At 35.8% G+C, this 142,334-nt stretch overlaps 18 protein-coding genes and 1 non-coding gene across 23 annotated transcripts; 8 read left to right on the plus strand and 11 right to left on the minus strand.

Annotated features, from left to right (window-relative positions):
* The first annotated feature begins 5,220 nt into the window (after window positions 1-5,220).
* LOC130746833 (uncharacterized) lies at window positions 5,221-9,040 on the plus strand. Its single transcript, XM_057599575.1, has 3 exons — window positions 5,221-5,632; window positions 5,729-6,189; window positions 8,404-9,040. Exons 1-3 carry the CDS (start codon window positions 5,468-5,470, stop codon window positions 8,840-8,842), a joined length of 1,065 nt encoding a protein of 354 aa, XP_057455558.1. The 5' UTR covers window positions 5,221-5,467; the 3' UTR covers window positions 8,843-9,040.
* Window positions 9,041-15,553: 6,513 nt separating this feature from the next.
* LOC130746834 (receptor-like protein kinase HSL1) lies at window positions 15,554-19,192 on the plus strand. The gene is made up of 2 exons (XM_057599576.1): window positions 15,554-18,367; window positions 18,581-19,192. The coding sequence occupies exons 1-2, from the start codon at window positions 15,676-15,678 to the stop codon at window positions 18,937-18,939; spliced, it is 3,051 nt and encodes a 1,016-aa protein (XP_057455559.1). The 5' UTR covers window positions 15,554-15,675; the 3' UTR covers window positions 18,940-19,192.
* A 4,597-nt stretch (window positions 19,193-23,789) lies between these two features.
* LOC130746835 (NAC domain-containing protein 73-like) lies at window positions 23,790-26,442 on the plus strand. The gene is made up of 3 exons (XM_057599577.1): window positions 23,790-24,201; window positions 24,528-24,720; window positions 25,553-26,442. Exons 1-3 carry the CDS (start codon window positions 24,085-24,087, stop codon window positions 26,098-26,100), a joined length of 858 nt encoding a protein of 285 aa, XP_057455560.1. The 5' UTR covers window positions 23,790-24,084; the 3' UTR covers window positions 26,101-26,442.
* A 661-nt stretch (window positions 26,443-27,103) lies between these two features.
* LOC130746836 (uncharacterized) lies at window positions 27,104-29,584 on the minus strand. Of its 2 annotated transcripts, XR_009022230.1 has the most exons (3): window positions 28,864-29,584; window positions 27,881-27,955; window positions 27,104-27,634 (listed from the first exon to the last, which is right to left on the minus strand). XR_009022230.1 is itself a non-coding variant. In XM_057599578.1 (2 exons), exon 1 carries the CDS (start codon window positions 29,537-29,539, stop codon window positions 28,868-28,870), a length of 672 nt encoding a protein of 223 aa, XP_057455561.1. In that variant the 5' UTR covers window positions 29,540-29,584; the 3' UTR covers window positions 27,104-27,634; window positions 28,864-28,867. The 2 variants fall into 2 exon arrangements, 1 of the variants encoding a protein (XP_057455561.1); XM_057599578.1 differs by lacking the exon at window positions 27,881-27,955.
* Window positions 29,585-33,070: 3,486 nt separating this feature from the next.
* LOC130746837 (zinc finger protein NUTCRACKER-like) lies at window positions 33,071-36,566 on the minus strand. Its single transcript, XM_057599579.1, has 3 exons — window positions 36,100-36,566; window positions 35,502-35,898; window positions 33,071-34,137 (listed from the first exon to the last, which is right to left on the minus strand). The coding sequence occupies exons 1-3, from the start codon at window positions 36,224-36,226 to the stop codon at window positions 33,195-33,197; spliced, it is 1,467 nt and encodes a 488-aa protein (XP_057455562.1). The 5' UTR covers window positions 36,227-36,566; the 3' UTR covers window positions 33,071-33,194.
* A 15,746-nt stretch (window positions 36,567-52,312) lies between these two features.
* On the minus strand, window positions 52,313-53,248 carry LOC130746839 (glutaredoxin-C9-like). The gene has a single exon (XM_057599580.1). It carries the CDS (start codon window positions 53,124-53,126, stop codon window positions 52,629-52,631), a length of 498 nt encoding a protein of 165 aa, XP_057455563.1. The 5' UTR covers window positions 53,127-53,248; the 3' UTR covers window positions 52,313-52,628.
* A 4,388-nt stretch (window positions 53,249-57,636) lies between these two features.
* LOC130746840 (prohibitin-1, mitochondrial) lies at window positions 57,637-61,088 on the minus strand. Its single transcript, XM_057599581.1, has 6 exons — window positions 60,968-61,088; window positions 60,567-60,749; window positions 60,319-60,435; window positions 59,014-59,184; window positions 58,428-58,640; window positions 57,637-58,071 (listed from the first exon to the last, which is right to left on the minus strand). Exons 2-6 carry the CDS (start codon window positions 60,738-60,740, stop codon window positions 57,880-57,882), a joined length of 867 nt encoding a protein of 288 aa, XP_057455564.1. The 5' UTR covers window positions 60,741-60,749; window positions 60,968-61,088; the 3' UTR covers window positions 57,637-57,879.
* A 4,301-nt stretch (window positions 61,089-65,389) lies between these two features.
* Window positions 65,390-66,363, minus strand: LOC130746841 (fasciclin-like arabinogalactan protein 13). The gene has a single exon (XM_057599582.1). The coding sequence runs from the start codon at window positions 66,313-66,315 to the stop codon at window positions 65,569-65,571; it is 747 nt and encodes a 248-aa protein (XP_057455565.1). The 5' UTR covers window positions 66,316-66,363; the 3' UTR covers window positions 65,390-65,568.
* A 1,374-nt stretch (window positions 66,364-67,737) lies between these two features.
* On the plus strand, window positions 67,738-70,249 carry LOC130742905 (60S ribosomal protein L9-like). The gene is made up of 5 exons (XM_057595007.1): window positions 67,738-68,038; window positions 68,335-68,457; window positions 68,583-68,651; window positions 69,893-69,959; window positions 70,127-70,249. The coding sequence occupies exons 1-4, from the start codon at window positions 67,805-67,807 to the stop codon at window positions 69,938-69,940; spliced, it is 474 nt and encodes a 157-aa protein (XP_057450990.1). The 5' UTR covers window positions 67,738-67,804; the 3' UTR covers window positions 69,941-69,959; window positions 70,127-70,249.
* A 3,136-nt stretch (window positions 70,250-73,385) lies between these two features.
* On the plus strand, window positions 73,386-75,561 carry LOC130746842 (uncharacterized). Its single transcript, XM_057599584.1, has 2 exons — window positions 73,386-74,136; window positions 75,075-75,561. The coding sequence occupies exon 1, from the start codon at window positions 73,544-73,546 to the stop codon at window positions 74,129-74,131; it is 588 nt and encodes a 195-aa protein (XP_057455567.1). The 5' UTR covers window positions 73,386-73,543; the 3' UTR covers window positions 74,132-74,136; window positions 75,075-75,561.
* A 2,438-nt stretch (window positions 75,562-77,999) lies between these two features.
* LOC130746843 (ras-related protein Rab11B-like) lies at window positions 78,000-80,138 on the minus strand. Its single transcript, XM_057599585.1, has 2 exons — window positions 79,760-80,138; window positions 78,000-78,666 (listed from the first exon to the last, which is right to left on the minus strand). The coding sequence occupies exons 1-2, from the start codon at window positions 79,972-79,974 to the stop codon at window positions 78,243-78,245; spliced, it is 639 nt and encodes a 212-aa protein (XP_057455568.1). The 5' UTR covers window positions 79,975-80,138; the 3' UTR covers window positions 78,000-78,242.
* Window positions 80,139-81,751: 1,613 nt separating this feature from the next.
* On the minus strand, window positions 81,752-81,824 carry TRNAR-CCU (transfer RNA arginine (anticodon CCU)). Its single transcript has one exon. It is a non-coding gene; the product is annotated as a tRNA-Arg (tRNA).
* Window positions 81,825-83,935: 2,111 nt separating this feature from the next.
* Window positions 83,936-86,372, minus strand: LOC130746844 (rac-like GTP-binding protein RAC2). Its single transcript, XM_057599586.1, has 8 exons — window positions 86,228-86,372; window positions 85,897-86,066; window positions 85,706-85,793; window positions 85,265-85,374; window positions 85,054-85,117; window positions 84,878-84,942; window positions 84,626-84,691; window positions 83,936-84,294 (listed from the first exon to the last, which is right to left on the minus strand). Exons 2-8 carry the CDS (start codon window positions 85,993-85,995, stop codon window positions 84,196-84,198), a joined length of 591 nt encoding a protein of 196 aa, XP_057455569.1. The 5' UTR covers window positions 85,996-86,066; window positions 86,228-86,372; the 3' UTR covers window positions 83,936-84,195.
* Window positions 86,373-97,520: 11,148 nt separating this feature from the next.
* Window positions 97,521-98,120, plus strand: LOC130744908 (LOB domain-containing protein 2). Its single transcript, XM_057597069.1, has one exon. The coding sequence runs from the start codon at window positions 97,521-97,523 to the stop codon at window positions 98,118-98,120; it is 600 nt and encodes a 199-aa protein (XP_057453052.1).
* Window positions 98,121-99,200: 1,080 nt separating this feature from the next.
* LOC130746845 (pentatricopeptide repeat-containing protein At1g06270) lies at window positions 99,201-103,232 on the plus strand. 2 transcript variants are annotated; one of them, XM_057599588.1, is made up of 5 exons: window positions 99,204-99,356; window positions 100,044-100,133; window positions 100,900-102,030; window positions 102,156-102,247; window positions 102,449-103,232. In XM_057599588.1, exon 3 carries the CDS (start codon window positions 100,953-100,955, stop codon window positions 101,979-101,981), a length of 1,029 nt encoding a protein of 342 aa, XP_057455571.1. In that variant the 5' UTR covers window positions 99,204-99,356; window positions 100,044-100,133; window positions 100,900-100,952; the 3' UTR covers window positions 101,982-102,030; window positions 102,156-102,247; window positions 102,449-103,232. The 2 variants fall into 2 exon arrangements, with proteins under 2 accessions (XP_057455570.1, XP_057455571.1); XM_057599587.1 differs by lacking the exon at window positions 100,044-100,133 and having other exon boundaries at window positions 99,201-99,356.
* On the minus strand, window positions 102,473-103,277 carry LOC130744909 (cysteine endopeptidase RepA-like). Its single transcript, XM_057597070.1, is given in 4 exon segments — window positions 102,473-102,624; window positions 102,627-102,839; window positions 102,842-103,054; window positions 103,271-103,277. Coding segments are annotated over 4 exon segments (585 nt in total).
* Window positions 103,278-106,801: 3,524 nt separating this feature from the next.
* On the plus strand, window positions 106,802-109,970 carry LOC130746846 (basic leucine zipper 61-like). Its single transcript, XM_057599589.1, has 4 exons — window positions 106,802-107,655; window positions 108,278-108,368; window positions 108,488-108,614; window positions 109,242-109,970. Exons 1-4 carry the CDS (start codon window positions 107,024-107,026, stop codon window positions 109,418-109,420), a joined length of 1,029 nt encoding a protein of 342 aa, XP_057455572.1. The 5' UTR covers window positions 106,802-107,023; the 3' UTR covers window positions 109,421-109,970.
* A 7,351-nt stretch (window positions 109,971-117,321) lies between these two features.
* On the minus strand, window positions 117,322-118,406 carry LOC130746847 (RING-H2 finger protein ATL40-like). Its single transcript, XM_057599590.1, has one exon. It carries the CDS (start codon window positions 118,289-118,291, stop codon window positions 117,548-117,550), a length of 744 nt encoding a protein of 247 aa, XP_057455573.1. The 5' UTR covers window positions 118,292-118,406; the 3' UTR covers window positions 117,322-117,547.
* Window positions 118,407-125,106: 6,700 nt separating this feature from the next.
* Window positions 125,107-127,864, minus strand: LOC130746848 (transcription factor TCP4-like). Of its 3 annotated transcripts, none has more exons than XM_057599593.1 (3): window positions 127,626-127,864; window positions 125,810-127,261; window positions 125,107-125,587 (listed from the first exon to the last, which is right to left on the minus strand). In XM_057599593.1, the coding sequence occupies exon 2, from the start codon at window positions 126,874-126,876 to the stop codon at window positions 125,857-125,859; it is 1,020 nt and encodes a 339-aa protein (XP_057455576.1). In that variant the 5' UTR covers window positions 126,877-127,261; window positions 127,626-127,864; the 3' UTR covers window positions 125,107-125,587; window positions 125,810-125,856. The 3 variants fall into 3 exon arrangements, with proteins under 3 accessions (XP_057455576.1, XP_057455574.1, XP_057455575.1); XM_057599591.1 differs by having other exon boundaries at window positions 125,810-127,282; XM_057599592.1 differs by having other exon boundaries at window positions 125,810-127,374.
* Between the last annotated feature and the right edge of the window lie 14,470 nt (window positions 127,865-142,334).

Consider the following 142,334-nt stretch of genomic DNA (forward strand, 5'->3'; position numbering starts at 1 on the left):
GTGGTCATATATTGTGAGGGATCCGAAATCTCTACACAATAAACTTATTCTATTACATATCTGTGGCCATAACTTATGGGAAATTTACTTCAAATTAATTTTTAAACCATAGGAGTAAACACTCAATGATTTCATCTTTAAGTTGCAGGTACCCAACTTTTTTATTTTCAATTGTCATGTTGACTTTCCAAATTGAAGATTTCTTAGTAAAGATTGGAATCGGTATATCAGAGTCTTCCTAACGGTCGCATAAATCTTACAACCCTGAAATTCATTAAAATGAGAACATAAGAGATTTATAGATTAAGCAAAAAAGGACGTAAAACATGATGTTTATGTGAAAAGTGATTTACCTTGTCATCCATAAGAATCATGTCCATGAAAAATGGAAGCTTGGATCCATATAAGCTCGGACTAAGTCACATCGATGGTGGCGAGATCGTCGATTACCATTCGAACAAAGTATATCTCAAAACTAATAGTTGGTGGGAAAAAATTATGAAATTGAAGAATACCATGAGGTGATTTATATAGGAATTTGAGAATTAGGGTTACTGGTATAATCATCTTAAAAAAGGAAAAAAAAAGTAACGAAGAGATTAGTTTGTAACGAAAAAATAATTATATGCGGAATTGAAGGTTCATATTCATTCTTGACTTTTGCTTGTCACGATTAAACACATAGCATTTGGTGTATATTTGACAGAATTCAAATTTTCCATATAATTATCATTAATTCCACCATTTTAAATAAGAAATGATTTAAATATGAATAGCATCTCGGCATTTTGGTCAATGAAATTAAAGTCTTTACACAATATGCCTTCATTTTTTATTCAATGTTATGCGTACACCACTTAATTTTATTGTGGTGTATATTTGACAGAATTCAAATTTACCATGTAATTATCATTAATTTCACCATTTTAAATAAGGAATGATTTAAATATGATTAGCATCTCGGCGTTTTGGTCAATTAAATTATTCTCTTTACACAATATGCCTTCAATTTTTTAATTCAATGTTATGCGTAAACTACTTAATTTTATTGTAATAATGATTTGGTCAATGCATTTACACATTTTGCATTCAATTTCATTTTAAACATATTAGGAAAATTATTCAGTTTTTATTGGTTGCAAAAGAAGTCAAATAATTCGAATTTTCCATGCTTACACAGAGCTGGAATTATTTGCTGATTAATGGAAATAATAAATTGTTGATGATGTAAACCCCTCCTCGTTAAGTTTATCGTGTGAATGCAATAAATTGTGAGTCATAAACCATAAAAACAAAATCATTAAGATTTGATTATTGGGCCTCCATTTAAAAACTGAAATTAAATTGGGCCTCTATTAATTTGGTCCAAAACAATCAGAAGGTGACACTTGTCATGTAAAGAGGGGGGTGTTGGAGAGTAAATCTTGAAGTGCTAAGTCATGGAGGTGGGGCTCACAGCCTTCCTCTTTTCTAAAGTATATAGATTTGTGCACTTTGAGTTATTTACTGTTTTGCGTTTAGATTATGGTGTGAATATTATATTTTTTAGGTCATATAGAATTTTTTAGGTCATAATATTATATTTAAGTTAATGGAGTTCTTTTTTTATAAAATGTAAACAAAAATTGAGATTTGAGTTTGAAATTTTAATTGAGTACTAAATAATAGTAATTGGAGCCTAATTTTCAGTCAGATTTTAAAACACTTGATACTTTTTTTTAACAAAATAAGCAAATCAATAATAAATATAATGGGTAGAGATTAACTTTCTTATGCAAAATCAGATTTAGTTTGTGATCAATATAAATAAGAGAAATTTGTTTATTTAATGAAAAGGAAATGACTAATCAATTTAAAAAAATTATTTTGATTGGGATACATTTAATTTCAAGGTAAAATAAATTAAAAAATGTCAATTCTGTTTTAGTGAATAAATTTGATTTCTCCTTTAATAATAATTAATGGAGTTTCTTTAACTTTTTTATGTAATAAATATGAAATTTAGAATAATTCCATAGATTATGGTGTGGATATTCAATTTAATATTGAAATTTGAGTTTGAAATTTGAAATTGAAAATTGGTTGTGAATAATAGTACTTGCGTCAAAATTTATGGTGTGATATTGAAAAAATGTAAACGCTTAATCCTTTAGTTTTAATGAAAAAAGAAAATAAATATTGAATTTAATGAGTGCAGTACATAATCAACTTTTTTAAGAAAAATCAGATTTAGTTAGTTATGAGTATAAATAAGGCAAATCCGTTTTTTAAGTAAAAAGGAAATGAATAATCAATTTAGAAAAAAAACATTCTAATTGGGCAACATGAAATTTCGGAGTGGAATGATGAAAAAAAGAGTCAGTTCCGTTTTAATGAGTTGATTTTGATTTTTCCTTTCATAATAATTATTGGGGTTTCTTTTACCTTTTTTAGAAAAAAGGTAAATAATGGAATGATCTCATAGATTAAGGAGCGAATATTTAATTTTATTTAATTAATTTATTATTTTTAAAATTGTAAAAAATAATTTTGCGATTTGAGTTTGAAATTTAAAATGGATACTAAATAAAAGTAATTTGATCCAATTTTTCACTCGGATTTTAAGTTATTTTGCTCAGACACAAAATACGCTTTTCTTTCCACCCTAAATCATTTGTAAATTAATTCAGAATAATTAATTAGGTTTCTTTTAATTTTTTAAGAAATAAATATAATTTATAGAATGATCTCATTGATTAATGAGTCAATATTCAATTTAAGTTAATGAATTTCCTTTTTTAAAAATTGTAAAAAAAAATTGAGATTTGAGTTTGAAATTTAAAATGAGTACTAAATAATAGTAATTGAGGCCAAATTTTCAGTCAAATTTTAAAACATTTTTCTTAAATGAGTACTATATACTTATGATTAGATTACATGGTAAAAAAGTTCGACGGGGAAAAACATTCTACACAAGAAATAGTTCATGTAAAAACTAATAATTTTTGCTAACTCTTCATTCCCATCCTTCCCTTATGGCTCCTAGCTTTTACCACTATTGCTAACTCTTGGGAACAATTTTTAATCTAATTTAAGTATATTTTTTATAATTTTAAAAATATTTAGAATTAAATGTATATAAAGTTTTTGTCAAATTTTGCAAGTTGTGTAATACTCATTGTGATTTTGTTTGGTTGAATGCTCATTTTTCAATTTTTCATATCTTAATTCAATGCTTAATAGCTTTTTTGGTCCCTCACTTATCACAGTTTTGCACTTTTGGTCCCCAATAAAAAAATTAGCACTTTTGGTTCTCCACATTGCTTATTTGTTTGCAAAATGATCCCTATTTAGACGAAAACTGCAAAAGTGTGTAAATATGAGGGACTAATTTTGCTAATTTTTTCCTAAAGGGACCAAAAGTGAAAAATTGTGATAAGTGAGGGACTAAAAGAGCCATTAAGCCTAATTCATTAATCGTGCTTAAATAATGAGATCAATATTCGCCGTGCAACGCACGGGGTAAAAACGCTAGTATGAGAGATTGCTAAAAGGTGCGGACCTCACTTTTGTAATCTCTCTCCCCTCACCAAGCAGGTACCAAACAGGAAAAGTTATCTTCATCTTGCACACTGTTGGCACGCCACATCACTCCGGTGAGGCCACTAGGCAAAGTCACCGAACCACCATTTCCAACAAGGACTAAAACTAATTTCTTAAACACTAGGGACTAAATTCAAACTTTACTCCAGTAAAGGGCCATTTTCAAATTTTGCCTATTATACAGTAACCAAAAACTTATTTAACCTTATTTTATATTATTAATTATATTATTATTAAACATTAGATTTAATTTATTATTGAAATTATGAAAATAATTTATATTAATAAAATATATATATTTATAATATTATTTGATTATCACTTAATTTTGATTTTTGAAAACATTAAATTCACTTAATGATATTCAATATTTTTAATAATATGAAAAAAAAGTCAAATGATCTATCAATGGTTGGTTCAATTGGTACATGCTTGATTTCCCTTAAGTAAGGTTTTAGATACCTATAAGAACAAAAAAGTCAAATAATTTAATATAATTAAACTTATTATTTTGATAAAATTACTAGAATAATATATATTATAAAATACATTTAATTATAAAATTAAGTATTTTTTACTTGAGTTAAAAAATATTAATTCACCTAACTAAATTTAATATTTTTAATAATATTAAATTATTAAATATTTAAAATAATTACCATTATAATATATTAAATAAAAATGAAATATGTTAGTATTTTACCAAAAAAATTATATTACTAAAATATACTTATTTATAGTATTAGTTAATTATCAACTTGACTTTGAAAACATTAAATTCATTTAATGATCTTTAATTATTATTATTCAAATTATTTAATGACAGTCTATATAATTGAATTTATTAATTTTTGAAAAAATAAATAAAATGTTATATATTAAAAAATATATTAATTACTTTTGACTTGAGTTTAAAAATATTAAATTTACCTAATGACATTTATTATTATTAATAAATCATTTGACTTTCACTACATTATGAAATTGTAAGAGCAAAATAATATATAAAATTAATAATGAATTTAATAATTTATAAGATGGAAGAAAAAGTAAATTTCCCTTATTTCTACCAATTAATGCAGGTTATCTAAATCATCTAATGTTATCCTAATCTTAGGTGAGTCAGCGATACTTGTCTCACGTCATGAGGTAAAGAAGATTATCAAGAGAAACATTAAAATATTATTGAGTCATTTAAGTTAAAGTAATTTTATTTAAAATAAATCTTGAATGATTTAGATAATTATAGAAGTGGGATTCTTGTAGAGACATTTGACTTTCACACATTATGGTAGGAATTGTAAGAGCAAATTAATATAGAAAAAATATAATGATAATAATGAGTTATGAGGTGGAAGAAAAAGTGGATCTCCATCAAGTTATCTAAATCATCTAAAGTGTAGATAAACTTATCACAATCTTAGGTGAGTCAGTGATATTATCATATTTCATAAGCTAAAATTATTAAGATACATGTTAAAATATTATTGAGTCAGTAATTTTATCTAAAACAAATTATCTTGAATGATTTAGATGATTATATTCAATGAAGAAAGAGATAAGCACAAAATTTTAACCTAATCCATATCAAATGTAACCGATATAGAATATTGAAAAAAATCATACATGCAAATAAGGTAAGAAACATTCGAAGGGATGTATCTGTCCATGTTGTTCAGATTACTATAAGATACGGACAGAATCCTGTGTGAAACTGAAACCAGCAGCATCAGCACCAGGATTTCTGGAACCTTCCCCAGATATTCTCATTCCCAACAAAACAAGAAGCAGAGTATCTGCTGCATCTGCAGCAGAAAGAGCCGTCAAACTGAGGAAGCGCAAGAGAGAAGCACAGCCCAAACAGGGGAGGCAGCAACAACCTGCCATGGGTGTGGACTACTACAATGTCCTGCAGGTTGATAAGACTGTAAACGAGGATGATCTTAAGAAGGCTTACAGGAAGCTAGCCATGAAATGGCACCCTGATAAGAACCCCACTAACAAGAAAGAAGCTGAAGCCAAATTCAAACAGATTTCAGAAGCCTATGATGTAAGTTTTCTGATAATAATTTCATGTTTTTGATGGATCTTAATTGAATTTCCAGTTTTTGTTTCTGGGTAATGCTGATTTTGTTTCTTCTGGTAGGTGTTGAGTAATTCTGAGAAGAGGGCTGTGTATGATCAGTATGGGGAAGAGGGGTTGAAGGGTCAGGTGCCACCTCCTGATGCTTCTGGTGGTGAAGGAACCGCTTTCTTTTTCGACTCCGGAGGTATGTCGTCGTCGTTTCAATTCAATAACCGGAATGCCGATGACATTTTTCAGGAGTTTTTTGGGTTCAACCCCTCTGGGGGCATGGGAAGGGGTGCTGGTGCTGGTGCTGGTGCTAGTGCTGGCGGCGGCGGTGGTGGCAGAGGAATGAGGCCGAGGGTCCCTAATGAGATGTTTCCTGACGACTTATTTGCATCTTTTCCGGAAGGAGGAGGACAAGGTGATGGTCGTCGCAAGGCTCCTCCCATTGAGAACATGGTGCCCTGCACTATGGAGGAGATATACAAAGGGACCACAAAGAAGATGAAGATCTCTAGGGAAATTATTGAGGCCACTGGGTGAGTTGTTGTTTTTATCTGCTTTTATTTCCAATGCCATGTTAGTGACACTGTTAAAATTCTGTAACTGTTTCAAATTCTGTTTGTTTGATACTTGATAGAAGAATTTTACTGATGAGATTCTCAGGTTTGAAACATGTGCGGATTAATTGATTAAGAAGCTGCTTAGACTGATGAAATAGCTGCTTTGCAATTTTGATTTGATTCATGACTGACTTTTGTTTGTATTTCATTCTGCAATGAGTTTACTTTGCATGACTAATTGGATCTCTTGTGTAGATGCCCTTTTTGTAAGTGTTGATTTGTATCATTTATTTATGTTAGATTAATTCATCCATGTTGAAATGGTTATGCTGGACTGCTAGTAGACTCTGTAGGTCTGGTTGATGCAGTAATTGTTTTGTGTTACTATGTGACTTTTGCTAAACATGCTTTATACCTTGATACATACCTCAATTGACCCTTACTCCACTGTAGGCTATGTTTGTTAATTGGGTTTTGGAGGGGAGGGAAGGGAAGAGGTAAAATAGGGGGAAGGGTTTGGGGTATTTCTGAAAGCCCTCTAGTTGTTTTTATGAGTTCCTCCGAATTGGTGGGTTTTGTGGGATTTTGAACTTCCAAACAATGGGGGGCTTACCCTCCCTTCACCCTTTCTTTCTCTCCTCTCCCCTAAAAACTCCCAAACAAAGCCGTAGAGTACTGATGGTTTAGAATTTAATCAATTTTTTCATCATCTGAGGTAAGATATGCCTTGATTTTTTCCAAATAGATCAGTTCTTTCTCTCCTCTCCCCTAAAAACTCCCAAACAAAGCCATAAAGTATTGAACAGAATTGAATCAATTTTTTTCATCATCTGAGGTAGATATGCCTTGAGTTTTTCCAAATAGATCAGTGTCTAGGTAGGGTTTACACAGACATCAGTTAGGATATATGTGCTGGATATTGAGTTTGATTTCTTTTGATGTAATCTAGTAATCTAGTACTATTTTGAGTAATGACTTTATGGAACTTTAACTTACAATCATTAAAAGATATTTATAGCTAGCCATTAGCTTCTTCGCAAATGGCTTTGTCAAAAACTTTTGCTTCTGTAACCATTTTGTAATGCTAGTCTTAATATGACTAAAACTAGTATCTTTCAGGCTACCTATCCTAGAACATTAGGATTTAAGAAATGCTCTTTCACACCAGGTGCTTTAGAAAAATGGGGGAACACAGTATGTGTACTTAAAAAAATTGGTTGTTCTGGTTTTTGAGATTATATTAGATGTCATTCTTGTCTAGGGTTGCTTGTCAAAATAAATTCTTGTCTAGGGTTGGAAAAGTCTTCCTGCAGATGGACATTTTGATGCACTCTTCAGTAATTTTGGACCTTATGATTTGCAAATTTGTCTATCAATTTTCAACTAATTATGCTCTGTTTGTTTACTGAGTTGTGAACCTATCCTGAGATTTGTGAATTTTGTCCTTCAATTTTGAATTCTGATATTCACTTGGTTTGAATTATTGGCTGCTTGAAGATTATCTAAAACTTTGTTATTGTGATGATAGAATGTTGAATCTTAACTTTGCATACAGTTTCAAAATAAGTTTGGATTATATGATAGGTGTTTTAACTTTGTTTGCACAGACTCTCTGAGTCTGATAACTATAACTTGTTCATTTCACTGATTAGTAACTGGGGTGCTGAGTCTAATGTAATAGTGGGTTTATATATTTTGTTAGAGCTAAACTTTTAACAGTTCTGGTTATTAACTGGCAAGTTTTCCTTAGCATAATGAATTTTCTATGTTAGTCTCTACAATTTTCTCTAATTCAAACACAAAGATAAGCGGCAAATATCTAAAATTTATAATGATATCTATTTATGGAATTAAGGCCTATTTTGTGGAAGGCCCTGTTAATTAATAGATTGTTAGTTAAAACTTAGAAGATTACACTGAACATTTATTCCCATTGAATATTGCATGTGTATTAGTGTACGTTGAAGCTGCAGCAGACATGATATAACCCTATTGTGTAGTTGTCTAAAGCTTTTATCAAATTTATGGTCCATACATTATCTGCTGTAAATAATTTTCTTTGTGTGTAAATTATTATTCAATCAGAATATGGAAGCATATTCTTCTTTTAGCTTTGTGTTTTGTAATTTTCCAATTCTTGCATGAACAATTCATAATGACATCTTTTCTTTCTTTTCTTTGTGGATGCAGAAAAGTCTCGCAGATGGAGGAGATCTTGACTATTAATGTCAAGCCTGGTTGGAAGAAGGGGACGAAGATCACCTTCGAGGAGAAGGGAAATGAGCAACCAAACATGATACCTGCGGACCTTGTTTTCACCATCGATGAAAAGCCGCACAATGTTTTCACTCGTGATGGAAATGATCTGATTTTCACTCAGAAAATATCTCTTCTAGAAGCTTTAACTGGCTGTACAGTGAACCTCACTACACTGGATGGTAGAACCCTGACTGTACCAATCAACAATGTTGTTCATCCTGATTATGAGGAGGTCCTTCCGAGAGAAGGAATGCCGCTCCCAAAGGATCCAACAAAGAGAGGAAACTTGAAAATAAAGTTCAACATCAAATTCCCAATGCGGATCACTGCAGAACAGAAGGCAGGAATGAAGAAACTGCTGGCTCCCTGAAGTAAATTAATTGGCACAATTTGTGTGGCTCATTTATATCATGATGTATACTAGACTCATAATCTTGGCAGGAGGCCAATGCGATGAATTTGGTTATTTTTTATAGAATATTGTAATTTAATTCAGGGATTTAAATTATGGTTTGACATTGAATTTTTTTGGTTGGTTGGTTAACCAATGAGATAGAATTGAGTACAAGTTCTTGCAGGGGTTATTGATTATAAAATGTGGGCACTTGCTAGATATTCAGATACATCATGGGATTAGGTTGTGGATGGTTCTCAAATGTGAGGTGAGACTCACTTGACTTGTCTCTTGGAGGCATTGTTAGGATAGATGAAAAGCTTTGGATAAGAGTTAACTGACTTTCCTAGAATTATAGCATTTTTAGATCAACTTATTTTTTATCAGAATCAATTCTAGCACTTAGAAGTTACCCTTAAAAGCTTTTCTCTAGAATTGATACTGACTTTAGATGCATTGTTAGGATAGATGAAAAGTTCTGGATAAGAGTTTAATGACTTATCTTGAATTATAGTATTTCGGGATCAACTTATTTTTCTACATAATAAATTCTAGCTCTTAGAAGTTACTCTCATAAGTTTTTCTCTAATTGATTCTGACTTTAGATGAATTATTAGGATAGATTTTTTTTTTTTTTGAAATCAGAATTATTATTAGGATAGATGAAAAGCTCTGGATGACTTATCTCAAATTTTGGTATTTTGGGATCAACAAGCTTTTCTCTGGAATTGATTCAGACTTTAGATGGATTGTTCGGATAGATGAAGAGCTTTGCATAAGAGTTTAATGACTTATCTCGAATTATAGAATTTTTGAATAAGCTTACTTTTCCTTTTTTTTTTGGTACATTATGCTTATAAGCTTACTTTTCCTAATAATCAACTCTAGCATCATAATAATCAACTTTAGAGTCAATTATAGAAGAATTTCATTACATTTTATTAGTTGGACAAGAGAAGTATTTTGACTAAGAACAATTGTGCAGATTTTCAGTTAGCTAAATTCCATGATTGAAAAATCTTGTTAAAAGATCTATTGGTGCACATAATATTAATATCTTTCTTTAATATTAATATCTTGCTGCCATCACTTGATTCAAATCTACTGGCAACTGATGTTGGCTTTCTGATTTTAATTTACCACAACAATCCCTTTTTGGTTAATATTTTAATTTTCACTCAAATTTGTTGGACAGTAGTAGCCAATTTTTGAACAATGGGTCATATGATGAAGCTTAAGAAACATCAGTGATTTGATCAATCTACCTAGCTAACAACTGGTCATTAGTATTGTTTTAATGTTTTGTTTCAATCAACGAGTTGGTTCTTGTTGATACCTGATTCATGTTAATTTTATAATTGCTCTTATCTATTTATTGTCTTATAAATTGCAGGATGATGTTTGTAAATGAACTTGAATGATTTAATTCCCTCAAAATACTCTAGAATATATTGAAGGTTCGAATGCATTCAATATGGGAACTTGAATTAAATCCTCTTGATTCTTTTCGGTAGCAGTGTTTTCTGTCAATATTTTGGATTATCTCTGGAAATAAGAGAAAAAACCTCTATTTCAGGAAAATGAAAGTATAGATTTGACCAAATAATGAGGGGAAAATAGCATACATCAAATGGCAAAGTGAAATACATACATGAATCTCAAAGTGGTAGTGGACATCATGTGCATATGTAGAAACTGAGTAAAATCAAATCTAATATATAGAAACTTTGAGTAAATGAATCTGATATTGCAACCTCTTCAAAGTATAAGATACTATCATTACCGCTTAAATAATCAGACATTCAACCCATAATCATAACATTGAATCGGTATATTAATACACACTAACAATTACATATCCTAAAACTTTGACACATCACAAATTGAGAGAAACTACAGTCTACATATATATATATATATATATATATATATATATATATTGATACCCCTAGTCATAAAAGAAACTAACTATAATTAATATATCAATCGATCTTCTATCTCGATATCTCCAGTATTTCAAACATCTCAAGTCTAACTTTGACATTGAATTAAAACTTCACTTGGAGTATTAATTTTTCTTTGTTTTTCTAATGAAGAAAGAAAATACCAATATACATGAGATAATTTGACTCCATTTAATTTTATCATTTACTAAAGGGTCTACTTGATTTTTCTTTATATCATGTTCATTTTTGTATGAGGGGAAGGGTTGAGCTACGGGAATGAAGGGATTTGCAGATTGCAGGGTGAAGGATCAGAATTCGAATCCTGGTGAATGAACTAATTTACTAACAATTAACAACTAACATTAACCTATAAAAAAATGATAATTTTTGTATCAGATACTCATTTTCTTCATCTTACTTTTCATCCAACAAATAGAGATAAGTTCTTACTTTTATTTATGTGCATTTTTCTTCATGAGAAAAACAAAATAAGAAATCCACTTTTTTCCTTAATTTTCTATTCTTTTTGTTTTGTATCTATATAAACATAGTGTAAAAAGAATAAAATAGTTGAACTTTTTTTAAATGATAAATGATTTAAAGTTAATTAAAAATTTAAAAAACAAACAACTTTTCTAAAAAAGCATGCATATATGGTATCTATCATTATCACGCATTCAGCCACATTTTTCCACCAACTTTTTGAAAACTGGGCAACAAAGTCCAGTCAAAAAAGAAGGACGAAACTAACATTTTGGAAATTTATTCGTGATGTTGATATTCTGATTGTTTAAAAAGTAAAAACCACTCATGTAAATTTGTAAATTTATAATTGCTTTATTCATACATTTTAATTAATATAACACAAATTAAAAAAATTAATATAACACAATTTTATTAATGTGGTAGAGGATGAGAATCGTACCAGGATAGAAGACCTTCATCCCAAGACACACCGCAATAGGATCTTCCTATATGAATTGTTTGGATAAGGGAGTACTGAATGTAAGTCTAAGACATCGGCAAGGTTGTAGACTAATGACCTGGGACGCTACTATGTGGGAAACTCTCATTCTTCTCATAGCTAGCAATCAGGTAGGTAATAGAGGTGAGTCCCTGTAAAACATTATGACGCTCGAGTTAATATGACTAATTAAAGAGAAAACAAGATTATAGTTGAACATATAGAGTATATATAAAGTGTCTCATTTACGTGTATATATGCGTAGGTTTGTTAGGAGAATCAAATAGAGATATGATATTATTATGTGATTGATATTATATATCCAAGAATTGATTGTATTATTTTAGTTATGAATCTTTATTCTCATAATGCGATGAACCTCATAAATATTGGGTATCATTTTATTTTGTAATAATTTAGCCTAGTCTGGGTATCCTAGGTATTCGAGATGAGGTGAAAACCTTCTAAAGCACATGTTTGAGGTAGTTATAGCTGAGTCAGTCTTGCCATATGTTTTACCTGAACATTTGACGTATTTTTTGAGACCTTCCAGAATAAAAAGAGGCGTGTCTTCTCATGGATTAATCGTTGATAGGAGAAAACAATTGTGCGTGAATTTTTGACATGTGAGGAACGATTCGCCGTGACTTCCCAAAGATGGTGTAATGATAGTCGCAGCCGCAGGGTATGAAAAGTCACATTTGTCGTCGCTAGGGAGGTGAGCATATTTCCTCTGCCCTCAGTTTCTAGACTTTAAATTCAGATATTGAGCGTCATATTTCGTTCTCTTAGTACTTTTCCTAAAGTATCATATTATCCTATGCATGTTTGCATGCTTGGGTATAACGAAAGTTGGTAGCTTTGCGTCACTGCCTTATAGTCTAATCCACCAACGACCCAATGGCTAGCGGTGGTTGTGTTTCTTACTATCGTCGTGTGGCTCTAGGTATACGTTCAAGAGCTTGGCTTTAGGCCATTTTTGTAGCATGTGCCTAGAAAAGGCATCACCTTTTGTGCATGCGCTCTTCTTCAGCTTATTGAGAATTTCCTTCTAAAGTTAATAAGGATTCTTTCTTTTGATAGTGTTAGGATTTGAATCCTCCCTTTCCTTGCACACTGGTTCGACTGTCCCATGGATTGCAAAATTTATTTGCCTAAACTAAGCGTTAGGCCTTATGCTCTCTAACAGACCCCCAATAAGGGTTTCATCCCCCTTTTGATTGGATTAATCATAAGGTGTTGTACGTTCGACCCGTATTAAGGTAGAGGGACAAGTCATTACTTTGTTTTTGTCAATTGAAAGCACCAAAGATGATGAGTTGGTAGTAGAAATTGTGAGTCCATATGACAGGATGTGCGATTAGTGGTATGACCAAGATCACTTTTTGTACGCGGGTGACTACATGTTCATCGTGCTAGGTGTTTGCTTTCCCTTTACGAAGTTCAAGATTCAAGCACTGAATCATCTTCGGTTGTGACTTCTCAACTTCTCATGAGCAACTCAACATTCATCAGAGCTTTCTAGATTTTGTCCAAGACTTTTGATTTGGGGTCATATTTTCCGCTATTCTTCAATGTGTTTTGTGTGTTATATCCCATTGAAAATGGATGAGTGGGCCTTGATTCTTGTTTCTTGCAGCATTTCGCTGATTTGTATCCATGGGGGAATGTTTCATAGAAGAAGAAGTTCTTCACGGTACTAGGATTAAGGTTTATCTATATATTTCATGTTCAATTGAAAAATTGATTTGGATTAGAGGATTTTGGAAATAAGTTAATTGGAATTTTTACTTTCTTAAGGATAAAAGAAATACCTAGGTTGATTGGCTTAAATGTTGAGCTATTAATGTATTAATTGAGTATTTAGGGTTAAATGATTGACTATAATTTGATTGGTAGTTTTACTTAGCTAAGAGATTAGTAAGTGAATACTTATACAACAATCCAAACTACCACTTTACTTATATCGAAACATAGTACTTTTCAATCTAAGCTCATTGAAAACTCTTCAACATGCATCCCAAAATTAAAGTTCTATGATTTTTCTGAAAATCTCATACTCAATTTCAGTAATTTTTTACCGAACAAATAGAAATGAAAATGAGGCGTGAATAAAAATATTATAGATATATTGAAGTTAAGATTAGAAAAGGAACTTTTGCAAGGTTAGTTTATATTTAGTGACACAAAAAATATTAATTTTTGCAAGGTTAGCTTATATTTAGTGACACAAAAAAAGTCTCAATATTAGCTTATAATTAGGGACGGAGGGAGTAGTACTGTAGTACTAGAAAATAGTGATGGGAGACTGTACATAAGGAAAGATCAAAGCACTAATAATTATGTGCATGAGAGTCAAAAAGCAAACAGAAAGTTGTTAAATAAAACAGTGACTTTCTGGTTTACGACGCGACCTCCCTTGAAAGCTACTCTAACAGGTTTGGTTTCATTTCTTAGCTGTCTTTTTAGGTTCAAAGGATTCACTGCAGCAGTGTTCAGACTTGAGACTGAGAGGGGCCCTTCAATTCAATCTTCTTCGTCTTCTTGTCTCTCTTTTTGACCCATTTCATTTAACATGTCTCAGTGTGTGTAGCCTCAAAATTCTTCATCAATTTTTTTTTTTGAATTTAATTCTTCATCATTTTCGGTGATTACTATATTGCTATTACTTGCATGTGCTGGATACTATTTTCAATGCCAGATTTAATTTTCGTGCCATTTTGGTCATAAACAATTAAACATAACATAATAAAGTGCAAGATCTTTGCCACGTCCTGCTCCAATAAATACCTTCAGAATAAATTTTAATGAGAATTAATATTAACAAAATTGAAAATAATAAAAAAGATTTAAAATGAAATGATTAGAAATGTGTAGCATTATTATAATCATAAAAGACTTAATTGATAAAACTTTTAATAACTAATTTGATAAATTATTTTATGATGGTAATGTAGGATGGGTATGTGGGGAAGAACTTTTAGATTTGATTCTCCAATAATACATTTTGGATGAGGGATGAAAAATCTTAACTGTGACTAAATTGTGAATCTGAAATAGTCGGCAATGACCGAGTATTTATACCAAAAAAATTATATGGCTTTTAACATGTTTTTTAGACATTTTTTTTTATTTTACCCTTTAATCTCTAAAGTACAATGAAAATAATATGTACACATGACATTTACATAATACATATCGCCTAGAGTAAGAAAGAGAATAAGAGACATTAATAGTTAATGTGATATATGATAAAAGAGATAACTTATGAGATGTATATTAATTCTATACACTATTTTTTTTTTACAAATCTATACACTATTTATATATATATGGATGTCATTACTGGAATTATTAATAATAACATTTTTTTTTGAAAATAATAATAACATTTTTACTAGACTAAAAATGTTAGTTTCATATGCTTAATCCTGGTTGGTGAGAATTTGTTGGAGAACAATAAATTGAGAAAGAATAAAATATGAGCATAAATAATATATTGTTTTTAAATTAACAAAATAAATTGCAGTCCATAATATATTTATTTATTCTCTTTTTAGCAATGAGCAAGAGTACCATAATCTAAGAATAATGTTGTGTTTATCTTTCATTTCCACCTCTACTTTAGGTAAATAAGAAAAGAAATGAACAATATGATTTGAGACACGATACAAAAGAAAGAAAGAAAAATATATAGAAATGAAATAGAAGATAAAATGAAGTGTGCACGAATCACTATATATTAGAAAATGTATTGTTTTTTTTGTTGTCACCCCTCATGAGTGCTAGTGGTTTTAAACAGCCATATCATTTGTGCAAAGTGCATCATTGATTTCCTAAACAAGCCATAGCAATTAGGTAGCAAGAATGGGAGCAAACTTTTCCCACCTTGGTCATGCATGCATTTGTATCAATCCCCCTCAACTCTCAACTCTAATCTCCATGAATCCCAAACTCTCACTCTCACTCACCATTTGACAACAATTTCACAGTACCACACACACATAGTAGAGGCAGTCATGTCAACAATCACCATGCTTAAGCTTCTCTTCCTGAATGTGCTCCTCTCACTCTCATTCTCAGTCTCTCTCAACCAAGAAGGTCTCTTCCTCCTAAAGGCCAAGCTCCATCTCTCTGACCCTTCCAATTTCCTCTCCAATTGGAACCCAACCGACACCACCCCCTGCAACTGGACTGGCGTCTCCTGCCACCCCATCTCCGCCGCCGTCACCTCCCTCCACCTCGACAACTCCCAGCTCTCCGGCCACTTCCCCACCACCCTCTGCCGCCTCCCCTCTCTCACCTCTCTCTCCCTCTCCAACAACAACCTCAACTCCTCCCTCTCCACCACCGCCCTCTCCGCCTGCACCTCCCTCAACCACCTCAACCTCTCCCTCAACCTCTTCTCCGGCCCCATCCCCGACACGCTCCCGAACCTCCCCCACCTCCGCCTCCTCGACCTCTCCTTCAACAACTTCTCCGGCAGCATCCCAACCACCTTCGGCAACTTCCAACACCTCCACTCCCTCTCCCTCGTCTCCAACCTCCTCACCGGAACCATCCCCGCCACCCTCGGAAACATCTCCACCCTCCAAGAGCTTCATCTCGCTTACAACAACCTCCTCACTGGAACCATCCCCGCCTCCCTCGGAAACCTCACCAACCTCGAGGACCTCTGGCTCGCCGGCTGCAACCTGGCGGGTCCCATCCCGGTCTCTCTGGGAAACCTCTCTCGCCTCCGCAACCTCGACCTGTCACAAAACATGCTCACCGGGACCTTACTGGAAGCCCTTTTCGCCGAGCTGAACAGCATTGTGCAAATCGAAATCTACCAGAACTCCCTCTCCGGCGAGTTACCTCGCGCCGGAATCGTCAACCTGACCCGGTTAGAACGATTCGACGCTTCGTATAACGAGTTAACCGGGACGATTCCAGACGAGTTTTGCAAGCTGAAGAAACTGGGCTCTCTCTACTTGGACGTGAACCAGCTCCAGGGTTCTCTGCCGGAGTGCATAGCAGGGTCTGAGAGCTTGTACGAGCTCATGCTATTCAACAACACGCTCTCGGGTGAGTTACCCAATGATCTAGGAAGCAACTCGCAGCTGGAGATCATCGACGTTTCGTATAACCGATTTTCCGGCGAGATTCCGGCGAGCTTGTGCTGGCGAGGAGCGTTGCAGGAGCTTCTACTGCTTTACAATTCATTTTCCGGGGGGATTCCGATGAGTCTGGGGAACTGCACGAGCTTAACGAGGGTTAGGATTGGGAACAATAACCTCTCTGGTGTTGTTCCTGATGGAATTTGGGGCCTGCCCCATTTGCGTCTGCTTGAGCTTGTTGAAAATTCGCTTTCTGGGTCGATTTCAAATGCGATTTCTGGTGCTCAGAATCTGTCAATTTTGTTGCTTTCGAAGAATCAGTTTTCTGGGTTGATTCCTGAGGCAATTGGGTCTTTGAATAATCTGGGAGAGTTTGTGGCCAGCCATAATAGTCTTACTGGTTCGATTCCGGTTAGCATGACCAAGCTGAACCAGTTAGGAAGGCTTGTTCTTAGGGACAATCAACTTTCTGGAGAAATTCCTCAGGGGGTTGGTGATTGGAAGAAGCTCAATGAGCTTGATTTGGCAAATAACAGGTTAGGTGGGAATATTCCTAATGAATTAGGAACCTTGCCAGGGCTTAATTTTCTTGATCTCTCTGGAAATTTGTTATCTGGTGAAATTCCAATTGAGCTGCAGAATTTGAAGCTTGATTTCCTGAATTTGTCAAACAACCAGCTTTCTGGGGAGATCCCTCCTCTTTATGCCAATGAGAATTATAAGGAGAGTTTTCTAGGAAATACAGGCCTCTGTGGTGATCTCCCTGGACTGTGTCCAGGCTTGGGCGAGAGTAGGAATAAGAAGTACGCGTGGATTTTGTGGTTCATATTTGTACTTGCTGGGATTGTGTTAATCACTGGGGTGGCCTGGTTTTACTTTAAATTCAAGAATTTCAAGAAGATGAAAAAGGGATTTAAAATTTCAAAGTGGAGGTCATTTCATAAGCTAGGCTTCAGTGAGCATGAGATTGTTAAATTGATGAGTGAAGATAATGTAATAGGCAGTGGAGCTTCAGGGAAGGTTTACAAAGTGGTGCTGAGTAACGCTGAGGTGGTGGCGGTGAAGAAATTGTGGGGAGCAACTAATGGAATTGACGGATTTGAAGCTGAAGTTGAAACCCTGGGAAAGATTCGGCACAAGAATATTGTGAGGTTATGGTGTTGCTGCAGCAGTGGGGATAGCAAGCTCCTAGTTTATGAGTACATGCCAAATGGGAGCTTAGCTGATTTGTTGCACAGCAGCAAGAAAAACTTGTTGGATTGGCCAACTAGATATAAAATTGCTTTTGATGCTGCTGAGGGGCTTTCTTATTTACATCATGATTGTGCACCCCCTATTGTTCACAGGGATGTGAAATCTAGCAATATCTTGCTAGATGGAGAGTTTGGAGCGAAAGTTGCAGATTTTGGAGTTGCCAAAATTGTCAGGGGAGTTAACCAAGGGGCAGAATCAATGTCTGTGATAGCTGGATCATATGGTTACATTGCACCAGGTACAACCTTAACATTGAATTTTGTTTTGATACTTAGTAAATTTATCCTATATACAATAAACCTTAAACTGCAGCATATGGTAGGCAAATCAATTCGCTTATAGATTCTATATGTTAATTTAGTTTGTATAATAGCATGTTTGAACTTTGAACTAGTTCTAGTTATAAGCTTCTTAACTTATGAGTAAATGTGTCTTGCTCAACGTGATGCAGAATATGCTTATACTCTTCGGGTGAACGAAAAGAGTGATATTTATAGCTTTGGTGTGGTCATTTTGGAGTTGGTAACCGGGAAACCTCCAATTGATCCAGAGAATGGGGAAAAAGATCTGGTGAATTGGGTTTCCTCCACATTAGAACATGAAGCACAGAATCATGTGATTGATTCCACACTTGATTTGAAATACAAGGAAGAAATCAGCAAGGTGCTGAGCATAGGGCTTCTCTGCACAAGCTCAATTCCTATAAATCGCCCTTCAATGCGTAGAGTGGTGAAAATGCTGCAGGAAGCAACTGCAGTTCCCAAATCCAGAAGTGGAAAACTCGCTCCTTACTATCAAGAAGATGCTTAGCAACAACTACCCCAATTTTCACTTCAAATTTGGTACTAATTGAATATTAGTTCTTGGATCTTGATAATTAGGTGATAGTAGTTAGAACAACAATTGTATGAAATGGTAAAAGTTCCAAGTTCTGTCAATGCCCACTCTATCTATTTCCTACCTAAAATTCAAAATCCTCTAATAGAATATCTACATGGTATTAAACTATAATAATCATGCAGGAAGTGGTTATCTGCAAATGCTTACAACATGTTTCTCTGTCCATATCTACTTTTCTTGTCTGCTTATGTTTCTGGTCATCAATAATTGACTATGACTATTATCCAAGTCCCATACCTATATCGACAATAGCATTGTCTCAGCTACTGATTAGTAGCAGATGGGACAAAAGTTAAAATAGTGTTAATGTGATTTGATGGCGTCACATGGCATGTTAAAAATAATTTTGGCATCAGAGACAAACATGCTTAGCCAGTCATGTCCTTTTTGGAGGACTGGTTATTATTAGTTTTTGATAGGAATTGTGCATGATTATTTATGCGGTTGATCAAGATTTTTCCAGATAAAACAATTTAAAACAGGGAATTTGTCTTATACACGACATCTACCTAAGTTGAGATACTTCAGCTCACCTCAAATCTCAATTTTAATATACTACAACAGAAGATATTGATTGATTAAGATCAGAACGCATTTTCCTTAATTTACTTTCTAACCAAGGTTGTTCTTTGGAAAATGATGAGTAATCATCTGTATAATGCAGAAACAATTGATATGATATCTGTTAGAAAAGATAGATTAATAGAAAAATGAGGTGTTTGTGAGATGTCTATAATGTCTAGAGGCTACAAATCATTATTCATTGGGGGCATGATGAATGAGGGTGACCTATGCATTTTCTTGAGAATGATGATATCATATTTTGTTAGCAAATGACGTTATCATACTGAAAGACAGAGAGGGAAAAAGTGCAGTGTAGGGCTTACTTATGGAAAAGAATCAATACCCCTTCTTTTTTTGCCATTGGAAAAGAATCAATTTTGGGTTTAAGATAGAGGATTCGGTTTCAATTAATGGGCCATTCGTCTTAAACAAGGAATACGCTTTAGATTGTGTTATCTAATTTAAACACGAATATATGCTTTACTACATTCCATTACTTTTTGTTTGCAGACTATTTTCTTACCAAAGTAGCTAATTGGGCTTTTTATTCCCATAATGCTTTTAAACTTTACTCTCACCTTATGTACAACTTATGAGCTAATTTTCAACGAAAATTTTGCAACACCTCCATATTTTTTTGGTCAGCTGACTCGTTGAATGAAGAGAATTGGGCCATAGGCCCAACCCAAAACTTACAAGACAATTCTTTACTGTTAAGCCTGTGACTCCTTAACACACATAAACAGAATTAGAATTAAAGGAGATTAAGAAAACTACTTGCAAGTACACTCCAAGAGGATTCAAACACGTAACACCGAACCCATGGAAAATAAATTAGACAAACCCTGACCTTTGGGGGACTCCAAACCCTAGTCAACCACAAATAGATATATAGAGATAGAAGAGGAAGGTGGTGGCAGCATATGGTGGAGGAGGTAGCGGTCGGGACGTTGGAGGCGATAGAATGGCGGTGGCGGCAGAGCGAAGACAACTCCAAAGCTCATCCCAAAACATGATTTGTTGCATGCCAAACCAAAAATTTGATATTGAAACTTTAGATGTCACTTATGTTAAACCTTCTCAGCTTTCTCGTTTGCATCAACAAAGGTGCACATCACCTTACAACATGAGACCAAAACAAGTAGAATACCAGATCTGGATGAAAGGAGTGTTGAGACCTTGGAGGTACTGTCGTAGGTGGTGGCCTCAATCAGTAGTTGCAGGTAGAAGGAGACGTCGGTGGAGGCCGTGGAGTTTACCCCTATAGCGAACAAAGGTAGCCGCATCTGGTGGATGAAGGTTGTGATAGGAGTATGGTGGCGGCAACACAATGATGGTAGCACGATGAAGTCGCAAACACTACACCACAAAAAGGATTAGGTAGTGGCCTAAAGGTAGCAGTTTTCGAAAAGCCACTACCTTATCATGTTTTTTTTTTTAATAATTGGTGTGCAAGGGCTAAGGTAGTGGTTAAAAAAACAACCGCAACCTTTATGGAGGCATGTGTAGCGGAATATTTAATTAAGGGTGGAGAAAATATGTGTGACCACAGGAAGGGGGTGAAACCAGACACAAGAGAAGAGAAAAAAAAAACTCACTTATTGGGTAGAAAATCCACCTAGTATGGAAGAAAACCCACCTAATATGAGAGAAAAAGCCTTTATGGAGGAGGGGGAAACAATCCAGAGGGGAAGGAGACCCCCCAAAAAGGTGACGACTGGTGCTTTAATAAAACCTAGCAGAGAGAAGCACTATCAATGCCCCCTTTAGCTTCTCCTCAACACATCATCTCTAATGAGATTTCTCCAAGTATAAACTTGGGTTCATTATTGGTGGCACACTGCATTGTTGCTCATGGCATTTCATGGTCTTGTAAGAAATAAACCACAATGAAACAAAAAAAACCAAAGTTTCACCTTAAGATTATTCAAATTGTCAAATCCTTCCTTTTAGTCTTTCCAGTTATATAATGATGTAATTCAATAATATAGAGGCTTCAACAGCTGGAAGTCTATGCTTTTATGCATGCATGGAATTTTCTTTATCTAGCACCAAAGTATCACGAACCTTGGCAATTAAAGACAAAAATTCTCTTATATGTTATGTGTATGGGTCCGTCTAATTTGGCTTGAATCATGATCCACGTTCAGCTGATGCCTGACCCTGCAAAGCCTATAGTTCTCTAATTAGCTAAGATCAATTACTATCTATTGTAAAATGGAAAACTTTATTTAAATATTTATTTTGCTAAAATGTGGAATAGTCCTTCTAACATGAATTATTCCGTTGCAACCGAAAAAAGATCAAACATTAACTTCCGTTACAATTAACTATCTATCCTGTTCAAAAAAAAAAAAAAAACTATCTATCACTTTGATCATTGCACATAAAATATCACATTTTCATTCTTTAATTAAGCAAACATTTTATAGATTGGATCATTTTAATTTTTCTGCACCTAGAACTCACTAACTAAAATTTAATATTTAACTAAAGTAAAAAATCTTAAACTTTTCCTTCCTTAACCCCAATCTCACGCACTACAAATTAAATCTTTCAGCTTTTATAAATTTTTACTATTTTCTTAAAATTTTAAAATTATTTATCCACAATATATCATAAACCTTATAATATTTTATAGAAAAAATATTTAAAAATTTTAGTATATGAAAATTGCTAAAGAACCAAATTAATTTAATTTTAAAGTAGAAGGAGTTGATTAGTTAAAAAAAAAAATTAGAGACTAAAATCACAAATATTCCAAATTCGGAACTAAAATTGAAACTAAGCATATAATGAACATCATATAACATTTTTTAATTGCAATTATTTAATCTTGTGTAAACATCTAACAACATTTTTATACCTCAATTAATATTTAAGCAGCTTTGTTAACCCTGGACGGACAAAAATCTGATTTATAGGATAATATTTTTTGAAACATGCCTGCAATTCAATAAAATCTGATTCATAGGATAAAATTACTTCTTTGCAAAATAATTTTTGCACATTCGACAATATAAGCATTCAAGCATTACCTATTTATATCTAGGCAAGAAAACCAACGATTTTCTCCTGGTCAGTACACAAATGCTGTAACGGCAATGCATGTATATCCCAGTAACCGCCAAATCCAATACATTGATAAATGTAGGGACATTACTTCCGGTGTAGGCTAAACCCATTATCTTACAAAATCTCCTGGTCTACATAGATAAAGCAATTGAGTTGAGTGAACTTCAGAAACAAGGATCTTAACCCAAAACAAACATACAACGTGTTTATAAATCATGTCCTATTGATTCTAAAGTTAAAATTAATTAATTTTGGAGCTCAAAATACTTTTCAATGTCAGAGTTGATTCTGACAAAGAAAAAATTAGTTTTTTTTTATCCAAATATGCAATGAGATGGAGATTGTTTTTTGCGTTCTCAAGGTATCCGCACAGTCAGCTGCCATGAAACTTATTTCATCGAGATTTTAATATCATATTAAGTAAGTATGTCTCTCCGAATAAATATTTCTCCATACGCACCACCCTGAGATTCAACCACAATATATGAGATGGAGATTGTTTTCCAATGTTGTTTTCTATTTTCTCCACTTACTACACATATGTACACATCAAATTGACACAAAGTGGCGTTTGCTTGAGCCATGTGGCAATAGGTAGTATGCTGCAACTATCAATGAGAGACAGAGAAAGAGAGGTTTCTTGCTATGCATGAGAAGTCCATGTTAAGGAATGAAATCATGGTTGGCTGAAAACTATTTTCTTCAAATTTCTCACCTTAGTTTTCTGGTATTCCAATTTTAACTTTATCCACACTCCAGGGTGACATTGGACCTAAGTTCTCCTTCTCTGGTGCTTGCACATTAGGTTTCCCCATTCCCACTCAACTCTTCTATGTTCTGTTCTATCCATATTTTAATAATTCCTTTCCAACTTAAAACTGGTTTATTTTAATTTTTAATTTTAATTAAAGATACCTTTAGTCAGACTAAAAAGGGAAATAAATCTACATTTATTCTTCTACAAGTTTCCACTTCCATACAAGTTAATACACAAAGCAAAACAAAACTTGAGATCCAAGCAATGTTTTATTTTTTTTATTCTTGTCTCTCTGTGCAACTAACCAACCCTGTATCTAATTGTTAATTTCATTCTCTATATTTAGAATGTTTAGGTGTCACTCTCTCCCCTTTCTCGTTTAAGAGCACATACAAGGTTGCAATTACTCATGCAAAATAAAGCTGAGGGAATTTAATTCCTTCCCACCCCTCAACAAAAACTGGCATGAGGGGAACAACCTTTAGAAGAGACAAGTTTTGCTTTAAATTCATCTCTTAAGTACTCAACCTATCTCTCAGAGTCCCTAGGTAGATCTTGTTTAGTTCCTGTTCCATTTTTCCATAGCAGCATAAAAGGAGAAGAAAGAAGATATCAAGAAATGGAATGAAGGAGAATTGAAAGAGGATAACAATAAGGAAATGACAGCTGAGTGCAGTTACCCTGAAGACAATGATAGCATCATTGTGGAGAGGCGCAAAGATAGCTTAATCAGAACTTGTCCTACATGTGGGCACCATGTCAAGTACCAAGATCAGGTTCAGTACTCAACATTTATCATTTTCTTTTTTTCTTTGGTGAAGTTAATGATCTTAGGGTGTCTATTTATAATTTCTTGTCGGGGCGGGTTCACACATAAGATCGAAACCATCTGTCCTCCGTTTGATGTACTCTTTCCTGTTCCACCAATAAATTATGTCTTGTCATTTAGAAATCAACTATGTAAGATTGTAAGGTTATAACTGTCGTGTCTATACTTTTTTATTGGTGGGATCAGAAAGAAGACACGAAACGGGGACAAAAGGTCTTAACTCTTAATCCGAATAAATATGAAGTGTTAATGTATGTGGTGTTAATTTATTAGGGTGGTGGAATTCATGACTTACCTGGACTGCCTGCTGGAGTGAAGTTTGATCCAACTGATCAGGAGATTCTTGAACATTTGGAAGCGAAGGTTCGCTCTGATATTCACATGCTTCACCCTTTAATTGATGAGTTCATTCCTACTCTTGAAGGAGAGAATGGAATCTGTTGTACCCATCCAGAGAAGTTGCCAGGTAAATTAAATAATACAAACCACAAAATACCTGCATGTTGTTGATTTTCCATGTCTTGAACTGAACTGAATTTCTGATAAGGAATTTCATACATCTTGGTTTTCATTATATATTGATTTCAAACGAAACTGAAGTGTGATTACGGAAAAATAACAGATCGGAGACACTTTGTTGAAGTAATGCTACTTCAACAAAAAAATGTCTTGGGATGTATTACTTTTCCGTTTTCATATTTTCTAATAGTAGATTAAACTCAGTCAAGATGTTTGGTTTCATGTTTAAACCTTTTAAAATTACTACTTCCCAAAAGTTATCTCTAATAGCTTCTTCAAGAATTACTTCTTCCTCAACATGGATTCAAACACACATTTAATTAATCCAATGGTGATATTATAAATGCATGCCCTCAAAAGTTCCTTCAACCAAACCTTCCATTACAGGAATTCGGATTTCTTGCGGTTAGTAAATTTCAAATTCACTGAAGTCAGGGAACCTCAACCATTTGATCCATCACGGACACTAACTTCAGTGAATTCGAGTTTTCTTAACAGTAAGGACTCTGAGTCCTCCATTAAACATGCTACATTTCACATTTCTTAACATCTGCCATAATAAAACTCTTCATTCATAACATATTCTTAGAATCCTTTCACGTGAAATCAGGTCCATGTTTCCTCATGTTATCTCGTTCTTTAGGTGATACCGTTTTATCATGTGACATGAGAGAATGTAATACAGGAGGATCCTAATCCTAATTCTAATTGGTTTTATTGTATTCTTTGATATGAATATCTAACATCCAAACGATGGCTTTCAATAAATTTTACTGCAGGAGTTGGCAAAGATGGCCAGATTCGCCATTTCTTTCACCGGCCATCGAAAGCCTACACAACAGGAACAAGGAAAAGGAGAAAGGTGCACACAGATTCCGATGGGAGCGAGACCCGGTGGCATAAGACAGGGAAGACTAGGCCAGTCTATATCAGTGGCAAGCTGAAAGGTTACAAGAAAATTCTGGTGCTTTACACTAACTACAGAAAGCAGAGAAAGCCTGAGAAAACAAACTGGGTCATGCACCAGTACCACCTTGGCAACAATGAAGAAGAGAAGGAAGGGGAGTTGGTGGTCTCCAAAGTATTCTACCAAACACAGCCTAGACAATGTGGTGGTTCTGGTTCACTTATAAAAGACTCATTTCCTGCAAAAGTACTAAATGGTCACGATCAGGTAGCTAATCATAATCATAATAACAGTGGCTATGTTGAGTACTACAGTAATGCTTCTTCTTTCATATCCTTTGATCAAGGGGAACAGCAACATAGGTCTAACAATGCTCAAGTAATTTCGCATTTTGATGGTGCTCCTTTCATTAATCCTTGAAAGAAGTGGTGGATGGAGGTTACAAAATTACAATTGTACTCTGCAATGGAAAAAATAAATTAATAACAGACAGTAGTTAAGGAGGGGAAAAGGCTGCAAAGAATAAGGAGAAATTGCTTCATCTAAACATTATACATACAAAGCAAAGAAAAAGAAGATTTGGTGGCTGTAACTTTTTTCTCTGTTTCTTTTTGTTTTAAAATTTTGTAGCTGTTATCATGCTTTGTACAATGACACCAAACATACATACATGTCAAAGGCTTCATGTCCCTACTCAGGTGAATACTAACCATGAATCTGTACAAACATGACTTTTACCTTAAGCAGATTATGTCTGTTTTACACTGAGTTTCAATTAGTATATATGTGATTATCATTAATTATATATGGAATTCCAATACTCGAAGAATGTCACCAAAGAAAACAAGTAAAACTTTTGCTTTTCTTGTTCATATGGAGATCACATGACTCTAAGATAAAACTTCTGCTTTTATTGGTCTTTCAATCCTGTTCATGAATCTTCTGAAATTTCCCCTTCAATTCCTGGGGAAAGCATTTTAGCCTTCAAGAGTTCCATAATTTTCAGAAACAGAAGAAATATAGAGTATTTTTTGTTCTGTGGTTTTGCCATTGATAACTGTATTCCACTTCTTAATAATATATAATGTTTACAGTTGAATTAAATTTAATACAGTAAACCCACTAGAATGATTCAAATGGTTTAAATGGTTGCCCACTAGCATGATTCAAAATTTCAAATGGTTCCGGGCAATCCCTTTACGCAATAGTTGAAACGAATTAAGTGATATCCTTTAGAACTATTCAAACCTGTTCAAACATTTCATTTATAATATCATCCTATCACGTCTTACCTAGCTCCTAAATATCAAGATTGAAGAAAAGTTCCTAGACCTGTTCAAACTTACTTGAACCAACTTCTCGTTCAGCTAATCGATATGTCAAATCCTTCAACACTGGGAGAATTTCAGAGATTCACACCAAGGATCAAAATCACACATGTTATATAGATAGAAAATTATTACACTCAACCGGGAAATATGGAGTCCTACAACTTCAAGAACCAAGTAACAAAGTGAAGAAGACGCCTATCTTGGACTCAAGTTAAAACAGAACAATTAAGTCGCTTCACTACTATTACATTTACATCGATGGACTGAATGAAAATTTATGTTTCTATGCAAAATAGCAAACAAACATAAATAGTCACCTTCTCCAAGTCAAAATCTTCTTCTCGGTCATCTTTTTTAACGTTGGCGACAGACCATTCTCCATCACACGTCCTCAGCTGTTTTTGTTAGGTAGGTTTGTTCTGAAATAACGGAATATGGCAACAAAACTGACAAAGTAATTTAAGTGTAGTGGAATCAAGTCACTCAACTTTGAGCCACTGTAAGTACTCTGCAAAGCCTTCAAACTTTGGAAATTGCATTTGCCTTTCGATTCGCATCTTTATGTAGTTAGGATAAAGCGTCTTGCACATCATGTGAGCAAACTTCTAGTCACGCATCACATACTGCACAATCAGAAAATTGATGTGTAAAAGACAAGGTAGCACTAACAATAATCAAATCACAAAAATTATGTGTGATATACGTAACATTGCTCTCATGATTAATCATCTTCATTATATTCTTTTCTACTATTATTTGGACATGAAATTTTGTAAGGAAGAACTACTTTTTCCCTAATCATAGCATGAGAACCTAAAGCTCAAAACTACAACAATAGCAATCATAGATGCTCAAGTTTTCAAGGATACCATGTCCATCTTGACAATCATCCGATTCCGGAGGGTCAAATATACACACTGGCTCGAACAACATTCTGGCACAACCTGTTAACAAGAATATGTCTTTCCACAAAACGTTTCCAATACCATCTCAGACAATATGCAAACTAGAAAGAGTAAAAAGAAGATTTGCATGAAAACATGCTCTGAGGTCGACTGGTAGACTTTCATATACAAGTTGTTTATAGACATTCAATGGATAAACGGAAATTTCATTTTCAACTAACAATAAGGTGAAAATAAGAAAATTCATAGAAACCATATAGTTTGTACTCATGAAGCTTCAGATAATACCTATAGACTAGACCACAGGGCTATTGCATCCTTCATAACATCTATACCTAACCATCTACCAAAACATTCTTCATTCTTCAACTCTACTCACTAGAATGAAAGCAAGAATGAACAGGACCTAAGCTTGCTTGAAGGGTCCACCCTTCAATCAAATGATCTATCAAACTGCACAATCAAGCTGGAAGCAACCCCAAAAACATACGATTTGGTCCATCAAAGATGTTGCTTGTAGTGGTTCAATCCCCAAAAATTACCACCCTGTCCTGTCCTGTCCTTAAAATTCTGAACTTGCTAACAAGCTCATTTTAACAAAGTTATCAACAAACAGATCAATGAATGGACCAACGCAATCCAAATAACATATTTCAATGAACCAATGACCAAATTATATATTTTCTTCAGCACTAAATAAACACTTCCCATTATTCTGAAACTCAATTTAACTAAGGAAGCTAAATAAGATGATCAATCAAATTACTAAACAACCAACACTGTCCAAATTCCAAATGTATTCTAAGAATTTCTCTCTCTCCATAAAATTTAGTTCACAAGTTGTTCTGCACACCAAACTTTGCATACAAACATGCATACTAGAAATATTCTATATATTAGTTCAAAGATATAGACTGAACCACTGAACACGAAATTCAAAACGTTACCATATCACTGTTTCTTCTTCTTCCTCAAAAGATAAACATCAGTCTCCTCATAAGCATACTCAGGATGAAGATGATCATGAGGGACTTTTTCAACATCAAACACTCGGTGACAGTCTTCCCAGAATCTCGTATGGGCTTCCGGGTCCCTGAGCTGGTAACCAAGCAAAACGACACCGTTTTCAGCAAGGAGGTTCTCCATGGCAGAGATCAACTGAGGAACAGAATCCTCAATGTAAACAACGTCGGCGGCGATTACAAGATCGAAGGGAGGGTTGAGCGCGTTGATCTGACTAGCGTTGTTCCAGTAGAGAATGGAGTACTTGAGATTCTTGCGAAGGAGGGGCTTGTTCACCTTGAGATTGCGCTTCAGTGCGGGCATGACGGGGGCGATGTCGGTGAGGACTAGGTCAGTGAGGCCGAGGAGGTAGAGGCCCATGCCGGCGACGCCGCAGCCGCAGCCGAGCTCCACGGCGCGCTTGCCGGCGAAGTTGAGGAGGTGGGTGTAAGGGTTGGGGGTTTCGGGTGGGGTTTGGGCCCAGCGTTCGGCGAATTTGACGAGGATGAGGGAGCATGGCCAGACGGAGGTTCCGACGTGCATGGAGCCGTTGTCTTGGTGTAGAGAGAGGACGCCGTCGCCGACGGGAAGCTCGATCACCGGCGAGTCTGTGAACTTCATTCTCTCTCTCTCTCTCTCTCCGACGAGAAATGTTTTTTTTTTGTCTTTAGGTTATGGGCATAGTCGCATGGTGTGGATTTATGTATGGGCCTATAGTTTTTTTGTGGAAATGGGCCTGGGATATGAAAGGTTGAGACTATGCAAAAAACAATATGAGATTTGTGAAAAGTCCAGAGTCTGGGTAGCAATGCGGGTGAACACGCCCCTGCCCTGCCGCGCAACGCATTCTACTCGTCTAAAGTGGGTCGAGTTGAGTTGGTCCGCGAGAGAATGTTAGTTGGTAAAGCCGATTCGGCCCACTTAGTGGTGAGTTGACTCGCCGATGAATAAAACTATTAAAAAATATATTATGTATAATTGAACAAATAGTTTAAATAAAATAAGTTGACTTGTTTTATACTAGAATCTAGCTTTATTTACTATGAGGACTGAGATATATAAGAATCAAACTTTAAATCACTTTGTCAAAGAGGTAGTATTATATAAAAATTTACATTTTGTCATGGTTTTCTTGGGCAATTTGTGGGTTTTTAACCTCCGCAAATGAATCTCGTGGTACTTAGAAAGACAATGTTGTTGCGCAGCTAAGTCATGTTGCCCGACTCCAAGAGCTTGAGCCAGTGACTCTACGAGACTATGACGAGTACGAATTCGCTAGAATTGATATCGTTGATGAGGAGCTCCGGCGGGTGAGCGAATTTGAGGACCAATTGAGGAGCAAAGCTATAGCTATGAAAAGGCCAAGAAAGTGGGAATAGCTCATGTTCTTTTTCTATTATCCAAGTTTGACCTTGAAACCACCGCAGTGTAACTTAAAACCAGCGTCAAACGTAGTTACAATGCAGCGTTTATAAGAAACGTCTCCAGAACCGCAACAAAGTTATCCATGACAACAATTTTTTTGCAAAACCGTCGCCTAATGACTGCCGCTAAAAACCAGTTTTCATATAGTGTACATGATATCATTTCATCCACCGGTTCTTTTATAAAACTAAACCGTCGCCTAATGACTGCCGCTAAAAATCAATTTTCTTATAGTGTACATGGTATCATTTCATCCACTAGTTCTTGTATAAAAACAAGGATTTGCATCTAGAAATATCAAAATATTTGGTTTTTATTTTTAACCTCATTCATTCTTTAACTTCTTGCTGTATATTTGTTTTCTCTACATATATAGAAGGAAAAAAATAATAATTAAACTCGTTAGTTATAGTACACGTATGCATTGTTTGGTCGAATGAAAGGGTACTTTCAATCAGTTTATTTTAACCAACAGGCTAAAAGCCTATTTGTACTATAGAATCAAGCTTTTTGGTCATTGAAAATTCTCTTTTCTTTTGAGTGCAGTTTGACAGGCAACAACCACAACATATAGATGAAACTGGGCAATAATAATGGAGTCCAAAAGCGGTCCAACCTTTGCCCCCACTACTCCACAAACTCCCCCTCCCCTTTATAAAAAAAAATTAAAGCCACCATTTTATAAAAGGAGTCAGCTTTCAGGATTCAAAAGAATATGCATGGATATCTCTCATTTCAACCCTTCAATAGTTTTCTAGCAATAACTTTTCAGACTTCTTCAAGCACTCAATTCCTACCTTTTCCTCCTTGCAATGCAAACTGCAAAGTGATCTCTAGATATATACTTATTTCCATTACTCCCCTTTATTCCTACTTGCTCTTTCTAAATGCGTGTTTGGAAATACATTCAAAAACAATGTGTCCTGATGATGAACGTGTTTTTTATAAGCTAGCTACAATTGATTTTTAAACACCTAACATTAACTGCACTCTAATTTTTTTTGTTACAAGAAGAAATTAAAAAAAATACATAACTATATAGCCTAAGGCATCAAGGTAACTACAAACTAAATATTTTTTTTTGTATCACATTAAATTATATATAACATCCTTTTTTTTATAGAAAGCTTGCAATATATTAAGATGATAAGAGCCCGTTTGGTGTGACGTATAGTATAAGGCATGATAGTATAAGACCTGATAGTATTAGGCCTGATAGTATAAGCCCTGATAACTTTCTTATACTATCCAGCATTTGGACATACTCTGTATAATTTACCATATCGTTTAAATTAATGCAATTTTATGTTTAATGAAGTATTGAATAATTATATAATAAAAATCAAATATGGAGGTGATTATAACGGTGGTGGCGGTGGTGATGGAAGTAGTGGTAGGTTGGTGGTGGTGGTGGCAATGGTGGTAGGTTGGTGTTGGTGGCGGTGGTGGTGACAGTTGAGATAGGTTGGTGGTGGTGGTGGCAGCGATGGTGGTTGTGGTGGTGGCAGCGATGGTGGTTGTGGTGGTGGCGATGATAGGGTGGTGGTGGTGGTGGTAAGGCGGTGGCGGCTATAGTGGAGGGTGGAGGCAATGGTGGTTGTGGTGGCGATAAGGTGGTGGTTGTGGTGTCGGTGGTGGCAATAGAGTGGTGACGGCGATAAGGTGGTGGTTGTGGTGGCGGTAGGGCGGCGGCGGTGGTGGCAGCGATGGTGGTTGTGGTGTTGGCGACGATAGGGTGTGGTGGTGGTGGTAAGGCGGTGGCGGCTTAGTAGGGTGGCGGTGACGGTGGAGGGTGGAGGCAATGGTGGTGGTGGTGGTTGTGGTGTCGGTGGTGGCAATAGAGTGGTGGCAGCGATTATGGTGGTGGTGGCGATAGGGTTGTGGTGGCGACGATTATGGTGGTGGTGGCGGTAGAGCGGCGGCGGTGGTGATGGTAGGGCGGTGGTGGCGGCGGCGGTGATCGGGTGGTGGCGGTGGTGGTGCCAATGGTGGTGTAAGTTGGCAGCAATAGAGGGTGGTGGTGATGGTGACTTATACGTCACAACCTTATCATGCCTTATCCATCACTCACATGATAGATTAAATAATACGTCATTTTAACGTATAAGGGGACTTTGATGGATAAACTTATACAATACAATGTCATCACCAAACAATGGATAAACTCATAATGTATTGTATAAGCTTATACTATCATGCCTAATACGGCGTGCCAAACGAGCCCTAAAGCTGAATCAGCAAACATGTCATGGGAGATACAATCAGGGGGTTATCCCACCAAGTTGCTGTACGAAAGGTGACAGCATTTGCAGCTAATTTGTGAGCAACTACATTTGATATATAACATCCTTCTTCTCTTCATTTCTTGCTAATGTTACTTTGGATATGATGTAAACAATCAACATTTTCCTATAAGCTAGGGATCCTTCTTCTTTTCATTTCTTACTAGTGCTACTTTGGATGTAAACAACCAACATTTCCTATAAATTAGGGATAGGCTCTACTAGCTTATAGTATTTTTATTATAATTTTATCTACTGGATTAAGAAAAATTTAGTTCATAAGTTAAAAAGGTTTTTATACGATTAATTTTTTCATATAAAAAATATGTTGTAAATGACATATTCTAAATGTTTGATTTTAAAATATGATTCAATGATTAACTAATTTTTAGCATATCTCATATTCAATTGTCTTATTTTATGAGCAAAGAGAGTAATGCAAGTGTTTATGTTGATATTTTCCTTTTTATTTAGAAAAATAAATAACAAGAAGAAATTAATCAAGAGTTCAAATATTTTCCTCTTGTAACCAAAAAAAAATCAAGAGTTCAAATTAGAATACACAATCATCAAATCAAATCCATCCGTTGATTGATGAATGGCGGCAAATGGTTCGCCACTCCAACACCAAGAAAATCCCTAGTTTGTCCCCAAGCACTCTCTTCGCTTTGCACATGGCGTCGTTTCGCAGGGGGCATTTGCGACAAATCATCTGAATAGTTCTCTGTCTCACAGCCATGACTTGTGGTGACCACTGAACTGGAAGAGTACATTCCACAGAATTTGTTGCTGTTCCCATGATCTTGCCTTGGACTGTTGCATGATCTCAATCCTAAGCTCCCAAGGAATGATGGATCAGTTGAGGAAGTTGTTCCAATTTGAGCAGCTTTTTGCAACAAAGCTGTGGCAGACATGTTAGCTGATGCACTTGTTTGATGGGATTGGTGTTGTTGTTGGGAGCTATACAAGGAAGGAACACTGATGAGGTTGTGTGCACCATCATTTACAATGTTGTTGTTATTCACTAGTGGAAGTGAAGTTGTACTAGTTAGCTCTTGATGATTTCCATTGGAAGAAAACTTATTCCCAAACACCCAATTTAGCTGATAATTAGAGGGTGGTGGTGGTGGATTTCCATTTCCAACACTGTATATTGGTCCTTGATTTGTGGTTGTCCCAAGATGATGATTATGAATCTCATGATGCATATGGGTACTGGCCGACATTGTTTCATGAGGGTGAGATGTTTGAGGCTGAGTCATCCAAAGGGATAGCCCTCTAGGTGTTTGATGATTGTTGTTACCTGTTTCTGTTTCTTCTTCAGTGCATGAAATTGGCTTGAAAATTGAAGAAAAATGGGTTGCCATGGTAGGCCCAAGGGGAGTTTGTTGCATGAAGGTGTAACCCATGTTACCTCCCAATGAGTTGTTTAAGTTTGATGTAGCGTTTACCTTGGCTGTTTCCTCTGCTAAGGCATCACAGAAGGCCCTGTGAGTGATGAAGCTATCCCTCCTGCACCACCAAAATTGGTAATAAATTGAAAATAGACATGTCAGAAAGCTAATATTAGTTCACACTAAGTCTAATGTGAGAAACTAATTGATAAATTAAAGACTGAGAAATATTTAAGTGTTTCTTTAAAAAGTGAAATCCTTTATCACTCTACTATTAATTTAATGTGACCACTTCAACAGCAAAATGATTTGCAACATCCAGCTTGTATATAGGGGTCACAACTATGAACACAAGTCCCAAGATTAGTCAAAGAAATCAAAACAAAATTAATAATCATATATATAATTAAGCTAAAAATAACTCCTAACTAGCTCATATAACTTTTGTCTATTGACATAATGGCAAAAAGGGAATAAAAAATTTGTACTGGTTCTTTCAAGTTCTTTTTATGCATTAAGACCCCTTCATCTTTTAATTCTAAAAGCCAATTAGACACTTCCTTTTGTAAAATACTCTCGTTACTTACACACCCAAACACTTATATACCTCATTTTTCTCTACTTATATATCTTATAATAACATCATATTTCTCAATTACTTCCATATTTTCTCTTCCTTTTTAACTTTAGATGTATGTGCTATTTTAATGTCTCGGAATTTTCCCATCTCCACCTACATACATTCTATTTAATTTTTTTTTTTTATAGAAAAATTATCTGTAAACATCTGCATATTGTAAATGCTTAACAAACACTCAAGTAAAAAATGAGGAGAAAATAGTGAAATAATTGATGTGATTTATGATAGATGTGATAAGAACTAAAAATGAGAGAAAATAAAGTAACTATTAGATGTCTACATTATTTTTATATCTAAATATCATTAATATTTTCTTTATCTCTATTTCTTCTAGATCAGATGATATATCAAATTTTATCATCTCTCTTATCTTTCTTTCTCACTCAATCTCCTGGACCACCCCTTTCACAGAGATACACTGAGGTACCAGCAAGCACTAAACCCACATAAACCGGAAAAGAAAGGAGTCAGAGACAAAGATATCACAGCTTCAGTCTCATCATCATGGTTCATTTTTTCTACATCTTTTTTGGGTTTGAGATTACACTGCTGCATGAAAAAAGCGATGCCTCTTTCTTTTGCCACAATGATAAGGATAGTAATTGCATGTTTCAATTTTTTCCAGACCCCACAAGACAAGCTACCACTTTTACATTAAACTTAATTACAGCTATCAAATTAATTAAGAGCCTGTTTGGATAGAGACCAAAGAAGACTTACTAGAGCTTTTGTAATAATAAGATAAATTTCAGCTAGTGCTCTTTCTTTCGTCTGCATCCAAACGGGCTGTAAGAATAACAGTTATGATCTAGCTACAAGATGAGATAGATATATAAAACTACCTTGAAAATACAGTCCCACAGTCACATTTGTATTCTCTAGTCCCACAGGTCTTCGAATGTGCTTTCCAGTCTGACTGCACAGCATAACGCTTTGAGCACTTCTCGCACTTCCACTTCTTCTCCCCGTGCTTCCTGCAGAAGTGCTTCTTGATCCCAGTTAAGTCCCCCAGAGCCCTTGAAGGGTGATGGTGGACGCACGTCTTCTCCGGGCACACGTAAACTCTCTTCCTCACTTCTTTGCTTGTCCTCTGCTTGAGCTTCCATGGAAGGTTATGGCCGCGTCGGTGCAGTTGGAGATTCTGATCCCTTTGGAAACCCTTTAGACAAATCTCACACACGAATCTGTTGGTGGCCATCAGAGTCTTTGGTGATAAGGCTATCACTTCAGCTTCAGGATCTGTGTGCATAAAAAAAACATCAATTTGCTTTGATTATACTTATGATAAGAAAGGTAGAGAGGTTTTTTTAATTTTTTTTTTTGAGAACATCTCTTTCAGGTAAGATTTAAAAATATTCAAGCCTCTCTGCAATCGTAGAGAGTTGAAAAGAGAAAACATAGAGAAGATGAGATTGAGGCATAAAAGAAGAAGCTTATTACCTGGGTTTCCAGGGAGGTTTCTCTTCCTCTTCAAAGCAGGAGGAATATTGTTATTATTAGATGAAGAGGCTGGGTTTTGATGAGGGAAAGCATTTGAAATTTCTCCATCATCCATGTTTAGAAGCATGTTTCTAAGTTTGGTTTCAGTTTGTAAGAAACTCAGAAGAAGTGTTAAAGGTGAGTTGTAAGGTGGGAGGAATTATATTAGTATTTGAATTAGGAGAGAATGGGTAGCTAGGCTTGTTAATTATATGGTTCCAACCCTAACAACATGAACTACTGATATATGGTAGATAAATAATGTGTAGAGTAGATGGGATCTTTCTCACTCTCTCTGAATATGTTAGGGTCAATTTAATTATCTACTTTTTAGGTGGAATAAAATAAAACTAAGATGCTGGGGAGGCGGAAAAGCTAAAGAGGAGAGAGGAATGAGGAAGGAAAAGGAAGGGAGGTGGGGGTCAAGTCAGGGAAATAGAATTAAGGGGGGCAAAGGTGTATGATGACACATATAATGAGGTCAATCAGAGCAAGAAAGTTATCTCCATTAGGAATGATTATCCCATAATTTGCTACTTTTTCTCATTCAATGGCTTTTTCTTTAAATTATATTTCATTTCATTTCATGGATTTGGATGCATGTTAAATAGTAAGGTAGCACATATGTTCCCAAATATAAATTCATGTTTATCTGGGAGAGTATGACTCCTCCAATAGAAAGTAGCTAGAAACAAATTGTTGCATTTAGGTCATGCTTCATACTACTTTGTTTGATATTAATTTGTTAGACATATATACAAAGTCACGATACTGATTGATATCCATAAATTGTGACGATTTTTGAAATCTGAAAAGTATTTAAAAGAAAAAAATTCAGCAGCTTGGGAATTTTATAAAAACCGTCACACAAAAAAAAAATATATATATATATACACGCTTTTTTTAGCTCTGCGTGTTTTGTGGTTGTAAAAAATCGTCGCAAAACTCGTATGCCGATTAATGGTTGCACAACACGAGAGTGTGTGTATATATATAAGGACTTTTCTACGTGGCTTCCTCTTCTCCCTTGTACTTACAACTTTTGCTTCATAAGTTTTTCTTTGAGAGTATTTTGATATTTCTTTACAATGTGTTTTCTCTTCATCTTTTGCGATCAATTTAATACCACATCATATATTTCTTTCTAACCTCTTTCTAATTATTTCTCACTTCACTACTGCACAAGAATAATTTCTCTTTTATATACTTGATGTACCGATTTTCCATTTTAAGTTAAAGGAAAAAAAGCTATTGATTGCTAAAACATATATATAGGCAAACCTCTTTAAAAAAAAGTGAGCTACCCAGAATCGTTATCTTCTGCGGAATTGGTCCTTTTGCTACATCAATATTGCAAATTGAATTAATCCACTTGTATCCATTTCAATCAATGCGCTCAAACACTATTTCTGTCAAAAAGTAAAAAATGATTATGTCTCGTGCGATTGTGACTAGGGGAAAAACTCCTATTCAAACATCTGTTTCATGTTTATTTTCCACAGAAAGCAAGGCCATTCAAGTCCCTCTTTGGGACATAGTCAAAGTGAAAGTGGAGGTCATTTCCCCGAACAAGATTGATAGATACAAAAGTGTGGGTAAAATGTCTGAATGTCCTACAATGGATTTGAAAGGAAAAGAGGGACGAAATTAGAATTTGGGCATGTACTCTACTTCAAAAATTCACTTCAAATTTGAGAATTCTCCTATTATTTATATACAAGTACCCCAATATAGTCATATCTTTAAATAATATGAGACGTATAACACCTCTTACGCCTAAGAGGAGACATAAGCATGAAGGTCAACATCAGAATGCTCATATTTCCATTATGGATAATTGGATATTTATTGGGCCGGTTAGACTAAGTTAATTAACACTCTCATGTTTCCAAGACATTCACTGAGCAGGTGATCCGATCCAACAATAAATTTAAGATATGTTTTAATATCATTTTCGAATTTAAGCTAGTTATAATAAGTCCTAATTCTGTTTTAAAAGTTAGATCGGATGTGAGATGTGAGGTTGTCATGCCATTTATAAGTATTTCATTATCTATACATATCTCTAGAAAAAATTATAGGACTTAACATATAGAGCTAGCTAGTTTACCATTATTAAGACCAGCGCTGTTTAATTGCTTCAACTCTTAGAAAACAGCCATGCACGTGTGTCCATACACTTCACACCAAATTCTCAAGGAAGGTAAATCCAAAGGAAAGGACGAAAACACATAGAAAAGGGAATAATCGTCCAGATGACAACATGACAATGTCTCTAACAATGACAGGATTTCTATCCCACTTGCTTTTACAAACATCAAACTAATTGTTGTTTCTTGTTTTTGTCATTAATAAATCCATATATATTAATTAATTATAATTTACTAATATTATTAATGATATCATCATATCATGTTGATGATGCAACTAGCGCGCAGTCAAACATTTTTTGGTTTAATTTCGTACACAAGTTGAAGGTTTGAAGACCCTTAATTATAATTGGGTGGTCAATTTTGGAGTCATAGAGAGATATATATATATATATATATATATATATATATATATATATATATATATATATATATATGCAAAACGTTATTGTAGCTTTCCCTCAGCATCTTTTGAGTACATGCAGGTTCTTTTTCTTTTAAATAAAAGTTTGTCTCGATGAAAACGTTTAAACCTATACATAAACATTAGCTATGGAATTAAAGATAATTGAGAAAATAATTGTTTTTGAGTTATATAGCATGTAAGGTATATACTATTGTAAGTTTTTTATAGTGAAAGCAGAATCTGCCCCATGCACCACATCATCCTCACCACCACAAAAGGAAAAAAGAAAGTGAAAAGTTTGCTTAACCTCAACGCTATGGTTTTCTTTAGGTAATAAACATGAGTATTATCACCTACAGAAAATTAAAAGTGGATATAAACATGCATGCTATGAAAAATCACTTCCAAGATGGATAAATGTGATTAAGATATGTGTGTTGAGATATAATAAATTTTTGAATAAAATTTTATGTGTAATAGAGTTATGAGCTTGTTTAATTTGATTGTGTAAGACCCAAGTTTTTAAGCTTAGAATAAGTGGAAGAGATTTCCATTTACGATTAGGCTTGATGTATCGTGAAAGGAAACCTGAACAAGAGTTTACCAAATGAAATAAATTTATGAAGGAGAAAGTTCAGGAAAAGTCAAAGGATTACATCATGATCGATAAAAGTTATAGTACGATCGTTATACGCTTAACCTAGGTCAGAAACCCTAGTATATAGCTAATTTTCACTTTTAGGCACGACGGAAGTTAATTCCAAAAATCTTCAGAGAAATGTTAGAACTTCTCTTTTTCCATATATCAAAATCGTTTCGAGGCGAAACTCTAGGATCTACGAACGTCCGATTCCAATCATCGGAAGTTTGCCGAAACCGAATCCCTGGTATTTCAAAACCCTAGAATTTCTCGACAATGAAGACTTTATCTATTCAGAGCTTCAAATGAATATTCTACACGCGTACACCCATTTCTCTTGATGATTTCAATCTTTCTTCCGAAGGAAGTTTTCTATTCCGACATTCGATGCAAAAAGCAACTTATCGGGCAAAATAGTTTTATACCGACTATGCATTAGTTGCCAAAAATACAAGGAGACCTCTTTATAGTTTTGGAATTCTTTTGCCAAAACATATCTAATAATTCATGGAGAATGACGCCGGAAAAATCAGATTCGTGAAACTTTCATTTTCCCGCGAATTTCCACCTTCTATATATAGCAAAGAAAGGAAGAAAAAACCAAAAAAACTACCCATTTCCCCACCCAAACCCGCGGCCACAAAGAGGAAGAAGGAGGAGAAGATTTTCTTCATCGTTTGCTTGATCGTCGATCAATCAGTTGCTACTTCAAGGTTTCGAGGTATAGTCGCTAATCCTTACCTCTGATCGCTTTTTCCATAGCTTTTCTGTAGAGTTTTCTGAGTGGATAGTTTATGGGTTTTTGCAAAACTATCCTGAATCTTTCATTTCTGATTCTAAACCTCTTCTATATGTGCCCAAGATCACTTCTGCCGGATTAGATTTTCCGTTATGTCGCCGGAATCAATTTTAGCCTTAAATACCCATTTTTGGAGTTTTTGAGGTAAAGCTTCAACCTTTAGGCTAAAAACTATCGCCTTAGCTTAGTGTTAGTAGGATTAGTTGTCATAAACGTCGTTAGTAACGTCCCTGCAAAATTTGGTTTTTGGGATTTCAGTTTTGAAATTTCTAAGTTAAAAATCATGACCAAAATACCCCTGCGACAGTTTTCGATCCGATAATTTTTCCGAGTTCAGAATACCCTTAGTTACGGCTAATGATAGCATAGGAACCAAGTTTGATCGAAGAAAAATCGAGCCCCATAATTACCTAAAGTGGCCGAGCCCTATTAAGGGGGAGGAGGAAAATTTCCTTTTCCGAAAACTTGTCTTTCGCGCTAGATTATCGTACCTTAGAGTATAGATTACTTCGAGTAACCTTAGTAAGTATCGATAGCTTAGTTTTCGATAGATTCTGATAGTATTTCTGTGGTTTTGCTCTAAAGGTGATTTTGAGGAATTTCCAGCGGAGCAAGGCTTTGATTGTGAAGGAGCTTTAGGAGATAACTCTGGAGAACCTACAGGTGAGGGCTTCTCACTGAATCTCTAGTTAATGCTTAGGGTCGATGTTTCGACATTGTTTACTGTTTATGCACTGGAATTGTGTGTGATTGGAAAATGTTTTCTGAGGCTTCGGCTGACAATGTAGATGATTCATCTACTGAATGTTTTTGAGATTGTCTTACATGCTATGTGCTATGTGGGTAATCTAGGATGTGTGGTGCATGCTTTATATGCTAAGTGCTAAGTGTTTATGATGCGACTATTGATATATGACATGTTGTTGAGTGTGATGATTTAAATATGCTCTGTACTGGAATCTGAGATTCTGAATGGTGAGAATAGCGGGCAGGTCATGCCGATTTTATTTTGAGAGTTTTGAGAAAGTTTGATAGGACGAACGAGGTTCGGGCCTTAATTTTGTTTAGTGGATCGAGACATCCTCTGGAAGCGACTTGGGATTGGGAGATCCTGCAAATGTATAAGACTTGCGATAAGACAAAATGGAATCTATTTTATAAAGAAAATTCATAAGACCTTAAATAACCTCAAAATCTTTAAGTAATGATAACAACCTCGAAGGAAGGCATTGGAAGTCAAATCATAGTTTTGGATAAACGAGGAGTGTCGTCGGATCCAAGTGTTGAGGAGTTTGGTAAGTTCTGAGTAGGTTGGTACTCCTTCGCTCGTTGAGCAGTTGATAGCCATCCAAGGGATGAGCCGAGAAGCTTCACTGAGGCGTGAGACCTTGTGAATGCGGGATACTCCACTAAGGCGTGAGACCTTGTGGAAAGCATGGATCTTCACTGAGGCGTGAGACCTCGTGAACAACATGAAGCTTCACTGAGGCGTGAGACCTTGTGAATGCGGGATACTCCACTGAGGCGTGAGACCTTGTGGAAAGCATGGAACTCCACTGAGGCGTGAGACCTTGTGAGAGCATGAAACTTCACTGAAGCGTGAGACTTCGTGAGAGCATTGATGACCCGAAGAGTCATCGTGAGTGGTTGCACTCATTTTATGATTATTGTATTTTGTCGCAGAATCGACTTTACCTTAGGGTAAGCTTTTAGAAACTTTAATTTACCTAGAACACGTGGCGACGTGTCGAGTGAGATCGGAGACGTTGGTTGACTAATCATCCTGCATTCATGCAACATTAATGGGGTATTAACACAGGACGTACTCTGGACCTCGTCGGATTCCAAAATGGTCATAAGACCCGGATTTCCGTGAAAGAGCGTTTGTAAACGTCTCTTGTAGCAGACCGAAATGGCAGACCTACGGGTTACGGCTGATCTGGCTACCTTTGTGTGGTGTAAGAGGCACGCGGGCAGAAATGGTCCCACCGTTGCTGGTGCTAGGATTGATCCGTTTGATGCCCATCCGTTCCGGATTGCATATTGGTTGACTGGGTTAACCTGCATATCATTTCATGCAACATGCATACTGACATAGTTGATGAGTGTGGTTGATACTTGTTAGTTCTACTTGATGCATGTTAACTGTGATTTACAGTCGTTATATTCTTTGTGGAAATATGCAACCCTAGGATGTTATCCCTAGCTATAAGCCTAAGTGGCTATTCTCTTATCTATATCTATTGGTGCTATTATTTATGTAATTCTTTGGAGTTGACCCTCGCGTCTTCTGTGTGTGCTTGGGCGGACAAACGCCCTTTGTCAGATGTCTTTGGCGGGCTGCTTCATGATGGTTCATCCTTCGGGAGGAACTAGGGTTGAGATGCGGGAACTGGAACGTATCGCGGTAGCGAGAGGAGGACGGATGGTGTACATAGACTAGGTCGTTCTGGATTTCAAATTCGGACGACGATCACGCTAGCATGTAGGAATGAGTGTTAGTGTGAGCTCCTCGAGATGGGATTAGTGTAGGAGTAGAGTCTTAGCTCTGAACATCATTTGTTTTCTTTGGGGACAGGGTAGTTTCCCACCTATAGCTTTTTGTGTGGTTCTTTACGGGAATCACAGAGAGTTGGTTGGACTTAGGAAGTCTTATTTTCAGGCCATTGGGTCAGCTGATTCTCAGTTTTGAGGGATAGTGTTGCGGGCACTTCACCTTTTCATTTGGTTTGTATATATTGCCTACGGGCGTTGCACTTTTCTTTCCGTCACTGGAGGTTACTCGTGACGAGGTTGCTACTACAGCGGGGGCTGTTTATATATTGTATATTAGTTCTGATTTTTGTTATTGTTGGGTTTTATTTAATTCCGTCTTGTCTTAGTTATTATTATAAAAAAAAAGAATATTCACGTTTTTCCGCATTAAGTTTATTTTGGTTACTAAAGTGACGCCACCGAAATCGGGGTGTTACATTGTGGTATCAGAGCACGGTCGAGTCTTTCGGGAGTTGTTGGGGAATAGGTCTTCTGTGCTAGGTTGTGTGACTCTGCAAAGAGTGAAAATTGATTGTCTGCAAGCGATTTTTCGCTTAAAAAAAATTGATTGAAGTTATTGCTTACTCATATTGTATAGTTATACTAGATGCTATCTTATGATGAGTACTAACTGTTTTTTAACTTAACAGAACATGGTGAATACTAACCAGCTAGCTGAGATGATGGCCACTATGGCCCAAGCGGTAACAGCGCAGGCCCAAGCGGTAACAGCGCAGGCCCAAGCGGTAACAACGCAGGCAAATGATAATGCGATGAGGCGTGCTGCTGAGGAGGCACGTGATCAGCATCATCGCCAGAGGGAAGTAACTCTGGACCAAAACAAAGGCCTCAATGACTTCAGGAGGCAAAACCCACCAAAGTTCTCTGGTGGTACTGACCCAGACAAAGCGGATCTCTGGATTCAGGAAATCGAGAAGATATTCGGCGTACTACAAACTGCTGAGGGTGCCAAAGTGGGCATGGCGACTTATCTGCTACTCGGGGATGCTGAGTACTGGTGGAAGGGCACCAGAGGAATTATGGAAGACAATCACGAGGAGATTAGCTGGAACTCATTCCGGACCGCATTCTTGGAAAAGTATTTTCCAACAAGTGCTCGGGATGAGCGGGAGTCACAATTTCTGACACTCCGTCAGGGAGGTATGTCAGTACCGGAATTTGCTTCAAAGCTGGAATCTTTGGCGAAGCATTTTCAATTCTTTCATGATCATGTGAATGAGCGCTACATGTGCAAGCGCTTTGTAAATGGACTGAGGCCTGATATTGAGGACTCAGTGAGGCCGCTGGGAATCATGCGATTCCAGTCGTTGGTTGAGAAAGCCACGGAAGTGGAACTGATGAAGAACCGGAGAATGAACCGGACTGGAACTGGAGGGCCGATGAGGTCGGGCTCTCAAAATTTTCAGGGCAGAGAGAAATTTCAGAGCAGGGGGCCATATCAGCGTCCTGCTGGAAGAGGAATTACTTCAGGATCTTACATACCCATGACGGGTACTGCTGGAGGTCCCGGAGATCAGACTTTGAAGAAGGAGATGACCTGTTTCAGATGTGGGGAGCCGGGGCATTATGCTAATGCTTGTCCTGACAAGAGGCCCAAATGCTTTAATTGTAACAGATTGGGGCACACTGCCGATCAGTGCAGAGCACCCAAGACGGAGCCAACCGTGAACACTGCTCGTGGAAAGCGTCCTGCTGCTAAAGCAAGAGTTTACACCATGGACGGTGAGAGAGCTGAGGGGTTTGTCAGAGGAGAGCGCAAGAACGATGGTAACTTTCTAACCATTCTTTCTCATTCTAGTATAATATATTCCATTACTCCCGTAGCGTGTGCAAACACACCTAACTTATTTATACTGTCTAAGCTTCGACCTTATAGTTTTTACGCCTATTAATACCTTATTTGACCGTAGCTCGTATTTTAGCTATAGAAGTTATACGAGGTTTAGAATGACACGCTAAGCTTAGAAAGTAGTCTTCTACCGATGCGTTTAAAAGGAAGCTAGAAGCTGAAGAATGAATCTCATAGAGATTTCTTATGGATAGTATACGTATGATGTTGAGGGCGTGTAGTTCCGTAGCGGAATCATTGAGGATGTGATATCAGGATATTTGTGACTACTGGATGATAGGAACTCATTGACTGTTCCAGTGGGTTTTTCTAAATTTCACCTTCGATGTATTAGGCGTGATCAACTTAATATTGAGGGGGTGATATTCGGAATCAGAGCTGGCTATGGACTTTGATAGAAGGATTGGTAAGATTAACTTGATTGGATCGAGGATTAGTCGAGCTGGGAGGAAAAAGTTCGCATTAAGTATAAGTTCTCTTGCGAAGGAGATATAGTTTGAAGAAATGGATATTCATTTAGGAAGCATTGAAGAATTAACGGACATTAGAGGTCCAAACTTGGTGAAGGTTCAGGTTTTAAGTCTATGAACTGTTGTCTTAAGTTTCTAGGACTCGAAGTTGGTTAGAATTTGATAGAGAGATTAAGAAGTTGATTGACGAGATGGTGATCAAGTTACAGAAAAGGGAGGTGTTAGTATTAAGATGAACACTTGAGGTTGTCATATTTGGACAAGTTGCTTAAAGTCTAAGAGTGAATGAAACTTGTTATGGATTTCGGTGATACAAGCTAGAGATTAGCGGGTGAATTTTGCTAAGTGGAATGAGAATCTTAGGGTAAAGATTGACAAGCTATATATCTTGTTTTCTCTTTCAGTCATAATAGGTCAATCATGCCAACATTGGCGACACCGACGAAACTCATTTTTGTGGTAGTTTAAGACAGCTACAGGGTAGATAGCTAAAAAAATCACGAAGTATATTTTGAGAAAGTCTATGACCAACACAAAATTTAGTTTCACAAGTGTCTTACACTGCTTAGTGCTTCAATGATCATTAATGTTTTTTTTTTCAAATGCAACACTAATCATATAGTAACTCATTTCTCTTTCTTCTATTGTTATATCCATAGTTGCGGGAGAATTTAGGGTCTATTTGATTGTAGTTTTAGTTTTTAGAAACAATTTTTTAAAACAGTTTTTAAAACAAAAAAACAGTTTGAATGATATGTTTTCAAACATTTATAAAATTAATATCTTAAAACTAAAAACAGAAACTGAAAACATTTTTTAGTTGGTTAATTATCTTTTAGTTAAACAGTTTTTGAAAACATATCGTATCATACAGGTTTTCAGTTTTTAAAAACTAAAATCTGTTTGGAAAACTGCAAACAAACATACCCTTAATGTTTATGATTTTTTTCTTTATCTCTCATTTCTTATCACAGTACATCATATCATATATTACATTCATTACTTCTATTTTTTCCAATCTTAATGTTTACACTTTATAATTATTTATGAATTGTTTTTAATTATTTGTTATCTTGGGAATACCGCTGAGTTCTTTGCTTTGTTGTTAGAGTACTGTTTGAGTAAAGTTTGAATAATACTAAGATTTTTAATTATGAAAGAGAACATGTTAGGAGTAGAAGACAGCGAGCTGACAAGTGCAGTGAATTTTTGGAAGTGAGAGTGGTCGTCTACTTGTGAGCTGACTTTTCCTGCAGAATCACAAATCCTTAATCATAATCTAATGATGTTGTTCCTTTCCAGCATTGTTTAAATTAAATCTTTGGAGTTTAGTTGTTGAACTCTTTTGTCCTTAGAATATTCTTTTTCCTCCCCCAACACATACCCCAAGGGCCTCAACTTTCAAGGCTTTGTAATTAGATTCCATTTCAAATTATCCCCACAACGTCCTTAATTGCTACGCTCTCTTATTTTTATCTTGCTTGACATGGTTTGAGATTTAACTAATTAATTATTTAACCATTATATAAAGCCCCAAAGCTTAGTAATTAGATCCGGATAAAGCAAATTGTTGTCATCAACGGTATGTTTGTTTCTTCTTCAATTTGTCCTCTTATATTTACAAAAACTTAAGGGCAGCTAGCCATAGTTATTTTAGAATTTATTTGTCAATTTTTAAGTAAATTAATTATATCAACCACATAATAAAAAATAATAATTTATAATGAGAAAAGAAAATTTGGTTTTGAGGCTAAAAGTTAAAAGTTATTAAATTATCTGCTTAATAGCAGAAAATGTGAAATAGCATAAAAGATATATTTATATTAATTATTATTAATTTCTACAAAACAAGTTAAACTCTCTATTTACTCTGTAATATCAACATATTGTTTATTTAAAATATTTATCACTTCAAATATTTTATTTTATTCAAATCGTCATCATAAAAACTAAGATTTTTTTTTATATACAGATGTTAGTTGTTAATAATTTTATATTTTTATTTATTAAAATTTGAAAATGTAAATAAATTTATATTATAATTTAGAAGTGAAGATCTTTTCTTACGCGGAAGGCGGTTCAGGAGGGAGCACAATACCACCTATTGGGCCAACCACCACCAGTTGTGTTTAATTTATTATATTTAGACGCTGCGGCGTAGTTTCTCTAATTTGTTTAGCTTCCTCTGTAACCAAAAAAGAAGGTGGAGACTGGAGATCTCCCAGTAAATGTCTAAACTGAAATGTTTTAACTTGTCAAAATACACTCTATATAATATCTCTATTTTCTTTTGGCAAATTTTACATTGACAGTTTATGAAAATTTATATAACCCATTCTTAAAAATAAGTTTTTTTTTGGCACACATATTAAAAATAAAAATATGCTCTATTATCGGTGATTGAATACATTCGGGTGTGTTTGTTTTTCTGTTGGGGCGTCCAAAAGTACTTTCGGATCTTATGTATCTTTGTGCCACTATGTTTGGCAAATTAAAAACCACATTCATCCAACCCACTTTTAGCTCCAATCGAACTTTCATATGAACTCACTAAATTGTCACTTCTACTTTCATTCAACACACTTTCAACCTCAAACTCTATTTTTAAATAAACGTATCCAAACATAAATCAGATTATAAGAACTTACTTTGACCCAAATTCTATTTTGCAAATCTACATTCACTCAAACTCTGTTTTACAAACTGAAATCCAAACACAACGTGCTTAAATAATAAAATATCCTCACGTTAAGGTGATGACACAAACTTACAGCCCAATTAAAAATGTCAATTGTTAAAAAGAATTGTCACAATTTTTAAAATGTGTTTAAAAAAAACTAAAATTATAAACAAAATCAGCTCCTGAAAATAAGTTTTTTGCTTAAAAGATTGATAACCCAAAAGTAGAACAGATTTAGATCTGGGATTCCATTACAGAGACCCACATGCTTCTGATAATGGAAAGCTGGTGAGTATGTATCTTTTATTGGGAAACCAATGATAATTATTTTCTCTAATATCATTTCCTTCTTCTTATTTTTGTTATTATTTTTTGTTATATTTGCTGTATACATGCTACAAGATCTTATTGCGTTCAATCAAACCAACTTTTCGGACACAAAGAAAAACAGCACTTGACATGAATATTCCCTTTAGATTTGCAATTTGTACTTCACTTTTTCAAGGATATGCACGGTTTCTCTACAATGCATAATTTTATCAGTACATAGGTTTAACTAATAATAATTACCAACGGTTTTAACTGGTAAATCGAGTATATTGTTGATTGAATGTAAGCTACTCCTATACTCAGAAGAGTATGTCAGTTTACTGAAATGGTCTGCGTGTATGACAATAGGGATAACACTTTCTAGAATGTTCACACACATTTGTAAGCAACAAAAACCCTAATAACTAGTCAAAAAATCACATGCTCTATTAGGCTTTCATTCACTATGAAATGCTTCACCCATAACATATGGATGATGCATTTCATTATTTTCATAGTGAATGAAAGTCCAATGGAGCATGTGGCTTTTTGGGTATTCTGATTGTTAAGATTTGTACTCCCAACAAATGAATTTCACACCACTATGAAATACATTTTTCTTATTGTAATACATGTTGGCTTATGTGATAAACTAACATATCATTCTCAATATAAGAAATAACTTTCTTAAACAAAAAATTATCATATATCTGAATATAATTACTAACTATACAAGTTAAATATTAAAAATATACTTAGCTAAATAATTACATACAATTGTAATAATACATGCTTAGTAATATAAAATTCATATATTATAGGATTACAAAATATATAATGCTCTGTATATTCAATAAATTAAAGAAGAAGAAGTGGTGTGGTGAAAGTGAGGTGAAGGTGACGGCTAAAATATATAAAAGGATCAAATTACTGATAGCCTATCTTGTGAAAAATGGTCGGATTGGGTGACTAGATAGATGGCGCCATGCTTTAAGTCTAATGCACTTTTGTGTAAATGAGTATATTTGGAGCAGAAATAATAATATAAAAATTATTTAATAGCAGTATGTTTATTCATATATTTACACCAAATAACTTGAGGTTTTAAAATAGTTTATTCATGAGTGCCCCTATACTCCCCCAAATTTAATAGCAGTAGTGTAAGAAATTGGCTAATGAAAAAAACGTATTGGATACACCTAGGATTTTAAACGCGTTTAGAGACTGAAGAGGCAAGCACTCTGTCTTCATGGATATGGAATTGATCACCACTCAACCTCAATCAACCCATTATAATATTTCCATGTAAATATAATTAACAAGATTAGAAGGATCCTCTTTCCTAGCAAAAAGCAAAACCAAACTAATCAGAAAGAAAATTGAAAAAAAAAAGTACCCAATGCACTAGCATTCTCTCTTTTCTTTTTGAATCAAGCATGCCTTAGCTATTAAATAATCATCCCCTTTTAAAACAAAGAAGTGGGACCAAACGTAGGCAGAGAGAAACAGAGAGATCAAATAATACCCAGATCAGAAATTATTTAATCAAGAAAATCAAGACATGCTGCATTATTATCATTGTAAACAAATTAAAGGTCACTATCTGTCTTCCCTCTGATGTGTTTGCAGCATAGGTCGCCATCAATTGAATTATATGAGCATAATAACAAAGTTTGCACTATGGATAAAAGAACAATGTTTAAATACATGAAGAAATCAATTGCATAGTGTCCTTGGTTTTGCTCATTTGAATTATTGGCAAATTGGAATGAGGGAAAGAGATCAAAAAGACAGAATTTAAAAACTCCCCTCCTTGTTGGAATTCAAAGACAGAGAGGCCCATCTTCCACTACGATGATTGATAATTTGATATAGATAATCACACTGGCTACACATTGGCCCTTGAGGAATAAAAGTGTGTACGTACGTATAAAAAGGGGTTTTTGTTGTCTACCTTAAATGCCTAAATTGATGGTGGTCTCTAATGAATTATTGGGTCTTTAAGATAATTGCAAGAGCAGAAAGAGATGTTAAGTGACTCAAGAGATAGATATTTGCATAAAGAGAATATTTTTGAAACAACTAGAACCCTGATAAATATAAGTTACAAAATTGAATTTGACATCTCTTATGTCTCGCAATCTTCAGGGATCAAGTTAAGAAATGCTACAACTTAAACATAATAAGAAAACATGTTTTTACGAAGAAAAAAAAAACGTTTCTAAGAACAAAAAAGTCACCGATAACCATAGCTTCCCGACAGATTACTCATGGTAGTCATCTTGTTGGTAATTTCAATCGTTGGTCGCCATAATTGGTAAGTTATTGACGGGACCACGTACTGTTGACAATTTGTCTGACGACCTATTTCGTAAATCCTAACGAGAGGTTACCAACGATTTAGGTTGTCAACGACTTTGTATTTTTTTTTAAGAAATTACAAAATCGTAAATAAAATATACAATAGAAATGTATTGCACATCATCCTCATCATTCACATTGTCTAGTTCATAAATATGATACGAGAATCAAAACCATCAACAGCAGCAGCAACATTAGCTCTTGCAATATAAGCAATAGAAGGTGGAGTAAGATGAAGAGCATCTACATCACCATTTAGATGCATGGCACGAAACATCGCAAGATGTTGTGACAAGCTCGCGAACTATCAACTGTGCATCCTATTGGGCCCTAATCTCCTTGATCTTCTTCTGCCTCTAGGCTTCCTCTTGCTCTATTTGTTGTCAGAGTGTGTAACTCTCCCTATGCGGTCACAACAATATATATGCTCTGAAACTCAGGGGTCAACTGCGAAACTTGTGACAACTCTGAGGCTTGCAAATCCTATTTTAGGAACTGACCACAGTCATTGGGTCTATAATGTGTAGCATGTCATCGGGCATGAAATATTTGATCTTTCCTCTTTCTCCAAGTCGGATCACTCTATAATTTGCTATGAGTGGAGGTGTCAGCCTTTGTTTACCCCTCCCTCAAGGAAGCATATGAGAATTCAGACAACTACCTCTTGCTAAAGTCTCTCCTCAAGTTGGGTCTGAACATTTACTTAAATTATATTTATAAAACTAAAAACTAATTTTAACTTTTGAAAATTTTCAAAACATAAAACTAAAAATTGCCGGAACGGGCCTAAGGTTTCTTGTTTGTTGTCTTTTGAAGTAGTTTAAGTTCATTTTTGCATAGCTCGGTTTGCAACTAGTCTGTTTGTACTAGTTTTTGCACTTACGACATTTTTACTTGTCAACTACCCTGGCCAGTTGCGGGCTAGAACTTCACGTCCACTTCTGGTTAAGCCCTGTTGTAATGAGGTTGTCTTCTTTGACAAAAACGAAACAGGTCGTGGGCCTTTTATTGACAAAAACAAAATAGAAAAAAGTGTACTTATATTCCTCGAATTATGGCCTACATAATTAGGCCTTATTAAATCTTCATATATTAAGTTTTAATAATTATTACACAAAATTTTGCTTCATCAAATCTTTATTAAATTATTGATGACTTATGATCTGCACATGGAAATTTTGAATAATCCATCTGTTTAAGCTTTAGTTGTTTATTATGTTTTAATATAAAAAAAACTATTTATTCTATTTTTATTTTATTTTTTACTACGGGAGGATTATTGATTCAAATTCTCACTAAATTGCCTTCCTCTTGTAACCAAAAAAAAATTCTCACAAAACCTTTCTCTCATTTTCTAGCTCATTCGTTTGGCTTTCTCTTTGGAATTTGAAATTAAAGTGAGAAATCATTAATAGAAACTTTTTTTCAATCCCCCAAAGATTTAGCAAACCAATCTAGTGAGAATGTGCAACTTTACACTGTAGTTTCTCTAAGCACTGAAATGAAAATAAGTAGAACGAATTAAACTAGTCGAGAGAAAGGAAATGTAGTATTAGAGGTAAAAATATAGAATTAAGATAATTAAAAAATTAAAATTAGATGAGAAGAAATGAACAATGATCATATTTAATATTCGATTTCATTTGTTATCAAATTTAAATTATTTACTTAATTTAATTTAATGTAAGAGTTTAATTGATGATGTTTGCGCATATGCTTCACAAAATGAAATACAATAATCATTTATTTAGGGTGTGTTACTGTGTTTACTTTAATTTCCCTTCTGATGGGACACCTGGTGGATTTAAAAAAACCTTAATAAAACTCTTAGCCGACACACAGGCCCAATACATGATATGAAAAATGTTAGCGTGACGAAAGGAGAAAAAAAAAATTCTCCCACAACGACCAAGTGAAATTTGAACATTCTACAATCATAATTCATAAGCAACCATGAATTCGAAGGTGGGATATATTCAATTGATCATGTGTTGCATACTATGCAATTTGATTAACGTGAAGTGCACAATATCATAATTCACTTCATCAAATTGATGGCTCAAGAAAGTGATTTTAATCAACATCCCGGAAAATCACAAAGAAGAAGAAATCAACAGCAAAGTGAAAAATCAGAGAAAATATACAACATCATGCCCTGAAACTAAAATTGGAGAGTCATAGCACTCATTTAAATGCAGACCAAAGCACTTATTGACGAAGCTTATCAAGTGCTTTTTGACCTGTATTCAAACGAGTTCATAGTCAATTGGTCATAGCCATAAAGCTCCAGCTTGTTTGAGTAAGGGAACCAATTCACCAGAAATATGAGTAGCCATGAGACGCTCCAATCCTCCAAACAACTTGCCTCCAATAAACACAACAGGGAACTGTAATAATTTCCCATCATCAATAATGGCTTCTAATTCTCTAGTAAAATCCACTTCATCTTTCTCTTCAACCTCATGAGTTGCAGGGTTGACACCGAGACCCAAAAGCAAACGCTTCACCACATGGCTCATGCAGCATCCTCTCCTGCCAAACACTATGACCGCATTCTCAGAAACCATTTTGCGCACCATTGAACTGGAATTATTGGATGAATCAAATGAATGATCACTCTTCTTGTTCTTGTTCTTATCCTCATCGTTACTTGTATTATTGTTGGTGGTGATGTGGGAATATTGTGTAATTAATGGGTGTGGGGTGAAGCTGGTGGTAGGGTTGTGGTGGTGAGGACGCCATGACCTGTAAGGAATTGCTTGATGCATGATGATCAGAGAGACAGGGGAAAGCAAAATTAAAGATTTGTGCGTGTGGTTTTATGAAGTGGGTGGGTTTTGGTTATGGAGATTGGGAAGAGGGTGTGGAATATAAATGGTGAGGGGATTTGAAAGGGTCGTCATTCACTTACTTATATAGCACTGGCTACCTCCTACGTATGTGTTGTTTATGCTCTTTAAGTATTTAGTTAAAAGTTTAATCATCGACGACTAAATGTAATCAGTCTGTGTATAGCGAAAGATTGGTTAATGCAATTTTAAAATCTCTCGAAAGAGTTGTTTTCATGATTGTCGACTGTGAAAAATTTCGTGCTCACCAAAAATCATTTAGTAATTACTTGGTAATTAGGCCAATTTTTCCAAGCTAGTGACGCGGTGGCTTATGGTCATCTTCTTTGTGGCTGACGTTTGTGATTGTGTCACTTGTTCCTCTGATTTGTATTTTGTGTACGTGTTGATTTGGACGGCGCCCAACTTGTCATGCCCCATGTTTGATTTAAAATAATATAAATGTGTTTCTTTCTTCTCTTTTCTTATTGGATTCAATCTCAATTTAATCGGTGCTGTCAGCATTATTCCAATTTCCTATCTGGTTTTTAGCTAGTAGTAACTGCAATCAGATATTTTATTTCTGGATCAACATTTTCAGTCCACATTTAATTTAATGTTGTCTTTTGTTTTTAAATTGTGTCGTGTCATTTAAAAATCACTCATATAAAGTTATAATTTATATATATATATATATTTTTTTAAAAGAATATAATTTTTATATTCATCCACACATAAACATCAAACTATGAAAGAGAGAGAATTTGATTGGAGAGCATGAAACCTGAAAGAAAATGCATCTCATTGTCATTTATAAGCAGAAATGGAATACCTAATTGAAATGGAATAAAAATTAGATTTGTATGGCTAAAAAGTAAAAACTTTTACCCAGCCATATCATTGTCACATAAACATTTATGATACAAATGGTAGGATTGGAATTCTACTTATTTTATTTAACAACTCATAAACATAACTAATAACATAACATTTTTCTGATATACCATTTAGTGAAAGTTTTAATTGCCTCAAACTTTTGTTAAGGATTCATTTAATATGTTATATAGTCTTCACTAGATTTTCCCAAGGGGTTTTTCCTGGTAAGGTTTTAATGAGGCACTTTTCCTATAATCTTTCTCTAAGGAGGTGGTGGGTGGTGAGTCTATCAGCTTAGTTGGTGGTTCTTGATCTAGCTACTGTAAAGTTGATACATTTATTTTTTCTATCTCTTGTTCCTACTTGTATTGGGTTGAAGTACTCCTTGTACTTCATTCAATATATTTTATCCGGCTTATAAAAAAAGATATAGTATTAGGTCTTATAGTATTAATCCTAATATGGTTACGTATAATAGAATAAGATATGATAAAAGTTTAGTATTATACGTCATAACATTGATCATAGAATAATTCAAATAAAAACTCAGAATCTTAACTTAAAAAGGATTTTTACTTACAATTATAATAAGTACTCTACAAGAAAAGAAGATATTATTGATGATATAACAAACGCATGCAGGTGACACAAGTTTGGTGGTGAGTGGGAAAGGGTACAAACTTGAAGGAAGGAAGATGAGCGAGTCGTCACGTCAGCAAAGTCAGAATCCGTCGCCTCCACGTGGCATGGATAACGCTGTGACGTACTCTGACGTCACCACGTTTAACAACCCACCATAGCCTGTAGGTTCCGGCCACGTCAACGTACGCTTACAGCATCATCACGTCTTGGCTGCGTTGGAACCTTCCCCCACCACTAAAGACAAACAATTGTTTGTTATACATCTTTGATATATAAGATTTTCTTTTTCATTTTTAACTCTTTATTTCCCGTCATAAATATAAATATTAGTTAATAACTAGTCGAAAGCTCGATTCTTATGAATTATATTTTTGTGGAGACATTTGACATCCCTTCCACATTTAGTCTCTTCTAATTCGCTTTATGCTTGAGGCTCTTGAATGTCCATTAATGTATTAATTCAAGCACACACTTTAACACTAAAAATTAAAATTGTGTTTATTTGTTTTTGGATGTGTTTTATTTTTTCTCATTTTTTTAACATGCATTCAAATGGATTTTAAATCAAGGTTAAATATGTTTTTAGTCCTGTTAAATAGAGATGAATTGGATTCGGTCCCACAATTTTTTTTATAGGTTTAAGACTTTTACTCATTAACATTAACGAAATAGGTGAATTAAATCCTAGGGTGCATTTTATTGCGATTTAAACCGTCAATAATGCATTTTGTGACGGTTTGTTACCGTCACAAATGCACAAAAATAAATACAATGACTTATTTCATACATTTCATTATTTCTAGGGATTAAAAGCTATAAAAAGTTAGAAGGACCAAATCAAATTTACCACTATTTTATAAGGACTAAAAACATATTTAACTCATAAATGAAATCATTAAACAATGAAGCTTTCTCTTCAAATGTTGTGTATGAAAAATTCAACATGACGCGTAGCACATCATATGTGATTCCTTTAGTCGCAATAGAAAATGTGGCGTATTTTTTCTCCTAATCAAGATATTCTCACAATCAGTAGCCGTAAGACTAATTTTTCGTTAATAACCAGCGCTCTAAGCGGTAGGAGCCGATGAACTCATTCAACTAATCAAAGTAATTTTAATATTTTTCATCTAGGCTAAAGTTATAAAATGGATATCTGTAACCCACATGGCACATAATATAGTCTAATGTAGATAATTAAATTTAACACGTCAAAGCATGACGTGTGTGGTAATACCACATATATCAAATGAATTTGCCAATTGGCCACTGTGCCCATACATTACACCTAAAAAAAATTGAAACTGTCTTTATACGACGTATTAGGTTCAGTATGCAATGAATCAAACAAAACAAGAAGCGGCATGAAGTTTTTATTATTGTATGTGTACTTATCATAATCTTTCTATGACATCGATTCTGAATTGATGACATCAATTCTCAATCAATTAATAATAGAGTTAATCACACACCGCTTAGGTCATTGTGGAAACACATATGCATGGGAGTTGAGGTAAAATTGGAGAGTTAATTTAATTGCTTTGCTTGCTTCTTACAAAGATTGCTGATGATGCTCTAATCAATGTCAAATTGGAATTGTCATGTTAATGCTACAAACTCATGAACAGTTTTCCAATTAAATCGGTCAATTTAATCTTTTTTTTTTTGTCAGTAATCGAATCCATATTTTTTTATCCATGAGATAGTGAACCACTATCTATTATTATAAGAAATATGTAGACAAAAACAATAATAATAAAAGATATACTAATGTCACATAAAAAAAAGTTACATGCAAAAATCTACATACACGGACAAAAGGAACGAAAAGTCTAAAACCATGAATCAGACATTGAGTTGTAGCAAGGAGTATTTATAATCGATCAAATCCAATAAACACTAAAAAAACTGATCCAAAATCAAAAATTGAACAAACTGAATGAGATATTTTATTGGATTGGTTCAAAACCCTACAATTCCAATCAAACTGAATTATTTATTAAAAAAATAAAAAATTGAATAAATAGTTTTAAGTAGTTATTTAAATAAAAATGTAACAAAGTGAATAAATATAATCTTATTTTTTAAAATATTAGTTATCTTATGATTTATGAATGATGTTGCTATAAATTATTTATCTTTGTATTTATTATATATTATACACTTCTAAGATGTTTTTGGTTACAACACTTTTTTTTTACATCGAAAAAGATAAATTGCATCCGCCATGAATCGATCCATGGATCTCTCCCTACCCAACCCATACGTTCCCAGCTCCTACCACTTGAGTTATCCTACACTTCTAAAATTTATATATTACAATCTAAAAAAAAGTTAAACTAAAACCTAAAAATTCAATCCAATCTAAACCATTGTAAATTGGACCAGATCAGCTTGGATTTGAATTTTTAGGCACAATTTTCAGGAAATCGATGAGATTGTATTAGATGCATTTTTCCTTCAAAACCGATCATATCTAATTCACAAACAACCTAGGTTTGACGGTGCCAACGGTATTTTGGATTTATGCATTCTTATTCATAATATAAACAAATATATAACTTAGTAGACGTTCAAAACATGCCATCCGCAAATTGCTAGCAGCCTATAACCATATCATAACAAAATCATTGGTGAAAAAATACAGAAAAGTGTAAACCAGACACAGCAACAGAGGTAAAGTATGACCTAATGCCATAAAGGTTGACACAATATCGGTTGAGTTTGAAAGAGCTTTGTTAAGCTCATATAGTATAAGCATTGATGCAAGAGTTTCGGTAGCTTATGCCCTTCCTATAAACTATTTTGAACTTCAATAACTTTCTCAAATTAACTTGTGAATAAACACTTATGTGATAAAATATGTGCTTAATAAAACGGTTTACTCAAACACCCATTGTGTATCATCAGTCAAAATTCACGATGCAAAAAGTAAAACTCAACCATCCGTTTTAAGAGGGGCAGTATAATAACATCCAGGCTCAATAGTTGAAGGTATTTCATTTTATGTAACGTGAAGCAATTGTTTGAATAGCAAATAATACCTCTAGTACTAAAAATCTGATAATGCCACCTATATCAGGACTTGTTAAGACTTTTCAAGAAAATTACACCTTGAAATTGATCGTTATTCATATTTAAAAACTATAAGAGTATCGCAAACAGAATAACCGGCTTACTTTTTCTTGGGTTCCACATCCATCCCCTGGAGATTCAGCAACAGATCATCTGAATTTAGGTAAACCTTATTTGATGAATTTGCTACAGTATGTGCGATATCTCTTGCGGCTTCTATCTTCCTCAGTGTGATGAAAGCTGGATTGTTGGCGATAGCTTGCCCAATCAGTATGGCACTTTGAGCCTCACCCTGTTAATTAAACCGGTGTAAGAAAGGTCAGGTAGAGCATAATATTTGGGAAGCAAACTGCAAAAGGGGTCTTATATGCAATGTACTTTAAGTCCCACACTAAACCTGACAGACAGATTTATGAGCAGGATCCCTTGTTACCAAAGAAAAACATAACATCATGACGAAGAGAATGAAAAATCACCATTTTTTCCATGAGTTTTAAAAAAATGCTTATATAGAAGAATAGCAGTATAGTCTAACCCCCCAAATCGCACTTGTTCCATTTTATTCTGCTATGGAAATATAAAAATTGCAGAAGCTTGTATGAAGTACAAAAGCAGTAACTGCATAAGCATTAACAAATTTCTAGTTACCTGAGCTCTGATGATAGCACTTCTCTTGTCTTGCTCAGCTTTTTCAACAACAAATTTAGCTCTCTCAGCTTCTTGTGCAGCCACCTGCTTGGCTTCAATTGCAGCAGTAAACTCCCTGCCAAATGTGAGACTAGTAATTGACACATCGTCAAGGGCAATATTGAAGTTGGCTGCCCTCTCAGTCAGAATCTTCCGGATTTCCCGACTAACAGCCTACAAAGAATAAGGTCAATTTAACACACTCCCTTTGTGTAAGAATAGAATCTTTCAATTTGACTAAGAAAACATTGTATGAAATTGCAAATAAAACAAAGAAGCAATAATGGTTCCCTAGTTTGCGTGACAGTAAATCATCCTTATGATTTTATTTTGATAATATATTCATCAAGTAAAATAATTTCAGCAGAATATTTTCAAGGACAAACTACTAGTATGATGCATCAATTGGGCATCGGACAAGCGTAGAAACAACAACAAATATTTAACATCATGAAACCAACAGAAAAAGACATCTCAGGAACAAGCAACCCTGATAAGATAGTTATTTGAGCTATCATGCAACACATAGACAAGGTTTGCTCCTTACCTCTCGCTGAGTAATAAGCTGGCTGGCATTGTACTGGGCAACCACAGCTTTCAAAGTTTCATGGATAATCGAAGGTAAAACCCTTTCATTATAATTCTCTCCAAGGGACCGATAGACCGTGGGTAACTCGCTTGGCAAAGGACGGGTAAGGACTCGAAGTCCAATTTTCACCTGAATTATATGTATATGCAATTAAAAAAAAGGTCAACATTGTAAGCTTCTGAAAACCGAACATACACCTATAAAGTATTAATTAAAACTTTCAACATTCTGTCATTCACAGAACTGACAAGAACAAAAAATAAGGCATAAAACAACCCCAGGAAAGTGGTTGAAAGGACACCATGTATGTAGTGAGTGGGAGAGTATGGATGCAGCAGGTACAGAGGCTAAACCTAAAAAGGAAGACTGAAGCTTAAAATAAGGGATATTGATGAAGCATTTGCCATCAGACATTCAGTCTTCAAAGCCACACACCAGATGTCTAACAGCTTCAGCAGTTTAGAAAAAAAATCATATTAAATCACCACATGGAAGGAGGTCAAACTCAAGATATGTTTCGATCATTTCATATATTTAACAAGCACTTGTCAGATGCCGTTCTAAAGCTGACACAGATATTGAATTTAAAATAGATGATCATCATCAGTATATAATGGCCAAGTCCCAAAGCTAGAAGAACAAAATTGAAATGTATACAATAGATGAACGAATCAAATTTCCAACAGATTTTATTATATTATTAAATATCATAATCTTGACCTCCAGAGTACCCACTTTACGCAATAAGAAAGCAATAGACATATAACAGGCATGCATAAGCTTAAACAATACTTTGCAATCCAGAATCAGCTTAACGTCGGTGTAATAATGAATCAATTTTTACAGTCAGAATGTAATTCTCTTTAGCAATTATGTCAATGGTGAAACATTATGAATCAACTATCAGGACATCACTTTGTTAACTAGAGAGTCGTACAGTATGAATTATGCATTATGCATATAACAGAAGGATACAGAATGATGTCCACACAAGCATATCATCAAAAAGAAGATAGGGAAAAACGATGACAAATACATGCTAAAACAACACCTAATTCCTAATAATGAGAAAATTTCTTTCATAAATTGAGAGGAAAGCAATATATACAAAGACAAACAATTTCATTTCAAGTGTACATGGTGATCCAGATTGGCATTCTTCTTTGGAGGAAGGGGGCAGGACAAAGGTTGTTAGAATTTAACATCAAAAGCATATCCTCAAGACAAAACACAAGTATTAGCAAAATTGTATTTACTATTTACCATTTGGAGATCACGACTCCCCGATGTACTCTCCACTAGGTGTGGTCGTGCACGGACATCATAGATCACCGGCCTCTCAAACCATGGAAGTATGAAGTGCGTCCCTTCAGGATAGACCTGAATATATCAATTTCATTTCCAGCAACACAACAGAACTTAAAGTCACAAAATGGAGAAAATAAACCAAAGTCAGCCTACAAACATAACAGCATATTCGAGCAAAAGTCATCATCAGCTTAAACAATGACCTTGTCTTTGACACCGACAAGACGGTTGAAAACAATAGCGCGGTGCCCTCCTTCAACATTGTAGAGACTGTGAGTAACTGCATACAAGCCAAGCCCACCAATAACCCCCAGCTTCAGCAATGCAGAGGCACCACCACCAGGAACATTTGGAACTTTCACGTTCTTCAGATTCATTCTTCCTCACTGCACTCAAAAATACAAATCAAACGGTTAGCACAGTGAAGACGAGATTGCAAATTCAAATGGGAAAAAGTATAGCTGCAGATTTCACCGAAAGGAAACACAAACACACACGATACAAATCAATGAAATTTCTCCGAAAAATTTCATGAATTTGAACAAAGGGTGATCTGCATTTAGAAACCGAGAAGAATTTACAGGAAACAAAAGGGAAATTGTACCTTGAAAATTGCGATGAGAAAAATGAATTGATTAAGGTTGTAGGGTTTTATGTAGTTTGTTGAGTAGGGTTTAAACTTTTCCAGCAAGAAAACCGAATGAATGGTTCAGCCTCCGGGAACAAGACAGAGACTGTTGGGTTGGGTTGGGTTGGGCCTTTTTGATTTCATTTTTTGGTCCACCCATGGACCAAGGGTGTTTAAGTAATTTACAATAGCTAAATAAAAAAAAACTCTCAACAGCACTACATAGAGAAAGAGGTGAATCATTGAGGAGGCGTTGATTGATTGATTGAAAATTGAAATCGAACCTTTCGTTTGGAGCTCACTCATCTTCAACCTCCGACGACGTTCCAGGTGAAGAGTCTCAGCAATTGATGCATCAAATTGTGGACCACGCTTCCTTGAGATGGGAGAAGGTTTACAATAAGTCAAGTCATGTCTTAAAATTTGGCTTGTTGATAGGCCACAAGTCAAGTTTGGGCCACGGAAACACAATGCAGGTTAGGATTGGGCCACACAAAGCTTGACTTAACTTGTCTTGGCTTATTTCCACCCCTTTATGCACATAATTTAAGACTTCATTTATTGATGTTATAATTTGACTGAAACACCCTTACCAAATGTTGAGTTATATTAAAGAGAAAAAATCATAAGTATCGGTCATCTAATTGGTGAGAATTGTGATAGGTGAAAATATAAGGTGATAGTTGAAAGATATAATATTAAATGAGGGCATGAATGGAAGAAAATGAGATAAAATACTTTGGAATTGTAAAATAATAGTTTTGGAAAAAACATAAAAAGTTATAACGTCAATAGTTTTAGAACAGATGGAAGAATTGAATAGCTAAATTCCATATGAATCAATGAAGAATGTTGGAATTGCTAGTAGAGAACGTTGGAGAGCGGCATTTAAAATATTTTGTAAATGACATTTTAACACTAAATTTGACAACTAAACTAGTAGAGTGACCCTATGATTGTGCACATTTGATAGGTTTTGTGGGTTTAGGGCAAGATAGTCTCATTAAGGTAACCTAAGAATTATCTCTAATGATATTGTGGTTCACCACATATGCTACGAAAGCAATGCAAGTGTGATCAGTTCAAGAAGAAAAATCAGTTCGACCAACTAAGTTTGGTCGTTTATAAAATTGGACCTCTTCGATTTATTGGGACTTGGCCATGGAACAATACACTTTTACTAGTCGAACTCCTCACAAGTCTTGGATATCACGTTTGAAATTAACAATGTCCACAACAACTCTAATTTTACTTTAACATTAAATAACACCATATTTATAGGAGATGTTGGGTGTGGAAGAAGAAATGAAGCATGATCGAGTTGGGTTTGGGGTTGGGGTTAGGGCAAGGTGAGCGCGATTAGGAGGTCATGTATGATGTGTCATAGGCTTGGGTGGACTTTTGTTTGCCTAATCACCTTTTTTATAACATAATTAAATGTCAAAAACCCAGAGACCAAAGTCACACTCTTTGTTTGTGGGGTTCATTAATTCAACTAATCTTATGTTTTTTCGAATGGATCTCTCAGAAACATTCTTTATATATCTATCATAGATGAATTTTAATCAATTATAGAAAGTGTTAAAAAGGGAGTGTGAAATAAAATCTTACTAACAATTCTTTTTTACTCTGTGTGTAAAATAGATGTGAATGAATAGAAATTTGTTCCTAAAGATGTCAGAGATTATTGATGGAAATATATGAAAATGATCCCTTCATTAAGTCTTCCTATGTTAAGGGATGGCGTGAGTGGAAATTTTGACAAATATATTAAATATTAAAAACGATTGTGAGTTTTTTTTTTGGTATATCGGAAAGATAAATTGCACTTGTCAGGAATCGAAACTTCCCTCTACCCAACTCATATATCCTAACTCCTATCACTTGAATTATCCTACGTGAACGAAGTTTTTTGTGTGTGATTATATTGGTTTGATTTTATAATTTGTGATCTGTTTGTGCTAATATGGTTTGGGGCTCTTGTATCTTTGAGCGGTATCTAGTTTCTAATCTTCCTTCACAGGTTGTTGTCATGATATCTAAAAAAGTATTTTTGCTGTTAAAAAAATAAAGTTCGTGCTTCTTTAATTTGGCTTAATTGCACTTTTCGCCCCTGATCTATCACTATTGTGCGATTTTGGTCCCCTTATTTTAAAACGAGCGATTTGCATCCCACATGTTTTTACCGTCAACAATTTTGGTCCTTCTGTTATTGTTCCGTCCAAAATTTGACAGAAATGAGTGATTTGAACTTTATTAAATTAGCTGGCACCAAACAAAAAATTCCAAGTAGATAATTAGTATACACATCATTTTTATTTTACAAATAATACATTATAACCCCAAAAAAAATTAAAAACAAAATCCCCAAACCCTGATTCCTATCATCTTCAACTTTCAGCCCCCACCACCATCTTCAACCTCCAGCCCCCCACTCGCATGCCACCACCACAACGTCCCCTCCGGCCACCATGCTCCCTCCCTCCAACCCTCCAAACGGCGAACTAGACCACAACAATCCCTCATCCTCCACCTTCATAGCCTCATCCCCAACTTGCTCCGATCTCAATGACCCTCAACAACCCCTCAATTCCTCACCTCACACCGCGAGTCAAACCACCTTGTGCCACCGAGTATGGCCGCGACCCAGCGTTTTGCAGATCGATGGAGGCGAAGAAAACAGAACAATAAGCAAAGTAATTGTGTGTTTAAGCTTTTGGCTGAGGTTTGATTTCTGGGTTTTTTTGAGTTAAAAGTGAGGGAAGAAACTGAACAATAAACAAATAACTCAAAAACTAAACTGATTGTGTTGTTGGGTGGCTAAGTAACTCAAAAACCAACTCAATTTCACACTCTTCTTGTTATGTTTTTGTTAAAAAAGAAACTTTGATGAATTAATTGGGTTGGTTATGTTGTTGAATGAGCAGATTTTAGCCTAATAAGAAGAAGACTGATGGTAGTGGGATGGTGAGAGATGGCGGTGAGAGGGAAGAAGAAGATGGTGGTTGAGAAAGGAGGAAGAAGAATTGAAGAAGTGATTGAGATTTTTTTTGTTTTAATTTATTAATTGAAATACAAAAGTGATTTGGATAATAATTATGTATGTGGATCTATGTTTTGGGTGTCATGTCAATCAATGAAGTCCACATCATCCAATTTAGATGGAATATTGATAGAAGGACTAAAAGTGTTGACGGTAAAAACATGTGGGGTGGAAATTGCTCGTTTTAAAATAAGGGGACCCAAATCGCACAATCGTGATACATCAGGGACGAAAAGTGGAATTAAGCCCTTTAATTTATATAACATACATTATGTTCTTTTATGTGCTTTTTTTTTTACCGGAATTTTATGTGCTTCTTTGTTTTTTTTAAGTGAGTAATATATTGAAATTAAAGAGCCATAGAGATTAATACTTCTTTGTTACATATGTGATGATGATGCCAGAGGGGCGTTGGAGAAAATATTTTATACTATAGTCGATGTACAAGTTGAGAGTTTGGACAAACAACAGTTGTAAAACTGTGGTGGCAGCCTGGTGTATGGGATAGCATGTGGGATACCATTCACAACTAAAAATAATCAAATAATGTGAAGATCATATGCTGTTTTGCACTATGTATGCTCTGGTCAGGTGTATCATTGACATTTGAGTGTCACTCTCACAATTACAATTAAGCTATGGAAAATGTATTGGGACCAGCTCATGAAGGTCGACCATCAATTGACATACATAAATTGTATCGGTAAAAAATCGCAATAATATGCAAAGTATACAAAAAAAGAGATAAAAATATTTTTAGCGGTTTTGAACAGTTACACATACTGTCGTAAAAATTACACATTTATTTTACGGTAATTTTAAAAATCACCGCTAGCCATATAAGTCAATGTTAATTTCTTAAGATATGTTTGGGTGAGTGTTTGAACGGTCAAAACGCGTGTATTCACATGTTGGATCCCAACGATCCCAATTGTAACTTCTTTTAGGAGGAACATCAATCCCAACGTCAAACAGGCACTTATTAACAATGGAGTAAGAGATCATTTATATCAATCATGAAAAACAATCACGATTAATGTTTTTTTTTAAGAGAATAGAAGAAAACTCTGGTGTGAGAGAACTAATAACTAGTATCACATGTAATTCATAACAAAAACTCAATTGTCATGGTTAATGTTTTGAACTCTAGAGTGTGTGCCTTAAAACTCATTTGATTCAAAATAAGAAAATTTTTATCTTCACAATTCATATTCACCTCCACTTCCTGAAAGTAGTTGGGTAGCGAAAAGCTTAAAAGAGAAAAATGTGTGATGTACAAAAATAAAAGAGATATAAAAAGAAAAAGAAAAGAAATATAAAAATAAGTAGAAATGAAATCGAAGAGAAATTGGAAGTGTGAGGTAATTGAAACTCCTTATAACACGAGATTTCATAATGTAATGAAACACAAAGAATAAGCTCGTATGAAACACAACCCAAATTCCCTTTGACTGTACGGGAAAAATGAGACAAGAACAAAAGTGTAAGAGAAACAACCAACATGAAACAGAAATTTATAATTCTCATGATGAGATCAAGAGAGAGCTCCCATGCAAATGAATCCAAGCCCAAGAACCAATCCCAAACCCACATTCCTCCCAGCCACACCATTATCCTTCTGGCTAGCCGCCGGCGACGGAGCTCCACCCTTCTTTCCGGAGCTCGGTGTCTCATCAGAGGGAGTTGTTTCAGATGACTTAGGAGATGGAGCTGAAGATGGAGACTTGGCTCCAAAAAGCTCCAATGGCAACAACACCTTGTCCACTTGGTAAATCGCCAGAGGGAACTGTTGCCTCAAATCGTTGTTGATAGAAGTAGTGACCACCCCGGTGGTCACATTCACTTGGTTCCCTTGACCCTTGAAGTTAAGCCCCCAAGAGCCTTCTTTCTCAGAAGCCTGTGTCCTCACGGGGTTGCTCACTGTTTGGAGATCGGAGAGGGAGTAGTACTTTGGCGTGACATGGTAGAGAATGAGCTTCACTTTCTGGTCATCGGTGAGGTCATTGATGGCGCCAGACTTGAGGTTTTGGAAGGCGTTGTCGGTCGGGGCGAAGAGGGTGAAGCCTTGGGTGGTGGAGTTGAGTTGGCTCTCAATTTGGGTGAGTTGTTGGGATTCCTTGAGGAGGCGGATGAGGGTGGTGTATTGCCCGGCTTTTTCGAGGATTGCGGTTAAGTTCACCGGGCCGGAGGGAGCCGGTGCCGGGGCTTGGGCTTGGATTTTAGAAGCGAAGAGGGAGAGGAATGTGAGGAGAATGAGAGCAAGAGGTTTGGAGAATGCCATGTTTGTGTGGAGTGAGATGGATGGTGTGTTTGTGGAGAAAGTGAAGTGGGTTTTTTATTTGGATAGGGTGTTAGGTTGAGACTTTGTTGGCATGAGCTGGCTCAAGGCTTGCATACCTTTGATTATATTCCCTTAGTTAACAAATGAACCAGAAATGGACAATGTAAACTTGGCATATGCGGGATGCCATTAACCACTAAATAATCAAGTTTGATCATATAATGATTTAATTTGCATTATATATGTTCTGTACTCTGTAGTATCATTGAACTGTCAGAATTACTATAAACTATTGCATTATGAAGGAATTAGTATGTTCCACCAATTGCCATTATAATGAACTTGCACTACTAGAAAAAGGACTTTTCACATCAGGGTTTTCACAACGGTGGAAGAAATATCTGATGTGAAAGATAACGCGGTGGCAATATTGAAATTATAGTGAATTTTTATGATAGTTTTCACATCAGTTGGGAATATGTCTGATGTGGAAAATAATTAGTAAAGACTTTTTTACAACGGTGAATATAATAACCGATGTGAAAGCTAAACACGGTGACATTTTTGAAATTTTGATGAAATATATTTAACATCAGTGGTAGTATAACCGTTGGGAAAAGTCTTTCAAGATATCACAAATTCACAAACAAACACTGAATCCCTAATTTGCTTTCACGACCTAAACACCAATTCTCTGAAGCTCTCCTTCCTTCCTTCCACGGCCTCACTTTCAGACCACCGATTCTCTGAAGCTCTCCATCGCCGTCGTCCTCGCCTTCCCATGAATCCTCCTCTAATCCTCGCCTAATCCGCCCGAGTGGCCCGCGATCGTTGGCCACACCGGCACCGATGACGCGAACGAGTTCTGATTCAGAGGGTTGCTGCCCTAATCCAAACCCCTCTTCTCCCTCCTCTCCGCCGTCGACCGTCTCTCCTTCGCTCAACAATTTCAAAGGTTTGTCAAGAGCTCACTGACCGCGTCGAGGATCTGGGGCTATAGAAGCTAGGGCATCTTGTTCACAGTGGTGGTGGAAGCGAGCGAAAGAGAAGAAGAATGGAGGGAGCAGAAGAAGGAGTGGAGATGATGCTGGATTCCAAGGACATGCAACAACAGAGCAAAGCCTTCGACAAGCTCACTGAGGGCGTCGAGGATCGCCAGGTCGATTCCACTCGCGTTCAAAAGGTACCTTTCATTCAATCCAACAATACCCTTTTCCCATTCACCTCGCAAAATCGATTCCCTTTTGTTGTTTATGTGTGTTGCGTGTAATGGGTATGCGGTGATTTTGCAGGCCATGGCTTCCATTGCTACACCTGCTGAAGTTGATTGGAACGATTCAGTGTTTTAATGTCCATGTGATTGCAATACATAGTAATATAATCATTATTCGACAACTTAGTGTAGGGTAAAACTGCTGAGTCATAATAGTTCAATTTGTACCTGTGCTGTTTCATTTTGGCCTTATGTTTGAAATCCTTTCATCAGAGAATGAAGAAGATCTTTTCATCAGAGACCATGGACATCCCCGACGGCGTGAGCATCAAGGTTGAAGGCCCTCGTGGGGATTTCCAGCTCATCACCGATGAGAACGGCAAGAAGAAGCTCAAGATCGAGGCCTGGTTCGGTACCCACAAGATGAGGCTCATCTATGCCCATTTTCCCATCAATGCTAGCATCACTAATCACAACAAGGGCATCAAGATCCATAGCTTTCTACTTTTCGTTCACCCTAAACCCTATGTTCAACTCCTTTGATGATTTCCGTTAAGATTGGTATATGGGTCAGATAACAATGTTCATTTTCAGTCATCTTAGTTTCTCATTTGCTTGCTTGTTTAACTGGTTAAGTGCTGATCATTTTTTATTTTTTATTAACTTTGAACTGTGTATTTGTGTCAATAATGTGCTTTTTTTCAAGTAATTTAATTTTGCATTCGTTTGTTCGTTTAGTTGGGTAATTCAAGTCTGATTTTTCTTGTTGATTAATTGAACTATGGATTTTGTCATTGTGCGATTAGGTGAGGAAAGTGGATATGCTTGATGGAGTTTCCATTGTGCAATCTGAGAAGGTGAAGGATGAGTTGGTTTTCGATGGAAATGACATTGAGCTTGTTTCTAGGTCATGTGCCCTTATCAATCAGGTACAGTTTTTTTTCATTCTATGGATACATGCTAATGCCTGACTTTGTTGTTGTCTAATTTTTGTCTTGCTTGGATTTTAATTTTGGTTATTTTGTTGTTTTTGTTACATAAATGCCATGTTAAGAACAAGGATATCAGGAAGTTTCTTGATGGTATTTATGTTAGTGAGAAGGGGACCGCATTAATAAAGAAGGTACTTTTTTATCACCTTTTAAGTTCATTGATGATTTCTGTAAAGATTGTAATATATGATAGATAGTAATATTCATTTTCAGTGATCTTAATTTCTAATTTGCTTGTTTGTTTAACTGCTCATTTTGAATTCCTTGCTTTTTTCCTAGCTAGAGAATGATTTTTTGAAGAGAGATAAAAGTGGTGGTTATTTGAAAAGAGTTGTGTGTGAGAGTTATTTCTAGAACTGTTAAGAATCATGGCTAGTTTCATTTAGCTGGAAAACATGTGTATGATCTGAACAAATTCTGGATTTGTTGCTGGAAGGGTAGGCTGGTGTAAAGGCATCCCTATGCTTTTCTGAGACATGTATCTGTATATTTGATTCTATATAGTACTTGATACTTGTTGATAAAGTTAAGAAGAGTAATGTGTATGTTGTGCTTGCCTGTTAGGAAGCCTGAAAGATACTCAAGCGTTTATGTGATATACTCACCCGTTGGCTTAAAAAGAAACCTTTGGAGAACCCATTGATGTGGAGATTATAGGAAGCCTGAGAGATGCTCAAGCTTTTTCTCGTAATCATGCTCACAAAGACACTGGTAATTGAGAGTTGATACATGAATTTTAGCATTCTTTGTATAGAAATTATGTTATCAGTACTATTGCAGCTGGACTTGATGGAATTCGTTTAGCTATTTCTACTGCCACTCGTTTAGCTATATTGATATTGATTCCTCTCCCACATCGGTGACTGTCTCTGGCCAGATTATTTTATGAGGTCTCACATTTACCCAAATCTTTTCTCTTTTTTTTTTTATTTGCAAAAACAAGCACTCCTTCATGCTGCTAATTCTGATTACCAAAGTTTCATAATCATCGTTTGCTCATAAAATTCACAGAGCCTCATCCATGTCCATAAAAGCATGATCTGAGTTTTTTTATTGTTGCAGGCCTCAATTGTCATTTTAGAAATTCACATCCCTCACTCCTTAACTGTTTACCTACATCATTTTGTATTTGGCTTTTCATTTTTCTGTCATTTAACAATTTCAGTGTTAGCTGCTTCTTGCTTTTCAATTTTTTATTCTCTTTTAGCCATCTGATTTAACTCCTGTTTTTAATTTTCAATTGTTTAACCTGCATCTATGTAGAAAAGTTAAGTTTGCAATGGATCAATGTAAATAAATGAGAAAGCTGAAGTTTGTTGATTTAGTTCTCTATTTCTCCCTCATCTTTATTCTTATATTCTTCCATATGTAGGTGGTGAAAAAGATCGTTATGGGGAAAAAGATTGGAGCATGTATTTAGTAGAAAGTCTAAATTAAGGGTATGTGTTTATCTAATATCTATACTTGCAGTTTTTGTGCATCAGATTCATTATGTAATGAATGAGCTAGTTATACTGGTTGAGAGATAGTTAGTGCAATGTACTAATGAAGGGTTAGCTAATGAAAATAATATTCATCCACTTTCTCTCATTTCCTTCTATGTTAGGTTAACAGTGTGTGCTACTTCACTTTCTGTAACTGGAACTTTGGAAAGTTAAATTAGTTATGACCTAATTATATGAGCTATTTCTGAATGGAAAATGTGCTAGGTATGACTTTTTAATTGATTCCAAACATAACTGGTTTTGTTTTTTTTTTTAAAAAAAAAAAGACTTTTCACATCGGTTTTGGAATAAACCGATGTGAAATGTGTAGTTTTCACATCGGGTATTTGATTCCACCGATGTGAAATACACGTACAGATTTAAAAAAGAAATTACTAAACAGACTTTTCACATCGGTTGCGGCATAAACCGATGTGAAATGTGTAGTTTTCACATCGGGTATTTGATTCCACCGATGTGAAATACACGTGCATATTTGAAAAAGAAATTACTAAACATACTTTTAACATCGGTTGCGGCATAAACCGATGTGAAATGTGTAGTTTTCACATCGGCTGTGTACCCGATGTGAAAAGGTGTGGACATACCACATCACCTTTGCTTACATCGGTTGTCTACCCGATGTGAAAAGTACTTTTCGCCCGATGTGAAAAGTACTTTTTGTAGTAGTGTTGGTCCAGTACAGGGTAGCACCGATTGAGACAGCAAATTAAATTTGGCTAAATTCTTAGTTTATCCAAAAATTCCCAGTCAGTCTTTAATTAAATGCTCCTTTAACATCCAAATTTTCACTTACCATGGAAAACAAAGGAGGGTAATTATTACAGGTTTCCAAATGACTCTGGCCTACCAAGGTTTAACTAGTAATCTAACACCTTCTTGAATCTGTTCCAATCAAGTTAAATTACAGAAGAAATAATAAACTAACTGCAAAAAGATCAGTAATATATAGACTAATGAGAAGGATAAGGTCAGCTTCTACTCCAATTCTCAAGCCTTCATCAAATATAGATTCAAGAGCAACTAGGTTAGTGTTAGCTGTAAAGTATTATGAGTCTATATCCCTTCCCATCTTACCTGTCGCGCAAAATTGACAAATCATAAAATCCAAAACAACAAGCTAGCTACTGCAATGGTTGACTTTTATTCTGAATCTTGTATGCCATAGTTAGCATGTGCTTTCTAAGTCAAATTTGAGGATCTGGATCCTCTCCAGCCATTATCCCTCTCCAGCCTCTCCATCTGAAATTTCAGCCGTAAGATACATATTATTGCATTGTAAAAACAGTAACGCTTATGACTTCATGACCATGCCTTATCATCATAATAGTGTGAAATGCTATCATAGTATCTTGTTATTTGTTATCTTTGTTCGAGTGTTTGGGAGATAAAAAATAAAAAACTAAAATGTGCAAAACTATATATGTTGTAAAAATACTTTTTTTTAGTTTAAATATTAATATTTAAATTAAATATTTGAATAAAATTAATATCATGTATCTTTTACTGAAATAATTTCTATATTCATTTTAGTTTTTATTTTTTAATTTTAAGAATAGAAAATAAAAAAAAATAAAAAAAATTGGACTTAATGTATATTTGTAATTTAAACCGAAAAGTTTAATTATAATACTATAAAGTATTTATAGTTTATGATATAAAATATATATTATTATCGTTCACAAATATCCATAGAATATACTAAATGTTGGTCTGGAAATTAAACAATTTCGACAAATTATTGTAATTTTTTAATAATTAATTTGTGTATCATATAATAGTACTTACTGGTTTAAATTCAATATTTCAATAAAACTATTTTTGCAAAATATATAGTATATGAGTTTCATTTTTATAGTATATCCTATTGTAATTTTTTTCTCCCAGACATTGAACAAAATCAATGGATCAAAAAGATATGTACGATGTGGCATGGATGGTATTTTGAAATGCCATAAACTGTCATGGCATTATTTTTAAGATGCAACAAATGGATGAATCGTGTGGCTGAAATTTCCGCTGGAGGGGATGTAGAGAGCTATCAGCCGGAGAGGATCCGTATCCAAATTTGAGTAATAAAATGAAGCACATTAACTATAATTTGCATCAAAATTTATACCTCTTCACTCAACTCATATACTATTATTGCTTCGTTTCCAAAAGTGTGAATATATATATATATATATTTTAAGAAAATAGTATTCATCGCCGACAATAATGTCTAATCCACTCATTATAAATGCTTGCAAAAAGTGGTATTGGAGTTTTTAACATAGTTATGTATTGAAAGTTAATTGTAACTATCCAGAAAAGGAAAATTGTCAAGGATGAGGATCGAAAAAACTCAACGCAAATAAGCTCAAAAACTGAGAGAAACAAAGTGCTGAAAAGAAACTTCTGATACCATATTGAAACTCTATGTTATGGAAATTGAAGAATGATTCCACTCTTTCAATTCAATCTCAGATTTCAAGATATATACAACAAAATCCCTACACATCTAACTATGGTTACACATAACTCTCAATATTTCTAACTATAGTTACTATTAACTTTCAATACATAACCAAGTCAAAAACTTTAATAAACGGTAAACACTAGGCCACGAAATGTGCTTCATTGCCATAAACGATATTAGACCATCAACCTCAGGGTTAAGTGACGATGCGATCGAGTTAACCATCATGCCTCACGCCACACCTTGTTTGGAGTGTGAAGAATGTATTTTTTGATATGAATGAAAAGGCACTAAGAAGTAAGAACTTTTTTGGTCAACCAATCATTCCGGGTGTGTTTGGATGCACGTTGGATCAGGCCTGATCCACGTTTAAAGACCTCAAACGTGATTTTCCCATCTCCATTGATGTTTGGATGCTAAATGCTGATCCAATTCTGGCCCCAGAATTGGATCCATCCTAACACAACAATTTGTTGCTTCAGCATCAATGCTGATCCAATTGTCCCCTCACCCTTTTACAGATCCAATTCAAGTCTATCAGATCCAATTCCTGATAAATGTAGTGTGTGTTTGGAAAACTTCTGCAGATCCACGTTTGACCCCGATCCACGTTTGCAGAAGCAAGAAATAGTTGCTTTTAGATTTCTGGATCTACGTTTGACCTCTCCAGATTTGAAACCAAACACACACGTATCCAAACATAAATCACGTCACTCAAACTCACGTTTACCAGATCCAATTCTTCCAGATTCAATTCTGGCCAGATCCAATTCTGCTAACGCTAATCCAAACACACACTCCATTGTTTTGGCCTAAAAACCAATCATTCCCTTCACCAATCTTTCAGTTGGGCTCACATATGACCTCTTCAAACAAAAGCCCACTCTAATCAGCAAAGGCCCAAACTCTATTCTGGTTTTTTGTTTCTTCTTCTTCTTCCTCCTCAAGAAGCAAATCAGAATCACGTTTCCTCACAACTCCATTTCTCTTCTTCTGCATCTCGTAGAAGCCATTTTTGATTTCTCAATCTCTATCTCTCTTTCTCTGTGCAAAGTGGTGGATGGCAAAAAACAACAAGTATGCTTCCATTAACTTCAACCACATCTACGAGAAATCCATAACCACCAAGAACACCACCACCACCACCAACCCATCCAAGAACCCTTCTCTTGCTCCTTCTTCTTCATACGCTTCCGCTTCCTATTCTGCTGTTTCCGCACCCAACAAACCCCATGGCCGGATCCTCGTCCTGACCCGACCCACTCCCAAACCCGTCACGCACCCCACCACGCCTGCACCGCCACAGCCACAACCACCTTCCCAACCCAGCCCGATCCAACGTGCCCCGGATCACCCCCGCCCCGAACCGGGATCGGACGCGATCTCGCTTCGCCCGTTGGGTCGAACCGGAAGCGGCCCATCACTTGCTGTACCGAACCAGGAGAAGGATAGGGAGTTGCCCTCTCCGCGGCAGCCTCTGAAGCCGAACAAGTTCGTGCCGCCGCACCTTCGGCCCGGGTATGTGCCGAAGGAAGACCCGGGTCGGTTCGGGGAAAACGGGCGACCCAAGTCGGGTGGGCTCGAGAGGATGAGGAGGGGTGGCGGGTCGGATGTGGGTCGTGGGGTTCGACCAAGTTCGAGTGGATGATGATGGTATGTGTGTGTGTTGTTCATATTCATATTTGAATCTTGTGGATTCTATTTTTCTGGCTTGTTCTTATATGGTGGTAGGTAGCAACAAAAATTGGCAATACCAACATGCAGTACTTTCCTTTCTTGATTATGATTATATTGATTGGATTATTGCTTTGTTTAGGAGATATGGGGATTGTGTATCAACATGGGACTTGTGATGATTTGCCTCTTTTGCTGTTTGGATGTCTATATTTCAATTAAAATAAGAAAAATGCTTATGAGAGATCAAGGATTTGAGGAATCAAATATTGATTGATTTAGTTGGATGTATGGTGTTTCTAGTGATTTCACTGAATTGGAAAAGGAGGATGAATGGTGTTCCTTTGGGGTGTTTGATTTAGTTGGAGCACTATTTTTCGTTGAGACATATATTATCCAGGCATTGTGTTGAATTGTCTTGTCTTATTGTACTAGTAAGTGGCTTTTAAACTGATATATGGACATGTTTTGAGCTACATCTACATGCTTAGAAGCATATTAAGTGTATGCAGTGTTGTCAAATTGCGATTATGGACTATCGCGGTGAGCCAAAAATCCACTATTTCGGCCGCTATTTAGTGGGGAATAGCATGCTATAATGGGCAATAGCGGCGTCGTGATTTGCCAAAAATCCGCTACGTAGCGCCGCTATTTGATAACACTGAGTGTATGACCAATCTGTTTTTACATAGAATAGAATCATGTTAAATTTAAATCAAGTAACTTATTATCCATCATATAATGAAATAGGTAGCTCACTTGTTATTCTGTGTTGAACTTTTAATTTCATTTTTTATATTAGAGCTCTGGCCATTGTGGGTTATTTTGTGCATCAAGTTACAATTTCCCTGTTATTGGGAAGCAAAAGTGTTTTTACTTAGCATGTAATAGATTTTGACAAGATGATTTGTGTGCAGAATGGTTGAATTCTTTTCCGAGGACGAAGATCAACACACTTTGCTACAGAGAAGGATTCTCTATACCAATTCACTGCATGCATCTTCCTTTGTCCGTCTGGAACTGACATCAATTTTTACAACATGACATCTCAAATCACTAAAGAGGAAACCTGACCAGGTGGCAGCAGATTCTCACCACCTAACGTGACAATTTGTAGTGCTTGTGGAAGGCTTTAACACCCTACACTAGTTCTTCTGTAGGTTTGGTGTTTGGCTCTCTTTACCACGTTCGTACATATTTTTGACTACCAGCTAGCTATACTGTGTTTTTTACTATTCTGTACTTCGAAGTTGAACATGTGTTGTTGGAGAGGAGATCCAACCCTTTTTTGTTGTATTTTTGTTTGTTGCAATATGTTTGTTACTTCAGCAAAATTACACTCACTGGCTTTTTTCAGTGTTCATAAATGTTTTACCATCAATATAGATATTGTTTGGTTCTGCACTTCAGAGTCTCATGATCACTATATGAAAAGAAGTTATAAAAAGTACCTTTGTGAGGTTATCGTGCCTTAGATTATGTGTCCATTGTCAATCTAATGTCAAACCAGAAGAGATGGAAATATGAAGTAATGAAGGATAATATAAACTTATAGTAACTGCTGATCCATTATGGTTATTACCATGTAAATGAAGATTTATGGTTATTACAATGTAAATGAAGATTTGTTTTGTTTCTTGAGTATGTCATCCAACTATATATCTTAAAGCCATGGCTGCCCCTGGCTAAGGTAAAATATATTTTTCATATATATCTTCGCTGTCCACTTGTCTGCAATTTCATCACCATCTTTTTTAATCTTTGTCAAGTAGGCATTGTTTGATCATCGAAGACTTTTTCGTATATTCTCTGCTTATCCTCTAATGCATATCCTCTAATGTAATAATTGGATGAATATATGGATGATTTATCCGACTCCAATAAGCTAACACTAAATAATCTTAACATGCAATTCTTTTTCAAAATATTTCACTATAATATGGATATTCAGATGGCCTCACTCTACTATAACATGGATATTCAGATGGCCTCTAGTAAGGACGTAGTGGTGCATAAAAACATATTTCAATGATATCTAACGCAAGCTAGTTTTGTAAATAAAAGACATCTTTTGAACAATGCCTTGTTGTTTTTATCCGTTTTGGAGATAACAATGAGAGATTTCATGAGTGTTGTGATAAAAAAAAGTGAGACATGAAAAGAAAATTAGCAATTGAATGCGCTCTTGTGCATGTTAGTTTGAGCTTATCATTGTCATCCCATTATCCTCAATTTGAAAATGGATGAGCTCTTGCCTTTGGACCTTCTTGTATAATTCATATGCCAATATTGAAAATGACAATAACTACTAGTTTTATTAATAAAAAATGATGGCTTCTAGTTTGAGACACTTCAACTTTTCTTAGGTTTAAGGACCTAGGTTTAATTGATTTTTTGGTCTCTCTACAGTACTTTTTTTTTAAACGTCTCTTTACACTAGTTGATTGGTGTTTTGGTAAATTTTATAGCTAATTATTCCCTTATACTTTTAAAATTAAGCGATTTGGTCTTTCAATGACTTTTATTCTACTTAAAAATCTTTTCAATGACTTTTATTCTACTTAAAAATCTCAAATTCTAACTAAAATCTTCACCAATTGATTTGATTAAAGCATTATAAACATTCTTCCCCTTAAAGCCCATCGACTAGAATATTAAATTAAACCCAAAATTAAAAAAAAAATCATTTCTTTTCTTCAAACTCCTAATCTCACATTCTATAAAATCCTTGAATTTTTCTTAAACCCTTTTTCTTATTATAATAATTTAGAACACTTCCCATAGACTAAGCTTCCGTGCCCCCAAAAGGTTTTTTTTAAGTGAATTATTTAATTAAATTTATTGTAGATGAACCAAAATAGTAATCTTTTTTTTCCTATTATAACACCGAGTCTACTCATTGACAATTTATGTTGTTTTATTTATTTTTATTTTTTACATCGGAAAGATGTTATTTTATTTTGTTTCATAAAATATCAAAAAGAGAATAAAATTAGAAAATTAATATCATATTTTTATGATGATAGATAATTTGAGATTAATTAAATATTTAAATACATAGTTATTTTAAAATATAGTATTTGCTATTTGGCACAAGGCTAGTATAGCCCACCAAGCACGATTAGTTATTTTAACCAATGAGAATAGTGTTTTTTTGGAAACCATGGGAAGAAGGAAATTGATTAATAGTACAAAACAAACATAATACAAAGTACACTTATTTTCTGTCAAATTCATTTTTGAAAGTATTTTCTGTCAAATTCAGTAAATAGTAATTAGCTCTCCTAATTTTACATATTTTTATGTTTCCTTTTCTGAGATTTAGCAAAATTCTAAAATAAAATAAAATATTTTTTAGAATGCACTTAGTGTGCCGTCCGGTGCCACACAAAATATAAAGAAGATCATATAATATGTTCTTTTGTGTTGTTTATATTTTGTTAACTAGTTTGATACTAAATTTTTATGTTGCTCCAACTAACTTATGTAACTAATCATGTGTTGGTGGTGCAAGGAGGAGATTTTATCTTTTTGAAACTTAGGAGGAGGTTAAAGTCCCTTAACTACGTGTATGAAAAATGATACTACGGACAAAGGTTTGCCTTTAACACTAGACAGTACCCTCATTTGCCAGGATCTCATAGTCCTATAGTCGCCCAAAAAGATGTTAAAAATGTATCATATTGTCTTTGTAAAAATGTATTGACAGTTTAGTGTTTGTGATTTTAGCTTTAGCAAATCCTTAGGCTTTGCAGCCTAGTTCAAATTTTACTGGTCATGTTAATATCAGCTTTTTCTAGTTTAGTGCAACTCACTTTAAAGAGACAGATCAAGACAGAAAATTGAAGAAAACAGCTACATTGTACCAACAACAATAAAGGGCTGTTGTTGAATCAATCTATTTCACCAAACCAAAGAACAAAATGAAATAATGAAACTCCCAAAACAAGTAGGTCAAATTTTTTAAGTATCAAACACATTTGATATGGATCCCAAAATGATGAAAATTTAGTTGAATCATGAAATACTACACATCCTACAATACTATATAACCAAGACCTTCTATCTCTTATACCTCTCTCAAACTACGCCGAGCAGCATCCAGGCTTTTTAACTGCTGAAACATCACCAAGGTTGATGGTCTGCCCCTGAGGCAAGGCCCCAGGGTCATTCCCCTTCTCAAGAGTCTTCCTGCTCACAACATTGTATATCTCAGAGAGCACTTCTATGAAAGCATTGTCCACGTTCAAGGACTCCAGTGCAGAGGTCTCCATGAAATAGGTGTTTTCTCTCTCAGCAAATGCAGTGGCTTCTTCAGTGGGCACGGCACGCAAATGGCGAAGATCTGCCTTGTTTCCAACAAGCATGATTACAATGTTGGCATCAGTGTGATCCCTAAGCTCCTTCAGCCACCTCTGCACGTTTTCAAAAGTCACTTGCCTGGTCACATCATACACAATCAATGCACCAACAGCTCCTCTATAGTAAGCACTTGTGATTGCACGGTATCTGTGGCATATCAAAAAGACTCATCAATAATCTATCTAGTTATGGTTAGAAAGTATGCACAAGAAAAGAACATAGCAGGTTTAAAAGTGGCTAATTGGAGAAGTCATAATTAAGGGAGTCACTGACTCAGGGCCCTGCCTCACTTCATTTCAAATAAATGCCTCAAGTATGCAAAACTCAAAACATAATACAAAACAAGCAAAAGTATGAAAAGTCAGGTCTTCTGCCATCTTCTCATGGCTATCTGACAATGAATCTTCTAATAGCTAGTTGGATGATATCCTATCTAAAAATAACATGATATGATCTTGTCAAAAAGAGAAATGCATAACATTTTACATAAATTTTACATAATCACTTACTATGATTGGTTGTATGGATTTCTAGTTACAGGAAAAACAAAAAACTGTCCTTTTTTCTCTAACAGAAGCAGAATCATACCCTGGAATCTAAATCCCTAGAGAAATTTTTGAAACAAAGCAATACTTGCGTGAACGCAGTGTCTCCTAGACATAACCAATCAGAAGCTGAAGACACAACACAATAACAATCATGATGATAAAAAAAAACATCAAATTTCACACTACAATTATACTAATATCATCTAAGCTTTTGATTCACAACAATCTAGAGCAGCATATTATTATCTCAGACAAACACACCTTGAGAATTTGAACAAATCACCATTTTCAAAAAAACCAAAATCAATGGATTAGGGTCATCCATCCATTCATCCTTCCATCCATAATTTCATACAAAGGGAAGAAGAACCCAATCTTTGACCCCAATTGACTGTTTCTTGAAAATCTTCCCTCAACCATATACCACATAACAAATTGAAGAAATAACAATTTTTCATTCATTCTTAAACCCCATTCACAATTCCATCCTCCCTCCCACAACAAAATTCTCAAACAAACAATCCTCCATTTTCAGTGTCCCAACATCAAGATCAGGCAATCCCACAAACAACCAATCAAACCAAACCGACCCATTAACATTTAACCTAATCATCGATCAAAACAAACCCTATATATCTCAAAACCACAAGAATCATGAAGAAAAGCAAAAGAAAACATGATAAAGGATTGACCTTTCTTGACCAGCGGTGTCCCAGATTTGCGCCTTGACAGTCTTATCATGGATGCGGACGCTGCGGGTGGCGAATTCAACGCCGATGGTGGACTTGGACTCCAAGTTGAACTCGTTCCGGGTGAATCGAGAAAGCAGGTTGGACTTGCCGACACCGGAGTCTCCGATCAACACCAGCTTGAACAAGTAGTCGTAGTCCTCATCGGAAGTACCCATTGGTCCCTGGTTCGCAGATCGAAATGAAATGAAAAGGGTTGGTGGGGATGATTTGGGTTTATTCAAAGATTTAAGCTTTTTCTGTATTAATTGATTCTACTTGTGATTGTACTCAGAGAGAGAAAGAGAAAAGTGACAAGGATTCAATATTCATCAATGACTCAATGAATCTTCAATCTTCTACTAATTAATTTCTTTTTATTTATTTATTTTTTCAGAAGGCTAAAAGGGCGTTAATTCAATATTTTTAAAAATAAAGTGAGTAGAATGTTTGAAATTTGAATTAACTTTTTATTTTTTTATTTTATGTTTAAAACGGTTCTAAGAAACAATTAAATAAAATGTAAATAAGAACAAGAAATGGAGTTTGCTTGGTGAACGTTTCTTCATGGTGAAGATTGATTCAAAGGATAACGGTTGGAAGGATTAAGTAAGACCTTGACAAAATTCAAAGGCTGCGTACCAAAATTTTCAATTTAAGAGTTGTTACAAATGGTATAGAAATGTAGTGAAGGTTAAATGTGTATTTGGATTAAATTAAAACTGATTTTTATTTCAATCTTCATTAATTTTTTATAAGAGCATGTTTTATACTATCTACGTTCTTATTTAACTGTCCATAAAGAGAAAAAAACACACATATCAGCGAGTGTAATTAATTTTGTTAATTTTTAGGAAAGTATAGTTTGTTTTCTTATTTTATTATTTAAAATGTATTTTATCTTTCCTCATTTATTAATTGTTCATTTGGAGAGAAAAAAATTATTCTATATATATGTTACAGTACGTTTTTTTAGGTAAGCCAAAATTGTATATAATAAAGAAATACTAGGGATACTAAGAGTATATAGATATTGACTAAATGCAATAATATGTAGAAGGAATATTTTTTATTTTTGGCTTAAGTATGTTTAAAGTTCGTATTTTAGTCCCTTTAAGGTTTTTGTTTAGTTTCACCTATTAAATATAAAATAATAGTATGACTTTAGTTCCTACCGTCAATGATATCATCCAACTTGATCTCTTTCTCCTCCATCTTCTTTAGGAGATGAAGTAACCTATTACAAAAAATCTATTACCCTAACCGCAACAAACCACAAGCCACCTTCGTTCACTCTTGTCGGTCACACTACACAGGCTACTGGGTCGACCATAGTACATGCATTCATACTTCGTAGGTTCGCAAGTTTAGGGGTTTAAGGTGTACGTAGGTTGAGGTGGGAAAACAAATGAGAGTGGGTGGCAGAGGTTGAAGAGGTCGTTGGAAGGTGGTAGAGTCATGGCTAGCTTTCGCGATGGAAGGTGGTATTAGGGTTAGGATTTGGGGAATAATGAATCAAAGCTGATGAAGAAAACTTTGTAGGCATCAAAATTAATGTAAAAACTCTACGTTGATAACTATCATCGGCTTAGGATCATGTGAGTCAATATGTGAACAAAGTTTGATAGATCATTTTAATCCATAAGTTTTTTTTGACATTCTAACATGAGAATACTCATCAGATTAAAAAAAACATGAGAAAACTCAAAAGAAACAGCTCAGAAAGATAAGTTTATTTTGACATACATGTAATTAGCTTTAATTGATCCCGTGAAAAAATGTTGTGGAATTATGAAATGATGTGAAAAACAAAAATGACGTGAACGCCGCGTCATGGCATTAAGAATATCACGGACCCCACTTGCGAAATGCAGAATCCAAGTTCGTGACAATTACTAGGCTATTAATTAATTAATTAATAATTAAAATTGGAATATGATGCAAAAATATAATTTCCGCGCCAGGTAGGGGTCGAACCTACGACTTTCTGCTTAGGAAACAGACGCTCTATCCACTGAGCTACAGGCGCTTCTTGTATACTTCTGCTACTTTTAAGATTAAATTATATAGTAATAATTCTGTCGAGACATTATACTATACTTTATGCTTCTGCCTATTTATTTGTACTTCTTAATAGAAATTTTGTACTTCATCGGAGCTCTTGCACAGATTGAGTTCAATATGCTTTTGCATTAGCTAGTTAACACACAATTGGTTAGCATTGTCATGCTATATCTTTATTATTTATACATGGGTTCATAGTCAATAATATGATCTTATTTAGTTAACCATTTCCTCTTGTTAAACATAAATGACAAATGAAAAAAGAAATAGTGAATATCCAATCTCCTATAACTCAGAACCTTCAACTAGCTCAACCCAACACCAGGCGTTGGCTTGAATGAGAGACTACCGTACCATTTAAGATATTTTTGATCCCCTTTAACTTAGGCCAACAGTATCGCTTCTGCTGGACAAAGCCGAGGGACCATTATTACTGATATCTTTGATTCATCTTATATGTTTGTCATATGGCTCGGTTCAAGTGACGCAACTCAAATTGATGGACCAACTACCCATAATTAAGTCACACGAGACAACCACCCAAACTCATCCTAGTCATTCTCGAGTTATCCCTTTTTCAAAACCGACACACCAACAACCTTGAGCCTTTGATCGTTCCAAGCTATTTGTCCCAAATGCCAACATATCTCATTACTTTGAGTTACAAAGCACTAAGCCAACTTATGAGCACGAGACCACACATCCCACCACTTTCAGGCACAAGCAATAGGTTGGTCCACACCCCAATAATTTTGAAACCATGGGTATAAACTGACTTACTCACAAGAGTTAAACATCATGCTGCCATGTAGCTAGCTTAGTAGTTCGTAACACTGGGTTATTTCTCAAACCACACTCCTTGAGTAAGAAAATGACAATTAAAGCCCCTTTTAGATCTTTCCCGCTCAAAGAAAGTCCAAGATACACGACATGAGATTGCTCCCTCTGCTCGAGGATGAGCTAGCAGCAAACCAAGAGGAGCTCCACCTTCCATTTCCCTTGACTTCAGGACTGACACAAAGGATCTTAGGGTTGAATGCAAGGCAAGTCGCGTAGAGGAAAAAGTCGCGCACATGAAAATGAGAGACTTTGACATTACTGTAGCCCTCTCGACCTTCACATTTAAACTAGTATAATCGTCTCCATCGAGGATCTATCAACACGATGATCTCAGAGCTGACCGCAAAGCATGCTACACTCGAGACAAGAAATGATCTTGACAGTACCTTAATCTCTTTGGCCATACTTACTTTAGGGAGTTAGGAGATAAGATCACTATATATGAGTTGGATTAAAATTTTCACACGTTATTTCCCTTAGTAACTTGAGCGTTGATGTGTCCTCGTAGGTACCACTCGTGGGAGGTCCAGACCAAGACGCAAAAGTCATCCAAATTGAAGCAAAGCCCCAAAACTGATCGCCATCATCGCCCTCTCAAGAAGTTTATACTCACTTGAGTAATTGATTGGCCTTTATCCAATCAAGTTCCATTCAATTTAATATGATAACCTTCTTTAATGTAAAAATAGTTCCAATTTTTAGACATTCAACACACTCACACTCTACTTACATTATCATCACATCACGACATATATCACTTTCTCTCTTCTCCTCTCTCATTCTCATTTGAGTGTAAACATTATAATGAAGTGTGAGCACAACATTTTTCATATAAAAATATGTAAATAATGATTTTTTTTTGCTTTTAGATAATGAAACGTTGATTTCTCTCTTTTATTTAATTTTATTCCTCTTTTAATAAAAAATCATAAGGTGTAAAGGGGCACTTTCAGACTTACCGACATGATGCTAATTAATGTCATACTTGAGACCTCTAATGAAAGGATTATTTCCTTTATTATTATGTGGAGAGTAGCGAAGATTCACTCTAATCACATGCTGAAGTACTACGAAGTTTATTTGAGTATAAATATCTACCAACTTTGGATATTCGAACCCACAGGGTGAGGTTCAAAACGGGTCCAAGTGTGTCAACCATGGCTATTTTTCTTGAACAGAACCATGGCTATTTAACTTTAGTCTATCTATATTAAACACATCCTTTAAAAGAATCCCTAATAAAAAAAGTCACTATGAATGCTATTATTTCTTATCACAAAATTTATCTTTGATCGAGTACAGTCTCCTTGTATGTTCCAGTAGATACATTGAAATATCACTTAGACCCACCAACAAAAAATACAAGAAAACGGAAAGAAGATAAGAGTGTGTAATACATATGTTCAAAAAGCATATTTGTGCAATCAAATAAAGGGTAAAAAACATAGGAAGAAGGTCCCGAATGCTACAGATTGCGAATCAAACATGAACATCAATTAAAGGAAAACGCATGGTCTGGTCTTCTTTCGTTTTTTCTTTGGTTTAGGTGGCTGCAAAACAACCTTGATAGCAGCATCAAACACAGCCTTCACATTCTGAAATAAAGCAGCAAAGGCATTGAATTAGGCTCAGAATTAAAAACTTTTTTTTATTTTCCAACTTGGAGCAATAAAATGACTTATACACTTCAAATTATAACTGTATCTATGTCATGGCCATGATCTCATGTGTAAGTTCATATACCAAATTCAATGGAAAAAAATATTTCCACACATCTTTTGAGATGAAAAAAGGTGTAGGGAGGAGGAGGAGTTATAGAAAGAATAGAGAAAATGAAGAAAGTGAAAGTGAAGGATAGTATCATAGGACTATAGGAGGAAGATAGAAAAAGAGGGAGGTTATAATAGGTATTAAGAAAATCAGAACCTGTTGAGTCTTTGAGCTGCATTCTAGGTACACAGCAGCACCAATTGCCTTCTTCAGCTCTTCTCCCTGCACAAGATTTTACAGGATTATGGTGTATACTAAAACAAAATCATAAACAATTCATGCCTCCAACAAGAAAATTGTCTCGGTTAATGACGGAAAAATATCACATTCCGAGACATTTTTACTGAAGTAGAGATCTCATGATGTGTTATTTTCTCGTTTTCATAAACCAAACGGAAAGTTGCTTGCCTGGGCAGTAGTAATAGGTGTGGCTCCAGGATGATCAATCAAATACTGCCTGTCTTCCCTCAAATCTGCATCCAATTAAAATTAAGGTCCAATTAAGCATTAGATGACCACCAAGGCTGAGCTTTTAGCATGAGTAGTACAAATTGTAAAGTAATATTTATATTTTTAGCTGATACCAAGTTTGGTTCCCACAAGAACAATTGGCACAGTTGGGGCATAGTGTCTCAGTTCAGGAATCCACTGCATAAAATTAGCATAGTGTGAGATTCAGTTCAATGGAATAATATCATATCAAGATGAATGTAAAACATTTGTATAATATTAACAGATCAATAGATGTTATTGTGTCTTCAAAAAGAGGGAGATATTGGCAACTTTCAAAGTAACCTTTTTGGAGATATTTTCATAGCTGGCTCTGCTAAGGAGGGAAAAAGCCAGCAAGAACACATCTGCTCCTCTGTAGCTCAAAGGCCTAAGCCTATTGTAATCCTCCTGTCCTGAATTTATGAAGCCACAATAAATGAGTATAGCATGGAATTAAGGAGATTAATTACTCCAATTTTAGCAGAGAGAAACCTTATATTCACTACTTACTATGCCTATTGAAGATGACACAATACAAATGCTGGCTAGTATTGTATGCAAAATCAATTCTACTTTTTTCATCTTTGACAATTAAATTCCATGACATTACCCTACAAAAAGCTTTTTTTTTTCATAAAAGTATTCAAATATAAATCACATCATTTTAACCCACTTAAATCATATGCAGTTTTATGTCCATAATCAATTCTGTTAGCGCTCATCCAAACATATGAAAATACTTACCAGCAGTGTCCCATAATCCCAGGTTAACTGTGCTGCCATCAACCACCACATTTGCACTGAAGTTATCAAAAACAGTAGGCACATAATCCTGTTTTTCAACAAGTGAATTTTTTATTGGCCAAACACAAACTAAATTTACACCTTCAAAATTGAATTGAAACAATTAATCAAAGCACCATGTGTTGTCATACCGTTGGGAATGTGTTGCTGGTGTAAGAGATAAGCATACAGGTCTTTCCCACTGCTCCATCTCCAACAGTAACACACTTGATGAATCTAGCTGTGCTCATTTTCAACCTCCTTTTCTGAACTGATTTTCCTTACCTTACAGCAAAGCTTTCCATATTTCTTTCACTTGAAACTAAAAATAGAACAAGCGAAAAAGAGAGTGAGTGAGAGAGAGAGAGAGAGAGAGAGAGAGGAAGTTGATGTTTAGAAAAAGAATGGGGTGAATTTAAATTTTGAATAGAAATGGAGGGGGGGAAGCAGAGCATTTAATAAGGCAAGTCCTTTATCACCAACTTTAGTGTGTCTCACTGTCTCTTATTATTGCATTTGGCTTTCTGTTTCTTTAAGGGGAAGGCCAGAACTTTAGATCATCATCAGCAAAAGGAGAGGTTTGGTGCTCTAGTGGTGTTAGTTGGTTAAGTATTGTACAAGGGAGAGAGTCAATAATAATGAGTATTTAGAATATAAACATTGCTTTGCCTAAGAACTAATGTTAGAAATCAGAATTGTTAATTACAATTGGAGAAAAAGAATAGTTGTGAGTAAAAATTGGAAGTTTGGGCATTACCAACCAAAACAAGTTGCACAAGTGTCATACAACGACCCTAGCTCTATATATTGGATCTATTGAAAGTGGGTGGATGAATTTGACACTAGCTGCAAGGAAAAAATTTGATTTCCAAGTCACCATATTACTATATTACAGTTCAAACGATGGATCATGTTTTGTTCTCAGCCTCAGTGGCCATTCTTAAAATTTAGGTTAGACCTAACTCGATGTTAGAGATAAATAGCCATAATATCCTACAGGATATTCCTCTATTATTATTTGTTATATTTTGTAATATGCCTCAAAATATTCCTTAGCATATTCTGTAATTTTCTATTATAAATAACATTGTCTACCTCACACACAATTTATGGTGAGAGTATCCAATCTTACATGGTATCAGGTTTAGGTTGAAACCCTAGCCTCCAAACTCTCTCTGTGCCGCCACCTACCACAGTCTTCTTTCTCGTTTTATTTCCCTAAAATCCTTTTCTGCGCCGCTGACGTCATCCTCTACCAGCTTTCCGCGTCGCTGACGTCATCCTCTACCTGCTTTCCGCGCCGCTGACGTCTTCGCTTTCCGCTCCAAGCCGGCTTTGGGATTCCGCGTACCAGTTTCCTTGTGCTACGCGCTGTCCCCTTTATGCCGTCACGCGCCTGCTGCTGTCCCCCTTGCTACCTGCCACGCGCCTGCTGCTGTCTGCTCCGTTGTCTCCCGCCGCCAGACAGCCTTTGTCTCTCGCCAGACAACCTTAGTCATCCGCGCCGCCAGACAACCTTGTTTCCCGCGCCAACAGCTACCTTGTATTTTTCACATGGCTTCCGATGCTACTCCTCCGACTTTTTCCATGAACACTTTAGTGCACATTCTTACAATGAAACTTAAACCGGATAATTTTCTACTCTGGCGTAAACAGGTTACTGCTCTTCTTCAGAATCAGAACTTGTATGATATTGTTGACCCTACCGTCAATCCTCCGCCAGAATTTCATCAACAGACATTTGCACAAACTGTTGCTCAACCACTACGTAATGGTGCTCCTTCTCCAAATCCTCTTTATGCTGCGTGGCAGGCTCGAGATCGTAATGTCAACAGTCTGCTTCTTTCCTCCCTCACTGAGGAGACCTTATCTGAGACTCTAAGCGCCACCACTGCTTGTGAAGTTTGGGTTGCTTTACACTCTGCTTATGCCTCCCGCAGCAAGGCACGTGAACTACGTCTCCGTGATGATGTGGTTCTCTATCAGTTTCTGAGTACGGGCGAAAATTTCGCACTATCTGTGATCAGCTGGCTGCTATTGGTGCACCTGTGCCCAATGATGATAAAGTTCACCGGTTCCTTCGTGGTCTTGGCCCCTCATATGCAAATTTTTCCACGGGTCAGCTTGATCAGGTACCCCTACCTCTCTTTACTGACATTCTTTGTAAGGTCGAGAGCCATGCTATTTTTCAGGCTTCTCTTGAAGAATTAGTGACCCCTCCGCCTGCTGCCTTCCATGTGAGCACTCAGCCCCGCTCTTCTGGTACTCAGTCTTCCACTAGTGGCAACCGTGGAAATTCCGGTGGCGGTTCTCGTGGTGGAAATCGTGGAAATTATAATGGTGGATCTCGGCAGCGTCGCAATAATGGTGGCTCTGGTCGCCGTGGCTCTTACACTCCTCGCTGTCAAATTTGTCGTGAGCAGGGTCACTATGCTGATAAGTGTCCGCTTCGCTGGGATCGTTCTTCTGAGTCTGCTCATTTGGCACAATCATTTGCTGCGGGTTGTTCAATGAACAACTCAAACCGTTCCGACTGGTACATGGATACAAGTGCCACTTCTCATATGACTCCTTCTCTATCTCAGCTGACGGACTCCCAGGACTACTCTGGTAATGATCGTGTTCTTGTTGGTAATGGTGTTGGTTTACATATTACTCATATTGGTTCTTGTTCTGTTTCACACTCTGTTCCTTTATCTAATGTTTTGGTTGTGCCCCAGTTAACTAAAAACCTTGTCTCTGTTAGCAAATTGACTCGTCACCATAATGCTAAAGCTATTTTTCTGGATGATTCTTTTGTTATTCAGAACTGACAGATAGGCGCCGTTCTGGGAAAGGGCCGATGTGATAAAGGACTTTATGTGCTTGACCAAGGATCACAGGCGCTGCTTACTACCAGTTCTCCATTACGTCGTGCCTCTTTTGAATTGTGGCACTCACGATTAGGACATGTTAATTTTGATATTATTCAACAATTGCATAAACTTGGTTGTTTCAATGTTTCCTCCATTTTGCCTAAGCCTATCTGTTGTACTTCTTGTCAGATTGCTAAAAGTAAACGTCTCGTCTTTTATGATAATAATAAAAGAGCTTCTGCAGTTTTAGACCTTATCCATTGTGATTTGTGGGGACCATCTCCTGTTGCTTCTGCTGATGATTTTTTGTACTTTGTTATTTTTGTGGATGATTTTTCCCGGTTTACTTGGTTTTATCCTTTGAAGCGCAAGTCTGATTTTTATAACGTTCTTGTTTGCTTCAAAGCGTTTGTGGAAAATCAATTCTCCCGGTCGATCAAAGTTTTTCAAAGTGATAATGGCACTGAGTTCACTAATAACAAAGTTCAGACTTTATTTGCTTCCTCATGTGTGCTTCATCGGTTTTCATGTCCTCATACTCAGTGACAGAATGGGCGGGTCGAACGTAAACACAAACATGTTCTTGAGCTTGGTCTTGCTATGTTGTATCACTCTCATGTCCCTACTATCTATTGAGTTGATGATTTCAGTACTGCGGTATATATTATTAACCGTGTCCCTTCTAAGGTGCTCGCTAATCAGATTCCATTTAAGCTTATGTTTCATGTTGCGCCTACGTATGCTAATTTTCATCCTTTTGGATGTCGGGTGTTCCCGTGCTTGCGTCCATACATGAAAAATAAATTTAGCCCTCGGAGTACTCCTTGCATATTTTTGGGATATAGCAGTCACCACAAGGGATTTAAATGCTTCGATCCGGCCATTTCTCGGACTTATGTGTCCCGTCATGCTCAATTTGATGAATTTTGCTTCCCTTTTGCAGGTTTTCACTCTTCACCTCATGACTTGGTGGTCTCTACGTTTTATGGACCGGCTGCAGGTTCTCCTCCATCTCCACCACCTGTTCCTCCTATCGTTTCGGAGAGTTCACCGCCTACTGGTTCTCTGTCTTGTCCATCTTGTGATGACTCAGATGCCCTACCTGCTCTTCCGGTTCCTCCTGATGATGAATGTAACGCCCCAATTTCTCAACTGAGGAGTCACATTAGTTACCTAACAAAATCTAAGGACTATTTTGTAATCCTAAGAAAACACAATATATTTTTTTCCTTTTCGAAACAGCTGAACATAATTGAATATATAACATAGACTTTATTCAACAACCCATTCCCGACATAATAATAATAATAGTGTCTTACATCATCATGAACAAGTTTCCAAAGTAAGTACACTCACTTAGACAAGTGGCGAATATAAGGTTTAAACAACAGAGTTTTCAGAAGGAAAAAAAAACTCAGACATAGTCCACCAAAAAGAAGAAGCAACTGCTTCATCCACCTTTACACGACCGCCCACGGTCACGGTCTCCAACTCGAACGGCTAAGCTTCAGCGGAAGGCTCTCCATCGCCTAATAGCGTTAAGCGCCCAAACAACAAGTAGCAAATAGAAAGAGTTAACTCCATACAATTACCATGTAGGAAAGAGAAAATCATGCTATTCAAATTTAACTACCTATCATGGTAAATAAACCAGCAACATAACTAAACTCATATATCAACAACTTAACATATAACATCAAATCAGATATCAAAAACTTCAACAGTATAATATCAATAAACCAGTAACTAAAATCCAAAAACATAGGGTCAGGTGTTAGCTCCCTATAATGCAACTATATGCTTCTACCAAAATGGATCGATCAGCAACGTCTCTCAAGACGGGACAATCACGCGGGACCACACCCACCTCATTGCCACTTAACGCCACTCCGGACGGGACAATCGCGTGGGACCACACCCACCTCATCGCCACTTTAGAACATCTCGAAAGATGGGACAATCTCACGGGACCACACCCACCTCATTGCCACTTTATAACGCCTCGAAGGACGGGACAATCACGTGGGACCACACCCACCTCATCGCCACTTAAGGACCAAAGCCTATATGCCAAGTCAGTCAACAACAATACCCAAACCAATGATTAATTCGGAGTAACCACATGTTATTTCTATTATCAACGAATATAACTCAATTTAATTGCATACCAACTCAGTTCAATGACAGAAACCAATAAACGGCCAAAGCCTCTCAGAAAACGGAGACACACGTCTCAATAAGTTTACTCGGCCGAAGCCTCCAGAAAATATTTTCCCAGTTCAACACAATAATCATAATCAAATATCAATCAATTTAAACACCTTCATCTCAAACGCATGCAGTGCGATAAAAGCATACAAGACTCAAAGACTCGCTAAAACTGAGTTACCCTTACCTTCGTGAGTAGAAGTTGGGCATGAAAGTTGTGAACCTAGAACAAGGAAACACAATTATCAACACAAGCCCTACTAGAAGTAACACTATCTACTAACGCTAATCGAAACCGGAAAGGAAGCTTTTAAAGCTTCAGAGTTCCTATATAGGCACGAATTGACAACGGAGACTTCGTTCGCTAAAACGAGCATAACTCGAGCTGCAGAACTCGGAATGACACGAAACCAGCGCCAAAATTTCGACAATCGAAAGAGCTACGCTATAGCTTAGGTCATAGAGACCCAAAAATTATTTTTGGACATGGTACCCTAACCAATAGGTTTCGGCCACTATGAAAAATAGGGTTTCCGAACTTTTTCTTCGATCTAAATCGATTCCTAGGTATTCTTAGGCGATATCTAGGCCAGGGAAACTCTCAGAAAAATTATTGAATCGAAAACTGTCGCAGGGGTATTTTGGTCAATATTTTTAGCTCGGAAACTCAAAAATCAGAATTTCGAAAAACAAATTAGATGGGGTTGATACCAATGACGATTATGACGACTAATCTTACTAACGCTAAGCTCAGTCGAGGGTTTTAAGCCCAAAGGTTGGAACTTTAGCCAAAAATGGGTATTTCAAGCAGAATTGAAACTCGGCGGCATTTCGGCGAGAATCGGCGAAATGTAATCCGCTAAACATGCTCATGGGAACGCAGGAATAAGTTTAGATAGAAAGATGAAGTTATTTGGATAGTTTTGCAAAAAGCTCAAAACTTAGAGCTCAGAAAAGCATAGAGAAAAACGGCAGAATTTACGATCAGAAGTAAGGATTAGTATCAGTACCTTGAGACCTACGCGTAGCAACGAACTGTGGAACGATCAGGCAAGAATCAGCGAAAAACTCTCCTCCTCCTTCTCCTCTTGTGGCCGCGGGTTTGGGTGGGTTTTGGGGGTCTTTTTTTTTGTTTTTTCATTCTTCAAGCTACACATATATATATAGTGAATGAAATGGAAGATATTTACCAAGGATCGGATAAGGATGGATTGATGGAGGGATAATGATGGATAGATATTTTGAGAAGATATTTTGTAAAGATATAGATAAGGATGGATAGATATTTGTGAAGATCAGATAAGGATGGATAGATATTTGTAAAAATCAGATAAGGATGGATAGATATTTGTAGAGATCAGATAAGGATGAATAGATATTTTGTAAACCGGTACAAATTAGTTTAGATATCGGAGGATTTAACTCATAGAGTTAAGATAAAAATATAAGAGTGATTCCGATTTTTTTCCTGCGCATTCCTCTGTGAATTCTAAGATAGGTTATGGCGGCAGAATTCCAAAACTCAAAAGAGGTTTCTTGGAATTAAGGTAAACAATCCAAAGTCGGTGTAAATCTATTTTACCCGAAAAGTTACTTTTTGCGGTGAATGTCGGATGAGAAAACTTCTCTCTGAAGAAAGATGGGAAACATCACGAGAAATAGGTGTACGCGTGTGGAATCTTCGTTTGAAGCTCCGAATAGAAAAAGTCTTCATCAACCGTTTATTCTAGGTTTCTTGAGCTATCAGGGTTTAAGTTTCGGCAAACCTCCGAGAACTAGAATCGGACGTTCGTGCATTCCAGGGTTTCGCATCAAAACGCTTGTCATGGAAGGATTAAGAGAAGTTCTAACATTTCTCTGAAGATTTTTGGAATTAGTTTCCATCGTGTCTTTAAGTGCGAATTAGTCGTTTACTAACGTTTTCGCCCTAAGGCGGAAGTGAATACTACTCGTGCTATAACTATATCGACTATAGTACTATTCTTAGTCATTTCTTGAACTTTCTTCTTCATAATATAAATCCAAACATCAAACGAAAGTCAAGTTCCTCTCACGCTTACCCAGAATCCTATGCGTGAGCTGTAAATTATTTATTTATTTAATTCTAAAATCTTGGGTCTTACAATGAACCAGCTTCGCCGGCTCCTACTTCCCCTGTACAGACGAACACCCCTCCTGTTGGGCCTCCGGCTTCGCCTGCTTCACCGTCGGCTCCTTCCCCTGTTGTGGCTCAGGTTCCACTTGCTCCTCTTGCTGCTCGTCCGCGGACTCGTTCTCAGAATGGTATTTTTAAGCCGAATCCGCGATATGCCTTGGTTCATGCTCAGCCTACTGGTCTTCTCACTGCTTTGCATGCTGTTACTGAGCCTAAGGGATTCAAATCAGCTATGAAGCATCCTCAGTGGTTGGCAGCCATGGAGGATGAACTTTCTGCCCTTCATAAAAATTGTACTTGGACTTTGGTTCCTCGCCCTTCCACTACAAATGTTGTTGGAAGTAAATGGGTCTTTCGCACTAAATTCCACAGTGACGGCACTGTTGAGCGCTTAAAAGCGCGTTTGGTGGCTCAGGGTTTCACGCAGATTCCAGGCTTCGATTACTCTCTTACTTTCAATCCTGTTGTCAAAGCTACTACTGTACGCCTTATTTTATCTCTTGCCGTGCTTAATGATTGACAACTTCATCAGTTGGATGTCAAAAATGCTTCCCTTCATGGTCATCTCAATGAAACTGTTTATATGGAACAGCCTCATGGATTTGTTGATCCTCGTTTCCCGACTCATGTGTGTCGGTTGAACAAGACTCTCTACGGCCTCAAACAGGCGCCTCGTGCTTGGTTTCAGTGCTTAAGCTCTTTTCTGCTGCGTAATGGTTTTTCGTGTAGTCGGGCTGATCCATCCTTGTTCTTTTTCTACAAAGGACATATTACGCTTTATCTTCTTATGTATGTGGATGACATCATTCTTACTGGTAGTGATCCCTCTCTTCTGACTCAGTTTATTGCTCGCCTTAATGCTGAGTTCACCATTAAATATCTGGGTAAGCTTGGCTACTTCCTTGGTCTTGAGATCACTTATACTCCTGATGGTTTGTTCTTGGGACAAGCCAAATATGCACATGATTTGCTTTCTCGTGCTATGATGCTTGAGGCCAGTCCTGTTTCGACGCCCTTGGCTGCCGGTTCCCATCTTGTCAGTTTTGGTGAGGCTTACTCAGATCCTACGCATTATCGCTCTTTGGTTGGGGCCTTGCAGTACTTGACTATTACTCGTCCTGACTTGTCATATGCTGTTAACACGGTTAGTCAGTTCCTTCAGGCTCCGATTGTGGAACATTTTCAGGCTGTCAAACGCATTCTTCGTTATGTCTGTGGCACGCAACATTTTGGTCTTACGTTTCGTCGTACCTCATCCCCCGCTGTTCTTGGTTATAGTGATGCTGATTGGGATCGCTGCACGGACACTCGCCGCTCTACTTATGGCTACGCTATTTTTCTTGGTGATAATCTATTGTCTTGGAGTGCCAAGAAACAACCCACTGTTGCTCGCTCTAGTTGTGAATCTGAGTACCGAGCTATGGCTAATACTGCTTCCGAGCTCGTTTGGTTGCTTAATCTTCTCCATGAGCTTCGTGTTCTACTCAGTGACAACCAAAGCGCCTTGTTTATGGCTCAGAATCCTGTTGCTCATAAGCATGCCAAACACATTGACTTGGATTGTCACTTCGTTCGTGAGCTGGTTGCTTCTGGCCGTTTAGCTGTTCGTCCGTTGTTTGAGCTTTTTCGATCTAAGCTTCGAGTTGGTCTCAATCCAACGCTAAGCTTGAAGGGGGGTGTTAGAGATAAATAGCCATAATATCCTACAGGATATTCCTCTGTTATTATTTGTTATATTTTGTAATACGCCTCAGAATATTCCTTATCATATTCTGTAATTTTCTATTATAAATAACATTGTCTACCTCACACACAATTTGTGGTGAGAGTATCCAATCTTACACTCGACCTCAAAAGTTAGTTCAAATGTGATGATTGTTCTGCCTTATATGTGAGCTTATGAGCATATCTCTGGTCTTCAACGTAACACTTCTCAACATATCTATTCTTATCTTTATGGGTGGTTAGTTATTGAAGACTCACTAATTGGTTTTCATTTTCTCCGGTAAAGCATTAACATAAAATATTCTTGATATATAATAAGTGACACAGTACAATGTTATTTAGCACCAACTGTAGTTACCCTCTTTTGGCCTCTTTTTTTTCTTCAAAAAACAAACTTGTACTCTGGGTTATGGTTCACAACTTCACATGAAAGAAAGGGGACTAAATTCCAATCATCCCCAACTAAAAGCTGTGTCAGTAGCATACATAAGTCAATTGTAAGCTTTAACAACACATCCAAATGTACATTGGAAAAGTAGTGATAGAAATACATTTTCTTTAGCTAGTCTTCAGATACACCATTTTGCAGTGTTTTTAATCGATAATTATTTGTCCACACCTCTAAATTGAGGTGGAAAGAGGTGGAGGAGGAGAGAGATATGAAGAAAAGAAAAAGTAAGAGAGAGAAAGTATAAGATGTGATAGATGATAAGAGGAGAGAGATAGAAATAAAAATAGGTGGAAATGAAGTGTATAAATAAGGAAGTGTGTATATATCATTACTCGTTTTTAATTATTGAAAAGTATCGTGAGAGTAAAAACTGCTAGAAAATGATGCCTCATAATATATATATATATATATATATATATATATATATATATATATATATATATATATATATATATATATATATATACACTCGTGCAGATTATATGTTACCATGACCTCCACCATTTATTCCCCCCTCTTGTCTCTTGATTTGGTTTTTCTTTTCACCTTCTCCAATTAATCTCTTGGAGTTTGTGATTTTTTGCTCATCCTTAGTTCCATGCTCCTGACCAATTAACTCACTTAAAGTTGGCTTAACATGTTGAATGCACATCATCATATGAGTGGGGAGTTACCTTAAGCTAGACAACAGCTCCAATAACTATGGCTTTATAATGATGATTTAGTGTGAAAAGGTCTAGTTCAACCTTGTTTTGCTAAGTAACTAAAGTTCTTTTGAATATGGCTAGGGAGAGATTCATCGAAAAAAATATAGCTAGGGTGAGTAAATTAAAAAAAAAATTCATTGTCAAAAAAATGTTTTACAAGAACAGAGACACCGGCATATAAGAGAGAAATTAAGAGAAAAAATAATAAATATAGAAAATGTTTGTTTAAATTGCACATGAGAGTGATTTAACCTAAATCCTAGGAGGATCGGACTAGCTTACAATACTAAGATAAATAAGTAAAAAAATTCATAACTCTTTTCTTTATTTTTTAAAATGGTATCATGATTTATACAACCTCTATAAAAAATGTAAAGTTTAATATGAGAATACAATACTATATACATTGTTTTTTTTACAAGAGGGAAACTATATACATATTGTTTAAGGGAAATGAAAATCACAAATGTTATAATTAAAAATTAATTATTTTTAAAGTGAAACTAAGGTTTCAAATGGAAAAAAAGTGAAGACTCTATTTTGTCGTACGGAATATATTAAAATCATTTTACAGCATAATTTTATAGATGATGACAAACATTAATAAAGTTTGGTTAATTTGGCCTCATCACCTCAAGAACATGCCCTTATGATTACTGCCAAGACTATCATTATAAAGTAACATAAACAACCATTAAAAGTTTAATCAGCCAACAGCCTGTAACGAGGATCCAGATAAGAAATCACAAAAAACAGAACAACTTAATTAGTGACTAGCTAGCTAGATCAGTATTTCCCAAGGTTATTTTTAATCTATTAAACTAAACTTCTTATTCTTTATCTTTCTATGATTTACCTAAATAATAATTGTCACCCCAAGATAGCTCTTTGACGACAACCATCTTTTCATGCATTTCCTAACCATGCAATTTTCTTGCTATACATATATATGCTCTATATATCATTTGTAAAACATCTCTTCTAAGTTCATTCGCATGAGAAGACAACAGACATTAATAATTGCGTGAGGTTTGTATGTTGAATTCCCCTGGTTTATGCGGACTTTAGTATGTCTCCATTTTGATTGTTTTGTGTTTTATCTTTTTCGTTTTTTTCTTCTTCCAAAAAATATATGTATGTGTAAGGATATTAATAGGCCGAAAATATCATGTTAAAGAGGTCACTTTTTTTCGAAGGTAAAGAAGTCAATGGGCTACGAATTAATATGCTAGCGGATTAATAAGCTTTTTATAAAAAAAAATATTGTGAGTTCTAAAAATATTTAAATATGGTACTATATACTGTATTTATTTATATTAATAGTCTAGATCCAACCTCTATAGTTCATTAGACTTTTTCAAAATCCTAAAGCGTAACCTATTTTCCAACATACACATTTTTTGACAAGTCATCCGTCCCTCTTTAACTTAAAGTAAGGAAAACAAATTAGTTTCCCAACTTTTACTTAATATATTAATCAAAGCAGGGTAGCTCCTTAATTATCCACCCCTCTTTATTTCTTCTTAATTTTACCCTTTAGAAGCTATTCAAACAAGAATTATCTTTTTTTGGTAGATAACAAAAATTATATTTATATAGACTGTTATATATTTGTTTGTAGTATCTTATGCAATATGTGAAATTTATTTTTCATAAATCCTAATATGTTATCAGGATGGAAAGAAGAACAAACGGAACACATTTTGCGTGTGCTGCATGCAAGCATCAAAGGAAGAAATGCAATGAAAATTGCATATTGGCCCCTGTTTTTCCAGCAAGTAAAACTCGTGAATTCCACGCGGTACATAAGGTTTTCGGTGTCAGCAACGTAACAAAGCTAGTGAAAATTGCAAAGGATGAGGAAGATCGAAGAAGAGTGCTAGACTCATTAATATGGGAAGCAATGTGCAGGCAAAAAGACCCTATACTTGGCCCTTATGGAGAGTACATGAAAATTTACAATGAGTATAAGAAAGTGTTCAATGAGCTAACCATATACAAGAATCAAAAGTTCCTATTGCAATTGCCATATCAAGGTGACCAACCAAACTGTGTTCATCAAGATTTGATTGCATTGAGGGGGGGCAAAGAATTGAATCATAAAGGAGAAGTAGTGGTTGATGATGAATTGGTTAATTATGTTAATGATAATAATGATTGTGTTATCGATTCAACTATGTATGGTGGCTATCATTCAAATTATTTACACGATTTTGAGAATATGATGAGGCCGGAAGTTGTGACTCCATTCCAACAGCATCCTCGTCCACACTAAATTACAGGTACCAATCCCTTGAGTCTTGAATTTATCACGAGTAATGATATTTTTACACCTTTTTTTTTTTTTTTCTTATATCTCATTTTCACCCCTTCTTCTTTTAATCTCTTTCTGCATTTTCTGTCACTTCACACATTATATCACTTATATATATTAATTCTCTTACTGTTTAGTGGAGTGGAGAAGAAAAAGAGGTGGGTACTATAAATTCTCTTACTTGTGAGAGCATAAAAGGGCGTGTTTGCGAATACATAGAACTTTAGTTAAACACTTATATCAATTTTACTTATCATAAGGCTAGTTGTTCTTAAGTTTATTTGAGAATGTTAATGAAATAAACTCAAAAGATCTCATTTTGAGATATAAATGTTTATCCAAAACTAATTAAAAAAATTTATCAAAAAATGTTAATAATAATTTATAGATACTTGAATAAGTACACACCGACATACTTATACTATAAAACAAGTTCAATTAAACTTTTCTAAACATAAAATTGGGAAATTACTTATAAAACTTAAAAAAATTGTCACACCTGGAAATCATATATTAAATGTGCACTAGTAAAAAAATTAGAAGTTTGGTAAATTTCCCAATTATGAAAATAAATTTGCTAATTTACTTTTTTGCATTTGTTGCAGGTCGATTCAATCACGTGAATAATCGTGTGTTCATTTACTAGTTGGAAAGCATTTACATAAGTTTGAAGGTTAAAATACACATTTCAAAACACTAGGTCTTTGGGCCGTTGGGTGGACGTAGGTATGTACACATTTGTGTTGCAAACACGCTCTAACCGGACCGAGTATGGAATGTTACACATCAAATGTGAGAACAAACCATAGTTGTTTATCTTTGTATTTGTAATTTTTTATATAGGAGTTCTCTTATTACATGTAATTTTTATGTGAAATTAATTTCACTTCATATTTTTAAATATCATAAGTGTCGTACTCCTTTTTATTTAATGAAGTTATTTGTTTCTATCATAAATTATGAAAACCGGTTTCGGGTAACGGTATGAAGAAACCGGGTTGTGCCCGGTTCGTTAACCTGACCCGTTCTTTCGTACCAACATTCGCTGAACTCACTCTGAGAAAAATGTCACACGAATAGAACCCTAATCCCAAATCGACTGTCGATCATTGTGAAATCGGTTCATGGATCATCATTGTTGCTCGCGAAATTGAAATCTGCCACTGAGCTGATGAATTTCTTTTGCTGGTTTTGAAGGTATTTTGTTCTTTTTTTGATTCATATGGCTTCAAATTTACTGAGAATTTTGGATGAGTTTCTGTTGAAGTGTTACGCTGTGTTGTTAATTCATGGTTGCATTAACTTTATAATTGTGGTTCTTATGTTCTTAGCTGTTACTTGAAGTTCATGCAATTGTGATTTTTAATGGTTGATAAATGATAAGGATTGTTTGTCATTGTGGCAACAGTTAGTGAGAAATTTTGCTTTGAGAGAATGAAATTATCTATTTTCTAGTAGTTAAGAATCGTTTAAAATTTTGAAGTTATGGGGGGTTTGGAACTTTAGCTAAGAACATTAACTAAGCTTATATAGTACATTATTAAGAAGTTTATCTTCAAGTGATAGATAGAAGAGACTAAATGTAAGATTGGAAAATTTAGTAAAGTGACTTAGTAGGAACTTGCTGTGAAGAAGAGTGGTGAGTAAGGTTCACAGATAGAGGTTCTATGGGAGCATTATCCTTCTTAGTTCGATCAAAATGACCTTCATAGGCAAGAAGGGCAAAACACTTGAACAAAAGAGAAATACAACAAACGCAAACAGAGAGAATTTAGGTCAAAATTAAAAAATGGAACCCTAGATTTGTGGCCCTTCGGGAAGCAAGGTGAATCGCTGTTAGGAGCCAGGATCGAGCCTCTTACCGCCTTGTGTTGTTCCTGCTAGCGGTTTAAGAACACGATTGAAGATCCTTGGCAGCGATATCTTGTTCTCACGGCGACGACAGTGGAATGAACAGAACATCCTCAACTCAAGGTTAGATTGTTTTTCTCTTCAATTTAGAGTATTCTGCTTTGCTGTGCAAGTGAACCTACAACACAACACCAAATACTAAAACACCCATCGAAACATCTCCGTCTGTTTACATGTTAGAACCCAGTTCATGCCGTTTTACTCACTACTTTGATCTTCCAACTTGTTATGAAGTGCAGAATGTCCATATACTTTTACCCCCAATTACGGCTTTGATGTTTACCAAAGAAGCAAGATTTGGTGAAATACTATTGTTAAGTAAAAATCATGATAGGTTCATTGTTTTTTGCATTTGTTGTGTTGATCAACCCTATACGCAGAAAAAGGGGGAAGTTGTATTTTTGATCAAAACAGGGTCAAGTCCGGTATAAGGGAAGTTATATAATTTGAAAGCCATGCACATAGTTAATGCCATTCATATTTCTTTTATCTTGATTACAGTATTAAAATGATTCCTATATGTTGAAAGAATTGATATTTGTGGTAATAGCTGTTCAGCCTGTTCTATATATTATATGCATGTACCTCAGCTTTTACCTAATAAGAATTCTGTATGTCATTACTGTAATGGCATGCCGCGCTTTTATGATTTTATCATTACACTGTCTTTTAAACCACTGACAATGTCTAGCTGGTAGTTTCTAGTGATAGTTGCATATTTTATCAATGGTTGGCCATATAATTGCGTTTATGTCTTTCTGTCTGCTGTCATATAAATCCTCATACCATTTTGCCCCTATTTATGTATTTCCATGGAATTTTTTCTCAGGTTTTTGTTTCCTTATGTAACAAGTGCTCCGGTACTAAATTAGTTGATCAAGCATGGTGGTTGGAGCAATATTGCGCCATAGATTTCTTCTTCACTTCAGTCCTATTTCAAACCAATGTTCTTCAGTTCGTTTAGTGTCTTCTTTGCAAAAGGTTGAGCAGGCTGTTAGAGCTGAAGTAGAAGCCAAAAACTACATCAAAATTCCTGACCTTCTCATGTCCTTGGAGTCCTGCCAAAACTCAAATCCTTTTTCTTTTCTTTCTTCTTTTCCTCAAACCTTACAAGTACAAATTGTTGATGAAATGTTGCAATCTTTTATACCTCTTAGACCTCGCTCTAAACCTCAGCTAGCCTATTCCTACATTCTTTCTTATACCCTCCAAAGTTCACATCCCTTCCCTGTTGCACTTGCTGTCCTACAACGGACTCTACGTTCTGGTTGTCTTCCAGTTCCTCAGACACATGTTCTCCTCTCATCTGCTTGGTTAGACAGGCGACTTCTGCCTCTTTCTGTAGCTAATATTTTACTTGAGATGCCGTCAATTGGATATCATCCTGACTGTGGGACTTGTAATTATCTACTATCATCCCTTTGTGCTGTTGATCAATTAGCGGAGGCTGTTAAAGTCCTGAAGGGCATGGGTGGAGCAGGATGTATTCCTGATTCAAATAGTTATGGCATTGTCATTGGTGCGATGTGCAGAGTGAGGAAGACTTCTGAGGCACAGGATTTGATGAAACAAATGGTGGTGAAATATGGGTTGACCCCAGGACAGGGAACACTGGTGGGATTGTTTGCAGCATTACGGGCAAACAGGGACATAAGACAAGCTATCGAGATGATTGAATTCCTGGAGAAAGAGGGTTACTCTGTTGGATTTGAGAGTTATGAAGTGGTAATTGAAGGATGCTTGGAGAAACGTGAGTATGTTTTGGCTGGAAAGGTTGTGATAAGGATGACAGAAAGAGGTTTTATACCATATATCAGAGTCAGGCAGAAGATAATTGAAGGTTTAGCCAGTATCAATGAGTGGAAGATAGCTTGTGCTGTGAGACAAAGATTTGCAGCACTTAAATCTTAGCTGTAAACTTATTTGCAGTTGGCCAATTACAACTCTTAATCCTGAAAAGGTGACTACACTACATATTTTTTTGTACGATATTCAAAAGAATTTTGCGTAAGGTAGATGTTTGCAACAGGAATATGGAGTAGCTTCATGATTAGGGAAATCTTTGTTTTTGTTTTTGATTTTAAGGAACTGCTCACTACTGAGGGGGATCTGGAACCTACAAATTTTTCTTGGTATAGTTGGATGGAGAAGAAGATGAAAATGGAGTGACATTTGCTGTAAGTATTTTAACTGTGTACTCTTATATTTTTCTTGCTATTTTGTTTAAGCTGTGAATCCAATTTTTTTCCCCCTTGATGTCCTTAATTTGTGTTTCTGCATATTATTAAACTCATCCCAATAGTTGCAGTGCCATACTTTAACCTTTCTAAGTACATAAATTTTCATGAGCTGACATATTTCATTCTACAACACCGCAGGTCAATTAGCCTCCAAGTATTTGCTTAATGCTTGACAGGGTAGGTAGCATCCATGGCAATGCCACAAGTACCACCTTTATTCCTAGCACCCCGCTTCATCCTAACCTAACTAGATTCACCGCAGTCATTTCCCCATGAACTTTTCACAATCCTGTACTTTTTACCATTTTCTTCATACCAATTATTGTCATGCCATGATTGAGGTTCTTTCCGTAACTTCCCGAAAAAATACATTTTGAATAAAATTGGAATGTATAACCTCCAGCATCAGTTGCAACAGAGACAGGTTGATGAACAACTGCAGATTTTAGCATTTTCTTATTACCAGCAGATACCTTTTCATAGCCACCTATGGTGACTGCATGGTCTCTAGCTTTGGCCTTGTTGAGTTACCATCTGTTCCTTGATAAGGATACGCTTCATCAGTGGCAAGCCGACCGTGCTTGCTGATGTAGGTGAAAGCTGTTTCCATCTCGCCACCTTCACAGCCTTGGTTCCCATTTCTAATATCACAATCTATCAGCTGTTGTTCAGACAGAGAAACCAACTTCCCTGTTTTTATTTTGTTGGTGCCTTCAACAGCTGCCACTGCGGAGAATGCCCAACCTCCCGCATCAAGAGAGTAGACACAAATGTGAAAACGTTAAAACATGTTCTTTTGCTAATCATCAGATCAGATGACTTTTCATACGCTCAATTGTAAGGAATTTACTTATGTATGAGATTCTAGAAGACATCTATCTCTATTCTCTAATTCATGTGGTCAGATTCAAAACTTTTAACATTTTAGATAAACCTTGTCCCTTTATTTAATCAACCAACCATCCATGTTTGGTGTGTATGTATAGGAGATTAGGAGCCTAGTAGGCAGTAGCTGCTGAACTGTATTATCTGGTACATTGAATGAATTCAATTTGGCTTCTCTCAACCATGCATATACTATTTATTGTAACTTGCAAGAAGCTTTACCACAATGGCTTTGATCCTTGACATGTGTATCTGCACCCATTCTTCCTCCAATCTATGCTTTTTGGTAGATCCCCATTGTCCTGATACATGAATCCTGTCTGTAAATGCAACTGCGGTCGAAAACCCAGATAGGTACTTCTGAACTCTTCATTTGTAAGATCTGCAAACTTATTGGCCTTGAGCTTATAAGAATAGTTTTGAGAGTTGCAGAACTCTATGAGCTTGACATTTGCTTGGTAAATGCCAAGACGGGTATTTTGTCCCTATATTTTCGTCCATGTCGTTTCAGCCAACTTTCATACCTCTTCCTCATGACTTTTGGATCAGTTGAATTGTTCTTACTTCTTAGTGCAGATGGAGAATGACAGTGTGCATTGGTATTTATTATAAGCATCATACTTTCATTCTCTATGTCATGTTTTCTTTATTTACACATTGAATGCATGCACATTACTGTTCAGAGGTGTTTCCGTTGCAACTTTATCTACTTGTCTCCGTATTTTCCTTGCATGTGAGTTTAACAGGAAATAATTCTACTCATTTTCTGTTCATGACCATAGTACAGAGGTACATGTCTTCGAATTTGCTCAAGGTTTACCTGCCTGAGAACGATTGAATTCTGACACATTTAAATGTTTTTATAGGCATGTTCCTCAATTTATGCTGTTTCAATTGCTGGGAATAGTTTGTTCTTGTTTAAGCGTAATTGTGATGCCTTTGTGTTGAATGAATTTGAATTTAATGAAAGATGTTTATGATAGTCCTTTGTGATAGTTAATGCCTTATACTATTTGAATTAATTTAAAGATTATGGAAGAACCAGGGGTCATGTCCAGCTAAAGACATAGCTGGACATGAATGAGAAGGGAACCCTTATTAGAATCTAATTAATATCATTGTGGAATCTTAAAATGAACATTGAAGAGCCATAAATATGCCTTATCCTCAAGTTGTTTAAGCCATCAATATATGATGTGTTACAAGTTAAATAATTAGCATACACATGCTCTTTGGTGCTTCATGAAGATAACGGCATAATATATTTGAGATTCTTCTCTTCAAACTTAGTTGAGATTCTTCTTTTCTGAATTGGTTGGGATTTCTTCAATTACTCCAGAGAACATAGTTCATAATGGAGCAAACTCATTTTCCAATAGGATCGTCATAGTTACGGAATATGATTGATTTATCAATTCGTAGTGAGTGATCACAATTGACTAATGAATGACAGACCAAGTGAATAGGTGATTAAAGGGAACAAAATCTATTTTAAAAAATAACAGTAATCATAGTTACCGTGTTAAAAAAAAACCTACCAAACCTTATGCTTATAACATCAATTGCGATGTTAATATCTTTAAAAAAAATGCCTTTATCTAATTATCATTTACCTGCAATTTCCGTCTTCTTATACAAGCAGTGTTTGGGCCAAGAATATATGTATAACTAATTACAGGCGTTAATTAACAGTAAGCTTGGATTAATTAGTATTTCAATCTAATATTATTCAATTAGCAGGATATATAGGGGCAAAGAGGTAGGAGAGGAAGGCAAGGCCGAAGGACTAATAGATGCTATATTATATATGAAGTCCGTCCATGGTGATATCTTGCTATTAACCATGATTGAGCTTTTTGTCAAACTCTTTTATACTTAAAAAAACAACATTGATTCCAATTAAGATAAGATGAAGGAAGAAGGTACCTTGAAATACAGAGAGAGGGAGAGAGGCATATACCCTACATGTGGGAATGATTTGGGGACAAAGCAAAGAAAGCATAGTGGGAGCAAACAATTCACATGGGGAGGATAACATGATCCTTCACAAGAAGGCCTCTCCTTTTTCCTCCCTTTCATTCACAGCTCACACCCCAAACCCACGAGTCCACATGATTCTACTGCCTATCACTTAATTACTTTTTCTTTTCAATGATTATAAAGGTATTCTAACATCTAATAGCTAGTGAGACTAATCTTTTATCCAACAATCAACGCTCTAAGCGATATGAGGTTGATCAATGAATTTTTTTCATTCATAAAAATTGGAAATAAAAAACCCCCAATCACTTACTTAAAGAATGAAATGTGAACCACTAAACCGACTCACTTTATTACCTATCTCTTAATTACTTTTCCTCTATAGCATGCTACCTAGCTTTTCAATGAAATGATTAACAAAACACGTCGCACCCCATGCATAATCACTACACCCTTATAAATAATCTCCTATGCACATGGCCTTTGTTCTCCTCTCATATAAAGATATGATTTCACCAATCACTAACTCCCTCTTGTGGGGTTTGTCTTTCCTTTTGTCTCTGAGACAAATCTTTTCAATTCTATCCAGAACGTGGACACGATTCACTCGAATCAATTCAATTACCTAATTTCGTTTTCATTTCTTAATTTTGGTGAATAGAAGTCATCTTCTTTTTCCTTTTAATATCATTAACCTATAATTCTAGGGACAAATTGTCTAAATTTAAGATATTTTCCCTAACCACAAATGAAATCCACGTCATTGTTTGTATTTTTGTACAAAATTAGTTTGTACTAATTAGCATTTCTGCTCCAAAACATAACAAAATCAGTTTGACCTTTCCATAACTCTTTTTTTCCTTTCCCTAACAATTGAACTTGTTAATATTGCAATTTTAAATTAGGCTCAATTACATTTTCCCCCTATAATTTCAGGAATGCGTGATATTGATCCCTGTAGTTTTAATTGTTCAAGTTAAGTCTCTCTAAAAATTGAATAAATTAGGTCAAGATGTTAACTTATCAATTAATAACTATGAAAAAATTTACATAAATCACAAGTTCTTATGTTGAAATAACATGAATCATCTTAAATTTGTGGCTCAGTCAATCAACTTTTTTTCATTAGTTTTGGTGACAAGTTAACACCCAAATGAGCTTGTTCAATTTTAAAAGTAAATTGACTTAATAACTTGAGCAATTGAAACTATATGGACTAAAATCATGCATTCCTGAGGCAGAAAATAAAAGGGGAAGAGCCCTCATATATAGAGAGGAGAGAATGTTCTATAATAATGAGATTTATAACCAAATTTGAGAGAAAAAAAAGTGACATTATTATAAGGGTATCCCACTAAAGAGAAGGTCACAAGGGCACGTGGTGGCTGATTCCCACTAGTTATTAATCCAGTGGCGACTTTCCAGTAATACCATTGAGTCCCAACCCCTCTTCCCAGCTGTTGATAGCTGTCCAATCTCTCCCATGTGACCCCACTGCACAACACACATACCCCAAATATTTCTTTTTGGGATTTCAATCTTCTAAATAAAAAAATAATCACAATTAAAAATTGACCCATTTTTTATTTTCCAAAAAAATTCATGACTTTGTTGTTTTTTCTTCCCCCTAACATTCCCTGTGAATGCTGCAGACATTCATATATTTATAAAAAGGCTTTGCTAGAGCCTCATCTGTTCCATTTCTGATGCAATGTGCATAGATATATCTTATATATATAGCAACAACAACAACATAATTTGAGGCTTGCAAAAATCAAAGGTCCAGTTTGTTTTGATTCTCTCTTAATTCATTACGTCTCATTGTTGTTGTTGTTGTGTCTATCTCAAATGGCACAATTACCTCCAAAGGTTCCAACCATGTCACCAAGTTGGCCAGACTTCTCCTCCTCTCACCACCAAAAGATGCCATCAATGAATGGTGGCATCAACAATAATCACAACCCTTCCTGGGTGGATGAGTTTCTAGACTTCTCCTCGGCGCGGCGGGGCGCTCACCGGCGGTCGGTGAGCGACCCCGTCGCGTTCCTGGAGATGCCAATGCTGGACAAGCACGGCGGCAGGAACAATGTCCACGATGATGGGGAGTTCGACAAGTTTGATGATGAACAATTCATGTCCATGTTCAATGATGAGATCTCTGGGGTCCACAATATGCCGCCGCCGCCGCCAACAAAAACAGCAACGTTGTCCACCTCCAACCCTTCAAGCCCTGAGGAGCAGAATTTCGTCAATGATGAGAAAGAGACCAAGAAGGAGGTGGAGGAGCAAAAGAAGAAGGAAGAGGAGGAGGAGGAGGAAGAAGAAGAAGAAGAGGCGTGCCATCACCTGCAGCAACAATTGAAAAATGAACCGGATGAGGTTGAAAGCCAATGCGAACAGGAAAATCCACAGGGTTCAAATAACACCAGTGCTACTAATTCTTCCAATGATAGAATTACTGACCCCAAGAGAGTCAAAAGGTAGTCATCACAACCATTCATGTCATTTAATTTCTGAAATGTTTGGAAACTTGTTAAAAAATCACAAGAAAACCAAAATCGTGGCAAAAATTAAGAAAAGTTACTTGTCTACCAAGATTTGGCTTGGATTCTTGTCTTCAGGTACACCTCTTTCGGTACACCTCTTTTCTCATGGTAATTTCATGCAATGCCCCCATGATACAAAATTGGATAATGATGTCAACTTCCTAAAATGTAAAAATAATTCTCATCTTTTTTGTGAGCTTGATTTTGCTATCATGTGCATAAGAAATTTTCTGTAATTAATTTTAATGTTAAAATTAATTCTGGAAAGAATTTCCTCTAATTAAGTAGATTTTTATAGTAGCATAATTGATTTTTGGAAAAATAAGTTGATCAAACAAACTAGTTATATATTTTAATGGTTAATTAGGTTATGAATCATTCTTATGATTGAGAATACTTGCTCTTCATAAATCATAAACTGATATTCATTTTCCTCTTGAATATTTCTGCAAACTGTTTGATAGTTTTCTCTATTATCTTTCTGCAAATGGAAATTTATGAACCGTTGATAAGGTTTTTTTTTTGTGTCTCTAAATTCTGGTTTAATTTGCATCAGAATCTTAGCAAACAGACAATCTGCACAAAGATCGCGAGTGAGGAAGCTGCAGTACATATCAGAGCTTGAGCGAAGTGTAACTTCATTGCAGGTTTGTGTCGACGTAATGTGATGTGACAATATCTAATAAATATTCTTCTGCTTTTTTTTTTAATAAAATGTTAATATAGATCATTGACTCTTCATTTGGTATTTGGTTGACCAACGAAGGCTGAAGTTTCAGTGCTGTCTCCCCGGGTTGCATATTTGGATCACCAACGCTTGCTTCTAAATGTTGACAACAGTGCTCTCAAGCAAAGAATCGCTGCCCTTGCTCAAGACAAGATCTTCAAAGATGGTAATCTCTTTAATCAATTATAGTTACATCTGTTTGTGTTAGCAATTTTTTCTTGGATTAATTAATCGATGTATTCATTTTGTTAATGCATGAAGAAGCAATTGATCACTAATACTCAAATTGGTAATAAAATCTGTACATAGTTGAAAACTCCTTCATGTTCTAAAATTACGGTAATTAAACGATCACACAAATAAAGAAAAGTTATCTTTATGTGAGTAATTTTTTACTATATATGCAAACATGTACTAAGAGAAAAACACTAAATTTAATGTGAATGTGCTTTATTCAAACAATAATGTATACTTGTATAGCTCCTTGAAGTTGGTTAAGTATTCACTGGATAATATTAACAAAGCTAAAGGTTAGACAAACTGGATCAAAGAGATACTAATAAAATTGCACTATGGTTGGCCTTTCCTGGTGAAATTTGCACACTATGTATAGTATTTAAATTCTTTACTTCAGAAGGGAGAAACATGCCAATTATGAAACTGCAGACATAATGTATTGAATTTAGTGAAAGTTGTTGAATGCACTAGAATTTAAGTCTGTGTCTGATCATGTGCTCAGTCTCCAACAAGTAGTTTATTAACCAAGTTATTGAATTCAATGAAATTCATGCAGCACATCAAGACGCACTGAAGAGGGAGATAGAGAGACTGAGGCAAGTGTATCACCAGCAGAGCCTCAAGAAGATGGAAAATGCTGCAGCAGGGTCACCTTTACCTTCCCCATCAACAAAGCCAACAATGTGTGATAATACTACTCACACAGAAAAGGAACAGCAGCTTCTTCACGCATGAAAGAATACCAAATGCAAGTAAGAAATCCTACATTGAAGAAGAAAAAAGAAGTGTTGAGCGGCCATCTAGTAGCTAGCTAGTTCACATGACACTGTGATTCTTTATATTTTTACAAAAGAAATTGCAGGATTTTGGATAAGAGATGGGGGGAAGAAAAATGGAAAGAATTCAACAAAAAAGAAATTGACCAAATTTGTTTGTGTGCTTGTAATGTATTGAATGATGTGATGTAGTTTGTATGTAAGTGCATGTTTGAAAATTCTTCTTCATTTGATTCTGAAAAATAATTAATTTTGTGGAAAAGTTTATGTAAGTAGCTTCTGAGCATCCGTAGACCGGACATGGTGAGAATTTTGATTAATCAATTGATGAAGGAAATGTTCACTGAGAAGAATCACGTTCTGGGGGTGGTGGTGGTAGTAGGTTTCTGCTATGAAACTGTGGAGGCACGTGATGTGTTTTACTTTAAAAGAAAGGGACCACTCAAAGTGTGCATGATTGGGATGCAGGGTAATACATGTGCAGCATGCAGTAGTGGCTTGCATCAAAATAGAGGTTGGAAGAAACAGATTGTGTCTGCTTTAACTTGATAATATAGGAGTGGAGATGTATATTGCTGCTAGCTAGCTGCTGATTCTTAATTTATTTCATCACTTGCTTCTTTATTTATTTCTTGTCTTTGATTCTTTTTATATTTAATTTGTTTGGTGCTTTTCAATATTAATTCATGTTGGAAGACAAGGACAAGTGGGCTTGATGGATGCATAAAGGAAAGTTTGTCAGTGGGTTTAATTGGTTGTATTTTGTATTATGTAATCATCTTTATTTGACATATTAATTAAAAAATCAAAATGTAAATAGTCAGTTGACTCAATTTGCCCTGTATATAGTGAAGTTTTAAGTGTTTCTGTTTTTTGAGCTGTGAACCGATCATATTTTCCTATAGACCAGACGGGGCAAACAAAAGATTATGGTTTAGATTTGCATTTCAGGGAGTCAAAAGAATAGAGAGAATCTTGGCAAATTGAGTTTATAATGGAGCAGTGGCGGATGCAAGGGGTGACATGGTCATGCCATGGTCACCCCCATAATCTTATTCTTTATACATACTAGGGGAAAAAATATGGCACCACCCAAAAATTATCATGCTTGATAACTAACCTCTCACTCTTTCTTTTACTACTATTTTTGAGATGATGCTACTATTTTTTCTAATTTATTTTGACATTTTATTTCCAATCTAGTAATGTTTATATGTCAGTTAGTATCTGTTTTACTCATTCTTCTTCTATATTTTTTCTTCTTATAAAAATGTTAAATATATACTCCCTCCGTTCCTATATGTAAGAACCAAACCACCAATGCACACCCCTTCTAGTGGTTGGTAGTATTAAATTTGTTCAAATTTATCTTGACTTTCCAAAACTACCCCAACTTATTTTTCTTAATTTCTACTCATTATTAATGGATTACATAGTGGAAAGAAAGAGAAACTAAATTAAATGAGGGTATTGTTGCAAAAATATAATTAATGCACCTTGAAATTTGAATTGGTTTTTATAAAAAGGACTGAGCTACACCCCTCATTTGGTTCTTATAATAAGGAACGAAGGGAGTATATGATTTGTCGCACAAATTATACATATTAGATTTTCTTAAAAATTTATGCACTTTAATCTTGGTCACCCCAGGGTTATGCTCCCTTGGAAGAGAGCACCAAACTAGAATGAGTTTGAACCATTGCATGACGAAACTCATTCACCCAACTAAGTCGATCGTAACCAATGCTAGATCACAAGCAACTCGACCTTAATAATTTCATAAACTCCAATAAATCCCAAATAGCCAAGAATCTATAGGCACCACAATCATTACAACAAAAACAACTTCAAAACCCGCTCCACTAGAATTTCCAAACGAGCTCTTAACGTCAGTATTAAAAGCCATCCTACACCCAACAGAAGAAGGGGACCTCCAAGAAACCCAATGTGGGAATTGGAACCTAGATGAAGACAGAGCGATCTGCGAAAGATCATGATGCATTAACATAGCGACTCCTAAACAATGTCAAACCTGCCTTAGACCGCTATAGTCACAAACTCAATGAAGTTGCGACTATACATGAGTCCTATATAAATAATTAGGTACAATTTAAAAATATATATTATAATTGTAAATTTAATGATTATATATAGGTTTAAATACTATGGAGGTCCCTGAAATTGTCTGCCGTACGAAAATAAGTCCTTGAAAAAAAAATTCCAATTCGAATCCCTAGAAATTTTTTTAAATCAGAATAAGTCCCTACTCTTGTTTCAAGCTTATGTGGCTCAACTTTTGCTGAGTCATTTATTCCACGTGGCTTTTTTATTTTTTTAAAATACACATGGATTAAAAAAAAATTAAACATTTAAATTTAAAATTAAAATCCTATTAACCTAACTAATTAGATTAATTAGGTTAATAAGATTTTAATTTTAATTAGGTTAATAAGATTTTAATTTTAATTTAAATGTTTAATTTTATTTTTTCAATCCAAGTGTATTTAAAAAATATAAAAGTCACGTGGAATAAATGACTCAGCAAAAATTGAGCCACATAAACTGGAAACATGAGTAAGGACTTATTCTGATTAAATTTTTTTTACAGGGATTCAGAATCAGAAAAAAAAAATTCAGAGACTTATTTTCGTACGACAGACAATGTCAGGGACCTCCAGAGTATTTAAGCCTTATATATATTATCATAATTTAATTTCAGTTATGTTAATTTTCAATCAATAACTGAAATACTTTTTTGAATTTTGATATCTAAACCTCTTAATATAAATGGTGACCACTCTCAACATTTCACTTTTATGATAATTTTCTATCACCTTGAAAACTTAACGGGTTTTGACTGACACAAAATGGAAAAATATCTAAACCTCTTAATAGTGGTGACCACTCTCAACTCTCAAGTTGTTTGGGGTGGTAAATACTCTTGAGTTATCTAGGTATTTTTATTCTTCCAAAGAGAGTCAATTTAAACAAGTCAAATCCTAAAAACTATTCTGGTGAATTAAAGGATACATGATCCAAACTGATATATAGAATAGGAATATGTCAATTATTCCATATTTGATTACTTGTAATTACTCTGTAATTAGGTTTAATATTTATGTATTAGTCAACTATACATTGTATAAATACTGTAACATTCATCAATAATATTCACCGTATTATTTTTATATTCTTATAATCTTACATGGTATCCGAGCGTTACACAGATCCGGAAGAAGAACCCAATTGCAATGGCGCAGGCTGGGCAGAGGAAGGCGCGCGGCTGGAGGAGGATCCTGGGCGGCAGCGCGCGGCTGGGCAGAGGCGGTGGCGCACACGGTTGAAGAAATAAATAGAAACATTTCCCATCTACTCTAAATTGTAGATCCATGCAAAATGCAGATGCCAATATATAAACCAATAATAAACTTTTCGGGTGAAAATTCAAGAAAAAACTAACGTATATAGTAACATGAATTAAAATCATATAGCACTAAAATCTATACATGTATCAAAAAAAAATCTATATATATATATATATATATATATATATATAAAATACCATTAGTAATTTAAAAAAAAAAAACCATTAGTTGCTTTCAATTCTAAAAGTAATGCATTTATTCTCTTTCAGGAATGGGAAAGCAATAAGCCAATAACATACATATACGGAACTTGATGGAGAGTCCAATTGTAAATGTACTTGCTGTCTTCACTTGAAGTAGATCTAAATTCACTTATATGAAATTTGACGTTGACAAGTTTTTTAGCTTCTACATATTGCTGTTAATGACTATTATGACATTTACTCTGGCATGAATGTGACCTTTTTGTCTGTCATGAATTTTACTGATGGTCCACTCCAGTTTATTAATTCAAGTGCATGTGCTGATGTGCAACTTACCGTTCAATATTAACACTTCAGATCGGCCAATCACTCAGAAGAGCGTTCATTGAGAGGAAGAACGTTGGCGATACATGTTGGTAGAGTATTGAGGAGGAGAAATAGGAAGCCAAATAGAGTTAGGTTTTGAAGACATTGAAGTTGGGGTGTCATGATAAACACCCGATATAACAAAGGGTGTGAGTCGTCGTTGGATCTTCTGACACGCGGTTCAATGTAATTAAATAGGTAGGTGTGTGTTGGTAGCGTTGCGGATCACTTGGGATGAGTCATAGTGGATGGAGACATGCCAAGTTGCATCCTCGGTCAAGGTAAGCAACTATGGGGGGTGCGGTCAATTTGAGATGGGCGTAATCGACTTTAGGGAGATATTCGTTGCCAGACGTAGGACGCAATTGGTTTTAAGGAGATGCGGGTAATCCTCCAGGGGAGCAATTAGATTTGAGGGAGATATAAGTGATCAGATGTAAGACACATGATTGGTCGCGATGAGCGGTTTTGGTTTGCTTAGATGCGATTGCCTTGTTGATCGACGAGATCTCACTCTGGTGTGTCAGAAAGGAAGGTGATCGGATTGGTGAAATAGGAACAACTTAATCGAGGCAAGTACTCACACAATAGTCTCCTAGCCTTGAGGCATGCGCAACTGTGGATGTTGAGAAGTACACATAATTTTGATGGCTATGTGAGTGTGTTGGTATCTCTTTTCCTTCTTGTATTGGATTGAAGTATCCTTGTACTTCATTTTAATATAATTCTTATGGCTTATAAAAAAAAGGAACCATAAAAATAAGTAATATGGGTAAGGTGCATTAAACCTAAAAACTTAACCGTTGTGGTTTGAGCTCCACTGTTCTTTTCATTTCTCATCATTTGCCAACAAGCCACCTTCTAGCTTTCTATTATAGCAAAGGAATGTGATGCTACAAAAAGAGGGAAGTGGCATTCAAGCCATAATTGACCAAACAACTACAACAAGGCGCTAGTTGGATAATTTTAGAGTCAGGTTCAATATACCAAGCCTTTTTGAACATCTTTGACATGTTTGACTCTTATTAAATTCTTTTACAATTTATTGTGAAGTTATTTTTCTTTGGAGAAAATCTTAGGTGAAAACCTTATAGGTGTTTTCTTTGACAGGGTGCAAACTGTTCAGAAAATTATGATTGTCCCTCCTAATGTTTTAACACATGTCTTCGGATATTTCAGCTTATAATACGTGATAAAATATTATTGAATCATCACTATAATGATTTTACAACATATTTACTTATGGTAATTTAGACAACTTTGTTCAAAATATAAAAACTACCGTGATTAGTCAATACTCCAACATCCATCACGAATTATTAAGGTGATAAGAATTCCTTAATTAACAGGTCAGAATCCTAACATGTTTGTTTTGTACAGAACCTGATATCTTCATAACTTCAACAATAGTTTTTTAGACTCCTCTCTCCCCTTATTTTGAAAATACATGTTTTCCTATGTTAAATTACACCATGTTCCCTGCAATTCCCAGTTTAATTATGAGGTGACAATAAAAAAAGAAAATGAGATATTTATCATACTAGAAAAGATTCTTCTTGTACGATATCTGTAAACCGCAGAGCATATATATCTGTGCATTTTGCCGAAGTGATATTTTACAAACTATTAGAGCTTACAAGTAATTGTGGATGATAATGGCTGCAGCCAAAATCCAAACTCTTTGGTCCCTTTTCCTGTGGAACAAGAGAGATGGTCATGTCATGTGTGGTCAAGTATACAATACAGCAACAGAAGGTTGAGTGGTCAATTTCACTCACGAACCCCTATCCTCCAACTATCAGTGTTGTCCTTAAAGTGGTAAAACCATTCACACTAGCACAATTTTTGGAGCAGCAAAAGTTTTAACATATAGAGGCCAAATAAAAAGTGGTCTCAGTTTGTGAGTTTGATGTGATTGTGCTCAAAGATGTGACTTATAATTATGCTGTTAGCCTGTTACGGTTTTTCGTTAGTTACTTGGCTGTTGCTGATTTTTCTTTAGTTGCTTTGCACTTGGACTAGTTATTATGTACTTATGTTATTATGTTTTATAGAGTACTTGTTATAGATGTGCACATGAGGTGTTTACTTTTATGTCTTGTACTATTATGGATGTCCTGTTATCATGTTATGGATGTATTGTTAATTAATTTACTATTCTCAAGAGTCCAGACTGTCAATTGGACTTCCTGATGTGCTGATTCTCTCACTGTGAAGATGATCGGTGCAAAGAATTGTATCTATAGTTGATGTTTTTACACTTCCCGGGAATTGTTTGATCGATGTGCTGATTCTTCCCAATTGGACTTACTGTATCTAAATTTATTTGATGTTTATACACTTCCAGGGAATTTTATTGGATAATGAATCTTGGTGTAGTAACTGATTGAAATTTGGTTTTGATTTGGCAGGATACATTTTGGATTTTCATATCTCTTTGGTGCTCTTTCATATTTACCAGCCTTAAGAGCAATGCATTCCTTTCCTTTTATGAGTAAATTGTGTTTTTGTGTTTTTTTTTCTGAATTTTAAATAAGTTTTTCAATTTTTTATGAATTTTGGTTTTTTTATTACTCTAACAATGAAGATTTTTTTTGTGGAATTACAAGATGGCTTCAGAAAGCTGAGCATTATGTGACACTAATACAGAATGACCACAGTCCCAAAACACCTAAACTTCTCTATACAATTTCCACCAGTTATGTTTTTAACATTACCAACCTCACTTGGAATTTCTCATCTGAAGTGCTTGTGATTCTGATTGTTTGCATATTAATGGGAATGGTTGCAAGCTTTGGCACTACCTTCCCTCTCTGGCTGTGTTTTCCAGCCTATTGCACTCTATCCATTGTCTTTACTAATGGTGTATATTCTTAACTATGTTGTTGGAGGTTTCAGTTGTGTTCTTCATTTGGTTTCCTTATTGGTACTTTCTCTTAACTTAATTTAAGAAGTTCTGAATTGATACTTTCTGTATGCCAAGTTCTGCATTATCTGTCTCTCCAATAAGGACATGCTTTGTGCTAAGGTGGGATAAGTAACCAAGAAATGATATAAGAAACTGATTCAGAAAAGCAGAATTACTTAATAAAATGAATCAGTTTCCATGGCAAATTATATTCTACAACATGCAACATTGAGATGAAAAGTCAGAAGCAGCATTGACTAAGCAGCTGAGTCCTAAGTCAAAGTCCTGAGTCCTGACTGTGCCACTGTTACCATGGCAACTGCAACTTACTTGATTTAACATATTTTTTTGGCCATCAAATTTATACTAGCTAGTTTGGTAATTTTTTAGAGAAATACATCATAGCAGTAAATACCTAAAGCGCAAGTATTGAGCATAACAAAAATCAAATAAAAAAAAGTAATCCCGGATCCAAAGCATCATCATCAATATATTTGAGTCACCTAATTCCTTGAAACAGTTAAACTACTCGGTCAATTTTAGAATAAAAGTCATAGGCATCAATCTTAACATAAATCCAAATGATAGCAAAGTCTAACTTAATGTTCAGATTTATTTTGTATTTATGCAGAAACAGATTGGAAAATATTGTGCTGAGACATTCCACATGTTTCTCTAAGCACCATAAAATGTATATCTAGCAATGTCTTTCATTTTAATTTTTCCTTAATCTCATAAACATATTCGGCTCCTTGTATTAACAAATCAACACGAATCCTAGATATGGGGATCATGATTTTAGACTTTCCAACCATTCACCAAATTAAGGGAAGTAAGGCCTCAATAAAACAAAACCATATAAGTTATTAATATTTGCTAAGCTCACATGGAGCTAAGCTACCACCTAATTTGCCCATATTATATATAGCTAGCGGTCATTATTACGTTTAATCGATGTTACCAAACACTGAAATACTGAATCCTTTTCAGGAAGTAAATTAATATACAAGCAATCAAATTCAACCCAAAAATCTCCATATTTTGACTATAGAACAATAAGAACATAATGGTACATGCACTGATGCACACACAAAAAAAAATTCACTGCATTATTGCATCCAAATCATATTTTCTTTTCAATTTTTCTATAGCTCTTCCTGTGCCTGTGCGTATCAATCTGTATACATACTGAGAAAAAATAATAAAAAGTTCAAAACCATATATGATCAAGAACAATGATTCAATCACTGCCTCTCTAAATCATGATCAACAATATCATCACAACTAGAAGGTTGGATTCTCCTTAACGATCTCTCCCTACTAAGCATTCTCCGGAACGAGCTCAACCTCGAAGGATTTGAACCATGAATTTTAGGCGAACTATCAGACGTGCCTTCAGCTCCTGGCTCAAACAAAACAGGAGCTGAGGGTGCTGTTGCATCATGCGGACCTATCAACACGGGACCCTCTCGCGGCTGCAGCTCGAGCTTGGGTCCCGTGTTAGTGGGTTCGACTTTGGTTCGACAAACAGGACACGTGGAGTGGGAAGTCAGCCACGTGTCGATGCAACTCACGTGGAAAGTATGCTTGCAATTCGGAAGCAGCCTCACCTTTTCTTCATGTTCCAAAGCGCTCAAGCACACCGCGCATTCTTCACTTTCATCTTCTTGCGATTTGTTTAAGATGAAAGTGGGAAGCGCGTTGATGAGGGTAGCGTCGAGACCTTCGTTGGCGAATTGGGTGGTGTTGTGGGCGGCGACGGTGAGGGTGAGTTGGTGAATGGCGGCTCTACGGCGAGCTTGGCGACGGAGAACGAACCTGGCGTAGAGGTGAAGTGCCAGAACCAGAGCTAACACCGCTGATAATGAAACTATGGCAACCAGCAAGATCCTCTTGTTGAAGTTGTTGTGGTCTGATGAGAATCGGTTATGGAAGTTAACAAATGGGTTGTAGTCTCGATCATCATCCTCATTGAAATTACTACTCATTGTGCGTGTGAGAGATAGCTAGAGAGGGTGTTTAGTTATGTTGTTTGGTGTTCTTGTGTTGTGTGTTTGAATAAGTAAGAAGAAGAAGAAGAAGTTGATGATGATGGAGACTTGGTTATGGACTTTGACTTTGGTTATAGTTGGTGGCGTACGTAGGTTATGCATGTTGTGTGTAACGCGTGTGGAGTGGAAAAAAGTGGCCAAAAGTCTTTGTGATCTCATTTTTCTTTATTTTTGTGTTGTTTTCCTGTTGGGGCTACAAAAGTCTGTTGCCGTAACTCACAAGAAACTCTAGTTTTTTTCAAAAGTTTTGACTGTTGAACTTTGACACTAGTAGGCCTCTTGCCCGGAAAACTAACATGCATTATTCCTTCATACTATAAAAGATGGAGTGTGAACAAAACTTTTTCCTTTAACTAATGTAATGGGAAGATTGGATTATTATGGCATGCCTGTTCACACCATCCCATTTTTCTTTTTTCAAAAGTACCTATTTTACATTTTGAAAACTAGTAATATGAAGAAGAAAAAAATTAATTTATTCCCACAATTCCACTTACACTTTATATGAGAAAGATAAAGATCGATGAAAATGAAAACAGTATAATATGAAAGATAATGTGATAGAAAAAAAATGAAAACAAAAAAAATGTAAAATTGAGATAGAAGAGAATTGGAGTATATATAAATCCAAACTCAAGAAAAAACAATTAAGATGGTTATACCTACTTACACATAGTCATGCTTTTTTTGGTCAACCATGCAGTCATGCTCGATTTACAAAAAATTTACCCTTAAACAATTGTAATTTTTTTACTCTATCATTATTGAAGTTGAAGTCCACCGCGAATCTTTTAGTTTGGGGACCCAGCTTCATCTTCCAGTATTCCAGCTCAACTCTTTCTCAGTACTTTTGGCCCAACCACTCCTACCACCTACCACATGGTGTATAAATACACAGATAATGGGCCTCAAGCCCAACCCAATAATACAAATAAAAGAAGAGAACACAAATTTATTTCAGAACACAAATTTTTTCAGCATTCCATCTGTCTTTGTATTTGATTTTCATAGGTGTTCTTTGTTATTTTTCTCTCTATTGTGAGGATTAACGCCATGTTTTGTAATTAAAAACATTAGGGGAAGAACAACCCTCAGAAATCCAACCCCATCTTTGCCCCATCTGGGTGAGGATCTACGATCTGCCCATGAGTATGAGAAATGAAAAATCAGTTAACAAAATAGGGCAAAGTCTGGGTGACCCAGTGGAGTATGATAAATCAGAAGAATGTTTGATGGGGAAGTATGCTCGAGTGAAGGTCACCTTAGATCTTTCGAAGCCACTCAAGAGAGGATCTTCCATTCAACTGGCACCGAACAAGAAAGGAAAGATCTTCTTCTAATTTGAACGGTTACCAGATTTCTGCTTTGTGTGTGGGCTCCTGGGACACACAATCAAATCTTGCCCTGATAGAGAGACCGAAGACGAGGAAGATGAAGAGAAGCTGAAACTGCCCTATGGCCCATGGATGAGAGCTTCCCCCAAAAAAGTGACCAGAATGAAGAAGGAGGGCTATGCAGAAAAAGAGAAAGGGGTGCAGAGAACACTCTTCAGCAGGGAGCTGGAACAGAAGCAGAATGTGGAGCAAGCAGCACAAACTGAGGAATCCAAAACTACACAAATGGAGTCCCCTAACGCTGAGTTATCGCAAGAAAACCCACCCCAAGAGGAGCCCCAAAGTCTGGATAAGGTTGCTGAAGTCTTCCAGCAGTTCAACATCACCCAGGATATAACTGTAAAAGAAGTACCTCATGAGACAAATTTTGAGGTAGCCCCTCACTCAGAAGATAAAAGCCACAACAAAAACAGAAAGGAGGAGGGGAATGGAGGAAGACTCAGGGGCTGGAAAAGGATAGCCCGAGCCAACGCAGGAGACTCTCCAGCACTCCAAGGATTCAATGTGGGAGACAAAAGAACTGAAATGGAGATTGATGACGATGAGATGGACCATAGTGGATATGAGAAGATAAGCAAACCAGAAAAGACACCAGAGAAGATATCGGCAGTGCTAGAGGACCAGCACAGCCGGAAGCAATGAAAACCCTCAGCTGGAACTGCCGGGGCCTGGGAAACTCCCGAGCAGTTCGAGCCTTGCAAAGGCTCACACAAACCATGGATCCCAACATAGTCTTCTTAATGGAGACCCGTAGTAAGAAAACAGAGATGGAGAAAACTAGAATGAAACTGGGACTAAAGAACATGCTGGTGGTGGAGTGTCGAGGAGAAGGCAGATCAAAGGGAGGTGGTCTAGCTCTTCTGTGGAGCGAGGAGACTAATGTGGAAGTCATCTCCTTTTCACTGAACCATATTTTGGCCAAATATACAGATGAGGACCATTTTGTTAGCTATCTGACAGGCTTTTATGGACACCCTGAACAAAACAACAAGCATTTATCATGGGAACTGTTGCTGCACATCAAAACAATGGTGGAGGGACCATGGTTTTTCTTTGGAGACTTTAATGCCATAGTCTCTAACTCTGAAAAGAGAGGTGGGGTAGACAAAACAGTGGGACAACTCGAGGAGTTCACCCATTGCCTTAATCAATGCGGCTTGGTGGACCTAGGATATATGGGGGAATCTTTTACTTGGTGCAACGGAAGAGAAGGAGAGGCAAATATCCAAGAAAGACTTGATCGATGTGTTGCCACTCAAGATGCTTTAGAAAAATGGCCTGCCTCAACTGTGACTCATATGACAAGGTACCTTTCAGACCATGCACCCCTCTTAATCAACATTTGTAGCCAGCACCAAGAGACCCACAGAAAAAAGAAGGGAATCTTCAGATTTGAAGAGCACTTGACCTGGGAACATGAGTTTGGATACCATCTGAAAAAAGCTTGGGATGATGGAGGTGATGGTCTGGAAAACAAGCTGGACAAAACTAAAGAAACCTTGACATCTCTAGCAACTGAATTTGGGAGTTTGAAGAGAAAAATTGCAGATATGGAAAGGAAGCTGCAACGGGCGGAAAAGTGGGAGCCAACTGAAGAAAACCTGATTAGTAAAAAGGAGCTAGAGCATGAAATGTCAAAACTACTAGAACGAGAGGAAATTTATTGGCGACAACGTTCAAGAGCTCTGTGGCTTAAACAGGGGGACAAAAATACTAAATTCTTCCATGGCAAGGCAAACCAAAGAAACAAAAGAAACAAAGTTTGCAGAGTTAAAGATCCTCAAGGCAACTGGGTTTATAAGCACGAAAAGGTAGTGGAGAACTTCATGCATTATTTTGAAGAAATTTTCAAGAGCTCACAACCTGAGAATGTTGATGAGACCTGCCAGAAAATCAAAAACAAACTTGAACCGAGGGCCTCTCAAGAAATGGCTGCTGAATTTACTGCAGATGAAGTGAAGTGGGCACTCCACCAAATGCACCCCCTCAAAGCTCCTGGGCCTGACGGCTTCCCCGCTCTATTCTACCAAAGATACTGGAGCCTAGTAGGTGGAGAGGTGACTACAAAAGTCTTGAGAATTCTAAATGGTGAGGAGGATCCTCTAAGCATCAATCAGACCTTCATATGCCTCATCCCGAAGGTTAAAAGCCCAGAATCCCCAAAAGATTTCAGACCCATTAGCCTATGCAACGTGATCATGAAGCTGGTCACAAAATGCATTGCAAACCGCATGAAAGAGGCCTTAGGAGACATAGTGGGGGAGGAGCAAAGTGCCTTCGTCCCGGGGAGACTTATTACAGACAACGCCTTAACTGGTTTTGAGGTCTTCCACTACATGAAAAAGAAGAGGAAAGGAAAAAGAGGTTACCTTGCCCTCAAGCTGGACATGTCCAAAGCATACGATAGAATCGAATGGAGCTTTCTAAACCAGGTTCTAATTTCCATGAACTTCCCCCCTCCCTCATAACACTGATTACAAAGTGTGTTTCCATTGTTACATACTCTATATTAGTAAATGGGGAGTCATCTCCTTCTTTCTCACCTCATAGGGGGCTCCGCCAAGGGGACCCCCTATCACCTTATCTGTTCATTTTGTGCGTTGAAGCCTTCTCAGGGCTGATTGCAGATCAAAGGCAGAAGAAACAATTACATGGAGTGCAAGTGGCAAGAGGAGCGCCCCACATCAGCCACCTATTTTTTGCTGACGATAGCTTGATCTTCAGCAGAGCAACACTGGAAGAGGCAGATAGAGTGATGAGTGTCATCAAGCAGTATGAACGGGCCTCAGGACAGCTTGTAAATTTGGACAAGTCAGAAATTTCTTTCAGCCGAAATGTGCCAACAACCAGTATGGAGATGATCCAAATGAGGATGGGAGTAAAGGCTGTGACTGTTCACGACAAGTACTTGGGCCTTCCAACTGTTATTGGACATTCAAAAAAAGTCATTTTCAGTAAGATCCAAGAAAGGGTATGGAGGAAGCTACAAGGGTGGAAAGAAAAAACTCTCTCAAAGGCGGGAAAGGAGATTTTAATAAAATCTGTAGCTCAATCTGTACCGAACTATGTCATGAGTTGTTTCAAAATTCCAGTTGGCATATGTGACAAGATTGAGAGCAATCTAGCTAATTTCTGGTGGGGACAGAAAAACAATGAGCGGAAAATCCACTGGTCAGCTTGGAAGCACTTATGCAGGCCTAAAAACAGGGGAGGTTTGGGGTACAGGGATATACAAGATTTCAACAAGGCACTCCTCTCCAAACAAGCTTGGAGGCTCCTAAACTCTGAAAACTCCTTGCTGTACAAGGTGTGGAAGGCTAAATATTTCCCAAGAAAGGACCTACTCGATGCAAGCCTTGGCTACCAACCAAGCTATGCTTGGAGAAGTATATGGGGAACCCTGAAATTCATAAGAGAAGGCATAAGGTGGAGGGTGGGGAATGGTAGAAGCATCAACATTTGGAAAGACTCATGGATTCCGGGTGATGGAAGCGGTTTGATCCTCTCCAATCCTAGTGTCAATCAAGAGGTGGACATAGTAGCTGATCTAATGCTACCTAATGGTGCTGGCTGGAACCTCCAGAAAATTAATTCCCTCTTTTTCCCAGCAGAAGCCCAAGTCATTAAGTCAATACCCCTAAGCTGGAGAAATGTGGAGGACAAAAAAATGTGGAGGTGGAGCAGAACTGGTTCTTTCACTGTTAAATTAGCTTATTACCAACTGCAAAGTAAGAAAATCACAGCTCAAGCAAGTGGCTCAAATAGTTTGAACTTTCCTTGGCAGAAATTATGGAAAGCAAGAGGCCCAAATAAAGTGAAGCACTTCATGTTTAGAGTTGCAAACAACCTCACACCGTGCCAAGCAAACCTTGAGAGAAGAGGAGTCCAAACTACAGAGGGCTGCATAATGTGTGGAGCTGAAGTGAAGGAAACCCAAGACCATCTTTTCTTGCACTGTAACTGGGCAAAAGCGGCTTGGTTCCACCATCCCCTGGGCATTCGCACTGACCACCTCAACAATGGATTCATTGAATGGTTGAAAGAAATTTGCCAACACCAAAACCCTGAGATCACGGGACAGATTTTCCAAGGAGCCTGGGCAATTTGGAAGGCCCGCAATGACAGATTCTTCAACAACTCAAACCCTGAACCTATCAACTCAATGAACACGGCAATGGCCTGCCTACGGGACTGGATTGAAGCACAGAATTTCAAGGGCACCGAGGAGAGGACAACGCCAGAAATAGCTTGGAAAGCACCTCCAGAGGGGAAAATCAAAGTAAATGTAGATGCTGGATGGACTGGAACAAACTCCACAGGCTTTGGTTTTGTTGCCCGCTCCCATACAGGAGCTCTTCTAGTGGCTGGAACGCATATGGAAGAACAGAGACTTGATCCACTAATAGCAGAGCCACTGGCACTTAGATGGAGCATGCAAAAGGCTTATGAGTTGGGAATGGATAGTGTGATTTTTGAATTTGATTCTCTGTCTGTCATAAGAGCTCTGAGAACAGAATCAAGTGTGTGGACTATCCAGAACTTAATTCAAGATTGCAAAGCTCTCTCAGAACTGTTCATTTCAGTTTCTTTCTCCCATGTTAAGCGCTATGCTAATTCCCCTGCCCATTTACTTGCTTCTATTACTGTTAAATTTCATGATCAGTTGTGGTGGGATGTACCTCCAACTGAGTTAGAACATTCTCTATTTGTAGATGCAGCTTTCTCTTAATATAATGAAGTACTGAAATTCAAAAAAAAAAAAAAAAACGCCATGTTTTGTAATTAACTAGTTAAGTGTAGCTAGTTTCCTCTCACGTTGTTAGGTGATGAGAGGTATAACCTGTATACTTAGATTGCTCATTGTTTTTGCTAAGATAGTTTTGTTCAGAAGGTTGTAACTGAGTTAGTTCCATCCCATTATTGGGCTTGATCTAACTTTGCAATTGATCTTTGAAAAAAAAATTGTGTGATTCTTTCATCCCAAAAAAAATGTGTGAGAAAAAAATTGCCCCGCTCAAGCTATAACAAGCAGCTTCCATATTGAATGAAATAGTGTTAATACATTACCGGTTTCATTTTTCATACCTTTCCTTTCTGGTCATTGTTTGTGTTTGTTTGACAAAGGTAGGATCTTAATGGTTTGGGTCACACTGTTCTTTCATTTGTAGCAGGATTTGCCTGGGAAGATTATTTATTTTGCTTTGGTCAGAATCTAGCTAGGTTGTTGAATTTCAGTTGGGATTTTCTAGCTAGTCATTATTGGGGTTCCCTTTAAGGATTATTGTCGCATGGAGGAGGTTTGTCCGTATTATTTACAAAAGACACAAACCAATGGCCAACTCAACTCAAACCAAATCATGCAGGCAAATAATGCATAGCAATTAATTAATAATATTATAGAGTACATTGGAACACAGTTTAAAATCTAGTTTAATCCTAATTTAATATAACCTACCAATCTGAGGACCGTCTCCACTATAACATGAAATTTTTCCAGGGCATTTTGTTCTCACTTACACACTTTTTTGGAAATCACTAATCTCATATTGCTTAAAACTCCAAAGCAAGCACAATTAATCAGATTAGGTTACATTATATGAATGTATCACCAATCTCACATTACTCAAAGGGATTGTAGACTAACATAAACTTCTCACATCTAATGTAAGTTAAATGCTGATGAGTCTCACATTAATTAGAAATACATAAAACACCAATGAAAATGGCTGCAACAGGGAGGGAAAAGAAAGCCATAAAAAAAGTTTGACCCAACCAGACAAATTCTATAGTGTTCATCTCTCTAATCTTCCCACTTTATCATATCTGCTAGACAATGCTCCTGCATCACAAGGCAATAACTTGGTTACTTAATTTGCACCATTGCATGGGGAATTGCTTTGATGAGTTTTCATTCCTAGTTCCATTAAAAACAGAAGATAACAAGTTTGTGAAAATGCCAAATCCAATGAAGTGGTCCCTTACCCCATATTTCCTTTTCCCAGTGATATTGTTTGCTGTAAATGGTCCAAGAAATAAAACAAAGAGGGAAATCAGTGTGTACCTGATAGATATGGGAAGAGTGCAGCATTGTGCAGTTCATGTTTGTGGTCAGTGATGATGAGAGTTAGGTGAAGGAGAGGATGGCCTGTCAGAAGAAACTCCATGGCTCTCATCCTCTCCTTGAATCCTAGCTGGAATGCAGAACCCAGGTATTGCATCAGAGAGAAACCTGCTGCCAAAGATTGAAGCCTGGTGAATTGCCTTGTGATTGTGATTATCTGAGGAAGCCATTGGAATCTCATTCCAAGGACGAAGTGATGGTGAAAAACTGGACTGAAGGGTCCCCCTGTGGGAATAAGCAGAAGTACCATGGCCTAGAATTGCTGGTGAATTCACCATGAACCCACCTCTGTTCATGTCAGTGGTGGTTGAATCATTGTTCCATGTAACAATCCTGTGATAATTGGTGTCAAACCCAGAGGGAGTTGAGCCAGAGAAAAGGGTTTGGTCACTGGAAGTTTGCCCACCACCTGTTTGAGATTGTGCGTGAATGAGACCATGGTCTTGGAAAGAGTGAAGAGAAAGGCCAAGGTCCTGTGCAGGGTAGCTCTGAAAGTTTATGGAGGAAGCAGCAGTGGTTGTGGGGAAGAAGGCTATGGCATCATTGTCAATAGATGATGGAATGAATGCTGAGTTCTGGTGGTTGTGCTGCTGGTTATGGTGGTGGTTATCTGGGTCCTCAGCTAGTTGTCTCTGGAGGTGAAAATTGTAGCCAGAGGACTCAGATTGCTCTGCAATTCCCATCTCACTTGACCCTGCATTCTGCTCTGCCTCTTGGACTTGTTCAAGATTAGAAGGTGGTTGCCATGGAGGAAGCTCAGCAAGCTTGTCAATGGCGGACTTCGCCTTCTTGATGAGCCAGTCGACGGCCTTGCTCGGTCGGTCGTAGCCGAGACGGTCTTGAACGTCGTAGAATTGAATGGCGGTGTGTGCTGATAGCCGAACCCTGCGGTCACGAGGACCTTTTGAAGTGTAAACCTTGCTATGCCGATCTTTTCTACCTGTGGATCGAACAATGTGGCCTCCTTCAACATGAATAATTTCTCCCCCAGTGCTCTTCATTCTCATTAGTCCTGTGTTTGCACCTTCTGCTTCATATGCATACTGATATGGTTGTGAATGATCAAAACTTGTTCTTTGTCTTGTGATTTTTGTGCTCTTGCTAGATGTGTGGCTGATGATGACTACCACTGAGATTCAGATTCTTCTTTTTTTCCCTTTTCTGGTGGCCTTCTTTTTATCTCTGGCTTTCTGCTTTTGCTATTCTAATGGAATTTTTACTTTGGATACTCTTTGGTTTTGGTTTTTGGCTATGCTTCCTGTTACTTTTCACTGTTGGTGCTTGTTCAGCTCCATCTGCAGCTGCAAACAGCTCTTAACTCTGCCACTCTTGCTGATCCCAAAAAACCAAAACCTGCAATTGCAATCTCCCAAGATTCCCTATCCAATAACACTTGCAGTAGCATTCCAAAAACTATATAAGAATGAACACACAGAAACAAAAGTGAAATTACTCAACGCTTTCTTTATGGGATTTATATGCAACACATGTGTCTGGCCTTTTATCTACAAGAGTAAAAGGACAGAGTAAATGAGTAGACTATTGGTAGGTATTCTTTAAGTGGACATCCCAAAAAAAAAATTCAGAAAAATATGCAGAGTTACTCTGAACTACTGATTGTACTGGGAGGGTAAAAACACAAACTACAATAGGACATTGAACTCTGTGATCTATCTAGCTTTTGATAGAGCTGAGGAGATGTCACATGGGTTCAGAAGGGTTGCAAGAAAGAGAGTGAGGGAGAAAAAAATGGTACCTTTGGCCTATGAGAGCTTGTTGATGCTTCTGCAAAGTGTGGCAGAGTGAAGAGATTAAAGATCTTTTGGTCGTTTTTTAGCCCCACAAACGCAAATGTAAGAAGAAGACTTTGACACAAACTCCAACTCTTTGGAGTTTAACCAAGTCCTCAACTTTCTCCTATCTAATAGTAATAATATATACCCTTGAGTTGAAGCTGTTTAGTTTAATGACCCTAGTTGGTGCTAGTGTTGAACTATGATTAAGGTTGTGGATGATAAAGAGGTAACTCTCAATGGCCATCTCTTCCACAGTTCTACCCACACCTTTTTGAAGCCTCTGATAATGACATCTAACAGCTTTTTTGGTTCCTTTCCTATCTGTACTATGTGATTTCACTATTAAGAACTGTGTTTATTTCGATAAAAGGAACGACATTCACCCTCTACCTCACTGTGGATTCTCATTACACTGCTAACCCTTTCCACCAAATAAAAATCATGCTTCTTGAATCATTCAGTTAAAAAGAGAGGAACTTTTGCTGAGCTAGAAGAAGGGGTGCATTGATGAGCTTGGTGCTTATGAAGCATTAACAAATTATGGAAAGAGTGGAAAATGGTTTAATGACTTTAACCAATCAAGTAATCAGCAATTTAATGGTTGGTAATTCAGGGTAATTACATATCACCTTCAATAAAATATCAGATCTTTTTTGCTTGTTTAGTTTTGGGGTAAACGAGAACTTTTAGCATAAAGTAGATTATCTTAAAAGTGCTTACATTATAATAGCATTTAGTAAACTTTTTGCAGTTAAAGTAGTCATGTGTTTTCATTAAAAATTATTATAACAGAGATTGGCTATGGTGTGAATCCAAAATCCCCATTCAGAAGTCCTAAACGAATAATGTTATGTACACACTCTTGGAGAGGTGGAAAGAGGTGAAAGGAAGAGAGATAGAAAGAAAAGAAAAAGTAAGAGAGAGAAAGTATGAGATGTGATAGATGATAAGAGGAGAGAGATAGAAATAAAAAGAGGTGGAAATAAAGTGTTTAAAAAATGAGGTGTGTATATATCATTACTGGTCCTAAACCCATGCGGGTTAATTTACACTATGTTTGGTTAGAGGGAGGGGTAAGGAAAAGAAAAGAAAACACATAAATTGAGAAATGAATTTAGTCTAATCTTAGTCCAAATTCATTCATTGGTTTTCGTGTTTTTTTTTTCTTTTCACTTCATTTTCCTCCAACCAAACAAAACATTTATGTCAAAACGATTTAAGAGTGTCTAGGGGTACAAAAATGGACACGATGAGAGCTCCGATTAGTCGAATTATGGCCGGTAATAATTAAAAAAATATTGTTAATATACTTTTATTATAATATGTACTATTATTGAAAAAAATTGTTGTTTGAGATTGTGAAACAAAGAGTAAAATAATAATTATTGATAATACAATGTTACCAAAATATCACTTTTAGTTTTACTAGAACAATGTGCAACTATTAAATTTTACATTGGAGTAGAAAATAATTGTGGTTGATTAATATGAAAGGTGGTAAGGAAAAGAAAATTTCACTCATTATTTTATTTTATTTTTATTTCACTCATCATATTTCTCACTACAGTGCATATATAATTATATATATATATATATATATATTACAGCGTGAAAATATTATTTTCAGAACTCCACCACCTATGTTTATTTATAGAAAGAGGACTACCAACTCTCATGTTTTAATTTCTTATTTAGTTAGTTAAAATTTATGTAAGTTCTATTAAATTAAAAACAAAGTTCTTATGTTTAACTAGTATTTTTGACTCGCACGGGGATATTCACTTTTATTCACTTTTAGTATTTTTGTGTTTTTATAATTTAAAAAATTTCCAACATTTTCGCATATCTCATTTATATTATTTATTCCATCCTACCACTACAATAAAAAAATGAGTGTCATATATTAAAATTAACTATGACATCAATTATTATAATTATTAATATAGAATGGAACTTGAAAAATTTGTATTCTATATACTATAAATTTATTTAATGCACTTCAATTTTATAACTTATGCCCCTTTACAATCCACTTGCAAGCTTCACCCAAATTCCATGTAAATGACATTGTTTCAGGTTCTATTACTCATATAAATTTATCAATTTATGATTAGATTTAAAAATATTATTTATATTTATATGTCTTGGTCTGTTATTTATTTTTTGCAATAGTAACATAGAACAATTTATTTATTTATTTTATCTATTTGAAAAAAAATATGTGTTTTAATATATTTTCCTTAAAATTGGAACAACATAGAGTTCACTCTATTTAACTCATGAGCTGTCAATCAATCTAATGTAGTGGTGCAATGCACATGGTCGTTGGACTCTCGACAAAATAGATCGGAAAAGCAAATAAACATTGTCCACTAACAATCACCAAATGTAGATAAAAAAGCATTAACCATTAAATTATTGCCTTAGATCAAATAAAAATATTAAACAATTTAAAAATATTTGTTCGAAGAGAAAAATGTATAGCACCAGATAGAACCCCCCAAAACATACATAATCTAGTCCCTTAATGTATCAACCACATGTCATAATAAATTTTAAACTTCTTTAAGACAAAATATCCAATTCTTTTATGCAAAGAGGTTCAAAGACAAAACAAAACTTCAATTTACAAAGAACACCCTAAACAAGTTCACATATGCTTCATTACTTAAGGACATGGATAACTCATTAGTTTCAATCAGCTTCTCTATTATATTCTTCCACCCATTGTGTTTCAATTTTAGTGTTAAATTTCTATTATGTTAATAAATACATATTAATATGTACAACTTTTACTATTATAATTACTAATAATATAAATAAAAAGAAACAATATACCAATCAACGTGAATATTCTTCTATCAGATTTAAGTAAAATTTCTTGATTTAACATTTGTTTGGAGTAATTCAAATTGATGCACTTGTTGCTTTAACATTTCTCTGCATCACTACCCCTCCAACTTTGTTTCATTGCCTGTTATACTTTTATGGTTTTCATAACAGGCTTTGCACTATAGAGACTTTATGAGCCACCAAAGTTTTCAATCTTCTTCCACGAACTTACAAAACCATGATGAACAATGTTGGGGTCTTCAACCGTCGTCTATTTCATTCTTCTTTAATCCACACTTCTAAAGATGTATGTGTCTTTGTTGTAGTTGGATATCTATTATTCTTTTTCGCTACCAATAGAACAAATCACTTGAAATACTTAACTCAAATTCTTGCCCATATTAGAACAATATATGGATGAGGGAAAATGATATGAATTTTTTAAGGATAAAAAAAGTATAAGAAGAGTGAAGTAATAGATACCACATCATGTAAAGATAATAATCATGAATTGGAAGCTTGGTCATCCTCATCAATCGTATCGTAACTGTTGCAACAACTACCCTTCATAGCGTGCATTTTCCTAGGCAATTCAGTTTATCTTCCAAGTTGTTCAACTATGGAAGCAAGAGTTCCTTCATCTTGATTATTTAAACCAAATTCCAAACACAAATTTTTAATTTTGTGTTTCAAAGCCACATCAAAAAATGATGCAAGTTGAGTCTTCACCCAATAAAATAAAAATTTATAAATTCAAGCATGAAAGTTTAAAGGAAAGAAATACAAATTTATTAGATAACTTTCAAATCATGATTTCTTTACACATGTGTCTTACTTTACTTGTTTCCTCATAACAATCTAATTTATCCTCTTCTCCACTGGCACAGTTTGAACCTGAAATTAACAAAAACCAAATTATGATATTCTAAATTAGAAGCTCAAATGTTGATAGACACACTCACTTTTAAAAAAATTGGCAAAAGACAAAGAAATAATGTAATAGAAGGAAAGATCAAAAGATATAGTGAAAAATCATTCACCATTTGGGAGTTTGATCAAGCTTGAAGTGTCTATGACCGAATCTACTATCAACCATATAAAAAGCAAAGATAAAGGTAAGAAAAATGGCAAAAAAAAACTATGGAGCAAAGGGGTATTTATACTTGTAGTTTAAGCTTTGAAGAAGATGGAATGTTTAAAAAAACTGAAGAATATTGAAGGTTTCTTCAAAGGTTTTTAGGACCCCATATGAATGAAGGCATTGATTTTTACAATTACGTTTAGTGAATGCATTTGAGAATGTAAAAAGACAATGAGATTGCAATAAAACGGACAGCTAAGATTCAATCTAAGTGAAATAAAATACATTTTTACTAAAATATCCATGGTCAAGCTTCATAATTTTTGGAATTAATTGTTGAATGACAGGTTTGCCCCCAAGGTTTCACAAACTCTTCCTTTATATAGTTTATAGATAGATAGATAGATAGATAGATGTACAGCATATAAATTTCAATTAATCAAGAAAGATATTTGTTATAGGCTAAAATGAATGTTAGTATATCTTTCTTATGTCTATTTTCCTCCTCCTCTTGTTATTTTTTTTTCCTGATGCCAAGTCACACTCGCGCATGCAACAGGCAAGTCTAAAATCAAGCTCGCAACTTGCACCGCCGACCACACTTTGGAACGTGCAACTTGTGTTAATGTGTGTTTGACCCGTGATTTTCATTGTTAGAGAAAAACTGATTAAAGCACACCGGTTAAAACATTAGTTTATGAGAAAAATGTATATTGAATCTTATGTGAATTGTGAAACTAATTTTACATCGAGAGCAACATTTATCAAAATGGTTAAATTTCTAGAGTAAAGTTTGAAAATCATTTCTATTGTTTCAGAAACTATTTAGTTTTGGTCATTGTTGAAGGTGGTGGTTCGGTGACCTTACCAACATGATTTCACACTTTCACGGTTCTTATGTGGCTATGCCATATATTTAATGAAGCTTAGTTCATTTTTTTCTTTTTTCATTAAAATTATATTTTTCGCATCAAATTCTCTTAAACTAACCTTGATCTACGATTAATTCACTAATCTAACCCAAACCCAACCCAAATTAAATCCCCGAACTAAAATCCCTACCAATGAAGATTAGAGACAAAGTACGACGTCTTCTTCTCATCATCTTCAACGTCTTCTTCTCCTCTTCTCCATTCCTCCATCTTCAAGCCTCTTTGTTTTCTACATTTTTCACCCCATGCCACGTAGGATCGGTGAAGTCATGTGACAAGGTCATCAAACCCCGCCTCTGACATGGACAAGTAGTTTCCAAAATAGTAGAGATCATCTTCAAACTTTACTTCGGAATGTGATCATTTTTAAACTAAGCATATTATGTAGGGACCAAAAACTTATTTTTCATGTTTAACCCATGAAAATAAACATGATTTTGAAAGGTTTGACCATAGATTTAAAATGGCACACGCCTAAAGTTGAACATCAAGAATATATGATGTTCAAATTGGATCCTCTACAACATGATTTGCCTGTATCTCTCCTGGACAATCAAAACCATTGGTTTTTATAATCAATGGTTCAGATTAATCCAAATAAAAAAATTATTAAATTAAAAAGTTTGTCTATCAAATGGATGTTCAATGTACCTTGTAGATGGATGTTCAAACTTCAATGTACCGCTAGAAAGAAAAAGAAAGGTGCAATCTTCTTATGAACTCGATTAAGAGTACGTTCAATCTTTTTCCACATTGATTGATCAATATATCTAAATTAAACACACTTGGCAATTGGCATGTATATATCCACTTGGAGAGGAAGACATTTGTTTTATTAGGCCTGTGAAAGCTAGCATATATGAATGGGAAATGTGGAGATAGGTTGGCCGTGAGAGAAGCTGCTGCCGCTGCTGCGCATGCATGCTGCTGTTAGAGTCTTAGAGACAAAAGTGCAGAACAATATTGGTGCAGCTGTGCAGTCCTAGAAAAGGACAATGGCAGCCACTAGCCAGTGATATTAATATGAGCCTTAAGTACTCAAATTCAGTGGCGGATCTAGGACCCGGGGTCAGGGGGTTCAAATTTTTTAAATGAACACATCGGTAAAAATATAATTAAAAAAACTTTAACATGTTTTATACATCAGAAATTATACAAGTCATAGTTGTGCAAATAGGTGAATTTTTTATGCAAATAGGTGCAAAACTTGGTTTACTAGTATAATTTAAAATTTTCAGGGGGTTCAAAAAAATATTATATAGGGTAAATAATTATTATAGCTAGGGGGGTTATGTGCAATTTTTTTTTTCCAGGGGGTTCAATTGAACCCCCTCACTCTAAGCTACATCCGCCACTGCTCAAATTCAACCTATATGAAATATTGGGCGCGCGCGTGATCCAAGATAAGATTTAATGGCCCCCTCTGATATTCTACTCTTCATATAGCAACGTGTGTGCCTCTCACTCAGAGAGATAGAGACAAATAGACTCAGAAATAAACATTGTCTGATGCAATTTAATTAAGCCACTCTTCACAGTTCACAACCCTCCCTCCTCAAAGTTTTTCTTACCAATCAATTTTTGAATTACTCATTGAGACGATTTATTGTGCAAACTGACATGTATCTATCAAGCATCAAATTAAATACCCTCAGTACAAAAATGCAATACCATTCCTACCAAGTGTGCTTAATTAATATTCTTGCTAATTGGAATATGGAAAATGACAACATTCAATCAGCATAAACGCGTTCAACATTTAAAATCGTAACTAAGATGTAAAATTATGAAATCCGCTACAAGAAACAAATTTTAAAAAATATTCTAAAAACTAAATTTTGAAATATATTTTTATAAATTACAATCTGAATTTGTTTTTAGAATTTATTTTAAAAAATACATTTTAAAGATTAGTTTCTTATAGGTGGGTTGGTGACAATATTGCACAATACTTACTCGCTGTCCAAAGTCGTCAGAAAATTCAGATCTTAATTGAATATCGATCTCACCATGATCCAAATTGCGCGACCCTTGGAATATATTGCTTAAGATTTGAGTCTTTTAACATTATAATTTTAATTAACAAATTGGGGTTTCAAGTTCTGGTTTTGCCATGTTTTTAAGGCATCCATATATAACCAGAAAGTTTGAAACTTTCTACCTTTTCTTGTAGCAAATGCATGTCTTGCACTTGATATGTGCCAAACTTTTTCCCTTTTTACCACTGTGCACATGAAAATGAAGCATAGAACATCAAGCAGGCTGAATTATGGTTCAATGGACTCGAGCAGAGTCCCTACAGAAAGAAAAAAATTGCTAAGGATGACCCAAAATTCAATGAAAGAATCCTAGTTCTCTAAGATATTTACAAATGTAAAGAACATCTACACATGTGCTGTGTCTTCATCCCAGCACCAATGTGTTGTACACAGATGCATAATTTCAATTGATTGCGCATGAATCAGAGGGACAATCAAATGTGTCCCACTTGTAAATGTGAGCATGCCTCCAAGAAATTGTTCACAAGCTTTTGCCTTTTGTTACGTCTCCACTTAAAAATTACAATGAGCAGTATTGAGCAAGTTATGCATAAAATCCATCAGAATTCAAAACGGTCCAATTTTGTGATTGAAAAGCAAGGATTGAAACTTTACCTTCAGTTCAGCCCAGCATTTATCCACATATTCCACCACTAGCCATTTTCAGCATGCCATATATGGCTTCATATGAAAGCAATCAATAGTCCTTGAAAATTGACCTTATATCAAAATTAAATTGTACTACATGGTCCCCCCATCTCTTTGAAATTAAGGTATAGAAACACTCTTGGCTTTTCATGGGAAAAAGAACAGCAGCAGCTGAGAAAGAGGGGATACAAAGCACTGTTAAAGAAATTACCATGTACTAAAGGCAGAGAATCACAAGAGAAAAAGAAGAAACTTATATCATTGAGAATAATTGAGATGATAAAGTTACAGTCAATTTTACTTGCATTGTTATGAAACTCTAAACGGTTATTTTTTTCCTCAAGCAGAATTTTTGTTTATTAATGTCAAGGCTTTTTTTTTAATCTTTTTTCTGAAGCTCCCAATCATTTTAATGGTGGGTCCAGTGATATCTTTTCCTTTAACCAGTGATTATGAAGACAAGTTGAGGAAAGAAGGGGGTCAGCATCAAGAATCTCAACCATGAAATTGGTTTATTACTTTATCGGTTAGGATGGAACTAAAGTTTTTCAACATTCTTTTAGTTAGTTCTTTTTTGAAAAATTAAAATTAAACTTTGGCGGCATGCCCTTTTGACACCTTTATTTTATCACATAGCAGACTTTTTGGAAAAAAACAAATTAAATTGATAAAAAATATTATGTCGTGATAAATAATAATGAATTTTAAAATTAATATTATTAAGAACATGGCAGGACAAACGCTCTAAATTAGAAAATACATTTAAGAACTACCTTAAATTAATGTTAATTCATTGAGGGAAATAATTGGTAGCTCATCATTATGTGTGACAAATGGGATTTTCCTCAAGTTGGGTTTGCTAGAATTTTAGGCATGACAATTTCTTAACGTTTCCTTTGGAGAGAACTAGGCATATATGCATGTCAATTTTGGTCTTCCAGGGTATATACATATTTTATTGTTTTTGTCTTATCTTTGAGTGCTTAAATATCAAGGTGATATATGCTTAAAGTCTGATTTTTATTTTCGTTGAGATTGATATGTGATAAATGAAAGTGGATCCCCACCCATCTTCCGTCTCTTTCTCTGTCAACATCCATGGAGCTGTAAGTATATAAGAAAAATGAGAGCTAGAGACAAACAATCTCACTCAAACGTACTGGCCCAAATTAATAAAGGTCAATCATCACTAAGTTAGAATATGAGGAAGGGATAAAGAGCTTAACTACCTAAAGTAATTGGCATCTAAAGAATGATTGGATACCGTCCCAGGATTATACTTGGTTAACCGATAAAATAATTTGTTGAGACATTTATTTAGAGCAAGGATCTCTGCAATTTTCTTATGCTTTGTTTGTCTAGGGTGATTTCGGAAAATAAATTTCCATGAAAATTAAAATTTCCTTCGGATGTTTGTTTTCTTTTGGTAAAAAAAAATGTTTGTTTCTGAAAATTTAAAGCTTTCGGAAACTAGTTTCTAGGGGAAAAAATGTTACGTGTTCTGCTCTCATACTGCACTGCACTTGTTTTTTAATTTGTCTGATAGATAGACTGATAGATCTTTAAGGCCCATTTTCGTTTACGGGCCACCATGCAACTATGGGATATATTTTGAACTTAGATTGGGCCTCTCTATTAGAAACAACGTTCAAAAGCCCAGAAAGTGCTGATTGAGTTGATTTTTAATCGTCGGTCTTAATACAAAACTTGCCAAACATTTCTTTTTTTTTTTGAAATCAAAACTTGCCAAACATTGGTTCCCCTTTTGTTTTAAATCTTGGTACTTGGTAGAGTTTAACACTTTAACTTAGAATAGATTTTGGAAAATTATATCATAAAAATAATTTAGTCATTATTATCTGGGCGGAATAAAGGAAACTTAGTTTTCAGCTTTCATTGACATCTCAGAGATCCTCAAGGCGGAGCTCCTTGCTATTATGTTTGGCCTCCGGTTTTGTTGGACGCAGGTTTTTCGTAGGATTATTGTCTTCTCCGATTCGAAGCTTGCTCTTTCTCTGATTAAGCAGGGGTGTGGCCGCTTCCATGGGAGTGCGGTAGAGGTGGGTTTGATTCGAGGTCTGCTTGGCCAAGCCTGGCAAGTGGAATTTGATCATCTCCTGCGCGAAGGTAATGCGGTGGCGGACTTGCTCGCGAAGGAAGGCGCGTGGGGCTCTTGCAGGTTGAAGTTTCTGGAGGCTCCTCCTCAGGCCACCATCCCTTTGTTGGCGGAGGACTACTGTGGCACCTTGTTCATGAGGAGTTAGCGTTGTAGTGTCGTTTTTTGTTTTTTTAAGCTTTGTTTTACCAAAAAAAAAAGATATAAAAAGATTTAAGTGGAAGAAAGGAATTGATCCTAGAAGCCGGAAGGTACCTTTAGATTGAGCTGCAAATTATTTCTTTGGATTTTTCTATGATATTTTTTATACATTTTCCTTCAATTATGTGATTTTCCTTACAAATTTTCCTACAATTTTACCAATAAATTTTCATATAGATTAATATGTCATCTATATATATTAGAAAAGAACAACTTCTAGCATGGCGTGTCGCTCTCACAGGCCAAGTTAGTGACGCGTCGCTCCGAGATTAATTCTCACTTAATTATTTACACATCAGCTTTTCCACCTATTAATTCTCATTTAATAATTTACACATCAGCTTTTCCACCTTGGCCCTATTTGCCACATGTGCCCTGATTTACATTTTTTCAATTGCACAGCTCACTGAACAAGTGAGCATTCCTCTTCAGCCAAATGCACCAAATTGCAAGGCTTCCATTTTACATGATGCAAACTCTGCTGAATGAGAAACACTCACTTAGGCTGTTTTGTGGCAATTACATTGAAATTCAAGATAATGGGATTCCTTTGCTTTGTGTGCTTATTAGCAAATGTACTTTAATTGAATTTTTCTTTTTCTTGCAACTGTAGAATTAGTAGCTGGAGGTGATTAAAATGTTCCTTATAAGAATAGTAGCTGCATGTCCTCAATCAAAAAGGATGTTCAGCTCTTCTGTTAGCCATGACTATTCAAGTGCTATTCAAGAACTCAACGAGGTGAACTTTTTCTTTGCCTTTTTCTGCTACTGAGGTATAGCAAACCTTATTGACCATTCAAAAATTTTAAGAGCACTTTAATGATGGTGTTGACAAAGAAAACTGTAATGGATCTGAAGTCTGAACATTCAGATGCAAAGGAGTTGACATGTGCCGGTGGGCTCCAAGAAGAAGAATTGGAAGCCAAACTAGATTACTTAGAAGAGGAAGCCAAAGCCATTTTCTTCTCATGTCTCCATTTTCTGCTGATTTAGTTCACCCCATTTAAGAATTAAAAATATTATGCATTAGCTTGAGGTTTGTTTATATTTTTTTGAACTGGCCTATATTTTAAATGTGAATTTGTGCATTCAGGAGCATGAGTTCTTCTTTAGTTTTTGTGATAATTGTGAAGCATCTAATTGTGAAGTTACTGGTTATACTTTTACGAGTTGCTTTGGTTCTTGGTTCTAGCTGTGATTGTAAGTTTTTCATTGAAAGCCTACATGGCCAACTTGACAACACATTTGTACCACTTTTTTCTAGGTATTTTATTTTTGTAGCCACAATCCACTCTCATCCTAACTTGAATCAGAAGTGAGTAGAAGAAATTTCCTTTCTTTGGTTTTGTTTGATAATATCCCTTTAAAGTTGAAAGCTGATTTCTGCTTTAATTTAGGACATATGGTGAAGTATTTTAGCAGAGTCAAAAAGTTTACTTTTTGCTGGCTAAAATGCAGTGAAGGGATCAACTATGATTGTACCCGAGGTATGTTATGCCAAATTGCTTTTTGTTCTCTAAGTTTTTTTGTCTCTTATTTTTATTTTTTTGAGGGGGGAACACTGCACTATCTCATTTAATTTGAAATGTGGATTTCCTAACAAAATGCTATACAGATTAGGAGTGCCCTTGAAAATTGATTTGCTCCCAATCAATCTTAAGGTGCCTATAAAGAGCTATGTATGTGTAGTATAACATAGAAGATTATAGCTTATATTTTTCGCTCATGAATATTATTCTAAGGTTTCTCATCATAATCTGGTGAATTTTAAACCAATGAGATTGTTTTTAAAATGAGTTTCTTATTTCGGATGACTATTGTCTCTGTATCTTGCACTGTCAAGTTATGTGATTAGAGTTTATTGGGTTTTGAAATAGCTTTTATACAGTTACTATCACCTAAAGTTGGTTAATTTAATTCTGGTGTTATTTTGTTATTAACATAGTTTAGCAAGGATTTTTCTACTGGTGCGTTTTTGGATTTGTTTTTTTCCTCAACATTAAGCAAACCTTAACAATTGATTTAATTGATTTATGATGAGAAAGACAACAAAACCTTAGGGTCCTGTTTGCTTTAGTTCATGACATCCTATCTTCAATGCTTACTATTCTTAATGCAACTATTTTTAAATCACTAACCACCATTGGTGAAAAGAATTAAATTGTTTTGTGCTTTAATGTGCTATGTTCTCATCAATCCCTAATTTCATTTCAAGCATCTCATCTTATCTGTTTAACTTCCTTGCAGAATCGCAGTAAGCCAGTGACAGTCTTTCACTCTGTTTGTTCCATTATGGGCATATGTATATGATTTGTTTGCAGGAAATCGTTAGTACTTATTATGAGTATGAACACCGAAGAGAATGGGGCAGCCGCAAGAGGAAACCATCAAGTTGCAGGGAACTTAACATGGTAAGTTCTCATACTACATGATTTAATTTTTTTCATAACCATTATCAAGGCAACATTTTCATAACATGTAAAATTTTGAATATAACTCTTGGCCTACAGACTAAGAACTGAACAATTAAGTTCCAGTTTTATCACCTAATCACCTAAGATAAACTAAAAGATTATTTTTCTTCTTCATTCCCCGAGGTGTTTCTGATTTGTTCTTTTGTTTTGTAATGTCTCTTATTGTTTGTGTGTTACTAAATGCACTGCTTTTATCATTTGTTATTTGTTTTTCAAACTCCTCTTCCTCTGATAGGTCTATGTAGAGGTTCCAGGTTAAATGCTCAACTCCTCAATTAATTTTATCTTTTCCTATAAATTGCTTTCAATACTTTCAAATTTCAGGTTATAGATTGGATTTGGACATTATTTTTCATTGTAGACTGCTTTGATTGATTGGCTAGATTAGAAATGTTTTCACTGAAGATATCATTGATTGAATTCATTATACTTGCATGTATTTGCTCTAAAGCTTCGGGTCATTAATTTAAGTCTTTGTATTGGTCTTTGAAATCCTCCATATGATGTGATTACTGCTAAATGGTAGAGAATTCTCACTCATCTCACTCATCATATATGATATTCCTTCTTATAGTGTATTTTTCATGCGCAGCCTTTGAATGCTGCAGTTACACATTCCAATGTTTCTCTTTTCATACTCCACGCACCTATACATTGCTTCTTGCAATCTGGATTTTATTATAGATACAGGTGAGAACTGAGAAGTTAATCATACATTTAATTAGTAGTTCTCCCATATCATTGAACTGACGCATCCTTAGGTTACAACAGTTGTTCTCTAAGTTCCCTTACAATATTAGCATATGATGAACAACAAGGAAGATTAATAGAAGAAGACCTCCAAATGATATATTTTGATTCTTATCTCAAACTTTTATTCATTTGTACTCTTTATTTATGACTAGCATTCAGTGTATTTTGATTTTTCCATGTGAATGTTTTCTTGCATAGATAAAATGTCCCTGAAGCAATCATGGATTGATGCTTAAGTAAAAGGCCTGACATATATGCTTTCATGAATTTTTTGTCTCATCTGATTCTGAGTTTTTTACTTGCAATTTGATATGAGGCTAGAAGCCACATGGGGAAAGGATCATCTATTGTGGTCTGTTTGCCTGTCCGCAATCTATTAATGGAGCCAAGATGCTGGTAGCAACTAAAATAATTGGGATTGGCAATAATTAGATGAAGAGAGAAAAAAATAACTTTTTTCCTCTTCATTTCTCTTCTACAATTTCTTTGCCGGGAACTAGGATTTTGCTTAGCTCGAAGTCCTTGAGCTATGGTTTGCATTAAATCAGATCAACATGGATGTAAATCAAAAGTTGAACTGGATCTGTTTCGTGTCCGAGATTTGTCAAAGCTATCATGCTTTCTCCTTTGCCAGGTGTTGGAAGCTATAAAACATTTTAGAGGACATGAAACATCTGTTGTGGTTCTTCTCATAGAATCATATTTGCTCTTATTTGACAGATTGTATTTGGGGGTGCAATTTCGGGGGACATTGGAACGTGCTTCTTTTTCAGATAGATGAGTTCGTGTTTGACATTGAGCTAGATGGTTCTGGTTTCTTATAAAATTCTCTTATGTTTCCAGCTTCCTCTCCTTTTTAAAAGATTATTTTTTCAAATCTTTCTCTGTTGTCTGTACTATCTTCAGCAGATGGCATGGATAGGAACTAGATGTCTATCATATAACTGAAGAAGACTTTTTATCATTTGTCATGTCCCTTTTAAGTTATTTACTTTTTTGTCTACAACATGAGTATCTAGAACAGAACATGAACAATCATGAGTTATTTGCTTTTTTTCTATCAAAGGCTTTTTGTAGTTTTTCCTATATGTGCTTTTAAATTGGATTCTTATTGGCTCTTTACCAGTTGGAAACTTATCCAGGATTTCTTGATGGGTCCCTACGTCCAATATTAGACTGATGACTGTGCTGATTTGGCGTGTATTTATTCATAGTCTACTAGAGCGTTAATGGGGCACTTCGGGCGGGGGGGGGGGGGGGGGGGTTGACAAATATGGGAAGGAGAATGAGGCCTATTTAACAAGGAGAATATTTGATGTGTTTCAAGTTATAGGTTTTAGGATTGGTAGTTTAAGATTCCTAGCTTTTGTAGGCTTTGATATTAAATTGTATTTCAGTTTCTATTTTTGGATATTTAAAGTGTTTTTTATTGGTGTTCTTAAATTATTCTTTATGGAAATAATTAATATATTTACTTTTATATTTTGTTTAAAGTTTTATTCTTTGTAGAAACAACAATTTGATTGAGAGGTTACCACTATATTTAGATAGGTAAATAGAATGTATAACCGGAGTATACAAATCCTCTCCACT

The sequence above is a fragment of the Lotus japonicus genome, chromosome 3 (assembly GCF_012489685.1).
Source record: "Lotus japonicus ecotype B-129 chromosome 3, LjGifu_v1.2".
Classification (NCBI taxonomy): domain Eukaryota; kingdom Viridiplantae; phylum Streptophyta; class Magnoliopsida; order Fabales; family Fabaceae; genus Lotus; species Lotus japonicus.

Coding starts and splice junctions, on each gene's coding strand:
- LOC130746840 (XM_057599581.1), bottom strand. CDS start 60,740: ATGAATCTGAAGAACGTGAAAGTTCCAAATGTTCCTGGTGGTGGTGCC. Junction 59,185..60,318: donor GGAGTCGTGATCTCCAAATG/GTAAATAGTAAA, acceptor CATATAATTCAG/GTGAAAATTGGACTTCGAGT. Junction 58,072..58,427: donor GTGCTATCATCAGAGCTCAG/GTAACTAGAAAT, acceptor TTTAATTAACAG/GGTGAGGCTCAAAGTGCCAT.
- LOC130744908 (XM_057597069.1), top strand. CDS start 97,521: ATGGAAAGAAGAACAAACGGAACACATTTTGCGTGTGCTGCATGCAAG.
- LOC130746843 (XM_057599585.1), bottom strand. CDS start 79,974: ATGGGTACTTCCGATGAGGACTACGACTACTTGTTCAAGCTGGTGTTG. Junction 78,667..79,759: donor GACACCGCTGGTCAAGAAAG/GTCAATCCTTTA, acceptor GATATGCCACAG/ATACCGTGCAATCACAAGTG.
- LOC130746839 (XM_057599580.1), bottom strand. CDS start 53,126: ATGCATCAAGCAATTCCTTACAGGTCATGGCGTCCTCACCACCACAAC.
- LOC130746848 (XM_057599593.1), bottom strand. CDS start 126,876: ATGAGAATGAAGAGCACTGGGGGAGAAATTATTCATGTTGAAGGAGGC.
- LOC130746837 (XM_057599579.1), bottom strand. CDS start 36,226: ATGCTTCTAAACATGGATGATGGAGAAATTTCAAATGCTTTCCCTCAT. Junction 35,899..36,099: donor AAACCTCCCTGGAAACCCAG/GTAATAAGCTTC, acceptor TTATGCACACAG/ATCCTGAAGCTGAAGTGATA. Junction 34,138..35,501: donor TGTGGGACTGTATTTTCAAG/GTAGTTTTATAT, acceptor TTGGTGGTGCAG/GAGGGATAGCTTCATCACTC.
- LOC130746845 (XM_057599587.1), top strand. CDS start 100,953: ATGGTGGTTGGAGCAATATTGCGCCATAGATTTCTTCTTCACTTCAGT.
- LOC130746833 (XM_057599575.1), top strand. CDS start 5,468: ATGGGTGTGGACTACTACAATGTCCTGCAGGTTGATAAGACTGTAAAC. Junction 5,633..5,728: donor AGATTTCAGAAGCCTATGAT/GTAAGTTTTCTG, acceptor TTCTTCTGGTAG/GTGTTGAGTAATTCTGAGAA. Junction 6,190..8,403: donor GAAATTATTGAGGCCACTGG/GTGAGTTGTTGT, acceptor TTGTGGATGCAG/AAAAGTCTCGCAGATGGAGG.
- LOC130746835 (XM_057599577.1), top strand. CDS start 24,085: ATGACAGCTGAGTGCAGTTACCCTGAAGACAATGATAGCATCATTGTG. Junction 24,202..24,527: donor ATGTCAAGTACCAAGATCAG/GTTCAGTACTCA, acceptor TTAATTTATTAG/GGTGGTGGAATTCATGACTT. Junction 24,721..25,552: donor CCATCCAGAGAAGTTGCCAG/GTAAATTAAATA, acceptor ATTTTACTGCAG/GAGTTGGCAAAGATGGCCAG.
- LOC130746841 (XM_057599582.1), bottom strand. CDS start 66,315: ATGGCATTCTCCAAACCTCTTGCTCTCATTCTCCTCACATTCCTCTCC.
- LOC130746836 (XM_057599578.1), bottom strand. CDS start 29,539: ATGAAGTTCACAGACTCGCCGGTGATCGAGCTTCCCGTCGGCGACGGC.
- LOC130746844 (XM_057599586.1), bottom strand. CDS start 85,995: ATGAGCACAGCTAGATTCATCAAGTGTGTTACTGTTGGAGATGGAGCA. Junction 85,375..85,705: donor GGGATTATGGGACACTGCTG/GTAAGTATTTTC, acceptor TCATAAATTCAG/GACAGGAGGATTACAATAGG. Junction 84,692..84,877: donor CACCTATTACTACTGCCCAG/GCAAGCAACTTT, acceptor AATCTTGTGCAG/GGAGAAGAGCTGAAGAAGGC.
- LOC130746846 (XM_057599589.1), top strand. CDS start 107,024: ATGGCACAATTACCTCCAAAGGTTCCAACCATGTCACCAAGTTGGCCA. Junction 107,656..108,277: donor GACCCCAAGAGAGTCAAAAG/GTAGTCATCACA, acceptor AATTTGCATCAG/AATCTTAGCAAACAGACAAT. Junction 108,369..108,487: donor GAAGTGTAACTTCATTGCAG/GTTTGTGTCGAC, acceptor TGACCAACGAAG/GCTGAAGTTTCAGTGCTGTC.
- LOC130742905 (XM_057595007.1), top strand. CDS start 67,805: ATGAAGAAGATCTTTTCATCAGAGACCATGGACATCCCCGACGGCGTG. Junction 68,039..68,334: donor TCCATAGCTTTCTACTTTTC/GTTCACCCTAAA, acceptor TTGTGCGATTAG/GTGAGGAAAGTGGATATGCT. Junction 68,652..69,892: donor GGACCGCATTAATAAAGAAG/GTACTTTTTTAT, acceptor TTCCATATGTAG/GTGGTGAAAAAGATCGTTAT.
- LOC130746834 (XM_057599576.1), top strand. CDS start 15,676: ATGCATTTGTATCAATCCCCCTCAACTCTCAACTCTAATCTCCATGAA. Junction 18,368..18,580: donor ATATGGTTACATTGCACCAG/GTACAACCTTAA, acceptor AACGTGATGCAG/AATATGCTTATACTCTTCGG.
- LOC130746842 (XM_057599584.1), top strand. CDS start 73,544: ATGGCAAAAAACAACAAGTATGCTTCCATTAACTTCAACCACATCTAC.
- LOC130746847 (XM_057599590.1), bottom strand. CDS start 118,291: ATGAGTAGTAATTTCAATGAGGATGATGATCGAGACTACAACCCATTT.